We start from the raw sequence: 139,168 nt of genomic DNA, 5'->3' as shown, positions 1-139,168 counted from the left end.
ATGTGAGTGTGTTTACTTGCTAGGCTCCTACCACCCTACTAACATCCTGTCTGCTGTTCCCACCCTCATCAGACCAAGGAGTGTTTAAAAATGATTTTTATTCCCTGTAGAAATAAGGATAATTCCTGTCTTTTTCAAAATGTCCCAACTAATTTATTACTTTATCACGTCATCCCTCTGAGAAAACTTATTACAACATTGACGGTCATCAAGCCCAACTGCCTTTTTTCTAAAGGTGTCTGCGTGAAGACATGAACATAGATGCTGGAACAATAACTCCAATAAGATCGTGAAGAATTTGGTTAACGTCGGTGAGAGCACGTTTCCATGGAGACGACAGCAGCGACGGTCATGAGCATAACAGAATCCTCCAGACTCACTAGTGGAATCAGGAACTTTCATTCTTCTGTGGTCTTTTTTTTTTTTTATAATAAAAATGTGAAATATTTAAAAACCGTGTGTTCTGCGGGCCAGGTGTAAAATACAGGCAGTGTGGCGTTGGATCACTATTCTAAACTCGTCTCAACTCTTAAAGTGTAGAGGAAGTAATATCAAATGACCAGAGATACGCAGCTGAGAATTCAGTTTCTCCGGTACTGTTGCTGAGATGTAGGAACTCCATCATGCATCACGCTCAGGTCCGTTCTTTCCTGAAACGTGAGTACGACATTACAGTTCGTCCTGGTTTATTACGTCCTTAATGTCGGTTTTCAGCTGCGCTGAGATCATTGGGCCCAGAGGGTTTTCAGGCCAGCAGCTTTACGTTCCACTCTACACCTATGCAGATATTCCCTGACCTGGCCCCACCATGTGATGCTGACCTCCTGCTTTTAATGCTGATGTCACGGCTTCATGGTGAGCAGTCAGCTGAGGTTAAATCCGGGGAACCCTGCACCCTGGCCCATGTTCAATGCGCGGCCGTAGTGCTGAGAACATCAGGGTGCAGGACGGAGAACGTCTGTTCGGAATGTGTGGAGCAGCATCTACTGGCTGAGGGGTGAACTGCTGAAGAACCCGTCGATCTCCACGCTGAAATACAACGCAAACTCAACGTGGAGCTTCACTCCAGCTCCCAGAATGCACCAGTCACTCAGAATTAGTGGATTGTTGCTGATCTCTGTGTGACTTAAAACACCCTCACTGAGGAACTTTAAAAGTCGACCTGCTGTCCACTCGTAGCCGCTGTTGCTAAGCAACGTCACCCGGGCAGCAGCTTGTCACGTTCTGTTGCGTAAACAACGCAGTAATTTACAGAGGTGACTCCTCCCAGCCAATAAAACGCCACGTTCAGGGGAATTTATCAAATTAACTACTATATTGTTGAATATGTGTGGACGGTTATTGGACAAACCATCACTAAGCCTGCACTGACACCACTTGCAGGCTCACTCTACCCTGGAAGGGGGTCCCTCTCTCTATCACTCCTTCCCAACGTTCCTTCCTTTCTTTTTTTAGTGTGCAGAAGTGTGTTGGGGTGTCAACTGTAGGGCCTGTCAAAGCCCATTGAGACGTTCTGTACGTGATTATGGGATTTATAATAAGTAAATGTTGCTGTTGGTGCCCTAGCTACGTTCCCAGAAGGAAATAAGAATGCCGAGACCGCACTTTGAACACCAGCTCAGATATTTAATCACATCCAGTTAGTTGCAGCATCACTGTACGTGCACACCGACTCTACAGGCACTTAACAGCATTTATATAATAAACAGAACACAATTTAACCATAGAAATGATGCGAGAAGAGACCGTTTTCCACCAGCGTACGACGAAGATACGAAGCAGGGAGCAGGCAACAGTCAGTCTCCACGTACCTGAGTGATATTTACATTCAGTTCCAGTCTGACATGCATCGGAAAAAAGAAACGGTTTTTAATTTAGCCGTGACCACAGAAGACTACATCAGATCAAGAAACCTGTGCAAACCAGAGGATGCAATTCCAGAACGAAGTTACGTATCACACGTCTTACAGCTGATATGGCGACTGCATATTTACCTGTTTAGGTTCATTTCACGACACACGGAGGTTTCTAGAAAACAGTGACGCTAAACAGGTGTTTTTGGTTGGAACGGATAAAGAAACACAAGCGTAACGCCACACACGACGAACGTCTCACCGGTCTCTGCATTGTCAGTGTGGAGAGGCACTTCTGGTCTGAGACTGAGACGCAAGTGACATGCTGACGCGAGCATCTGAATAGACCGACAGACTGCGGTGAATGTCTATGGATGACAGCTCTGCTACGCGATCAAGAACACGACTTCTTCTTACGAGGATGATGATGATGATGATGGCATGTTGTGTGTGTATATATATTCGCTGAAGCATACAAAGTGGCAGTGCTACATAACAAGGCATGTGCTGAACGGCAAGTTTGGCATAGGTACATTTAATACCGATAACGTAGAGAAGATCGGGTGTGTAAACTGGTCGATTATACTCAGGCCCGGCTCTTGGCATCATGGCATAGTCTGGGTGACACTGGCACACCGTTAGACGCTGTTGGGGTTGTAGCACAGCATGTTGAGCTGCAGGTTCTCGTCCCAGTGCCGCAGGATGATGAAGAGCTGATTGGCCGCGGCCTTGACCGCCGCCAGGTCCCGCCCCTCTGGGACGGACTGCGCGTCCAGCCACATGCTGGCTTTGGCGGCCGCCAGCTCCCATTCGATGAAGTAGCTGGCTGAGCTGTGCTCCAGCCAGGCCAGAGCGACCGCCGTGGCCCAGACCATGCCCTCCGGTTCAGGCTTGCCCGGCGTCCCCGAGGCCTCCGGCTCCGAAGCGCGGCTGCCGTCCCCAAGCAGGGCTGTGGACGGTTCGTTCGGGAACTGTGGGTCTGTCCCAGGACTAGGACTCTTGAGAGACGCGTTGTGTCGGCTGACAGTTAACTCCTCTTGGTCTTCAGATGGAGGGTCATGGGTCTGGTCGCCCGTGTGGCAGTTTGTCCGGCGGCTGGAGGAGTGGCTGAGTTGGCTCAGGCTAACTCGGTGTCTGGTGAAGGGGGACGTCCATTTTAGCTTGTCCATCGGCACGTTTATGGCTTCACACAAAGCCACGTCCAGCACAAACGCTCCACTGGCCAACTGCAAGGATGCCTACCAGGAGCAGAATATTTGGAGAGGTTCACGTGGGCGAGCACCTGGACCTACGATGGTCAAATGTTACAATCTGGCCTTAATTCCTTTAGTTACGAATATTTAATAAGCTAATAAATATTCACAGATCGGACTTTTAAAAAAAAGGATCTGGCAAAAGCTGTAAATGTCGATTCAGGATGAAAACATTGTTTTAGAACCAGGTTGGACCTTTTAGGACCGGTCTGCATGGGTTAAAGCATCTGTACACGTTGTCACCGCCTGTCACCACTCACCAGGGGAACGTAGTCCTTGTTGTCATTCTCACCGTCGCTGGAGGAATCGCTGCTTTTGGCCGGAGTTCGGCACATGAACCCTCGGGCAGCTTTCGTCAGGAGTTTAGTCCGAGTCAGATTCAATCTTAGGGAGGAAAGGGGAAGACTTTTTGTCACTAAATGGACAAAGCAGCCAAACATCCAGGCGTCCTGCAGGTTGTCCATCAGACCCCAATTTGAATTCAGATGGAGGGCAGGAAGTGAAGCAGCAGTGAGGATCGGCCATCTGAAAAATACCTACAGAGCGGTCACTCAAATACCTGCTGGGCAATGAAGCGAAGCCCCGCCCACACGAGAGATTTGTGGCAAAAGTCCAACCATATTCGTAAAACGGGGCTGAGCGACTGAAAAGCCAGCAGCGAAACTGACAATTCCAACCTTTTATTTTACGTTTCAGCGTTGGATTTTTGGTTGATATTTGGAAAGTTTTGTTTCCATAATTATGCCGCAGCGCCCCAATATTTATCCACGGCACAGTAGCACCTCACTATGTTAGATGAATCTCACTCTTACCAGTCATCAGAACTACTCGTAAAACAGTATAGGAAGGAACATCTTCCTCTGTTGTTTGGTGTGAAGTGAATGTGATTAGTTGTCACATGACAGGCGCCCGGGGAGCAGTGTGTGGGGACGGTACCTTCATCAAGGGGACCTCGTGGCACCTTATGGTGGCTTATGATTATGGGTCGGCTTCCTTACCCGCCACTTCCCCAAAAATGTATTTTTAAAGGACGGACTGTCCACCCAGACCCTGGGTGTAAATCCGTACAATACTGACGTATTCTCCATTTTCAGTTCTGAATTCGCGCCACCTTCGCTCGTCATCAACATCACGGGACTGAAAGCCAGCTTTTGTCTGGTCTTCTGACCGATAGGATCCTGAGCCACAGATTGACCCTTCAGAGACTTGTGTCCCACAGAGACGTTTACTGCTAGCCAGATAAAGACCTGAGAAGGCCATTAGGAGGAGAGGAAATAGCCGACAGTTCAAATGACAAAATTGTCTCTTTTGATTGAACTTGAGGACACGCGAAACAGAGAAGGATTTGTATTCGCCTTCATTCACTCACCTTGCAGAAAAAAGGCTTTCCATAGATCTCTGTGAGTGTTCAGAGGTCACAGACGGACTCTTCTGGAAGGCTGAAAGAGAAGTGGACCAAGTCAAGTTACAGTTGCTTCGCTTTGCCACCCGAAAGACAGGCACGTCCCCAACTTTTCTACTTTTGCGCCGTCCTGCCTCGGTCGATAATGTTGTGATCACCTTCTGTGAAGCTACAGTTGTTCCAGCCCGAGGAAGACGGCGTGCTGCAGGGTGAAGGGGTGTCCTCAGCATCTGCAGAAACACAGGGTATTATTAGCATGTGTGAAAATAGCATCAGAATCAGGTTTATTGGCGTATTGGAGTATAACAATACACACGTGTCCAATACACAACCAGTGTTGCCAAACGACTTTGGTGAAATTGTTGACTACCCTCAGCTACTTTTTGTAGGGTTCAGTATGATGTCACGTTACATCGATGGACCAATCATAAATCTTCCTTGGTTATGGATGGCAATGATTTGACTGCCTGGCAACATGCTAAGAAAGACGCGCGCCGTTTTATGTGTAGAAAAAAAAGTGTAAAAACTACATTAACATCTCAAACACCTTTAGCTACTTTAAAATGTCCGTATTGGGTATTGAGAAGAAAGGAAAGACCACCATTTAAATGCAAATGAACGTGTGTCGCCATCTAGGTACATCTCACGACTTTCTGGGTACATTTCTGCCACATTCTGTAGGAGAAGGTGGGCAACACTGCTTGTAATGTGTTCTGTTTCATTTATTGCTTCAAAACCAGACTGTGTTGGATCGACGACTGTGGTGTAGAACCAAGCCTTTCTTGGATAGAGGAGAAGTTGCCCTCCAACTTGAAGGTCTCCAACAGAACCGAACAGCCACAATTGTGTTGTTTGTGATCATCTTGAAGGAATCCGATGACCATGGAGACTATTAAACACCGGGTCCATGGAGGTGCAGATGTTCTTGTAGAGGGAGAAGAGCAGCATGGAGAGGAAACGTCACCCTTGGTGCGGACTTTCCTGAATCTGCTGTTGATCCCGTAGCAGATAGAGTTTAAAGGAGAGACGTCTGGACCCTGGACAATGTACAATCCCAGCTGGATGCTTGTTTAAACCAATCGTAATCATGACGAAAGCTGACGCCTGTCAGGTAGGGTGGTTTATGGGCACTGGCATCAAGATTCCGGATTAGGAGGTATAAACAGGGTACAGAATGTACAGAATGAAGTCCAATCAGGTTCTTACTTGCGGGCGGCGCGACGTCTTCGGACTCTGACGTACAACCGGACTGGGAACGTCCCAGTCCAACGGAGTAAATCCGGCTCTTCCTGCTGCCGGAGCGGGAGCTGCAGTGGGAGCCTCTCTTCGACTCGTCACCTGGAAAAAAAGCCAGAGATTCCAAACTGATCTTCTGACCGGAGCACTTCTGCATCTGGGCCACAGTTAAACTCAGCATCTCACCCAGGTTCAGGTACTCGATGTAGGTGGGAAGATACTCGTTGGAGTCCAGGTCTATGGGTACAAACGCTGTGTATTTGCTGAGGATGTTGCACGCCTTGCTTGTGTGAATTGCGTACAGCTGGTACCGCCGACCGGACCCTGGAACAGCATGTGACCAGTTACAGAAGCCACGTTTTCACGAAACCTTCCAAATGAACTGAGAAGTTCTCACCGCGTTCAACGTCACTCTCCCGCCCTGCCATCTGCTCGAAGTCCTGAATGATGGAGCGGCCCGCCAGGTGATGCAGGGTCTCGTTCCAGAGGTCTTCGTGGACCTTCTCTTCCCGCTCGCGTCCATTCAGATGAGGCTCCATGTCAAAGGTCACTTCCCACTTCACCGGCTTTCCGCAAAGCAGGCCTGAGACCACAGCTTTGCAGCGGCCCTGTCCCGCTGGCAGGAGAGGCTCCTGGGGTGTTTCAGCCTCGCACAGCTGATGCGAGTAGCCGTCTTTCAACAAAAAACAGGCCAGTCACACAACGTCCCCGTAACAGGTCGTAACCGTCACCTACGCCGGACGGACCTGCGTCTCCGGAGCTGCTCAGAGAAGGGCTGTCTGTGGAGGACCCGGTCTCCAGGGCCGGGTGGGTGTCTGGCTCCGCCTCTTCCGCAGCCCCTTCCTGCCGCGCTGGCGACCTCTGGCAGACAGACGAGGGTCCCCGAGAGGACGCTGCACACAGACTGGCCAGTTGTGGCTGTGTTGGGGAAAAAAAAGAGAATTAAATATTTCATAAAAACGTCTCCCGCTTTGTCGTGTACCGGCAGCCATGGAAACTGAGAGTTGTTCTCTTCCTCCGGAACATGTTCGTCTTTTTAGCATCTATTCCTGCACGCTCTCAAGTGCTTTCATGAACATCGCAGAGTCAATCAAGGACGTTCTTGCTCTTAATCGTGAATGCGTTTTCTGTTATTGATATCAGATGAGAGCTCATATAATGCTGGAGGGATTTTATTATATTATTTAGCACTTTTTTATTGCAGAATGCCATCATCTTGCCTTGTAAAATCCATAAATGTATATTTCGGGCAGTGACGTGGTGGCTTTACAGGGTGGGCCATTTACATGGAGCTTAATAAAATGGGAATGGTTGGTGACATTGAACACATTTTATAAGTGGTCAGAAATTTTTTTCTTGTGAAATTACCAATAAATTTGATGTGTCACATGACCCTCTTCCTATTGAAAAAACAAAAGTTGGATCCAAAGGCCAACTTCAAAATGGCCACTATGGTCACCACCCATCTTGAAAAGTTTGCCCCCTCACATCTACTAATGTGCCACAAACAGGACGTTAATGTCACCAACCATTCCCATTTTATTAAGGTGGATCCATAGAAATGGCCCATCCTGTACTTCCACTCTGGTCGTGCACAGTCATCCTGCGTTTTTCTGTAAGTTCTACCCACCAGAACCGTTTTTTTCCCCCCGCCTGTTCACCGCTGCAGGTCCATGCCTGCACATTTCGAGTCGTCTTGTCGTCATGTGGAGCTCGGTGCTGAGTTCTGGGGCATTACACACAAGGAAAATTACCAGCTCCGCTCTCACGCATCTATTAGGCCGGCGGGAGATGAAGTCCCCTGCTGCTCCACTGGAGCAGATCAGGAATTTCTCCTCTAATACATGAAGAACCTGGTCCCCTCCTGCCATTGCACACATACGCGCCATGTCGTGATGATAGTCGCTCACCTGGTAGTTCAGTCTCCACTGAGATCCGTGCTCCGGGCTCATCTGGCCAATCAGCTCCTGGACTTTAGCGCGCCGCAGTGGGTTTTTCCCCACCAGGGAGCTGGGGTCGCTCGGCGTATGTCCCCTCTTCGCCGGGGCGTAATCCACTATCTGGTTGGTGCTGTAGGCTCTTCTTCTGTGTGACGTCTTGAGGTCCACACCTGTCAAGGAATAATGTCCACTGCTGCTAAATGGAAAATGGATCTCGGTCTTAAATCCAAAAGAGTTGAGAACGTTAAGCTGAACTTCTACTGAACACCAGCAGGGACGTCTCTGCCAATAAGACACCACTGTTACCCGTCGTGTCCTGCTCCATGGCAAGAGGGCTGCTCTCAGACATGGTGTCCTGGTAGCGGTCGAACAGGGGTACGGTCTGCGTGTCCCTTTGTCCCCCCGTTGTGTCCTCCTCCTGGGAGTGGTAGAACACTGAACTGGCCGACTCGTTGGAGCGCATCATGCTGTAGCGCCGCCGCTTGTCCTGTTTTCGTGGGGGAGGGACGTGGATCAGGAGGGGAAGACAGATGTCCTCAGAAGATGGACGCCATTTTATACTGTACTACACTGTACCCCAAAGTGAACTTACAGACTTGGGGTTTTCATGGTAGCGCGTCGTGTCGCAGACCACACTGTAGCCAATCAGACGATCTCCTGGGAACAGGAAGGTGTTTCCAACAGGAGACAGCAGAACTTCCTTGGTTTCAGGATAAAGCCAGTCTATGGAGATGTCACTGAGCACTGGACACATGGACTTCTTCAGGGACTTGATCATCTGAGATTTAATTTATGGTCATCATGTCAGAAGAAGCTGGTCATCAGGAGATGAATTAATTGTTGATTGTAAAGCCACTCAGACGCCACAATTTGCACAGCGTGGGAAATTACTTCCCTGTGATATTCTGAATTAGCAGGTGTCACCGACCGGGACAAACGTGCCGCTGCAAACGCGAACCTTTGGCTGCAGTCGTTCCCCCACGGCCAAGAACTCCGAGCTCCCGTTGGAGACCGACGCCAGTCCTTCCACCAGCCGCCTGCAGGCGTTCGGCCCAATCCCAAACGTGTAGCACCTGCAGAGCAAAGACAGAGGGCCTGGGAGTGTGCTGAGAACCATACAAACATCTGCTGCCACCCCACATACAGTACAGGCCAAAAGTTTGGACACCTTCTCATTCGACCTGTTTTCTTTATCTTCATGACCATTTACGTTGGTAGATTCTCACTGAAGGCATCAAAACTATGAATGAACACATGTGGAGTTATGTACTTAACAAAAAGTGGGGACCTGACCTCCACAGTCACCGGACCTGAACCCAATCCAGATGGTTTGGGGTGAGCTGGACCAACAAGTGCTAAACACCTCTGGGAACAACACTGCTGGAGAAGCATTTCAGGTGACGACCTCTTGAAGCTCATCGAGAGAATGCCAAGAGTGTGTAAAGCAGTAATCAGAGCAAAGAAACTAGAATATAAAACATGTTTTCACTTATTTCACCTTTTTTTGTTAAGTACAGAACTCCACATGTGTTCATTCATAGTTTTGATGCCTTCAGTGAGAATCTACCAACGTAAATGGTCATGAAGACAAAGAAAATGCGTTGAATGAGAAGGTGTCCAAACGTTTGGCCTCTACTCTACGACCAAGCCAATAAACAAATGTTTTTAAATGAGGCTGCACTCCACGACAAGAAGGAGGTTCTACCTCCCAGTGGCAGATGATTGGGGACATGGATCACTGTCCATGATCCCGATATGCTGGAGAAACTGTTAGCAGATCCACCTGGTTGTTCAGATAGTGGTGTGCTAGAGACAACCAGTTTAGATCCAAGTCCACCAAGTCCCAATGTTGCCAAGGTTGGACGCTCAAACTATACATTCAGGAAGTAGTTTCTTTAAAATATGATTTCCTGCTGTTATGCCCCCCAGTGACCAATGTGTACTAAATTTGTAATGTCTTGCTCATATCTTACAAATTTGATGCAGATCTAAACTAGCGTTACCAATTTCTGCCCATTTTTTTTTACAGTTGGTCTACAGGCTCTTCAGTTTATGTGAACGTGCCAGACATTTTGTGAGGAGAAATATTTTTTAGAATCATTTGATTTGGGACACTTCGGATTTTCTTAGCAATCAGAACAAGAAGATTGAACAAAGACCTAGAACTAGTACCATTTCCTGAAAATAGAACCGTGACATATGTTTTAAAAAAAAGTTTCCATAAAGGATTTAGCAAGGACAAGAAATTGTGACCATGTCTCATTAAAGCACTGTCCCCACACACTGGTCCCCAGCCTGTCATGGTGCCCACTGCCCTCCAAGGGTGATGGTTAAATACAGAGGACACGTGTCACCATGTCACCGTGTGCTGTGCTGCAGTGTCATGGTCCATGGCCAAAAAAATTCAAAATTCAACCAAATTGTAATTTATCGCATATTTATCCATTTTTTTCATTTGTGCATCTAAGCCATTGATGATGTGAATTATATCACACACATCCGAGGGTGAACACCTGGTATCTAAAGCTGTCCATATGTTCTACATCTGATCCATTTATGTCCAGACTAAATCTCAGTCACTCAATTTGTAACTCTTCCACCACAAAAAATTATCTCCTGAAACGGAGAAACCGAGCGCCTGAAGAGGAAAGAAAAGGCTGCTGCTCCCTGCCGGGGTCTTCAGACCGGCAGGCCTTCGAAAAGACAGAAGACACTGCTGTGGCTGCAGAATGGTTTTTATATTTCTCCATTAATGATAATTAGAAGATGAACTGTGTTGAATTGTTATGTGTGATTTAAGTCAGGTTTTTTGGCATCCATGCATACATGTTTGGTGCACAGTCTGATCACTTTATGTACACTCTGTATATAGGATTTAGATTTTTTGCCTATTTATTGTACTGCACATTGTTTTCATCTCTATACACTTATAGACCTATGTACATTCTTACATACATTTATACATAGATATATTATTTATAAACAGTATAAATAAATTTGATAACTTGTACAATAACACTTACAATAACGCTTTTTTCTACTCTGTACTTGAGAGACACCGTCTACCGTAATCAAATTCCTTGTATGTGCTGCACTTACTTGGCCAACAAATATGATTCTAATTCTAATACTGATTTTCCTGCTTTGTGGAATTACGTGCCCTTCATTTACAAGTAAAAGATCATTCAGAGCCCTTTCAGGAATGTGCATGTTTCAGAAAAGCATTTAGAATCTGAAATAATGCACCTACTTATGAATTTTCTCTCCAGCAAAAAAAAAAAATCTGAATTCTGCTGGTTTTGTATTTGGTGCAACATGTTTCAGAGGTCAGTCGGGGTTTTCAACTCTCCATCATAGAGCAGCCTGAATGTCTGCAAGTAGCCATGACAACAGCGCCAACACTCTGACCAACGCTGCAAAGCACCACGCAGATTCCATTTTCAAAAATACATTTTTTTTTGCTTTTGTATTGCATTGTGGGTAGGCAAATTTCTTCTCTAAATTTCAGCAAGTAAGGATTACGTAAGCAGCGGCGTGTCAGTGAGAGGACGGTACCTGGTGAAACGGGCGTGGCTACGGGCCAGCTGGAGGACCTTCCCCGTGTCGCTGGCGCCGCCGTCGGTCAGCAGGAAGAGCAGGCGGGGGTGACCCCTCTGCACGGGCTGCTGCAGGATCCAGCTGAGGGGGGCGAGGATGTCCGTGCCCCCCATGTCGGCGCGGATCCTCCGGACGTGTTCGCAGGCCGCGGCTACCGTCTCCTGCGCCAGGATGAGAGGAGCCGTGGGACCGGTGTGTGCGGCGGTTCGTGGCTGATCTAACTGGCCTGAGGCCCCACCGGCGTCCTACCTCGTCGTACGGCTGGCTGGCGGAGAACAGGGCTTTGAAAGTGGACCCGAAGCCGACGATGTTGAAGAGGCATGCTGGGAACAGGCTCTTCAGGATCACGACCATGGCGTCCTGTCAAACACAGAGCAAGCTCGTACGCAGAGCGCCGCGGAAGCGGTTACAGGGGGGCAGAGGTGACTGCCGGGAGGGGGGGTGACATTAAAAGGTCAGCGTCGGCGTAAAGATATCGACCCCTGCCGAGGGGCACGTCGGAGCCAAGGTGATTGTGTCTGACCTTTTGCGTTCGAGCAGATTTACAGCATTGACCTCATCGGCGCTAATTGTGGTGCGAGTGTTGAGCCGTTAACGAAGGAGTCGGCATATTCCGCCTGATATCGGTTCTGCTGGAGAACCTCCTTCCACAATAGTTCATGGGTTAATGACGTTTCTTCGGCCTCATGACCATGAGCTCTCCCCAGGACTCCCCCATTTATTAACCGTCTGCATGGCTACCGTGTTCCAGCTGCTGCGTTTCACCGCAAATTACCCAGGAGCCCAATAGGAGTGACATATTTATTCGTATTTCCACGTATGTGTGTGCGGGTGTCAGGCCCAGCACGTCCTCACACCGTCCAGGCCGAGCCTGCACTTTCACGTAGTAAAGAAATGTGCCATAATTCACTTCTGTGCGTTATGAAATGCATGGAGGAATTTCTGCACCAGCAACTCCCCTCACAGTAGAATAAAATATCGTGCAAACATGCAAAAATAAACAAATATTTGCAATATCTTTCAGAATACAACTGTTAACAGAAAGCAGAGGTGAGTAAAGTAGCCCAAAAGTTTACTCCAAAATAATAGTAGAAAGTAGTCATCCAAAAAATTACTCGAGTTAGAGTATGTATGGAGTAATAAAACTACTCAAGGACTGAGTAACTGTCTGTGGATTGTAATATCTGATATATATTTTTAGAAACAATCTATGCAGACAGAAAAAATATAAATATGCAAATTCTGGAATTTCCTATTAATAATATTAAAAACAAGTATGATTTGTAGCTTATATATACAGTATGTTAATTAAAAGTGTTAACACTGATATATTAAATAAAACAGCTAAACGATAACGCTAATTCTATATATGCACCTCTAAATAACGCCTCTACTGAAAATGAAGTGATGGCATTTAACAAAATGTTTAACAAACGCTGAAAGAGTCGATATGAACGACTGGAATTCTGTATTCTTTCTGTAACCTTTGGTTTTAGCTCTGCAGATTCTCGCATCTGATATTTTTATTCCATATCTGCGCTGTGTGATGGGTTTGTGCCACATGGCTACGTCTGATTGGTGAAAAATAGTCATGTGATCGATCTACAGGCGGCATCTGTCTGGCAAATAAAAGGTTTTAAAAAAATAAGAGTCACGTTTCTGATTCACAAATGTACTGAAGGAAAAGTAAAAAGTACGGCGTTGTAAACCTGCTCATAAAGTATATATTTCAAAAAGTTACTCAAGTAAATGTAACTTGATACTACCCACCTCTGACAGTACGGGTTAGGGTTCGAGGTTAAGTTTAGGGGACATTGAGGAAGGGAGCTGGGTGCTAAAGTATGTGAAAAAGTAATAATATAGAAAATAATATTGCATTGCAATATAATAAAGGGACGGGAAGGGGAAATGTAGGGTGGGTAGGAAGAAGAAACTGCAGCACAGCACACAGTGACACGGTGAAATGTTCTTCTGTATTTAACCGTCACCCTTGGTGAGCAGTGGGCACCATGACAGGCGCCCGGGGACCAGCGGTTGGGGACGGGACCTTCATCAAGGGGACCTCGGTGGCACCTTGGCGACCCGGGATTAGAGGCTCAGGGTTAGAACAGCATACCTTCACACGGGTGATGTTCATCCCGCTCATACTCCCACTGCGGTCAATCAGAAAGATGAACTCGCCCTGCGTTCTCTTCAGGTCAGAGGTCACAGACCTTAGATCTGGACAGAAATTGAGCATGACCACCGGGCTGTGGAGGATGTCCTTGTGGAGCCTCTTGTGGATGATATCTACCTGCAGAAGATGAGAGAAGACCACTCAAAATTCACTTTCAAGGCTCTCTAGATGTACACTATTACACGAACCTCCCATTTAAAGATCTAATGATGCAAATGAAAACAAGAAATTAATGTTATAGCTCCTATTACAATTTTTCATTAAATCATAATTTGAGTTTAACTAGAATTTAACTACAATTTCATTGCCTGTTACCCAGTGGCATTTACAATTAATATGAATAATATGACTTCTTTCAGTCCCTGAAGGAAAATCTTTAACCAGACGGCCCCGCGGCTATTGTACCCAAAACGAGTTTGGCTCTTCGATCCAGGAGCATCTTTAAGAGCGGTACTTCACCCTCGCTCGGCAGCACCACGGGGAGAGGATCCTAACAGTGAGCCGCCGACCTGTCCAGGTTTCCATAGAAACTCCTTTTTATTGCCGGTCATTTCAGCACTGCTGCCTCCTGTCGAGGTATGCTGGTCACTTAAAGATCTGATTGCCCGTGGCTTTGTACGGTGAAGACGCCCACGCTGACATCAATGGGATTTTAACAAAGAACCGGCCAGTCAGAGTGACCACTGTACAAATGTATTTTCAAACTTCATCATTATTATTTTGATATATTGAAAACAATAGCGCATCTTACTCATAAAGTCCTGGGTGTGGAAATGCAACAGGAAATTTGATTTACCTTCAAATTCCGATGCAATTATAATGCATTATTACACCATTTTCAGGCAGCTTGAATTGCTTTTGCTGGAAACGGCATCAAGGTTTGTCATAGCAACAATCCACATCAGTAGCAGCGAATATCTAAAAATATGCAACTCTTTTAGATTTATTGTGTTAAAGGTCCCCTGTCATGAAAATGTGACATTGTGGGATTATTTAATATTAATATGAGAGTGTATGGTCAGTGTCTAGAAATGGCGATAGGTGTAAAGAGTGTTTTGCTTGACCTGCTTCATCGTTCAGAGAGCGGCAGCTCAGACGGTCTGATCTGGAATTTGTCCCCTTATGACGTCATAAGGGGAAAGGTTACCTCCCCTCCCTGGAGACACTCGGGGTTAAGTGTCTTGCTCAGGGACACGATGGTAGTAAGTGGGGTTTGAACCTGGGTCTTCTGGTTCTTAGGTGGCTGTGTTACCCGCTAGGCTACTACACCCTATGTGTTTGTACTAACCTATAAAAATGAGCACAAATGTATTTTTTAGTTCCGTCACGCGATACTCTGAAAAACCAGCGGGTTCGTTTTATTTTTTCTGGAAAAACGTGTCACGACTTCCTGTCTGCGGCAAACATCATTTCCGCGAATGTCCCTCAACTTCAATTGGCCACTCTCCTCCTGGCCCCGCCCTCTCTCCTCCTCATTAGCATTTAAAGCTACAGACGGTGAAATGGCACCCTGGGAAATCTCATTGTGGGACTGGATCAAAGTGGCAGTAATTCTGCACCAAGACTGAATTTCGGAAAGAGACGTCAGATACAGAATTAGGGGACCAACAAGACATCAAGATATAAAAGCAAAGAAAATGTATGTTGAAAAAGTGAATTTTTTCACTTGTGGCTCCTGTGTTTTGGTGAATGTACGTGCGTCTCCCACCTTCTTCTCGTTGCTGGGGTCCTTCTTGGTGGCCCTGATGAAGCCGCTGCGGCCCCTCAGGTGCTCGTCGTACTCCTCCAGGGTCATGTCCCCGTCCTCGACCAGCACGTGCGGCAGGTGGGGCTCTGTTGGCGGCAGGAAGTGTGTGACTCATCTCTGCTGAATGGAGACCGAATTCATCTTATTCATCTCACTTCTGGGGCGTAATGAGGAGACTAGTGGGACACTGTACACCTGTAACCATGGCGACTGGTGTGTTTATATCGTTCATTAATTCACTCCTCCCACTCAGGCCTTAACGCCCACCGGCCCCCAAAAAGCAGCATTCTGACGAAGAGCCGCATTTGAACGCGGCCATCAGCCTTCGGCCATGTGGTCACTGGAGCTCTGATGACCCCTGCACCCACATGGCCGCTGATGTCAGCCTCTGAGGACACGGAGGGAGAAAGAGGACGAGGAGGACCGTGGATGTCTCATCTGTCTGTGCTGAGCAAGAGGCCTGATGGGATTAAAACGGCGTTCAGTAGCTGCTGATCTAATAAACCTCCGTCTCTCTGCAGCCCGGCAGGTTGAGCGTGAAGCTTCTACGCTACGTTGGCTGGACGGGTGTGCGGGCGTGGCAGCTGCCTGGACGCTACGCACCGCTGGGGTAGATGAGGATTTCCACCGGGCAGTCGTAGGTGTACTTGTCGGCCAGAGTCACGACGATGTTGGTGGCGGAGCGGGCGTCCGGGTCGGCGTCCGCTCGGATGGCGTGGGACGGGCTCTCCACACCTGCACGGACAGGGGACGTCACTGGTAAAACGGCGGCCGTGGACATTTTCAATAGGAACTGGTCTATGTAACATGAAACGACCTGCCAGGAGGTACGGGCCTCTGATCTGCAGCTGGAAGCTGAAGTCATAGTCAATGGAGTTGATGGACTCGTCCTCCAGAAGCCACGTCAGGGACAGCTGTCCACTCGAGGGCGTGTGGTCATGTGACCCCTGGGGACAGGGCTGTTTTTCTCTCCTGTGAGGAGATCTATGACTTTACTCCATGTCCTCTGGACCTTCTCACGACATACGCGTGGTTTTACCTTGTGCTTGGAGAGAAGGCTTGCTCCTCTTTCACGGACCTCTGGACCCTGGGTGTGCACGCTGGTGGGGACGTCACCCGAATGCCCCCGTTCGGCAGCGTAAACAGCTCAGAGGACGTGCTGACCAGAACGTTGACGGTCTCCAAGGGAGGGATGAGCCCCAGGTTCACCGCCAACACCGTCCTTTCCAGGTCCTCGTCGACCACAATGTTCCCTGTAACATGACAGTCCTGTTAACCCTCAAAGCACCATTAGGACGAGGGATCCATATGGAGACGGAAGGTCCTCACCACCACCACACTGCAACGTTCCGTTGGCAGAAGAGCAGCCGTCAAAGTAACAGTCGTCGATCTTCGTCTTGTCCTTAATCTGCACAGTGATGATCTGGTTGGAAATCATCGCCTCGAAGCCCACCACCGTGGAGCATTCCTCCAGAGGATAAACGAAGAACCCTGCAGACACGCCAGCAGAGCGATCAATGCAGCAAACAAACGTCACCAACAAGGTCAGCTACACGTGCACACGGAGGACGTCTGGACGTAAACTCACCCTCCACCGCGTGATCCTCAATGTTGTTGTACGTCAAGGACGCCGTCATGGCGAGCGTGTAGCCCCTGACGCAGGACGTGATCTCGGAGACGCTGAGGGGCAGGGCAGTCCCCTTCCCTATGTTGATCAGGCCAGGCATGGTGGTGCTTTCAGGTCTCGAACGCTTCGAACCGACACAGACGGGCCCACGGATCAACACGACCTTCCAGCAACTTCTACAGAGTTCACAGAACACGACCGAGCAAAAAGTTCCGGTTCCGATGTTAACGGTGAAATATTGAGGAACAGAGGAACAAGGACCAATTAGCCATGAGCTCCAATGACCTGAACACCTGGTAAAACTAGCGGTAAATTCTCATTTCCCCACAATCTGGTGCATCAGAAAATGTGCGCTTGTTTGACCATGATTATTTCTTCTCTATTCGAAGGTAGTTTAACGCCAAGAGAGAAATTTAACAAACATCTAAACTGAGAAAACACCAGAATGAAGCTTCTACTTGAGGTGAAGAAGTTCCACGTCGGGAGTTTAAACCCATGGCGCCTGCACCAGGGTATGAGGGCAGCAGCACGGATGGACTCCTTATCAGATCTCAACCAACACTGTCAACAAAGGCAACTGGCACATCAAAGATGGAGGATGAGAGGTCCATGTGGGTCCATCAAAAGAAAAGAGGATCTGCTAGTTTAAATCCGGACCAGAACACTGCCACCCTCTTGCAGAAACATGCACCTTCTCAGAGGAAAACGGCGCGTTTGGAAATGAAAAGTGGCCGGGACCGAATCATCAGAAGCTCCTGAGGAACAGGCTGGATGGAAAAACGGCGAGCGGCGGGCACCTGTTGCTGCGGAGAACAGCTCCATGCAGTGAACATGCGGCTCTTACCTCGTTTACTGCTTCTCTCCACCTTGGTCAGATGCTGCTCCTCCAGCAGCTGGGCGTCTAAACGGAGAGGGACATGTGGTTACGGGAAGAAGCCCTCGGCGTCAGGACGCCACCCACCCTCTCTCTCTCTCTCTCTCTCTCTCTCTGTGATTAATCAGGGGTTCAGGGGGGACAGCCCTCCGACAACACAGCCACCCCTCTTTGAACCCCATCAAATCTGATCATCCGGGTCGTACCTGCAAAGCCCCATCACACCATCACACCAGCACAGCCAGCGAAACACCGTGTGAGTCTGTTTTTCTGGAGGGGTAACCATGACAATCAATATAGAGCAGACATCAGGTTGCCATGTGTTCTTCTCTCTCTCTCCCCTCTCTTTCTCTCCCTCTCCCCCCCCCTCTCCCTCTTTCTCTCCCTTTCTCCCCTGTCTCTCCCCCCCCCCCCCCCCCCTCTCTCCCTCCCTCTCTCTCTTGGCACTAACTGTTTCAGTCCTCTGGTTTTAATATATAATGATGATGTGAAATACATAAGATTAGATTGGATTCAACTTTATTGTCATTACACATGTACAAGTACAGGGCAATGAAATGCAGTTTAGGTCTAACCAGATGTGCAATAAGCAGCAAGTGCAGGATACAGGTCAAATAAGGTGATATGTGCAGGAGATGGATAAATATGAACATATTTATTTTTTAAAAGTATATAGTCAGTGCAATGATTATGCGCAATAAATAACCAGCATGACAGTGTTTGTAACGAATAAATATATTAAAACAGACTGCAAAAAAAAAAAAAATTCTGGCAGTGGTGACCTAGCCAGTAAGGAAATGGACTCGTAATCGGAAGGTTGCCGGTTCGAATCCCGAGCCGCCAAGGTGCCACCGAGGTCCCCTTGATGAAGGTCCCGTCCCCACACGCTGCTCCCCGGGCGCACTGCTCACCTCACCAAGGGTGATGGTTAAATTCGCGATCGTTTCACTGTGTCACCGTGTCACCGTGTCACCGTGTGACGATAACTTCACTTTCACTAATACGCGATGGGAACAAATAAATCCGGAACCGAATCGTCGGTTCCGGGAGCCGCCCGGACGGCTCGGCCTGGACGCCCGGTCTCGCCTGTCGAACTCAGGCGACACCTCAGGCGACACGCCACCGCAGGCCACCGCAAGCCGCTGGATAGACGCCATGGCCACCGACTCGTGGGCTTTAGCCGTGGACGAGCAGGAGGCGGCGGTCGCTCCGGTGAGTGGAGCCGGTTAGCGGTTAGCCGGTTAGCAGCAGGGATCTTCCCTGGGACAAGAACTTATTTTATACACATAAATCGACGTTTTCACCACAACTCTGTCACTTGGTTGTCAGTCTCTTCATAATGTTTTTAAAAAATATCTTTCCGTTTCAGTGGTACATGTCATGGGCGTCCTTTATATTATAAATGATATTACAATATTCTACAGAATTGTACGCTTTTTTTCACTCATCTGAAACTCTCAGCTGAAAACATCACGTTAAAGAAACATGATGTGACATGAAATGAATGTCCGTGCTGCGCTACTGTCATTGTCCAGTGAAACATGTGAAGTGAAAGTGACGTGATTGTCATTGTGAGACACTGCAGCACAGAGCACGGTGACACGTGTCCTCTGTACTGAACCATCACCCTCGGTGAGCAGTGGGCACCATGACAGGCGCCCGGGGAGCAGTGTGTGGGGACGGGACCTTCATCAAGGGGACCTCAGTGGCACCTTGATGGCTTGGGATTAGAACCCAGTGGTTCCTTCGCTTCTCCAGACGTCCATCAGGGTGACAAGACCACCGTCTGGACACGAACTCACCAGACTTCACCCACGTCCCGGCTTTACTCTCGTTTTTAATTCCTCGTATTCTGTCCAGAAATGCCGCGTCTGTACGTATAAAGCGTGATCGGTGGGAATTTTAACTTTTTTTTTCTGGTTAGATGGGCTCCTTGCGTCTAACAGAAAACCGACTGGCGCCGAAGGCCGAAACCAACGGTAAGGTTTACTGAGACCGGAGAACTGGCAGGTGTTTTCTGGCCTTCTGTCTTCGTGTAAATATAACAGCCGTTCGTTTCAGGATCCGTAACGCACAGAGCGGACGATGATAAAGCTGCTGATGAGGATAAAGGTACATGTGCTTATAAATTTTATACTTTTACGAAAATCAGTAATAGTTTTTTTTTTTTTTTTTTTTTTTTTTTTTTTTAATGAAAATTCTTCCAGGCTAAGAATTTTGTGGCTCGTGTTGTTTTTTTTTTTATCCTCGGAACGTAAAACCGGCACCGACTGCCGTGAGGGAAAAAAAAAACGTTGATCCGCTGCTCTGGGTTTCAGAGGACGTCGCCGTGCAGTCGCTGCTCAACAAGCTGATCCGAAGCAGCCTGGTCAACACCACCAACCAAGTGGAGGTTCTGCAGAGAGACCCCAGCTCCCCGCTCTACTCCGTCAAGTCGTTTGAACAGCTGCGACTGTGAGCGTCTTCGTTCGTTTGTTTGTCTGTTTGTTCGTTTGTTTGTCTGTTTGTTCATTAGTCTGTTTGTTCGTCTGTTCGTTCGTTCGTTCGTCTGTTTGTTCGTTCGTTTGTCTGTTTGTTTGGCTGTTTGTTCGTTCGTCTGTTCGTTCGTTCATTTGTCTGTTTGTTCGTCTGTTCGTTCGTTCATTTGTCTGTTTGTTTGGCTGTTTGTTCGTTCGTCTGTTCGTTCGTTCATTTGTCTGTTTGTTCGTCTGTTCGTTCGTTCATTTGTCTGTTTGTTTGGCTGTTTGTTCGTTCGTCTGTTCGTTCGTTCATTTGTCTGTTTGTTCGTCTGTTCGTTCGTTCATTTGTCTGTTTGTTTGTTCGTCTGTTTGTTTGTTCATCTGTTCGTTCGTTCGTTTTGTCATCATGTTTTGCTGCATGACCGCCATGAATCCTTGTTCGTTTAGGAAGCCCCAGCTGCTCCAGGGGGTTTATGCCATGGGCTTCAATAGACCCTCCAGGATCCAGGAGAACGCGCTGCCCATGATGCTGGCGGAACCGTGAGTAAAGCGCACGTGGAACGTGGGAAAGCGATTGGCATCCAGCAGAACAGCGGTTTACGTTGGAATAATTCCGCGTCTCTGCTCTGTGTGTGTGTCCCCTGTGGCTCCAGGCCCCAGAACCTGATTGCACAGTCTCAGTCCGGCACGGGTAAAACCGCCGCCTTCGTGTTGGCCATGCTGAGCCACGTGGACCCGGCTCAGACCTGGACGCAGGTCGGTCGGCGAGAGTTCGGGTGACGCCGCGCCAGGACGTCCTGCGGTGGGGTGAATAAGCGTTCTTCTTGTCTCCACAGTGTCTCTGTGTGTCCCCGACGTACGAGCTGGCCTTGCAGACGGGCAAGGTGATCGAGCAGATGGGACAGTTCTATCCCGAAGTGAAGCTGTCCTACGCCATTCGCGGCAATAAAGGTCCGTGGTTCCCGAACTCTAGTTCGCCGCGAAAGTCTCGTAATCTCAGCGCCCGTTCTTGTGTTCCTCAGTGGAGCGAGGGCAGAAGATTCAGGAGCACATCGTCATCGGCACGCCGGGCACCGTCCTGGACTGGTGCCACAAGCTGAAGTTCATCGACCCCAAGAAGATCAAGGTTTTCGTGCTCGATGAGGCCGACGTTATGATCGCCACGCAAGGACACCAAGACCAGAGCATCCGCATCCAGAGGTGAACGTCGCCGGAAGCGGCCGGCCCTTCGTCTCCGAGCTAACTCTGTCCTGCTCTTCACGTCCGCAGACTGCTGCCCAGGGACTGCCAGATGCTGCTCTTCTCCGCCACGTTCGAGGACTCGGTGTGGAGGTTCGCCGAGAGGATCGTGCCCGACCCCAACATCATCAAGCTGAAGCGCGAAGAGGAGACCCTGGACAACATCAAGCAGTACTACGTCCTGTGCAACAGCAAAGAGGAGAAGTTCGCCGCGCTGTGCAACATTTACGGCGCCATCACCATCGCACAGGCCATGATCTTCTGCCATGTGAGTTGTGGAGATTACGGTGCTGTTTTTAAATAACTACAAGATGAAATGAAATCAGAAAACACGCAACAATTCTCTGACGTTACACTGCGTGTGAAACATCCTACGTTTGTGTCCCCAGACTCGTAAGACTGCAGGCTGGCTGGCGGGAGAGCTGTCCAGAGAAGGCCACCAGGTGGCGCTGCTGAGCGGGGAGATGGTGGTGGAGCAGAGAGCTGCGGTGATTGAGCGCTTTCGAGAGGGCAAAGAGAAAGTGCTGGTGACTACCAACGTGTGCGCAAGAGGTGGGTTCTTCATCTCGTGTCCAGTAGCGGCGCGGCCGTCCACCCTCTTCATACGTTACGTATTCTGATACGTATCGGGTCACGATATGGTTATATCACGATATGCTGTGATGCTGAACATATTGCGATACTCTACAGTTCAGTGAAAAGGTAAAAACAGCTGCAATTCAAGACGCTGTGTTGTGTTAGGGTGGTAGTAGCCTAGTCGGTAACACACTCGCATGTGAACCAGAGGATCCAGGTTCAAATCCCACTTACTACCATTGTGTCCCTGAGCAGGACACTTAACCCTGAGTGTCTCCAGGGGGGGGACTGTCCCTGTAACTACTGACTGTGAACCAGAAGACCCAGGTTCAAATCCCACTTACTACCATTGTGTCCCTGAGCAGGACACTTAACCCTGAGTGTCTCCAGGGGGGGACTGTCCCTGTAACTACTGATTGTAAGTCGCTCTGGATAAGGGCGTCTGGTAAATGCTGTAAATGTAAATGAAATGTAAATGTGTTTTCACCCCAGCTGTACAGCGCCATCTACAGGAGTGGAGGTTGTAGTGACATTAATTGCTTCTCACCTCTGCTGACCTCACTAAAGAACACGCTTGACAGTACCACCTGGTGGACTAAATTTCTATAGAAAAATATCAATATTTGATGTCCCTGTATCCATACAATATAAACACATAAAATAGATATTGCTGTATTGATATTTTCTAAAAATTAATCAACGAAATTTATGACAGAATATCTGTGTCAATTAAAAACAAGATGGTACATAAATGCTGGTCATGTGACTATAGCTATAATGAAATATTTTACAGCATTTATCAGACGCCCTTATCCAGAGCGACTTACAATCAGTAGTTACAGGGACAGTCCCCCTGGAGCAATTTAGGGTTAAGTGTCTTACTCAGGGACACAATGGTAGTAAGTGGGATTCGAACCCGGGTCTTCTGGTTCATAGGCGAGTGTGTTACCCACTAGGCTACTACCACCCACATCATGTAATATTGCTAACGAATTAAAACAAGATGATTAAAACGAATCAAGACGTGATTAATCGAGAGGACATAACATTATTATTGATATTATTATTATGCAATAATTTTGTTTCCTCTGCCTCCCATCCGGTTGCACAGATGGCTTCAGTTCCTCAATCCTGATTTATGGCATAATTTAGATTTCAGAATACGTACTTTAACTGATGGGAAAAGCGACAAATTGACTTTTGGACACTTTCTTACAATGAAGTGGAAAAGAAACAGTGTTCATTAAATGGGTTCGATTGAACGGAAATCTTGTTTTTGTCTGATCTACTCTTTACTTGTACTACATTGACTGACTGCGTTAAATAGAACTGCATTACTAAAAACAAATACAATTTCCATTAACTAAACCTAGACTAAAATATTCATGGATCATTTTGACTAAAATAAGATTTTTAGTCAATTGAAACTTGAGTAGACTAAAATGAGTCTGTATGTGATTAATAAATCTAAAAGGAAAGTTTGACGCCAAAACTAGACAGGCCACCAAACTACCCAGGATGGAGCTGAGGTGGCTTTAAACACGTTTTAGATCTTTATACGATTGGATCTTCTTATTCCTTCCACAGGCATTGATGTGGAGCAGGTTTCCGTGGTGATTAACTTCGACCTCCCCGTGGACAAAGATGGTAATCCCAACAACGAGACGTATCTGCACAGGATCGGCCGCACCGGACGTTTCGGCAAAAGGGGTCTGGCGATTAACATGATCGACAGCAAGCACAGCATGAACATTCTGAACAAGATTCAGGAGCACTTTAGTGCGTTTTTCATTCCCGCTCATCTGTATTGGATCGGAATTTGATTGGTGTGACGCTCACCACTTCCTGTTTGTTGCCCTTCCAGATAAGAAAATCGAGAAGCTGAACACCGACGATCTGGATGAGATCGAGAAGATTGCCAACTGAAGATAATAAGGAGCAGCTTGGCCTCTCCACGCTATCGCACTTATCTGAAGCTTCTTACGCAGTTACCTCATATCATACCTGTGCTGTTTGACTTTCATCTAGTGCTCTTGTTTTGGGGTGGGGGTGCAGCATAAAGATGTTTACGTAGATTAGGGGTTCGCCTAGCCTTATTTATTTAAAAAAAAAATATATATACGTTTTTTTTTAATTATCACTACATGCAAAGTAGTGACCAGTGGCAAACCTGAGGCGGGTTTTATTTTTTTGCAAGCTGACACATTACCGCAAGATTTTAGCCAATTGCTCAACTCTGCAGACTCCTGTTGGAATGGGTGCGAAACGTTGCAGTCGCTGCTTTCATTCATTTTCCCTTGCACTGTGAAATTATTATTTATTCTTATTTATTCCAACATGTTGATTTGGAGAATCCAGTGTAAATGAACAGAAAGGACTGTAGTAGTCATGAGGAATTCATCATTTACCAAATTGTGGCCCAATGTTCAACCTACAAACATTCCTTCAGAGTGCAGATTTTTTGTTTATTCGCTTTTTTCCATTGTGAGGTGGAATGAACCATTTAATGTGCAATTAGAAACCTGAACAAGAGGGTTAAAGGAAACATACTCTCAGTAAAAAGACCAAAAATGTGTCGTATTACGTCTTTTGTTCTCTGTTCCGTCGTTGTTCTGTTTGTAGACAGGAAGTCCGGCAGTTTCACCAAGTAAATCCAGGATTGTGTTCAAAGTGCTGAAATCTGTGAGATTTGTTGAAAACACTTTACTTCTTTGTTCCTTTTAATGCAGTGATTTATGCATTTTTTTTTCTCCTCCGTTTGGGTTGTGGTCGTGTTCACCGTTGCAATTTGCTGTGGTTTTGATGCAACCGGATTACAGATTACTGACGAAAGCCGCAGGATGCAGCGGCGAAGTAGTTTCTGCTGCACGTGTGGTTTTCTGAATGTTTGTTATTGATTCTTACAATAAAAAAAGGAACCGGCAGATTGTTCATGATGTGTTTTCAGTGTTTAATAAAAATCTGCATCCTGTGTTAAATACCGCTGGAATCGTTATATATTATAGAATACATGTCAGTAGTCCAGGATATTTGGATCCTCGATGTTCTGGTCCTGTGCGATGCACAGCACCGACCTGCTGAGGACGCCGCACTGGGCCAAGGTCAGGCTCATGTCTGTAAAGGTCCTGCCGGGCCGGTCCATGGTTCTGATGAGGACGCCCTGGTACTCCCGGCCCAGGCGAGCTTCGGCGGCGGCCACGACCGACTGCAGGGTGCTGCCGGGGCGGAAGCGGTGCTCGAACCTGCTCCCGCACGGGGCCCGCACGGCGAGCGTCAAGCTGGCCTGCTCTTCTGAGGATCCAGGCGTGGAGCAGACCATCTCCGGGTTGCTCTGGGAGGTGAGGTGCTGCCGCGCCTCCGGGAGGATCTTCTCCTCCACGCTCCCCATCAGCTTCTTCTCAATGGAGGGCAGGACCCTGTACTTGTTGAGGGGCCGCGAGGTCACGGTGTCCTGGACGCCGCTCGCACCGCTGGCCCTCCGGAGGCCGTGGGAAGGAGGGCAGGGGTCACGGGACAGCGAGGGCGGGCGAGGCGTGGCGGCCCCGGCCTGGAAAACCGCAGAGTTGCCGCTCTGAGAGCGCAACAGGGGTCGGCTGCGGCCTTTGGACGACTTGGGCCTGCTCATATGCATCTCTGTGGAAACGGTCTTTATCGTTTGATAAAGTCGAATATAAACCGTTAGATCAGGTCATTACTGAACAAACTATTCCCATTATGCTTCGTGATGAATTGACCACTTCCAGAATAATTCAACAACTACTGTCCAGTTGGCTTCATAATGAACATTAGTTAGATCTGGTTAGTTAATGTTAATTAACTGGGTTCATTAGCCCCGATGTTGCCTCGACAGCCAGAATGGCGTAAAAACGCATAAAACCGCGTCACGATGGTACGTACGCGAACGTTCTGTCCTCTTTACCTCCGACGTCTCCATTTCTGCCTCGACGTCCCCAGCGTCGCCCACGTCGCCATGGCGACGCGTCCCGACGTCAGCGCTCGAATATTCCATTTCCCCGGATCCGTCACGCAGAAATGGTTTTATTTAGCTGGCTGTAAAATTCATATTATCATATTTACCGGAACTTGTGGGAACTCCAGCCTGATCATGCCGAGATTGTGCATGATCATTACAGCCTGTGCACGACTTCTGTTGGTACACACACACACACACACAGTGTACACATGCGTGCATACACTGTTAGAAATTACCAGCATTTCACAATAATTAACAGTATTATTTTACAGTAACTTGTTGTAATTTAGTTTCCCTGTAATATCCCAATGAATACCTGTAAAAACTACAGTATCCGTGGATTTTACAGCATTTAACTCTTATACGTGTGTTGTGTGTGAACTGTAGGGCCTGTCAAAGCCCTTTGTATGTACTGTATATGATTATAGTACATAAAAAAAAAATTATTGATGCTGTGGTTGTGTATATATGTTGTGGCCAAAAGTTTTGAGAATGTTTTTCACCACCATTTGTGACAAAATTGCTGCTTGCATTTTTATTACAGTAATTTGCATAATAACTCCAGAATATTATCAGATCAGATTAATTACAAAGTCCCACTTGAACATAATCCCAATAAAACATTTCCACTGCATTTCAGCCCTGCCACAAAAGGACCTGCTGAGATCCTTTCAGTGCTCCTCTGGTTAACACAGGTGAGCGTGTTGAGGAGCACAAGGCTGGAGATCCTTCTGTCCTGCTGATGGAGACCGGAGGACGATGCTTGAAATCCTTGTTCTTCCTCCGTTAACCAGGGTTACCTACGAGGAAACTCGCTCAGTCATCGTTGTGCATATTCCTGCCACTAGGATCGATGATCTGATAAAGGGTTGATTTAGGTGCAAACTCTTCAAGGAGAGAAGTTCAAGTGCTGTGAAGAAGAAAGTCCAGCAAGCGGCAGGACCGTCTGATGGTTCAGCTGCGGGATCGAGGTGCCACCAGCGCAGAGCTCGCTCAGGAATGGCAGCAGGCGGGTGTGATGGCATCTGCACCCGCAGTGGTGAGAAGACTTTTGGAGGACGGCCTGGTGTCAAGAAAGGCAGAGAAGAAGCCACTTCTCTCCAAGAAGAACATCAGGGACGGACTGATATTCAGCAGGAAGTACAGGGACTGGACTGCTGGGGACTGGGGTAACGTCATTTTCTCTGATGAAGCCCCTTTTCGATTGTTTGGGGAAATGAAGAAATGTGAGATCTACCATCAGTCCTGTCTCGTGCCAACATGACCATTCATGTGTGGGGCTGCTTCTCGTCCAAGGGAGTGAACTCGCTCCCAATTTTACTCCAGAACACAGCCATGAATAAAGAACCCAGGTAGAAGCAGGTACCAAAACCTCCTCCCACAGCAGCTTCTCCCAGCCATCCAAGAAGAGTCTGGTGAAGAACGATGCCGTTTCCAGCATGATGGAGCACCATCAGGCCAAAGTGAGAACTTAGTGGTACAGGGAACAAAACATTGAAAATTTGGGTCCACGTTCCAGAACTATCCAACTAAGAACAGGCGGGGGGACAAATTCTGACAACTTGCCATATCGGCTCTTTGTACAAACTTGATGTAATCCAGAGCGATTTACAATCAGTAGTTACAGGGACAGTCTCCCTGGAGCAACTCAGGGTTAAGTGTCCTGCTCAGGGACACGATGGTAGTAAGTGGGATTTGAACCTGGGTCTTCTGGTTCATAGGCGAGTGTGTTACCCACTAGGCCACTACCACCCCATTCTTCTCCAATACACAGAAACAACTGACAAAAAGACCTGAAAACACTGAAGCAGAAAGCTTGGACTGTATAAGACCTGAAAAGCAGGCCTGTATAAATATATTCTGTACGTACACGTACGAGCTGCACCATCCACGCCACTAGACAAGTGAAGTAAAATCTTTATTTTCACCCGCCGTACACCATGTATAATTTCCCCGGTTCTTCCCTCAGATGTTTCGGCGTCAGGTAGATGATGAGGTACGGTGGAGGAAACATGTATTTAAATAAAAATATCATACGCACATTATTAAATCAATCAATTAACTAAACGACCTTCAGGAATAATTTACGGTAATTGTAAGAGATCGTTGTGCGCGTACACGTCCTCCACGACTTGGTACACTTCCGAGATGAGTGGCAGCGCATCGCCCAACATCGCCACCACCTGGTCCGGCGCGCCGGCGTTCATCACCTCGAAGAACGTGGCGCGCCCGGGCAGAGCGCAGAACGCCACGCCCGCGGCCGTGCGGACGATCCAGGGGTGGTGCTGCGCCAGGGACTCGTTGTACGCCTCGGAGCACATGGCGGAGGTCTTGCCGTCCTCGCCGCTGGTCCTCAGGCGCTCCAGGAAGAGCTCCAGCCACCGCAGGGCGCGGTGCAGCCTCAGCAGCGTGCGGCAGCCCGACTCGGGGAATTTGCCCCTCTTGGTCAGATCCACCAGCTCGTTCTCCAGCTCGAACTGCACCATGGACTGGACGCTGGCGTAGTGCACCCTGTTCTCGCTCTGCAGAAAGTTGTCCAGAATTTGGATTTTGTTGGTGGCGTCTTTAGAAATGAATGAAAAGACGCTGCCCAGGCTGTTCAGGAACCTGAAAAGAGCAACGATAACTTAAATATGAACTCTGTACTGTTATTACAGCACCGCATCCAACCAGCAGTGCAAACAGCAGAATTACGTGCGGATCAGGACGAGGTGCATGATGTGAAAGTGACAGTGAAGAGACCGTCGTTGTGAAACTCTGCAGCACAGTGTTGCAGCAGGTGGCCTAGCAGGTCAGGAACTGGACCCATAATCGAATGGTTGTGGGTCCGAATCCCACTGTGCTGCAGTGTTTCACAATGACAATCAGTCGCTTTACGGCACACGGTGAACACGTGTCCTCTGCTTTTAACCGTCACCCTTGGTGACAGTGGCCACCATGACATGCGCACGGGGAGCAGAGTGTGGGGACGGTACCTTCATCAAGGGGACCTCAGTGGGACCTTGGCAGGCCGGGATTCGAACCAGCAGCCTTCTGATTACGGGGGTGCTTTCTTAACCAGTAGGCCACCACTGCTCCCCGGGTGCCTGTCATGGCTGCCCACTGTCACCAACTGTCCGCTCCTTTCCATCTGCAGCAGATCCACGGTCGCACCAGACTCCACCCCTCACGTGCATCAGTGACCCTTGACCCCGTCCTGCCCTGGACCACTGCAGAGCGGCTGCAGCTTCGCCAAACCAGCCAGAGCCTGTAAGATTCAGGTGAGCTCACCTGACGAGCCCTCGCCACCCCGCCACGTAGTCCGCGACCAGCACTTCCCTGTTTTCCGACAGGCACGACCTAAACGTGTCCAGAACCTCCCTCAAACTGAACCTCTGCTCCTCGGCAGCGGGCTCCGCCATGTCTTCACTGAATTAAATACCTAAAGACGACGCCGAGGAACCGCCACGGCCATGGACGCGTCTCTAATACGGTCATTGAACAGAAAGAAGATTACTTCCTAATTCCGCCCGGCCACTCCAGCCAATAACATTCGGTAAAAAATGTCACGTGTTCTAAACATCTTATCTGATTGGATAACTTAATGACCAACGAGCCTATCAAAGCCGTGACATTGCGCATGCGCACTGTTGTTAGTAAGCATGGCCGCTGTGTACGGCTAGTTATCGATGTATAATATTATTACTGGTCTTGTTGTGTTGTTTTATTAATATCAGGATTTCTTAAAACCGACCTTGAAACCCGAGTTGAAGATCGGTAGATGGACGCCGAGTGAAGACTGCCTGCAGCATGCCGGATATTAAAGTGACTCCACTGGGTAAGCAACGGCGTGTTTTTGCGTGACGCCGTGATGCAGGGTGCCGTGTGACGGTCGTGGGTTCTTCATCAGGTGCGGGTCAGGATGTGGGGCGCAGCTGCATCCTGGTCTCCGTCGGAGGCAAGAACATCATGCTGGACTGCGGGATGCACATGGGCTACAACGACGACGTAAGAAACCCGCAGAGCTCCGTGGTCGTGACGCAGGAAATATTCATCATCATAAACAGAAGCGTCTTTATCAAATGATCGAGTGGTTGAGACAAGTAAAGAGTTTAAAATGCTCTCGTTCCACTCACAACTGTTTTAAGAGCTGAACATGTCAAACGTTCTGGTTTTTACTGGAATTTGTCCCCTTATGACGTCACAAGGGGAATTTATTTATTTTGGAAAAACGTCGACACACCTTCCTGTCTGCACCAAACATTGTTTAGCGAATGGTGTTGATGTAATTTCTGCGAATGCCCCTCAACTTCAATAGGCCGCTCTCCTCCTCGTCCCGCCTCTGTCCCCTTGTGAGACGAGAGACTTTTAAACTGCTTGATCGCTTGATAAAGATGGGGCAGTGGTGGCCTAGCGGTTCCAGCGGTTTCACCTCTCCTCCTCCTAATTAGCATTCAAAGCTACAGACACCGAAACGGCACGTCCTGGGGAAATCTCATTGGATCAAAGTTGCTGTGATTCTGCACCAAGAGCTTCACATACAGAATTAGGGGACAAACACGACTGATATAAAAGCAAAATAAATTGTCAGGGGACTTTTAATACAGAACCTCATGTGGTGAATCGTCTGGTTGAACGAACTACGTTTAAATCTGTTTTAACTTCTCATTTCCATAGAGGCGTTTCCCTGACTTCTCCTACATAACCCAGAATGGACGCTTAACAGAATTTCTGGACTGCGTCATCATCAGGTTTGTTTTAAGACGTGTTTCTTTCAGCATCAAGTGCAGCATGCGGGCAGCGGTGGCCTAGCGGTTAAGGAAGTGGACCCGTAATCGGAAGGTTGTGGGTTCGAATCCCAAACCATCGAGCCCACTGTCACCAAGGTTAAATAAATATCATACAAATAAATGAGTGTATGAAGACATGAAGACCGTGATGAAGTCTTCCATAAAATGTCTCACCCCGTCGAACCAACAGCCACTTCCACTTGGACCACTGTGGGGCTCTGCCTTACATGAGCGAGATGGTGGGCTACGATGGGCCCATCTACATGACCCACCCAACTAAGGCCATCTGTCCCATCCTGCTGGAGGATTTCCGGAAGATCACGGTGGACCGGAAGGGGGAGACCAACTTCTTCACCTCCCAGATGATCAAAGACTGCATGAAGAAAGTGGTCCCCATCAATCTCCACCAGACAGTGCAGGTCTCTGTCCGCTTCACCTCCGTCGTGGAGACCGTTCTGTGGCGTGACCACTTCCTCTCGTTGCCCAGGTGGACGATGAGCTGGAGATCAAGGCGTACTACGCCGGCCACGTGCTGGGAGCGGCGATGGTGCAGATTAAAGTCGGCTCCGAGTCGGTCATCTACACGGTGGGTTTCATTGCTGCTGGTTCTGTGTGAGGGTGAAATCGGCTGGACGTCGGGTGAATTGCTGCTTTGTGTTTGACATCTTCAGGGCGACTACAACATGACGCCGGACAGACACTTGGGGTCAGAAGAATCCTTTTCCTCCGCTTGTAATAAACCTACAAGTAAAATTGTGTGTGTTCTCACTCTCCTGCTGCTTTTCCTGCAGTGCTGCTTGGATTGACAAATGTCGTCCAGATATCCTCATCACAGAGTCCACCTACGCCACCACCATCCGAGACTCGAAGCGCTGCAGGGAGAGGGACTTCCTGAAGAAGGTCCATGAAACCGTGGAGAGAGGAGGCAAGGTGAGGAGACCTGAGGGGTGTTTCATTCTGACGTCGTCTCTCTTGTTCTCAACCTCTTGTTTTGTGTCCAGGTTCTTATTCCGGTCTTCGCTCTGGGAAGAGCCCAGGAGCTCTGCATTCTGCTGGAGACGTTCTGGTGCGTGGGAAGAGAAGTATGGTCCACGCTTGTGGTGTTCGCTCGTGAGACGTGATCTTTTTTTTTTTTTTTCAGGGAGAGGATGAACCACAAAGCCCCCATCTACTTCTCCACTGGCCTGACTGAGAAGGCCAACCACTACTACAAGCTCTTCATCACCTGGACCAACCAGAAGATCCGCAAGACCTTTGTTCAGAGGAACATGTTTGAGTTCAAGCACATCAAGCCCTTCGACCGTTCGTACGCCGACAACCCCGGGCCAATGGTGCGTTTCCACGCCTGGAACCTGGACGTGTTTCTTCCCAGTTTTTATACCCACACGCCTTCCTCCACAGGTGGTGTTTGCTGCTCCCGGAATGTTGCATGCTGGTCAGTCCCTGCAGATATTTAAAAAGTGGGCAGGAAATGAGAAGAACATGGTGAGCTTTTTTTCTCTTCGTTTATTGTCTCACTTGTCATTTGATTTATTTATTTATTTTGTCAAAAGTGAGAGAAACGTAGAGATTATTGTTTTTGCCTCCATCAGGTCATCATGCCTGGTTACTGTGTTCAAGGCACCATAGGTCACAAGATCCTGAACGGCCAGAAGAAGTTGGAGATGGAAGGAAGGGCCACGGTGTGAATTGTTCTGTACTGATTAATGCTGCCTTTTCCAACCCCACCCGAGCTCCGCCGGGTTTTAATAGCTGCTTCTTCCTCAGCTGGAGGTGAAGCTGCAGGTGGAGTACATGTCCTTCAGTGCCCACGCCGACGCCAAGGGCATCATGCAGCTCATCCGCATGGCGGAGCCGCGCAACATCCTGCTGGTGCACGGTGAGGCCAAGAAGATGGAGTTCCTGAAGGACAAGATCGAGCAGGAGTTTAGTGAGTGAACAACCACCATCATCATCACCACAACCACCACCACCACCACCATCATCATCATCATAATCATCACCACCACATTCATCATCATCATCACCACCACCACAACCACATTCATCATCATTTACATTTATAGCATTTGCCAGACGCCCTTATCTAGAGCGACTTACAGTCAGTAGTTACAGGGACAGTCCCCCTGGAAACACTCAGGGTTAAGTGTCCTGCTCAGGGACACAATGGTAGTAAGTGGGATTTGAACCTGGCTCTTCTGGTTCACGGCCATCATCATAGTCTGTGTGTGACACCAGGTGTCAGCTGCTTCATGCCAGCCAACGGAGAGACGGCCACCGTGGAGACCAACCCCAGCGTCCCTGTAGACATCTCCCTGAACCTGCTCAAGAGGGAAATGGCCCTCGGAGGTACGGTTGGGCAAATTAACTTCTCATGATCGTTCCTCACGTTAGACAAATGAGGCACGCTGATATGCTTCTGTCTGGTTGCTAGGTAACTGCACAGGGGATTTGCTGGGGTTTTATACGCTAGTCTTTGCATCTAAACTACTCATTTTGATTTTCATTACAGTTCTACTAATTAAATTAAATCCAAGTAATTAAATTATAGAAATTGTATAATTGTTTCAGGCAATTTCTTAATAAAATCCTTTTTTAAGGATAAATTGTCTCTTTTCATGGCATCATATAGTGTTTTGCATTTATCTGTACTAATTCATCACATGAAGAATGTATAATAATGAATTTATTCCCTTCATTGTCCCACATATATACGTGTATATGACAATACGAGTGTAACTTCTGCATTGTTAGAGCGGCCACGTCTCCAGCTCTGTGGGATGTCAGCAGATTTAACCTGAAACTGTCTGTTAATCGTTGCGATAACTGTATTAAAATTGTTCACACGCTTCATATTAGTCACGTCACCTTCTTGGCTTCCAGGACCGTTGCCCGACCCTAAAAAGCCTCGCACCTTACATGGGACCCTCATCATGAAGGACAATGTAGGTTTTCCTCTCATGCGAACATATTTCATATTTCATTGACCTCAGGATAACGTTTGTAATTTGTGTGTGTGTGTGTGTGTGTATAGAGTCTGCGTTTGCTCTCTCCAGAGAAAGCCCTGAAGGAACTGGGTCTCAGTGAGCACCAGCTGCGCTTCACCTGTCACGTGCAGCTTCAGGACCCCCACAGCGACGCCGACACACTCACCCGCATCTACACACACCTTAAAAGGTCGCTACACACACACACACACACACACACACACACACACACACACAGGCTCTGTACTGCAGCAGGCATGGTGCTGAACGTGATTCGTTTCATTCGTTCTGATTACGGAGCTGAGAGTTGAGTCCGGCATGAGAAGAGAGATTCTGTAGTCTGAGGTTCGAGTGAAGAGTCAGAAATGAGGCTGGGTGTGTTTATTGTGGGGAAGAAGTTATTCAAACAAGATGTTATGACACACACACGCACAGACAGACACACACACACACACACACACACACACACAGGGTTCTTTGGCCAAATGGCTGGAGCAGCACGTCGAGTGGCCACGTTGTTCGTCAGAACTTGGCCTGGCAAGAAAACATTCAGACTTCCTGTTTGTCTATCCTCCATCGCTTGTTTTCTGAGGAATAATAAATGCTGAATAAAAGTGAGAAAACTATAAATATGTAAAATCATACTACATCCATCATGGGTGGTGATTTATTGACATTATGGCAGCCATGTGGCATTAGTTGACATTTCACCAGTTTTTAGTTGCCGCAGTCGACTGATGCGTTCTGTGCATCGTTTTATCGCTCCATGTCTGTCCATCTTCTTGTTGTCTACATGTTCTGTGCTTTATGTGGCCGGTTTGTCGATGTCACACGCAGTCACATTGTTTAAACGTTGCTCGAACTCGATCTAGTAACGCTGGGCGGGTTTCGTCTCTCCTGCAGCATTCTGAAGGGCTACACCATCCAGCACCTCCCCGACAGCACGGTCATGGTGGAGTCCATCGTCGTCAAAGTCTCGTCCACGGCCGAGGAGCCCAACCTCAAGATCATCCTGCTGTCCTGGAGCTATCAGGTACAAACTCACCTCTGCATCTACTAATAAAGTATTTTTAGATTGATACACGTGGACAAAATTGTTGGTACCCTTCAGTCAATGAAAAAAAACTCAAAAAATGGTCACAGAAATAACTTTAATCTGACAAAAGTAATAATAAATAAAAATTCTATGAAATTTAACCAATGAAAGTCAGACATTGCTTTTCAACCATGCTTCAACAGAATTATTTAAAAAAAATAAACACATGAAACAGGCCTGGACAAAAATGATGGTACCCCTAACTTAATATTTTGTTGCACAACCTTTTGAGGCAATCACTGCAATCAAACGAGTCCTCAATGAGACTTCTGCTCTTCTCAGCAGGTATTTTGGCCCACTTCTCATGAGCAAACTGCTCCAGACGGCTACAGACGGCATGTTTCAGCTCTTTTTTAAAGATGCTCAATAGGATTGAGGTCAAGGCTCATAGAAGGCCACTTAAGAATAGTCCATTCTTGGGTGTTTTTAGCTGTGTGTTTTGGGTCATTGTCCTGTTGACCTGCGACTGAGACCAAGCTTTCTGACACTGGCCAGCACATTTCTCTCTAGAATCCCTTGATGGTCTTGAGATTTCATTGTACCCTGCACAGATTCAAGACACCCTGTGCCAGATGCAACAAAGCAGCCCCAGAACATAACAGAATCTCCTCCATGTTACACAGAAGGAATGGTGTTCTTTTCTTGATATGCTTAATTTTTCCATCTGTGAACATAGAGCTGGTGTGCCTTGGCAAAAAGTTCAATTTTTGTCTCATCTGTCCATAGGACATTCTCCCAGAATCTTTGTGGCTTGTCCAGTTTGACAAATTCCAGCCTGGCTCTTTTATGATTTGTTTTCAACAATGGTCGTCTCCCATGAAGTCCACTTTGGCTCAAACAACGACAGATGGTGCGATCGGACACTGATGTTCCTTGAGCTTGAAGTTCACCTTGGATCTCTTTATTTGTCATCAGTATTCCTCCTACGGCCACGTCCAGGGAGGTTGGCTACAGTCCCATGGATCTTAAATTTCTGAATAAAATGTGCAACTGTAGTCACAGGAACATCAAGCTGCTTCGAGATGGTCTTATAGCTGTTACCTTTGACATGCTTGTCTATAATTTTCTTTCTAATCTCCTGAGACAACTATTTCCTTCACTTCCTCTGGTCCATGTTGAGTGTGGTACACACCATGTCACCAAACAACACCGTGACTACCTGGAGCCCTATATATAGGTCCTCTGACAGATTACAAGATTGTAGACGCCTGGGATGCTAATTAGTGGACACACCTTGGATTAACATGTCCCTTTGGTCACATTATTTTCAGTCTTTTCTAGGAGTACCATCATTTTTGTCAAGGTTTATTTCATGTTTATTTTTTTAAATAATTCTGTTGAAGCATGGTTGAAAAGCAATGTCTGACTTTTTTTTTATTAGTTAAATTTCGTAGAATTTTAATTTATTATTACTTTTGTCAGATTTAAGTTGTTTTTGTTACCATTTTTGAGTTTTTCTTTCATTGACTGAAGGGTACCAACAATTTTGTCCACGTGTGTAAAACACTCGGCTAAACTCCCACAATCCCCTTCCAGGACGAAGAGCTGGGAAGTTTCATGTCCACCCTGCTGAAGAAAGGACTTCCTGTTGGACTTTGCTGAAGTGACATAGATTTATGTTTATGATGCCAGTACAATTTTTGCAGTGATAACGTGACAAAATCACACTTCATGTAAATACTGTGTGTATTTCTACTAATTTCCAGTAAACAAGACTTTGTTCCAGTTTGGTAGATGTTCCATGTATGATTATTATTATTATACTTTTTTAATCTGCGTATTAAAAAGTTTCAGCTTTTCTAGCTTGAATGAGAACATGTATAATACGTTATAATGAACAGAGTTAGTTCCCTTCTGGAAGTTTTCTGTGGCAGGATGGCGGTGGAGCGGGACGAGTTGGCGGGTCTGCGGCGATGACGTACACCCCCCTGGTCCTCGGCGGCCGCAGCAGCCGGCCCAGGCCGGGCCGCCTCCACCCGGGGCGGCTGAAGTAGTAGAGGGCGGGGTCCAGGCAGCTGTTGAGGCTGAGCAGGGCGGTGGTGGCGCGGCGCGCCTTGTAGACGCCGTCCGCCCAGTCGCAGCGGCGCAGGACGTGGGTGCGGCGCAGCAGGTGCAGCAGCAGCACGGCGTGGTGGGGCAGGAAGCAGAGCAGGGTGATGGCCAGGACGGCGTAGATGAGGCGCAGGGCGCGCCGCGCCGCACCGGTCCCGATGCGGGCGATGCGCCGCGCCGCCAGCGGGTAGCAGACCAGGATGATGCCGGTGGGCAGCAGCGAGCCCGGCAGCAGGGCCATGGCGCTGTACGCCCCCACGCGCCTCTCCCACTCCTCGTCCGAGAAGCCCTCGAAGCAGCTGTCCTGCGGGGTGTCCAGCGGCCCCAGCAGGACGAAGGCCGCCATGGCGGTGGCGAAGACCAGCCACACGGCGGCGCTCACCAGCACCGCGCAGCGGCTGTTCCGCAGGCGCAGGTAGGTGAGCGGGTGCACGGTCGCCATGTAGCGGTCCACGCAGATGCAGGTCATGAATGAAATGCTGACGTAGATGTTGGCGTAGAACCCGGCGCCGGTCACGCTGCAGGCCACGCCCCCGAACGCCCAGACGTTGTGGTGGAGGTGGTAGTGGACGCGGAAGGGCAGCGTGCACAGGAAGGCGGTGTCGGCCACCGCCAGGTTGATGATGTAGACGTCGGACGGGCTCCTCCGCGCCTTCTTCAACACCAAGGCCCAGAGGGTCGCCAGGTTGCCTGGCAACCCCAGGGTCATGACCAGGCAGTAGACCACCGGGAAGAGCTGGAACTGGAAGTCCGCGCTGGAGGGGCACTCGTCACCAGGGCTGGAGGTGTTGGTCCAGTTAGATGTTGGGTTCATGTTGGCAGTCGAACCGCTAAAATCACACACACAAACGTACACGAGTTTCTCCAAAGTCATCTTACCCTCGTCTAGGACCACACGATGAAGATCTTACCAGCGGCGGCTTGGTGGACACGATGGAGATCGTTACAGAGCGACGGACGCGGCCTACGATGCTCCTAATGGAAGAAATCTTCTCATCGCATGTGGCGTCTTTCTCTCCGCCCACCTCCTGCGTGGCTCCGCCCACTTCCTCCACTACGGGCCTGCTGGTGCATCTGGGTAGGAAAGTTACATGGTCGTGTGGTTTGCAGGTGGAGGGTACAGGAAGCGTCGGGGGCCGTAAAGCGTTGTTTTCGTGAGTTATTGTGCGACGTGTCTGTGTTTTTCTAATTTGAAATGCACATGAGCGGAAAGCAGCTGTGGGTAAAACTGTACCGTTCACCCACTACTAACCACCCACGTGTGGGGACATTCAGAGGGACGTTCCATGCAAAGCCGGGTCCTTTGGAACCATTTTGCCTTTACAGCATTTGTCAGAGCCAGATATATATAATTTAAATATATATTTAACTGAAATAATGTATTTTATTAGCAGGGTGTCCAAGTTGCTAATTCAAAAAAATATAATGAAGTATGACCCACGCATAAAATTTGTTCAGAGGGTGGAACTGACCAAGGCGACATCTTCACAAAACCTGCGAAATAGCAAGTGAGTGTAGAAAAGTTCAGTTTTGATGGGAAATTAATTCAGTGAAGTTGATGGGCCACATTATTATACAATAAAAGGCTGTAAAAGCTTTTAAAAAAATCCACTTGGCGTCTTGGAAGCCCGTGGTGGGATTATATTGAGGGCCTATGGACTAAACCATGACACCGATCACGTGAGCCTCTCGTGGGTGGCCCAGACAACCGTCTTGAACACCCCTGATCTAGTGAAAGATTTTCCACCAGCTAGTCCCCAGACAGAGAAGAGTCTAGATGGTGGCCCCAGAGCTGGAGGAGTGGAGAGATCTGAGGTAGGAGGTAGGAGGAGCTTCTTCCCGCAGGTTATACCACTACACAGGACAGAACACTAAAACACTCCAGCACTTTCATTCACTTCTGGACTCTTCCCCCAGAATCTTGCAAAACTTTTTTACTTTACTTTCACTTTACACATTTGCACACCTACCTATTACACATATTTATGTTAAAAACAAAGTGTAACATTTGGTTATGTTGTCTGAAAGTTGAGTCATGGCAACTGGACTTTTTCATTAATGTAGAGACGTTTCATTCTGCATCCAAAGAACTTTGTCAATTCACCTGGATGACTGAGAATCTTCAGACATTTGGTTATTTTTGCATTATTTGCACATTGGTTCACTTGTATATTTGCAGTATTGAGGTCAATAGCAGTCGCTAAAGCATTTCACTGCATATCATGCCGTGTATGACTGTGTATGTGACGAATAAAATGAGAATTTTGACTTTGCTGACCCTTCCTTGGCTTTGTAGGCAGGCATCAGTATTATGACATTTACGGCATTTGGCAGACGCCCTTATCCAGAGCGACTTACAACGTGCTTAAGTTACCATCGATGAAGAATACCATTATGAATCTGATGCGGGCAGCTACAGAGACGCAGGGGAGTAGTGTGGGAGAACTTGGGGAGGTTGAGATCAGCTGGAGGAGGACCAGCCAGGAGAGAGAGAGATTGGAAACAGGAGAGGGAATTTTCCGAGGTTGGATCAGCACGCATGAATAGAAGTTCAGTATTACTGGGGTTGGTTTTTGGATGATACGTCAGACGGGCCGGTTTTCATGTGGTGGCAGAAAATGGAGGAACAGTTGCAGAAGTGGTACGATAAGATATGAACACTAGATGGTGCTACAAGACAGACTGCGTCCATCAAGTAACATTTTGCATTAAAATTATATATTTATTTATAGCCAATAGTGTTGACTTTCCTTTTTAAGGGCGACTAATCTCAATGCAGCATGACCTGAGAGGCTGAAGATGCCTCATGGAGACATTCCCTGCGTCAGCTGGTGCTAAAATGGATCTCGTCTCACAGCAGGAATCATATGCAAGGCACTGCATGCGAATCCTCTGGGTTCGGTTCTCCCCGCAGGACCTTGCCTGTCACCTGGAATAGTGTCAATGAGCAAAGGCTGATGGCCATTGCAGTACGTATGCTGTTCATCATCAGGGGACACTGGAGTATATCTGTCAAGAGATTGTCCATCAAGGTATTAGCTCAGCGTTGGTGCCATTTATCATCATGGGAATGAGATCTAGAACTATTATTCAAGAAATGAGAATATTTTGAGAGAGAAATGTACCTTGACATTCATACCAGGCTTCTCTTCTCGCTGGTCGTGTCGTGGTTTTGGTTGGTCTGATCTGATTCCGTGTCCTGAACCCCACACTGTCTCAAAGAGGCTTTGTGTCTACGGCGTCTCCCAGAGGCCCGACCGTCAATAGTTCATTCACATAACTCACAAAATCTCTCCACCGGCATTCCACGCATGCTGCTCGGATGACGGTGACGAGGAGGAGGATGATGATGATGATGATGATGATGATGATGATGATTCACCTTCAGTTATTCTGCCAACAAGAAACAGCACTGGTTTTATTTTCCATACAGAGTGTGGGCCGTGTTCACTGATGTCAGAACAGAACATCCGAGTCAGGAGGAATTAAAAAGAAATAAACTAGAGTTTTAAAATGGGAGTGGCCTGTAGGCATGACGATTTAACCCCCTCCTGTCAGTACGTGACCTGCCCAGGCAGCGCTGCGTCCATCTCCCCCTTTCACACTCCTACTACATTTACATTTACAGCATTTACCAGACGCCCTTATCCAGAGCGACTTACAATCAGTAGTTACCACGCCCACTACCGACACAGACATGCAGGTTATCAGGCTCTTTAATTCCTAGTGAACGTGACCACGCCCACTTCCAAACCCAACACGCAGGTTATCAGGCGCTTTAATTCCTAGTGAACGTGACCACGCCCACTACCGACACCGACACGCAGGTTATCAGGCGCTTTAATTCCTAGTGAACGTGACCACGCCCACTACCGACACCAACATGCAGGTTATCAGGTGCTTTAATTCCTAGTGAACGTGACCACGCCCACTACCGACACCGACACGCAGGTTATCAGGTGCTTTAACCCCAGTCAACATGACCACGCCCACTACCAACAGGAACATGCAGGTTATCAGGCGCTTTAATTCCTAGTGAATGTGACCACGCCCACTACCAACACAGACATGTAGGTTATCAGGCGCTTTAATTCCTAGTGAACGTGACCACGCCCACTACCGACACCAACACGCAGGTAATCAGGCGCTTTAACCCCAGTCAACGTGACCACGCCCACTACCGACACAGACATGCAGGTTATCAGGCTCTTTAATTCCTAGTGAACGTGACCACGCCCACTTCCAAACCCAACACGCAGGTTATCAGGCGCTTTAATTCCTAGTGAACGTGACCACGCCCACTACCGACACCGACACGCAGGTTATCAGGCGCTTTAATTCCTAGTGAACGTGACCACGCCCACTACCGACACCAACATGCAGGTTATCAGGTGCTTTAATTCCTAGTGAACGTGACCACGCCCACTACCGACACCGACACGCAGGTTATCAGGTGCTTTAACCCCAGTCAACATGACCACGCCCACTACCAACAGGAACATGCAGGTTATCAGGCGCTTTAATTCCTAGTGAATGTGACCACGCCCACTACCAACACAGACATGTAGGTTATCAGGCGCTTTAATTCCTAGTGAACGTGACCACGCCCACTACCGACACCAACACGCAGGTAATCAGGCGCTTTAACCCCAGTCAACGTGACCACGCCCACTACCGGCACCAACATGCAGGTTATCAGGCGCTTTAATTCAGGTGAACTGGTGAATGTGGTGTTATAAAGCATTGGGAAAATACAGCCCAGGCCATTTTTAAGGTGGTGCAGCAAAAGAAACAACTACAAAATAAAACACTACATGGCATAACATATGTTTTCTGTTATTTGATTGTGGTCTGTACGGAACTTTGAAGATCCTCATCCCAAAAATTCCTTGAGAAATGATAAGGATGCTATGAGTTGCTTCATCTTTCTCTCTCCTTTAAATAATCTATATGTTTACATGTGCAGCATTTGGCAGAAGCTTTTATCCAGAGCGACTTACGTAAGTGCTTTAAAATATCCATCACTGAAATGCCTTATTTGGTCACAAGGACCTGATGTGTAAATACCATTAGACTAAGAACTCAAAACCCAACCCCCATTTCAAAAAAAATTCCACATCGTGCTCAGAAATTGTCAAAGCAAATCAAGGGAAATCTAAGCAGAAATATGTTTAATTCAGCTGCCTTCCACTTTATAGCACAGCGTATAATAAATGAATGGATGTCGCCGGGGGTTAAGCACTTTTATGTGTGATATGTGACACGGATTGAAGTATTTATGTGAAAACCGTGGTAATGTGGGCGGGGTGAACCCACCCGAGAGCGAAGGTTGGGTGTTCCTGCCTGCGGTGGAGCTCGTAAATGATAGAAATTGGCCCAGCATTGATCTCTGCTCTAGGATTTGACCCCGACAGTAAATGGGAGCAGATGGTCCCCCCCCCTTCCCCCCCAAACTCACCACCTGGTACAATCCAGAGCTGGATGGATTTGTAGGAAGTGTATCGCCTAGCAACGCACCATTCCCACATCCTCCTGCTTCCTGCTGCCACAAGACAAGGATTCCGGACTGGGACCCGGGCACAGAAAGGTCAAAAAGGGGTGGGCTGATTTCTGGGATTTACCTACCTTGTCAGGACGAAAAAAATAGGCAAAAAGTTCAATTCTGTTCTTGATGTAATGAAACAGACGAACATGGAACCTACACAAGAACCCACTTTACGTCCCATGCTGCTTTGTTTGCTGCCATCCTGGATGGTTTTGTCAGGTTCGTTCTCGGCCTGGTTCTGAATAATTCATCTGCTGTTCCATCAACGCTTCCCAGCAGAAACGGTTCATGTTCTCCGCGTTGATGAACCTCATATTTCATTTTCTGAAGGACCAGGGTCACCACCGAGTGCCAAATCACACATCAGATGGCTTCAAGAAAGTATGATTCGTAATAATTACTTGATGTACTTTATTTTGAACAGTAAACTGCTTAAAAAACATTTTCAGTTATAAACTGGTAGTGATATCAGCACTTACTGTCACTTTATACCTTAAAATGCCACAGAAAATTCCAAAATGAACTTTTCCCAAATACTTTCGAGCCACGGGCTTGACTCCTCCCACATGTCTTGCTGACTCTTCACCCTCCACCGCTTCTGATTGGCTTAGATCCTGAATGTCTTACCCAATCACTAGTGCCTTGGACCCCAATAAATCAAGGATCCTGCATTAATCCCCCTTCTCGTTCAGGATTATAAATGGCACGCACCTCGTTGCCAAATACAGGATGATTCCATATTTTAAGGGACATGTGGTGACCCCAGTTACAGTGAACAAGTGACCAATGCGTCGCCAGCCTGCAGAGTTCAGTCCAGGGCCCCGACGAGGAAATTTTCCGAACCCCTGTTCCCTCTGCGTGGGAGGGGAGGTTGGAACGGCTGGAACATTTACTTGGTTTGGTAACAGCATTAACAGAAGCTCCTGAATAAATCATGGTTGCCTTCAGCGATGTCTACTGCGCCTCTCCGGCAAATTCTCAGAGTCGTTCCATAATCCCGTTGTCCTCTTGGGTCACAATGTTGTGCTGCATGTAGCAGTCCTGGAAATGTCAAGTCCTCATAAAATGATCCTCGCAGGTATCATGCTGAGGATGAACATGCATTTCGAACACCACCAGCCTCAAGTGAAGGGACTTGATGCTTTCAGGGGTGGAGAACTTCCAGGGTGCCACTGAGGTCCCCTTGAGCAAGAAACTGTCCCCAAACACTGCTCCCCGGGAGCAGTGTTTTCTTGCCCACTGCTCACAGGGTGGGCAGGGTCGGCACTCGCCTATTAACCAGAAGACCACCACGTCCCAGGTTTAAATCCCACTTACTACCATTGTGTCCCTGAGCAAGACACTGAACCCCGAGTCTCTCCAGGAGGGGACTGTCCCTGTAACTACTGATGGTGTGAAGGGGTCAGAGCCCACCAGAAGTTAGCTGAAGACTTTTCATGTGAGTTCAGACATTTCATGGCTGTTGTAGAACATTGAAGATCTCTGAGAATCTGACTCTGGTTTAGTAGCGGTAGCCCGGATCGCTGAGCGATTTCAATTCGGTTACGTTTCAACAACAACAACAACATTTATTTCTTATATAGCCCAAAATCACATACAGTATGTCTCAATGGGCTTTGACAGGCCCTACAGTTGACACCCCCACACTTGACCCTTCTGTTTCAGGCCAGAGGAGCTGCCGCATGCTCTGACGGAGCGCTAACACGTCTGTAAGCGACTCAGATTTAGATGGAACAAAGAAGTGAAAGTGATGTGATTGTCATTGTGAGACACAGCAGCACAGCACACTGTGACACAGTGAAATGTGTCCTCTGTATTTAACCCGGGGAGCAGTGTGTGGGGACGGTGCTTCGGCAGATCAGGATTCGAACCGGCAACCGTCTGATTACGGGGCTGCTTCCTTAACCACTAGTCCCCAAACTGTAAGTTCGGCAAGTTTTATGGTAGTAATTGATGCTTTAATGATTATCAGATGCATTTATGTGCCTGAGTTTACAATTTACAATGGTGTAGACAGGACTCAAATGATTCGATTCAATGGAGACCTCAGATTCGTGACTCATGAGTTGTTTAATGGATCCAGGTGAGTCATGAATCCCAGAGCACTACTGATGATGCAGATCACATGACTGGACTGCAATCATTTCCTCACTCAATCTCACCTCCCAGGGTCATCTGACCAGAAGAGCCTTAGTTCCTCTTAAGGTTTCTTCCTTTCGTCCAGGGGCAGCGGCGGCCTAGCGGTTAAGGAAGTGGACCCGTAATCAGAAGGTTGCCGGTTCAAATCCCGGTCCACCGAGGTTCCACTGAGGTCCCCTTGATGAAGGTCCCGTCCCCAAACACTGCTCCCCGGGTGCCTGTCATGGTGTCCACTGCTCACCAAGGGTGACGGTTAAATGCAGAGGACACGTTTCACCGTGACACCATGTGTTGTGCTGCTGTGTCTCACAATGACAATCACGTCACTTTTCACTTTCAAAAAGTGCTGTACAAATAAAAATGGTCAGATTGACTGAGATCTGCCATTTTTAAAGCAGTCAGTGTTGTTTCTTAATCCTTAATCCGGGATCCCCTCCAAATAAGCAAATGCAAGCAACTTTGCACTTAGCGGCTATGCAGTTAATGGACTTAACGGTCAATCCGACACCATCGCCCTGGAACCCGGAGACTCCAGACTCCTCCTCATCACGATCAAGTTCTGAGCCGCATTAGAGCTTGTTTGTGTGCTCTCTGAGATGAACTGTGCATTATCGCGTTAGCGCTCATCAGCTCTCGTCCAATGGGAGCGCAGCTCTGCGTCTGCACGACGGGCCTGCAGGGGATGAATAATGGAACAAAGTGACTGGTGGGAGATGCAGCTACGTGCTTCTATGCTGCACACACGCAGCATTTCGCAGCTTCTTGCACCTGCAGTCGGACGGGGGAGCGCCGCATGCCGCATGCCGCATGCCGCATGCCGCGTTCTCTGCCTCCTGCAGAGCGGACGGAGCTAAAGTAGGTCACCTTCCCAGGCAGCATGGCGCGCGTCAGCAGGCCAAATGTGAAGTGACAGAGCGCCTCGAACCCCCGCCCCCCCACGTCCGAACGAAGACGGAGACGCGCGGCCCTCCAGATGAGTGCTGAGTTTCAAATTCCCACCGTGGCTCCTCGCTGCAGCTCGGCCCGCATTTCCAATTCAGCCTGCTGACTCAACAGATACCCCCCCAAAGAGAGACATTTTGGAAAGAAAAGACACCAGCACTTTGATCTCAGAGGGAGAAAAGGAGCAAGCGAGGGAGGGGGTGGACATGGGAGATGGAGGAGAAAGAAATCGGAATTCATCACCGCATTTGCGTAAGATGTGTGTGGAAGTGTGTACATGCACGCTAATATCGCTTCTCTAATTATGAATGGAGACCAGTCATTAGAAAGGATGATTTTACTGTATGGTGACGTGAAAACGTCCCATCGTCCCGTCCCGTCACGTCTCCCATGCAGCAGCGCCAACCGACTGGTGTTTCTTGCCTTTTCATTTTAACAATTTTTTTTTCTCATTAAATCAATCCAGTCCAAAAACTGGTTATAAAAAGCATTGAACCGCAAGTAAAATAACACAAACTAAGTAAAATATAAATAAATACAGGTCAAATCATATTTACTTTGGTCACTTTGTCCTGATGACTGTAGGGACTCTATAGGAATGTTTGACGACATTCATTTCTGGTATTGATCACATTCATCATGTTTTTTTTTCCTCGTTGCATCTGACCAACTGGAGTAAAATGAAGTCGGTCAAATAAACCAGGAATAAACAAGTACAATGGAAGCTCATTAAGACCCAGGAACTTCCCGACTTTTGCCCAACAAGAGGCTCTCAGATGGTGTGAGATCATCCCGTTCAGCCCCGGCTGGGAGACGCCTGAACAATAGGCGTCCTATAAAAGGCCCGAGTGAAATCTGCCGCCCCCCTCCCCCCGCGGCTCCAGCTTCCTGTGAATTAATGATGCTCTATTTTTGGAATCTGAAAGGAAACGCGCTCGCTGATATAAAAGCCTCCTCTTCGGCTTCTACCTGCACCGCGTCGGCAGGCTGCGGCCGAAGAGGTCGAGGCCAGACTCTTACCCAGCTGTCCCGGGCGTCGCCACGCTCGATCCCAGCCGTGTAATTAATACTACGGCACAATTAGTGGCCGCCGTGGAGATTATCGAGCTCAGATCAACGTGCACGACATGGTGGACTCAGGCCACCCCGTCATCTGGAGGAGCTGTAGAGCGATGTAGAGGAATCACAGCTGGTATATTTATATGAAGAGATAAGATAAGATAAACCTTTATAATAGTGAAAAAACAATAAAGTATAAAATGTGCACTGTAAAATCTAGAAACACTAAATATGTATTGGAAAATATATGTATATGTAAACTTGTATGTATATGGCTGCATTTGACTGCAGTTGTAATGTCAAGAAGCGACTTCTGTAATACTTATTGGATGCCTGGCACCATCTTTCAATAAATTCCAGCAACTCCGCTGCTAGGAGCCGAGCAGGAAGAAGAGAAGGTGACCTGCCAACAGACGAGATGTTCGCTCTCACCGGCACATGACATTCGAACAGTTAAACGCACACGTACTGTCAGGAAGAAGAAGAGTTTCACCAGGGTGGCTCTCCACGGATCTAGTCCGTGTTCTTCAACGAGCCTGTAAACCGAGGGCCCCTGTTCCCACAGCAACGCGCCAGGCCTGCGCTGTCAGCGCTTTCGCACGATCTCGTGTCCGTATTGTTGTTCCTCCACTTTCGGCAAACTTGCGAAGGAGCAACGGTTACTGTGCGCACCAGCCAACACATCTGCAAACCATACGCGGCGTCTCCGGTCCTGGACGCAGGCAGCGCTGAAGGGATTCGGAATTTAGTAGAAAAGGCGTTTTTTTTCCGTCTTTCTAGGCCTTCGAAAGTGAAGTAAATTCACGTCGACTTTACTCTGTCTCAGCTGACTCTGTGCAGGCATCTGAAGACGCGTAATGAACTCATAAAAAAGGAACAAATAATGCGTTTTGCTGCACAAAAAGGGGCCAGTAAAGTTTTACTGCCAAAGCTTAGGGGTCATTTGAGGGAAGTTCTGAGAGGCCGTCAGAGAAGGGCGACCCAGCCAAACTCCCAGAGTCGAGGCGCTGGCAGGAAAAGCGGGATTTATGCTTCGTCTTGAACCATTTATGTTACCCTGCGGGCCGCGGACTCTTACTGTAACAGCCACCGCGTGTTCATGCGACCTGACAAAGGGCTCAGGTGACGGGGGCTTCACTGGGGTCAAAAGAGAAGACAGATTTATTAGTATTGTCTTTTTATTATTATTATTTATATTTTCATTCCGGGGATTTTTGTGTTATTTGTAAAAATGACAAGTAGGAAACTAAAAACATGGTTTAATACCTTCATTTAGTGACAACATCCACCACAATGACCTCTGACCTGTTACTAACCCAAACTACAAATATGGAAAACAAGCTGAATGTACCCCGTGGCAAATAACTGGCTTTAAATGAGGACAAAATCGGCTTTACCCCCTTTAATATTCGTATTTTATATGTATATATCCTTTGAAAGCAGCTGATCGTATAATTCCCCTTCGATGTAAGCACGTCATATATCTGGTTATCATTTCTTGGCGGGATTGACAGCTCGCTTCACTCGCTGAATCGAATTCTTGTAGGGGTCGGCGCACATTTTCAGTCTGTGATGTTTAGCGTAGAATCGTGGGCTGAGCCGCGGAGCCGAACGAACCGCGTTTGCTCGTCTGCCGCGGCGTTTTATTTCTCCGCGGAGGCCGGCGTTTTTGGACCCTACGTGTCGGTCTCAGGGTCCGACGCACGGACGCGTCTGCGCGTCTCCCGCGGGCTGGGAGTTGGGCGACGCTCCCCGGCGCTCCGCTCCAGACGCCCTGGACGCCGCCGCAGACCAGCGGAGCCCGAGAAGCGGCGCTGCCTCTCTGGACGCCGGAGCTCCGGGCTGCTTCCCTCCTTCCCCACCGGCACCAGCGGGCGATGAGCAAACATGACGGTGGATTTTGAAGAATGCGTCAAAGATTCACCCAGATTCCGGTAAAGAACCCCAAACTCTCAATTCACACCCCCACATGAGGCGCAGCGCCGACGCGCAGCGAAAAGCAACAGATTGATGAAAAAAGGCGTCGTCGCATGATTATTCACCGTTATTTATCCTTATTTAATAAACCAACGCGTGATTTTCAGCGGGGAGGAAATCATGCGTTTCCAAACGAAGATGATTATTTCCTGCATTATTATAACCGCGGTTATTACAGGCGAGTGCATTACATTTTACATTTACATCATTTACCAGACGCCCTTATCCAGAGCGACTTACAGTCAGTAGTGACAGGGACAGTCCCCCCCTGGAGACACTCAGGGTTAAATGTCCTGCTCAGGGACACGATGGTAGTAGACTATGGTTCATAGTCGAGTGTGTTACCCGCTAGGCTACTACCACCCCTATGTCCTGGGGACAGGCCGTGAGGGACCACTGTCACCGTCATCGGCTGGGTGGCGGAGGATGTGGGAGCTCCTCGGAATGTCAGAGGTCAGCAGGAGAAGTGTGGGGTTGGGTGTGTGGTAATAACTTCGATTCTGCGTCGTCATGACTACAGGACATGTGGCGCTTTTATTTGCATGAATCGATTTGACTGGCCGGCGCTTGAACTTTCGGCTGCACAGTGAAGGGACCCGGGAGCGAGTGGGGTGGAGGGCGGGGCCTGCCGAGTGTCCCACGCTGCCTCACGCCGGGCCTGCCGAGGTTAGATAAACACGGGCGGCATTCCTGGACGCCCACATCCCGTCTCCTGCTGCAGGACGGGCCGGCGTGCGCGCTTCTTTCCATCAAGCGGCGTGATCGGCGGGGTAATGGCCGCCATCCGCGCCGGTGAGTCACGGCTCAGAACTGCTGAGCGAGAGGAATTCTGTCTCCGGACGAAGAAAGCTCATGTCCTGCCGCCTGGAAAGCCGATCAGATGATGAGGTGATGGGAGTTTCCAGCTCTTCTGCAGAGTTGCATCATCAGGCGGCTCCGAGCGTCCCTGGAGATGCGTGGACGGCCTCCGGGAACACGAGCGGAGGTCCATCACGCGTCCCACCTCATGTCCACTCTGTCCACCTGTTCTCCTCACCTTCTTCTGCTGATGTTGCATATTCGGCCTAATTTAATGACTGATGGCGACTGATGATGACAGAGATGGCTCATGAACTGGAAGGAGAAGGTACCTCCTAACTCTGTCCGTACAAGTTAATCCCAGTGCTCCCGAAATGAATCCTGCATATCACAGCCCGAGAGCGAACGTCCCATAACGCAGCATCAGATGCGCCTCGCGCTGCGCTCCCGGACAGGTTCAGGTGCGTTTCCATGGCAACTCCACCAGAAATTTGGGCCGAAATTGAGGTGCTTCTGGCAAAATTTAAAAAAAAAATATTAAACAGGAACTAAACGAAGCATTTGGTGGCGAAAAGGCGCTTTTGTTGTTTTTTTTACATTTAAAAATGGTTTTGAAGTAAAAATATGTTCTTCTTTATTGTCATTGGTGTGTTATTTCCACAGCTGAGCCATCAGAACGCTTTTCAGTTTGATATTTGTGGGCCCCGCGATGCTTCTGTTACTTTAATAAAACCAGAATAGCAGATTCTCGTGGCTGTTAATGTGGAATTTTCCGGATTAACCCCCAACACTCTCCTGCAGTAATCTGCAGCAGCGGCACGATCTACATTTACTTTGACAGCATTGACCAGACGCCCTTAGACAGTCCCCCCCTGGAGACACTCAGGGTTAAGTGTCTTGCTTAGGGACACGATGGTAGTAAGTGGGGTTTGAACCTGGGTCTTCTGGTTTATAGGCGAGTGTGTTACCTACTAGGCTACTACCACCCTCTATACTATCTAGTTACCCAATAGGCTACTACCACCCTGGAAGTAGGTTCCCTGGAACCTCAAGAAAACGCTCCCAAGCTGTGCGGAAACAGTGTGGAAGCTGTGCGGAATCTTTTCGGAAGCTTTAAGGAAGCTGTGCGGAATCTTATCGCAAGCTTTAAGGAAGCTGTGCGGAATCTTTTCGGAAGCTGTGAGAAAGCTGTGTGGAAGCTGTGCGGAATCTTTTCGGAAGTTGTGAGAAAGCTGTGTGGAAGCTGTGCGGAATCTTTTCGGAAGCTGTGCGGAATCTTATCGGAAGCTTTAAGGAAGCTTTTCGGAAGCTGTGCGGAATCTTATCGGAATCTTTTCGGAAGCTGTGAGAAAGCTGTGCGGAAGCTGTGTGGAATCTTTTCGGAAGCTGTGAGAAAGCTGTGCGGAAGCTGTGCGGAATCTTTTCGGAAGCTGTGAGAAAGCTGTGCGGAATCTTATCGGAAGCTTTAAGGAAGCTGTGCGGAATCTTTTCGGAAGCTGTGAGAAAGCTGTGCGGAATCTTATCGGAAGCTTTAAGGAAGCTGTGCGGAATCTTTTCGGAAGCTGTGCGGAAACTGCGGAATCTTATCGGAAGCTTTAAGGAAGCTGTGCGGAATCTTTTCGGAAGCTGTGCGGAAACTGTGCAGAATCTTATCGGAAGCTTTAAGGAAGCTGTGCGGAAGCTGTGCGGAATCTTTTCGGAAGCTGTGCGGAAGCTGTGCGGAATCTTTTCGGAAGCTGTGAGAAAGCTGTGCGGAAGCTGTGCGGAATCTTTTCGGAAGCTGTGAGAAAGCTGTGCGGAAGCTGTGCGGAATCTTATCGCAAGCTTTAAGGAAGCTGTGCGGAATCTTTTCGGAAGCTGTGCGGAAGCTGTGCGGAATCTTATCGGAAGCTTTAAGGAAGCTGTGCGGAATCTTTTCGGAAGCTGTGCGGAAGCTGTGCGGAATCTTTTCGGAAGCTGTGCGGAAGCTGTGCGGAATCTTATCGCAAGCTTTAAGGAAGCTGTGCGGAATCTTTTCGGAAGCTTTAAGGAAGCTGTGCGGAATCTTTTCGGAAGCTGTGCGGAAGCTGTGCGGAATCTTATCGGAAGCTTTAAGGAAGCTGTGCGGAATCTTTTCGGAAGCTGTGCGGAAGCTGTGCGGAATCTTATCGGAAGCTTTAAGGAAGCTGTGCGGAGTCTTTTCGGAAGCTGTGCGGAAGCTGTGCGGAATCTTATCGGAAGCTTTAAGGAAGCTGTGCGGAATCTTTTCGGAAGCTGTGCGGAATCTTATCGGAATCTTTTTCGGAAGCTGTGTGGCGACAGCAGCTTGGGCCTGGGAGCGCTTTTTGCAACATGCTCTTGTTGCTTCTGCTCTATTTCCTGCCGACCTCGTTCCTGCTGCAGATTCGTGTCAGCTGCCCCCTCGTCTGCTCCATGAGACCCTCCCGCTGCCCCGCCCGTATACACACCTTCCTAATTGGACAGTTAGCATCAGGACGGAAAAATGGTCAAATCTACAAGGGTTTCTATTCAACAACAACAACAACAACATTTATTTATTTCTTATTTAGCCCATAATCACATACAGGGCGTCTCAGTGGGCTTTGACACCCCGACACTTGACCCTTCCTTGCACACAAGGAACAAACTGTAGGAGAGAGAAAAAGGGAAAGGAAGAAACGTTGGGAAGGAGCGATACGGAAACAAATGTTTTCAAATTGTGAACATATTGTTCTTCTGGAACAACTGATTAAAAATATTGGTCGTGTAGCAAGTCGCTCTGTAACCTCAGGTGATGGGAACGACTGGGATTAACCCGTAATCGCAGATTAGCCCACATTCGCGAGGTGCTTTCTGACCGCCAGCCTCTTCATGCTGCTGTGTTTGTTCGAGAAGAAACCCACCATCATCAATACCCACGGCAAGGCTGGAATTAGAGGTGTGGACCTTCCCTCGTCTCACGATTCCATTACGATTATCGATTAATCACGATGCGTCCCAGCAATTTCTCCAAGTTACATTTGAAATAAACCAGTGAGATGAGGCCTTGTTCACCAGGCTGACTAACTAGAAACTAGAAAACCACCAAAACCCTCAGAAACGGACGCTGTGTACATGTCCTGTCGCGAGTGGGCGTGGTGGTGGGCGTTAACCCCCGTGCTGGAGTAGGCGGGACTCTGACGTCGTATCTTGGTTCTTTGTCTTGTTGTGGTCTCCGCCTGGTAAGTGGGCGGGGCGGAGCACACCTTTCCGGGCCCCGGGGCCCCTGGCTTTAGAGCTGCAGGGGTGTCAGGTGAATTAAATGGCGGTATTGCGACCTGCTGTTTATAGACTGGATTTGTCTAATCTGGGTTGACAGACATCTGGGACATTTTACAGCATTTACCAGACACCCTTATCCAGTCAGTAGTGACGGGGACGGTCCCCCTGGTGTCCTGCTCAGGGACATGATGGTAGTAAGTGGGGTTCGAACCTGGGAGCCTGTGTCTTCATGTAAGAGCGTGTCTGGAGAGGCTTCATCAGATGACGCCAACGCGCTGCTATTAATACTCGAGGTTTTCCTGCCACCGGACAGGAAGTAGCACGTGTCTGCGCGGCAAAAAACTTTTCCTTTTTTCCTTAAAAACAAGGGAAATGACGGCAGCGCGGAGCCGGAAACTGCGGCCTTCCAGAAGGTCACCGACTTTTACCTTGCTGTTCAACCGCCAATTACATCACGATGCCCCGCCCCCCCGTACCTGCACCGCAGGAAACATTTACATTTACGGCGTTTACCAGACGCCCTTATCCAGAGTAGTTACAGGGACAGTCCCCCCCTGGAGACACTCAGGGTTAAGTGTCTTGCTCAGGGACACGATGGTAGTAAGTGGGGTTTGAACCTGGGTCACCCTATCTGAACAATCCTACGTGCAACGTGACACCCCTGGAACGTCGAAATCACCCACAATTGCACCTTCAAATAAACGAACGTCTGATCTGTGCTGGTTAGTGAACCCGGGCAGGGACATTTACTCCCAGGCGGAGTGCTGTGGGAGATGCTCATTCGCATCACATGGGCGTGGCGCTCCACGTCATTGGACCTCATGGAGATCCTGGACACGCTGGCTCCGCTCATTAGGTGGGATTCTGCTTCTGGAATGCGGGTGAGTCAGGAATACTGGGATTATGGGACATTTCCAGGTGTGTAAACACGGCCCACCCGCCGGCGTCGGGGGACTCCGTCCTAAATGGACATAAATCCGACACCCACTGGATGCCATCAGCATGTGTCCTTCAGAGACCTTTCTACATCAGAGTCTTCCAGCAAATCCCTGCTGCAGTGGTGGGAATGTGACCTAGTAAAGGAACCTCAAGGCCGGGAGTGAACGAACGAACGACTGCGGAACGTGCTGGTTCCTCTGGACGTTCTGCTACACGCCGTCTTTCTGGCTTCTGCTGGGTCACATCTGGAGCCGAGGCCCTGCATCTGTTCCAGATCTGCTCAGCGTCTCTCTGCGGGGTCCGACCGGGTCTGGGGCGGAGTCAGGAAATGCGTCAGCTGGAAGGCGAACGGCGGCTCCACGATTCCCTCGTTACTCCCACGTCTGCTCTCCGCTGAAACGGAATCCGGTTCCGCGCTGGTTGCAGTGCAGTAAAATGAAACGCAGCTTGTGCGTAGCGTACGGAACGTATGGAAGGGCGCGGCCCGTCTGCCATTGTTCGTGTGTTTATTGATTTTCTTTCCGGCTATTTTGGGTTTAAAACCGGAGCTTAAACAATAATGATGGCAGAATAGGTGTGTGTGTGTGTGTGTGTGTCCAGTGAGTCCTGACGTTACAGGGGACGCCGTGCTGGGAATTCGCCAGTTTGATAGAAACTGTTCCTGAACAGACGTGTGTGCGTGTCCCATCTCTGATGATGTCCTCTGATGACGGACCTGTAGGAGTCACACCAGCTCCGCCCCTCTTCACATTATTGCTGATGCTCCGTTTTTCTGCTCGCGTGCGGGTTGTGACATCAGGGCGTCCCGGCTCAGGAAGCACCTGGGTGAGAGAGGGACCTGTCACACCCCACTTCCTGTCCCCCACTCCGAGGTTTCCTGGCTCTCCCGTGTCTGGCAGACTGAGGACGTGTGTGCGTTGACAGTTTTGCCCGCCTGAGTCACGGCGGACCACCCGGCGTTAATGTAAACCCGCCTCGGACGCCGGCCCAGAGGTCCGTATTTTATCAGCGCGGCGTTCCGGCACATTCCGGGACGGATTCCATCCCGCTGGCCGGGGGGGTTCTGCGCAGGGATAATGAAGGAACTTCTTTCTGTTCTGCGTGATCGGAAGCCGTCGGGCAAAGGTCGGTGCCCCCAAAAGGGTTAACAACGTCTCACTTCCTCCTGCCCTTTGTTGACCTTTGTTGCCTGACTCCGCCCTCTGTCTGAAGTGCTATTTGCCCCGGGGCTGCCCCAGCCTTTTGGGGGCAGGGCCTGCCGATCGCACTACGCTCTGCATTGATCGGGAATAGACATGCTTTTGTGGCCCAGATCTGCGGTGTGCAGTGCATGCTGGGATTGGCACGCTCTGGTCTACTGTCTGTAAAAGGCTTGTGTCCCGGCAACAGGAGGCGCTGACCTCAGGTAACCCCGAGGTCTGGAGAGGAGGACATCTGCCCCGTCGGTCACATGTCTGTATTTACCCAAGCTGGCCGGGACTAATGAAGTTTGCTTTTTCCTGGTAATATTTACTGCTCTGTGATTGGTCAGTTTAAGGTAACAGAGGATATGCAGATTTTTAGTAATCTGTATTAACTGGCTCTGGAGGGTGGGGCTGGACTTGAAGCCCCGCCCCCTGTCCGTTTCACGAGAGTTTGTTATTTCATCGTCCCTGTGTGTTTTCACCCCGAATGTAATGTGGGTGAATTGTTTCGTATTAAGCCCGTTAAGTTGCGTTCGTGACCCCGTGACTGACCCCTCACCTGCTGCCTTTCATCCCGTGAGCCGGTGGTGACCCAGGAGGGACACCCTCACCGCGAAGAGTGGACGTTCAGGCGCCGGGAAGGTGCCAGACGCTCAGGTTAACGGTCGAGACAGACAGAAATGAAATAAATGATTCATCAGAAAAATAAGAGCGAGGCAGAAAGAGCCGCGGTTGGCCGGAATGTAAACCGTGAATAAAACATGAAAGGAGTGGAGGTTCGGAAGGGACCAGCTTTTTCCCTGTTGTTTTTTGCAGGGATTTTATGTAATTTCCCAAAAATATCTGCGAGCTTCTGCCAACATCTGAGTGAAAACAGCGCCGCAGACGCCTGTTTGAAATCAGAGAGGAAATAAAAAAGCAGGAATGAAAATGCAGAATAATGAAATGCATTTTTTAATAGTTTTAATGTTCTCTCTGCAAGTAGGATTGTTATTATTTGCATTTGCATTTATTTCCATGTATAAGTCTTTGACTGATGCATATTTAATTTTCCATGCAGGATCTGAGATGTAAAAATAATGTATTGAAAGATGGCTATGATGCATGTGGGTCTCGGCGCTGATCCCTCAATGTAATCAGGGTGGGCGGACCCTCCTAGGGTCACTCTGGGGTTAGACCCGGGGTGACCATGCTGGCCCGTGTGGCGTTATTAAAGCTTTCTTTACAGCTCAGGCTTTAAAGTGACCTCTGCCTGACTTCGGAGCAGGATGATCTTCCCATCGTGTTAGTGCATGAGGACACTGGTCACATAATGTAAATTATGAGTTCGGACGACCTTTAGAGTGTGCATTGATCTTTCAATCATGTTTGTGTTATTGATCGAGATCCATTTCAATTCATTTTTTTTTTAGAAATGTGTGATCTTAGGTCAAGGGTGATGGGTTAAATGCAGAGGACAAATTTCACTGTGTGCACCGTGTGCTGTGCTGCTGTCACTTCACTTCACTTTAAACTTGATACAATATCAATAGAAAAATAAAACTAAATATCAGGGTATAACGTTTTCCGAGAAGGAAATCAGTAGAGGAACGACCTTCAGTAGAGCTTTTTTTTCAGTGAAGACCGGAGACGTCAGGAAGGAAGTTCCTGACACCGTCCAGATCCTGTCGGTCGACCTGAACGTGTAAATACAGGAGATGGAACAGGGCAGTAACTCTCACGGTCGTACCAAGACAGACAGACCGGCAGACCGGTAGACGGTCAGATGGTATCCATGAATCCTTAAAAAGGAAAAAAATTAAGGCCTTAAATATCATTAAGGACGAGTAAACCTTATATCCAGAGTTTAAAGGTCTTAAAAATGCCCCACCTCCAATATATATTTTTACTGGTAACCTCTGAATAATTTGGGAATTCCTAAAGTCGGAATTAGCGGAACTGCCGATCTGATATTATTTTTTCAAAATCGGCCTTCATCAAGCCTTCAATCTGTCAGTATTCCACTGGTCATTCCACAATTCCGGCCTCAACAGCGCATGGAAATGACTCACAAATAAGAATCCGGAAACACCGCGGTCACATTTACAGCATTTATCAGCATTTACGCAGTCACGCCTAGCGGCCTGCTGCAGGGCTGCTAGTATGAGTCTGTTAACGTTGACGAAGGCTTAAAAAATAGCAGAAATTTAGCATTTGCCGAGAAAAACTCCTGAATTTGATAAAAGTGCTCATCAAAAGGGTCTTAAAGGTCTGAAATTAAGCTCTTTTAAACCTGCAGGTACCCTACAGACAGACGGATTGATGATGGGACGCTGTCCATCGCCAGGCCCACGCCGTCAGGCCTGGTGTTTTCCGGGTGTGGCGTTCTGAGTCGGTTTAGTCTGACTGTCGGGGAAACGGCAGATGCGACGCACGTGTTTGGATCCGGATGCTCCGCTCGTGCTCGGATTCGCGTCTCCTTATCGCCGGGAAGATGCGCTCCGTGTTTTCCCCTTTTTAGGCGTAGCGGCTCGCGGGCCCCGCCCACTCGAAAGGAAGCGGCGGGGCGCAGACATTCCCAGCTGCCGTAATCTGTCCGTGCCAGACAGACCCGGGCCGGAATGTTGGAATGTGTTTAACGGTTTTTGCCGTCCAGTTCTCCTTCTATTCCGGCTCGATTTGATTTATCAGGGTCATGTGGTGGAGGAGGCGAATCCGGACGGAAAACCGACCAATCGCCTGGACCGCTGGAGCCACCACTGCTGGAGAGGTGGTGAGGGGGTCTGTGTTTGGAAAGGCTGTCAGGCTGAAGTGAGCTCAGCTGGCGTTTGCATGCAAACACGGCCAACGCCGCATCCCGGGAGAACGGCCTCCTGGGAATCGTGTCGGAGCAACGCAACACGCACAGACACACACACACACACACACATGCACGCACAGACAGCAGTTCGGACGACTGGCCGGGTGATGAGATTTGCTGACCTCCTCCTGCTGTCGACTCGGGGCCGTGTGAAAAACAGGGCTAAAAAGTTGAGCCTGAGCCAAGCCACGCCCCTAATCGGCTGACCAATCAGGACGTACATAGAGTCGCACCTTGGGATGCTGTTGTTGGCTTCCTGTCTCAGAATTCAGTTCAACCATCAGGCGACCATCACACTACTACAGATATAACCAGGGTTATATTACCTAGCGGGTAACACACTCGCCTATGAACCAGAAGACCCAGGTTCAAACCCCACTTACTACCATCGTGTCCCTGAGCAAGACACTTAACCCTGAGTGTCTCCAGGGGGGGACTGTCCCTGTAACTACTGATTGTAAGTCGCTCTGGATACGGGCGTCTGGTAAATGCTGTAAATGTAAATGAAGTGGTCATGATGATTGGACCATATAGATCTGCTCTGAAAGGGAGGCGTCGTGTAATATGAAATTATAACACTGCTGCCCACATAGATAACTTTATTAATAACACCTTAATTAAGCTAATATGGGGATACCAATATACAATCTATGGGCATTGACTAATATTGCCAACCTTCAACCCTTCAGCCCCAAACAGATATTGTAAATATTTTCCAGAAGGTTCTGTTATTTTATAGGTAATATTTTGATGGTTTGAGAGGCTATGACCTTTTTTAATAATCTTTGTTGTCTCTAAAGATGGTCTCTACCAGGTTCTCTTCTATAAAGAATAGAAATCAATATAAAGCGATGTAAAGTCGACATTTCCACGAAGGACCAGTCAGAGCTGCTGCATTTCTCCCAAATCGGTCCGACTGGGCTGTGCTCAGTACAGCCACCGTTTCCGTGGCAACGCAGACTTTCCGGGGGTCTTTGTGGTTGCGAGCGATGAACGAGACGGATCTGGGGCGTGCGGCGTGAAACAGTGGAGCGTGAACGGGAGCGCGGCAGATGTGTCAGGTCCGCGAGGCTCCTCCTCCAGATGTGTGTGTGCGGACGCCCGCGGCGACGCCCGAGGCGACGCCCCCAGCAGCTCCTCCTACCGGCTCCTCCTCCGCCGGCGCGGGGCTTTGGAGCTGGAGAGGACTAAAACGCACCTTCTCCTGAAGGGCATGAATTGTCCTCCAAACTCACTAGAGTTGAAGGCCATTGTGAGCTCTTTTGGTGTCACCAATATCGGTTGACTGAGAGATAATTGATCCGAGGTTCGCTGGTGTCACATTTGAGTGCTGTGGATTGCTTTTTGAGCCATATTTTTCTGCTAATGATTGATTGTATGTGGTAGGTTTGCTTCTCTCTTTCTTGAACACACATGAAGAGTTGGGCACGTTGGGCGTGTCCATTGTGGGGGTCAAGTGACCTGCTCCGCCCTTCACTCCACATTCAGCCCCTCAAGCGGCCGCGGCGGTGCTGTCTCGTGGATTCCCCGCCCCAGTGAGCTCATCGCTTGAACGTGCTCCAGCGCTCATGTTCTGCTTCTTGGCTCTTGGGCAGTGAATTGCATTGTGGGAAGGCACCCCCCCCCCCAGAGCGAGAAGGAGCTGGTGCCAAGCCAGCTGGCAAACCCATTTTCCGTCTTCCCAGGGGTCAGTTCGGGGGTCCATCTCCCCAGCAGAGCACCTGCTCACCAGCCACGCCCAGACTCCGCCTCCTGGTCGGGGTGTCTGTTCTCAGCTGGACGGAATCGTCTTTAATATCAGAGACTCTGATCCGGCAGGTAAATTCTAGATGTTGGGAAATGAGATAAAAACCTCTCGCCGCCACCTGCCTGTTCATGCGATATTCAGACGTGTTCGTAAAAAACCGAACGATCTGTCGTGGATAAAACTGCGACTGCGTGTGTGGGTGGACCAGACAGTGGAGAGCGCGCTGTGGTTGCCATGGTGACGGGCTCGTTCGTCACAGCTGCGCCGTGTGCAGCCAACTGAGGGTGGCGGTGTTGGGGGTCGTGGGGCCCCGGGGCAAGAGCGGGTATGTCCATCGCCGCGGAAACACATCTGGACGACGGGCCTCCCAATACGGCAAACGAAACTGGAGCCGGTCCCCGGCGCCCGCTGAAATGTGGCATTCCGTGGGAACAGGCGGCGAAGGCGGCGTCTTTAAAGGTCGAATGAACTGACGTTTATTCCATTCTGATGAGCCGAATCTGGGTCAGATCTTCTCCTCCTGCTTGGCCGTGTGTCCGCAGTAGAACGTCAAGTTGCCTGAGAAAGGTCACGTACATTTACATTTACGGCATTTACCTGACGCCCTTATCCAGGGCGACTTACAGTCAGTAGTTACAGGGACAGTCCCCCCCTGGAGACACTCAGGGTTAAGTGTCCTGCTCAGGGACACGATGGTAGTAAGTGGGGGTGGGCGACTACCACCCAACATGGTTGGTTTGTGGTTTATGTAAAAATCATAATTTCATGTTTGTTCCATGAGACGTGTCAGTTTGAACCCAGATACAGACTGGATGGACGTGCCAGTGTTTAATGTGTCCTGCAGGAGTCCCCTGATCTTTTAGTCACGTCGGAACATGTGACATTTGAAGAGCGCTCCATGTGCGGCTGCGGCCCTGCGGAACGAATGACATTATTATATATTGAACGGCGGCTGCAACGTGACGCGCACTCAGCTGATGGGATTTAAAGAGATGGGCGCTGCGGCCGGTGTGCGGGGTAGGACCGTGTCTCTTAGCGTCTCTGTGCCGCTGCCGGAGGGGGGCGGGGCCCAGCACAACACGTGCTCGGCCCGGCGCTAGCGACACATGACCTCGCTTCGGCTCCAGATGAGGCGCACGTGTCAGGGCGCCGCGTCCGAGATGCCGGATCTAAGGCCCTTAAATCCGGGGCCCGGTGGGCATTAATCTGCAGATGGAGACGGCGGGGATTACGTCCCTGAAAACCCAGCTTTTTAAAAGCAGGCGCGGGAGAAGGGCGTGGCGACGTCCGGGGTTGCGTTGTCGAACCGGGATGGTGTCACGGTTCCACCGCAGTCGGGGGTTTATGGGTCCCACCACTCACTCTCCGAATTGGCTGTTTTCCAGGGCGAACATCGATGAGGTGGAGACGGACGTGGTGGAGATCGAGGCGAAGCTGGACAAGGTGAGGGATTCCTGTCACTGCCACGCGGTAATGACCAGGCCTGATGTGCTCTGCCGCCGTTTAGTAGAAATCGGTCCATCACATTCCGGGTGGCGCCTGGCACTGCCCTGTAGACGCCACCTCACGCCCTCTCTTCTCCTGCTGAGGCCAGCTTCAGGTCCAGATGTGCTACTTACACATGAAAAAACCACCTGACCTCTGACCCCTTTTTTAATAATCCTTGTGAATATTTGCATCAGAATTTATTGAATGAGACTGTGTGTGTGTGTGTGTGTGTGTGTTTGCATGAAATGCTGAAGGGCTGCGAATTGTTCTCAGAACTCCGTAACCACGGTAACAGGGTAGCCAGATGCTGGGCGGTAATGCCGGTGACGTCACCTCCTCCATCTGTCCCCCCCTCGACCTTGAGTGAAGCCTGTCTGCTGAGATTTCCCTCTTCTTGCTTTGGCCCCGCCCACTTTCGCCAGTCAGCCCAGTGTGTGTACAGCGTCCCCAGAGACGCTAATTAGGACTAAGTACCCTACCTCGGTTAATCATTACCGCCGTCATTACCAGCTGGAATCATAACACCTCCTGATGTCCCAGTATCTGGTAAATTAGATATATTGATCATCCACAGTAATAAACCAGTTTAATTAAACAATAACAGTCTTACATTAACTTATATTAAATTATTCATAATCAACATTTACATTTTTACATTTACATTTACGGCATTTACCAGACGCCCTTATCCAGAGTGACTTACAATCAGTAGTTACAGGGACAGTCCCCCCCTGGAGACACTCAGGGTTAAGTGTCCTGCTCAGGGACACGATGGTACTAAGTGGGGTTTGAACCCAGGTCTTCTGGTTCATAGGTGAGTGTGTTACCCACTAGGCTACTACCACATACACATGTGTTGCATTATGGGACTGCATTAAAGAGGGCCTCCTCTTTAAAATATCTTGGATGTGAAGGTCTCCTGCTTTCTTGAGATCTCTGCTGAGGGTCAACTGAGTAAAATGTCCTGTTTTTACACTGACAGTAAATGATATTTCTGTAGTTTGGGTGCGTGCTTCTCATCTCCTGATGGGATTATGGGTCCTGATTATTAGATCTGTTACAGAGAGGAAGAGAAAAAAACACAAAGATCTGATAGAGCACAGGTCACCCTGATGCCCTGATTCTCTGTCGCTGTTTACCCAACAACCCTGGAAACCAGAAGGCCGTTGGCTTCTTCTCGGATAATCCACGAGCGTCTCACAAATCAAAGCCTGGAGATCAGAAGGCGGCACGGCGTGCAGCATTAACGCCTGTTTGCCCACAGCGTGCAGAAGGAGAAGAAAAAAAATCTATATGTTCAGGCTTATCGGCTCAGGGCGATTTATCGGATTACCGGGTCCAAAAGCACGTGATGGAGCAGAAGAACATATGTAGGGTGACCTCCAGCAAGCCCGACATACTAAACGTCCCCCAGTGAAGATGCCAGTAATCCTGCAGGGCCTCCTCTTGGAGACTATCAGGAGGCAGGTTGGATTGTAGGGCATTGTGGTGCTGTGCCACTGAGGTCCCCTTGATGAAGGTCCCGTCCCCACACACTGTTCCCGGGCGCCTGTCATGGCCGCCCACTGCAGTCAGGTGTGCGGATCTGCGGCAGCATCCGCTGTGACGCACACACACAGAAACCGGGAAAATCCAAATCAGGGAAAAACCTCCAAACACTTCCAGTTCACCACCCCTTCCATCCCAGGAGACCAGCCCCCCAGAAGACAGTCATGCTTCCTGAAACATGTTACAATACTATAAAATACACCAGCGTTTCTGGTTGTAGTTTACCTTTATTAAGTCCACTTCGGTGCGGTGGGGCCCAATAATCCACGCTGGCCAGATCCCTGCTGGCCCGGCTCAATGGAGGGTGGCGCGCGACAGGTTCAGTTCCGCGCAAGGCGGGGTTCAGCTGCGCTTGCCACTGCGGCTTTAGGTGTTTAGTACGATGCCTGACCGCCTGGAGTGAGTCATTTACCAGAAAAAAGCACGAACGGGGAAAACCAGCGACATATCGTCTCTCGGAGGTGTTGACTTGTGCCTCTGATGTCAACAAACCAGCTTTTCTGTTACTGCCCTAGTGTATAGTGTAGTGTATAACATAACATAGCGTAGTGTATAGTGTAGGATAGTGTATAGCGTAGTGTATAGTGTAGGACAGTATAGTGTAGTATAGTGAAGTGTAGTGTATAGTACAGTCTATAGCATAGCGTAGTGTATAGTGTAGGACAGTATAGTGTAGTATAGTGAAGTGTAGTGTATAGTATAGTCTATAGCATAGCGTAGTGTATAGTGTAGGATAGTGTATAGCGTAGTGTATAGTGTAGGACAGTATAGTGTAGTATAGTGAAGTGTTTAGTATAGTGTATAGTGTAGGATAGTATAGTGTAGTATAGTGTATAGCATAGTGTACTGTGTAATGTAGGATAGTATAGTGTATAGTGAAGTGTATAGTGTAGGATAGTATGGTGTAGTATAGTGAAGTGTAGTGTATAATATAGTGTATAGCATAGTGTAGTGTATAGTGTTGTATAGTGACGTGTAATGTATAGTATAGTGTAGGATAGTATGGTGTAGTATAGTGTATAGTATAGTGTAGTGTATAGTGTACGATAGTATGGTGTAGTATAGTGTAGTGTATAGTATAGTGTAGTATAGTGTAGTGTGTAGTGTAGGATAGTGTTGTATAGTGAAGTGTAGTGTAGTGTATAGTGTAGGATAGTATAGTGTAGTATAGTGTAGTGTATAGTGTAGGATAGTGTAGTGTATAGTGTATAGTATATGATAGTATAGTGTAGTATAGTGTATAGTGTATAGTGTACGATAGTATAGTGTAGTGTATAGTGTAGTATAGTGTAGTGTATAGTGTAGGATAGTATAGTGTAGTGTATAGTGTAGTGTATAGTATAGTGTAGTGTGTAGTGTAGTATAGTGTAGTGTATAGTGTAGGATAGTGTAGTGTATAGTGTACGATAGTATAGTGTAGGATAATGTATAGTGTAGTGTATAGTGTACGATAGTATAGTGTAGTGTATAGTATAGTGTAGTATAGTGTAGAGTATAGTGTAGTGTATAGTGTAGGATAGTATAGTGTAGTGTATAGTGTAGTATAGTGTAGTGTATAGTATAGTGTAGTATAGTGTAGAGTATAGTGTAGTGTGTAGTGTAGTATAGTGTAGTGTATAGTGTAGGATACTGTAGTAGAACATTTTCTCAATGCAAACTTTTCTGCTGAGTCAGCATGGCGCATAGTGGTGCCCACGCCGCAGCCTCAGACGAACACATGGAGCCCAGCTGAGGCGCCGGCGCTCCTCTGCACGTCACCCCGGGTGCCATTCCTGGAGAAAAGCGTGCGAACCGCGGCGCGCCGGTGCATAAAACCACCTCTTTCCAGGCATGCGTGGGAACGTGTCGGGCCGAGTGTAATTAGCGCCTTAACGCGAGAAACCACACCTGTTCTCATATGTCCCATGGTCACATGACCCACAGGTCACATCTGGCCCTGCTTTTCCAGATGTGGCTCCTCTCCTCCCAAGGCGGGAGAATGTGTGACCGCTGTGGAATTTAAACGTTGCGGGTTGTAGCCGCGGTGCATTATGGGTACGCCCGCGCTCATATTTTGTGTCTGTGTGTCCAGCTGGTGAAGCTATGCAGCGGGATGATCGAGACGGGCAAGGCGTACGTCAGTGCCAACAAGCTCTTCATCAACGGCATCCGGGACCTGTCCCAGCAGTGCAAGAAGGACCAGATGATCTCGGTGAGAGACGGCGCAACAAAAGACAGCGAAAAGCAGCGAATTACCGGTTTTATTGCCCTTTTCTCAAATATATGGCCGTAAGATAAATGAAAAAGGCAAATCAGAAGAATAATACCTCCAGGAAAAACATCGTGTCAGATCCGTATTAACATTATGATAAAGCGCCTGGGAGAATAATAAGGGTACTGGAGATGAGGGTGGATGGAGAAATTCGTATTTATGGCCTGAAAGCCCAGTGATGGCAGGGTCGTTCGAGTCACGCGTCCAGCTCGATTAGTCAGGGAAGGTCGGGAGGACGCGGCGTCAGCGCCAGATCTGCCGAGGGCGGCCCGCCGCGTCACCCCGCCATTTACCCAGTACTCACTTTATTCCGTTCTGGTGGTGGAGGACTGGGCTGCATGTGTCAGATTCTGCACAGTGTTAAAGATTTCCCATGATCCCTCGGTGCTTTTCAGTGCCCTCATGCTGAAGGTTTTTTTTTTTTTTTTTTTTTTGACAGGAGTGTCTCGAAAAATGTGGCGAGAGTCTCCAGGAGCTGATCAACTACCACATGGTGAGGACCTGCACACACACACACACACACACACACACACACACACACTGTGGCGCAGGCCAATCAGATCATCACGGCTCCACATTCCTGACATCTTCTGTACAAGAGCAGCAGGGCCAGCAGGACCTGAGCATAAATGATTCAGTGTCACTTCCTGTCCGGGTTGCCAGATCCAGTTTCTTGTGGTCGTCACAAATTAAAAAGATGCGTCTTCATACATGAACTCGTTCAGAGGGACTTTAGGGACGGCACACACACACACACACACACACACAGATGTATATATCACAGGGACTGAAGGAGGAAGTCTCCATGGTGTGGAGGATTTTGGAAATGTTGGTGGTCCAGCCCGGCTTCCTTTTTATTCATTCAGCCTGTCACTTGTTCCTCAGCGGCGGCCTCATCATTAATGTACGCCGTTCCTTACCCATAATCCCCCACAGCACTTTCTGGATTTAGATGAAAGATTTAATCAGGATGTCGATTGGCTGCTTTGATGTTCCAAGAGAGTTGATTTGTCATGTGCAACCATAAATTCACTTTTTAACGGACGTTATCTGATGTGATACCAGCTGGATGCTGAAATACAGCATGTTACTGTCTGTACAGTATACATACATACATACATACATACATATATACACACACACACATATACATATACATTCAAAAGTATATGATCTGTAATTGTGGAATCTATTTAACGTGGCAGTAATTCCAGCTGTAGATGTGTTTCTGGATTGGTGTTCTGCTCCTCACATGTACAGTGGGGTGAGGGACGAGCATAAAAAAGTGAAACGGGAATCGCGTGTGTGGGCGTGGCGCGGGTATAAATAGCGCTCGCCGCCGCGCCACAGAGGTGGACGGACGGGAGAAGAGCGATTTGCGGCTAAAAGCCTCGCTGTGTGTGTGTGTGTGTGTGTGTGTGCGTGTGTGCGTGCGTGTGTGTAGGGCATGGAACTGACTGACTGGTCTAAAGACTGAAATGGAAGTCCCCACAATCTCACATAGACCCTCTGTCTTATCAACAGTAATAAATTCAGAATTTCACCCATCTGTGATGATGATTCTTAATAATTCATCACGTTCTAGAAAAACATTTAGAGCACACACACACACACACACACACAGTTCAAATTAAGCCTGAAGTGACTGAGTGAAGGACCCGAGGAGGATGGGGAGGAGGAGGAGTTGTGGTGAAGGAGTTGACCAGCTTTACATAACAAAAGACTTTTTAAATCCCCGGTTTAGTCTAGGGTGTGTGTGTTTGTGTGTGTGTGTGTGTGTGTGTGTCAGGGGCTCCATTTTCCCGTAAGCGATCACTCATGACACACTCGCTCCACACAGACCGACAGGAATGAAGTGACGTTCGATCCACGCCACACGCAGGGCTGGAGAAGTCCGCTTCCTGCATTTGCGCAGCAGAGGAGATGGAAGTTCCACGGTGTCCTCCACAGCAAACGGTGGATGGTGGATTCAGAGGATGAGCAGGGGTGTTCTGGACCTCAGCAGGAACGCAGAGTTCTGAGAATGAGGACCTGTTGTCCTCCCACACACACACGGTTGTGTTGTTTGGCAGGTCCTTCTTCTCGTTGTCTGTGGTTTGGTTTTAATTCAGCTGCTGTGTTTTGGACGCTGCGTTTAGATCTTTTCATGTGGTTTTATTAAACTGCATCCTGCCAGAGAGTGCTGTGTGTGTGTGTGGGCGCGCTGGCTGCTCTTGTTTTCCCACCACAACCTGCCAGATCCTCTTGAGCTGCTAGTGCTACACCTCCACTGCCCAACATGGGTGAGGAACCTGAGCCTCAACCTCTCCAGAATCAGGAGAGGGACGCGGTGGGTTTTGATGGTCTCGGGAGGCTCGTATGTCCTCACGTCGCGGCGTTTTCTGGTGGCCGCCTGGGCAGTTGGGGAAGGTGCTTCACAAATGTGCGCTGCCTGGCAACAGAACCCGCCTGGTCCTGGTCCACTGTGTCTGTCTGGGTGTCTTCAGTTCTTCTCCTTTCATCTCCCTCCATCCCTCTCTGGCCCAGTGACCCATTTTGTAGCATCTGCAGCGCGCCGCCGACCGCCAGCGTGAGGCGAGAGTGGGGACGAATTTCAATGAGGCACTCGTGTGTGTGTGTGTGTGTGTGTGTGTGTGTGTGTGAATACTGATCTATGGAGCGCTACCGCCCTCTGTCGTCAGAAGGGTGGATTAGCAGATTACGTCCTGCCAACTGGTCCAGAAATCAAGTTCCAGTTTCTTCTCTCTATGCGTTTTATTCAGTATGTCACTTATATTTACGGTATTTACCAGACGCCCTTATCCAGAGCGACTTACAGTCAGTAGTTACAGGGACAGTCCCCCCCTGGAGACACTCAGGGTTAAGTGTCCTGCTCAGGGACACGATGGTAGTAAGTGGGGTTTGAACCTGGGTCTTCTGGTTCGTATCGAGTGTGGTACCCGCTATGCTACTAGCACCAGGTTTGGGAGGTTTTTATGTGGATTTTATGTGTCTGACTCTGTGATTTGACCCTGATCGACTGTATTTGTTTTGGCAGATCCTGTTTGACCAGGCCCAGAGGTCCATTAAGCAGCAGTTGCACAACTTTGTGAAGGAGTGAGTATCAGAATATCTCGTCTTGACCCTGTCGTGTGAACCTGACCATGGAAGTCCCTGTTCAGGAAATGACTGAATCATGGGACTCGATGTTCTGCTGAGACACTCACAAAGATTCTTCTGTCCCTGAAAAGGACGAGTCCATGGAGGCATTCATTAAATTTTCAGTGCAGTCGTATAAACAGTTTGAAAGCAGAAAAGACATCCCATCAGTACTTTTCAGTAAAAATGGGAACATTTGGGAATGGGCCATTATTAATAAATGACCCTGCTGTCAAATGAAGGGAAGAGTTGGATGGAGTCCCAGGTGGTGTTCTGTAACGCTGGAAGAATCGGTATGAAAAGAATGAGATCGGGGGGTTTAGATGTTCCTGGATTGTTGGAGACTGATGGGGTCTGATAAAAGTTGTGCTCCAGCTTCCCATGATTCCCCTGTGTTGGCCTGCAGAAGTCGGAAGTCTTATTACAGACACACTGCGTTGCATTTTCTCATCTGGTCCTCCATACTTAAAAACTTTAAAGCAAGAACGTGACCGTGGCATGAGGATCTGATGTCAGAACTCTTTCATGTAATTTTTCCTTTGCTCTTTAGTGACGTCCGCAAGTTTAAGGACACCAAGAAGCACTTTGACCGGGTCCGTGAGGACCTGGAGATCGCACAGGTGAAGAACGCCCAGGCACCGCGCAACAAACTCCACGAGGTGGAGGAAGCTACCAGCACGCTGAACATCACCCGAAAGTGCTACAGGCACCTGGCCCTGGACTACGTCCTTCAGGTAAATACAAACTTCCTGCTGCATCACATATGTACTGTAGTGTGGATGTTAATTTTCTTTGGGGGACAAAGGGGCCTCTTATTCTTGGTGTTCCACAGGAATCAGATCATGGTCCTCTACTTTTTATCATAGACTTGTCTCTGCCTTATTTTACTCGTGCCTAACCTAGGTCCTTAACCCACAATTCACTTGGGATTGATCTGTCAGATGCTTACCTTTATATACTCAGCACATTACAGGTGGACAAATGGGGCCTGTTTTTAAATTTAAGGAAGATTTTAAAATAGACGTAACTTTAAAGCCATGATGATGAGCAGAAATAGACCTGTCAGACTTGGAGACTTTTTTTTTTGCATGAAAGTGCATTATAAAGCCAGACTGTGAGGTCAGTGCGTGAAGACAGGATATTAACATTTTCCTGGTCAGCGCTGCAGCTGCGACACCAGCCTCAGCGGGACGTTCACAGCAAGCACGTCACCACCCGCACAAAACAAAAAATTGGCTGCGGCCCCGAGTGGGCGTGGTGTTTCCATGGCAACATCACCGTCCATGTTGAGCGTCTGACACTGTGTCTGGCGAGTGCTAAATGGTAATTTCAGTGCAAAGTCAGGTCTTTCGTGACTGAATAATATGAGATAAAATGGCTTTGAGTGCTGCCGTGGGCATTTCTAGCAATGAAACAATCGCCTGTACACGCCACATCATGCCGTCTCTTTTCACATTCAGATCAACGTCCTTCAGGCTAAGAAGAAGTTTGAAATCCTGGATGCGGTGAGATAAGTCACACTTTCAGACAAATCTACACAAACGTCGGCGTTGGCGTAATCTCGGTTTCCTGGTGTCTCTGTGTGCAGATGCTGTCCTTCATGCACGCACAGTATTCCCTGTTCCAGCAGGGCTACAGCCTCCTGGATGAGATCGACCCGTACATGAAGAAGCTGGCTGCTGAGGTGGGTCCCCTTCGCCGCGTCATCAACAAAGGCTGCGGGTTCAAATCCCCACGCGCTGGCTGCTGTATATGTCGCATTATATATTTTTTTGAGGAACCTTCCTGAACATTACCTAAAAGGCCTCGTTCGCATCTCCATCTAATGGACCATTAGAGGCCGAGTGAACAGGGCCTGATGTTTTTTAATGACAGTATGGACAGCGTGAGTGTGTTCGTCCTCATTTCGGCCGGGAGGATGAAAGCCCATTCATCCAGCAGCAGTTCTGTCCCCCGGCCAAGATGACCCCTCGCTGTCATTCTGTCACACTGGGAGTTAGGCAGGTGACGCGTCCCATTCAGTTCGGACGCCGCAGGAAGCTGGACAGGAAGTGTCGGCGGGTAAATTCTCTGCCGTTTCACTTTCAGCTCGACCAGTTGGTGATCGACTCGGCGATGGAGAAGAGGGACATGGAGCACAAGCACGCCACCATTCAGCAGAGGGTGAGAGCAACACACACACACACACCCCCGTCTGGCTCGGGGTCTCAGTCAGGACACGCCCGTGGTCACCTCCGGATTAACGAGCCTGTTGGAATAATCTAATCCTGCCGCTGTCTGCCGTTCATTACCGCGTTCGGTTCTTCTTCCCCTCCCAGCCTTTTTCATCTTAAATAATAAAGAAAAAATGGGATCTGGGATGATTAGGCTTAATAAACAGAATAAAAGTGCATCTTTAAATTGTTTAAATGCACTTTCCTGCAGTCTCATTTTTAATAAATACATCCGACAAGATATTTCCCCGGCAGACAGCGCGCCGGACGGGAGACCAGCGACCTGATTGGTTAATAAAGAACGAAAGGGTGAAAGGCGGAGTCTCGCAGTGTCACCGTTTCATTGTGAGGCCCAGATTTCAGGGACCATCTGTCAACTTGGTTGTCTTTTGTACTGAAGATCAGAAATGTTATATTAGAATGTCATTATGTTGATTTTTGTCTTTTTCCCTCCTACCTCTGGACGCTGTGGACGATGCTGTGACCACATTCTCTGGCCAGACCCTCCTGCAGGTGAGTGAAGATTCCATTACGAAATATATTCCTTTGCCAGATAGTATGTGAAATGTAATGTGCCGGGATGTGCGGGTCGATATTTACTCATATCGCTACTAAGACACATGAAAACGTAACTCTGTGAAGTCAAATCAAACCAAATGAGCACTGCACAGACAACAGGGGCTGATGGGAAATTACATCCTCCTCAGTATAAAGTCAACTTTTAAATGTCGGACTTGTTCCTCTGGTCTGTATCCTTTTTACACAAAAATTTAGACTATAGATGATGTGAATGTGAATGCAAAGGTATAAAGAGATCATATAAATGTTTAGGAATTTAGAAATGAGAAATTGCATGTGGGGTAGAGTGGGTGTGGTTTGAGATGAAGTGGGTGTGGTTTGGGCAGATTTAGTTTGTTTATTGTACTGTGGGTGTGGTTTGAGATGAAGTGGGTGTGGTTTGGGCAGATTTGGTTTGTTTATGGTACTGTGGGTGGGTGGTTTGGGAGCCTTAAAATACCAATGTAATGCTGCATTTATTTGTGTAGCCTTGCAACTGTTATGTATAAGACTGTTCATTATGACCAACTAGAGAGGTTTCTCATCACTCATATCCCAGATTATTATTAGTTGCAGAAATAATATACCTTTATTAAGAGTGTATTTGATGAATGCATGATGAATCTCAGATTTTAATATTTTATTTCAGACTGTAGTGTAACTCTTGGAAAAAATGAATGGCTTGTGCATTTGGAGCTGACAATATCATGGCGCCCGCGTCACCGTGCAGCGCCGTGTGTTGCTGCTCCTTGCAGGTTGGTGTGTAGGCATCTATATGCCATCATTCGAGGCTGAGGAAGGTGAACCTGGTGCTTGAAATGTATGTGGGGTGGCGTTTTGCAGCAGGGTTGGGGGTTGTGAATTTGGAGGTAATTTTTAGGGGCGGAGCTGGGAATTTGTTGGTTTGGAAGGCGGAGCCGCAAACGTGTGTCTTGCTGGTTTAATTGGCTTTTTTCGCCGTAAGCGGCTCCGAGAGCCTGGAGTGCACACGTGCACACGTTCACACGCGTCTCTGCGGGCGGAGCAGGGCGCGAGCGTACACGCGCTGCCGAGGAGACGAGATGCTGGAGAATTTAATCAGGAAGCTGGGAATGAAGATCATCTGCAGGCTGCAGCCTGCGCTGGTGGCTCAACAGCGAGCTGACGGAACAATAACTTATCTGAACTGGTGTGTGTACGAGGGGAAGTTTACAGCTGATTAGTTCATGTTTAGAACAGTGTGTGTGTGTGTGTGTGTAATACTGAATAGTTCATGCTGAACTCTGTGGGTTACAGTTCAGGACGAGAATTTTTTCCCTGAATTTTTTTCCATTTGTGTACGTTTCCCATAGTTCATGTCAGATTCTGCATCGTCGTCTCTGATAGGTTGTTCATATAGAACGCTGAAGAACATTCTGTAATGCGGACTGCAAGTGTTAATTAGTTAGAGACGAGGCTGGACCAGATGGGCCTGTAGTGGAGATAAGGAGCCGCCTGGATCAATGAGGTCCAGGGGACATGGGTGGGGTGAAAGACGGAGCGGTGGACGTTTTTCTGGACCGCATGGAGCCTTGGTGGGACTCAGACAGGACCGGGTGGGATGAATCTATCTATCTCTGTATTAGAAAGTGGGCCATACTGCCTGGTTTGTGTTGTGAACTTGTGTGTTTGGATGGTCATGGGTGAGAGGACCTTTTAGAGTTTTACAGTTTATTAATTTAACAATATCAACGTTTATAAAAATGTAGAAGATATTGGAAAAGCGCTTTGGTGATGGTGCCAACCAGATTGTTCAGGTAGCGTCTCGGAGCTTGATGGTGTAAAAATGGAACATTAGAACTGTGTGATGTTTTTACTCAGAAAGGCACCTATAAATAAAACGTATTATAATTATTATTAATAGAACGGCGTACCGCCTTCGCTCTGACGATGCTCCCTCATTGATGTGATGTTTTACTTGTTTTGAGTCGAGCATATCCTGCTTTTGACAGGACTTCTCGTACGACGACTCCAAAGCCGAATTTAACGTCGATGCTCCCAACGGAGTGGTGATGGAGGGCTACCTCTTCAAGAGAGCCAGCAACGCCTTCAAGACGTGGAACAGGTCCGTCCCTCCAACCAGCTCAGCTTCTTCTGAACACGCAGATAGCTGAGAACATTGCAATTTATGACCCTTTTTATGGAATCAATGTGACCCCATTGCAGCATTAACCCCTGTCAGTTTAATGGACCGGCCGTGTCCCTCTCTTCACTCAAGGCTCTTAACTCCTTGACAGAAGTGGCCAGACGCGTGTTGCTTCAGCTCGTCCATATCTAACCTCCATCTTTTATTCATCTTCCAGGCGGTGGTTCTCCATACAGAACAGCCAGCTGGTCTATCAGAAGAAGCTCAAGGCAAGTCCATTTCCTCCTCAGCTTATGATCCGGATCAAGTGCTGCGTTTCCAAGTTGGCAAACGTGCTACGGCAGCCGTGCATTAGCCAGAAAGCCCCCTGAGATCTTAAAGTGGTGCAGATGTTTGCCTGTTCATCTGCGGGTCAAAGTGCTGCAGAAGATGATAGCGGGTGAAAAGGTGACGCGCGGCGGTCGGATAAAGAGACGCCGCGTTTAATCACCGCGTTTGCATATCGATGGAGGTCCAGATAGACTTCCATCAATAGCTGCTGTTCCTGTGACCCCCAGGACTCCCTGACGGTGGTGGTGGAGGACCTCCGGCTCTGCTCCGTCAAGCCCTGTGAGGACATTGAGAGGAGGTTCTGCTTTGAAGTCGTCTCGCCCACCAAGTGAGAATTTTTTTTTTTTTTATCTTGCTCTCTAGTTACAGCAGATTTGAAATATCTTGGAATTACCGTGCGTCTGTGTCGGCAGGAGCTGCATGTTGCAGGCCGAGTCGGAGAAGCTCCGCCAGGCCTGGATCCTGGCTGTCCAGGCCAGCATCGCTTCGGCGTACCGCGAGAGTCCGGACACCTACTACATCGAGGTAAAAGCTCAAAGCCATCAAGCCTCCAAAAAAATGTCCCCCGAAGTCTTCCGTCCCTTAGATGTGTCCGGATTCTGTTGGTTGTGCCGCCCCCAGCGCCTGGACAGGACCGCCTCTCCGTCCACCAGCAGCATCGACTCGGCCAGCGAGTCGCGGGAGCGCGTGGCCCGGGGGGAGAGCATCTTGCAGCGGATCCAGTCCCTGCCGGGGAACGAGCGGTGCTGTGACTGCGGACAGGCCGACCCGCGCTGGGCCAGCATCAACCTGGGCATCCTGCTCTGCATCGAGTGTTCCGGCATCCACAGGTAGGGGGCGCCTCGGAGCTGCGTGGCTTCATGTGGTGGAGAATACGGGTGTTGAAATGAATCTCAGTTTACATTTACATTTACATTTACGGCATTTATCCAGAGCGACTTACAACCTGCTTCCATGTCACCATGGATGAAGTGGTCAGTTCTGGGTCACTAGGACCCCCAACTATGAATACAATCTTTTTATTCACTCTGTTCTAGTTTCTATACAGAAGTCAGACAAGAAGAAGGTTACAAGTTCATCTAAATCTTCTCTAAAGAGGAAGGTGTTGAGCTGCCGTGTGAAGGTGCTCAGTGGCTGAACTGTTCTGACCTCCAGGGGAAGTTTGTAGGCCAGCATCAGTATTTAGAACCTGATGCGTGCAGCTACTGGGAGCCAGTGGAGGGAACGTTGCAGAGGGGCGGTGTGGAGAACTTGGGAAGACGTGGATGATTCCAGAACATAATTGATTACTTGCTTGGTGATTGTCTAGTTGAAAAGTTGTGACGTGGCGGCGTGGTCTGAGTTCGGCCTCGTCTAAATGAACGTTTTTTCTGCGCTTTGTAGCTGCGTTTGATTGACTCTGTTTAATGTTCAGTGCCGTTCAGTGACCGGAGGGATTTTGGCAGAAATTGGTGCCAAGAAATTGCTGAAGGCGTCGTCTATTTGACAATCATGAATGCTGGTGCAGAAAAACGCCTGTGTGGACACCACGAATGGCAGAAATAGACGCCCCTGGTGGAGCACGCCGCTGTCTGCAGACTCCGCCTGCTGCACCACTGGCCCGAGCTCGTTTGCTGCACTTAAGTTGCTAATGAATCCCAATTTGGCGAAATTGTGCTCAGTGAAGGGGGCGGGGCAGAAGGCACGTTGTGACACGCCCCCACCAACGGCGCCGCATATTCATCCGTCCCCGGAGGAATATTCAGAGCGCCGATCTTCTCACGCTGGGCTCCAACCGAGCTTTTCTACTCGAATCGGTGGAACGGCGCCTTTGTGAGCCAGGTTGCCTGGATACGTGGTGGCGCTGCGGGCGGAATGTTCATTTGCACAACAGCGCGGGCAGCCCGGCGGTTCCCCACAACAGATCCCGCTACCATCTTCAGGTGGAGGTTTTCGCCGGGTAACTTTTTCCTCGCATCATGGGGTCAGTGGTGGCCTAGCGGTTTAGGAAGCGGCCCCATAGTCAGAAGGTTGCCGGTTGGAATCTCGATCCACCAAGGTGCCACCGAGGTGCCACTGAGCAAAGCACCGTCCCCACACACTGCTCCCCGGGCGCCTGTCACGGCTGCCCACTGCTCACTCAGGGTGATGGTTAAATACAGAGGACACATTTCACTGTGTGCACCGTGTGCTGTGCTGCTGTGTATCACAAGTGACAATCACTTCACTTTACTTCACTTTTTCAGGAGTTTGGGGGTGCACTGTTCCAAAGTTCGCTCCTTGACCCTCGACACTTGGGAACCGGAGTTGCTGAAGGTGAGTTGAATTTAGTTTTTGTGGAGGTCGCTGCTGCAGGTTCTAAGAGGACGTTTGTAACTCGTCTCTGTCTGTGTTCTCAGCTGATGTGTGAACTGGGCAACAGCATCATCAACCATATTTATGAAGGAAGATGCGAGGAGCTGGGTCTGAGGAAACCTGGACCTAACAGCTCTAGGTAAGCGAGGAATCCTGGTAGCAGCCTAGAAGAGCACAGAGTCTCAGGTTCAAACCCCACTTACTACCATCGTGTCCCCGAGTGTCTCCCTGTCACTTCTGAACTCTGTCAGGTCATCATTGGTGGCTCTAAATGTGACGTTGTAATCCTTCTCAGGCAGGAGAAGGAGACCTGGATCAAGGCCAAGTACGTGGAGAAGAAGTTCCTGAAGAAGATGATGACCGGGGAGGTTCTGGTCAACAGCGAACGCAAGTCGGAGCGTCGCTGGAGCACCAAGAAGTGCAGGCGGCACCACAGCGCCACCACCGTCCCCAAAACCCGTCCCAAGTACAGGCAGGAGCCTGGCAGCGCCTCGCCGGCCACCCTGTCCTCAGGTACCCGCCAGGGTCCAGCTGGAGTTTCACTTCAGCACCAGAGTATGTAGATGATTGAAGGTGTGATTCTGCACCTCCAGCTGCCGCCGCTCTGGAGAGGAAGTTCCGTCGGGAGTCGCTCTTCTGTCCTGATGAACTGGACTCTCTGTTCTCCTACTTTGACACGGGCTCCGGACCTCGCAGTAAGTAACCATGGCAGGAAATCTTGGTGATTATGGATATTAATTGCCGTTCTTCAGCTTGAAAAAAAGATCAAGCAGTTGTGTAGTCGGTCCGTGAATGTAAGTGCATTTTCAGCTTGGTTGGTGGTAGTAGCCTAGTGGGTACCACACTCGCCCACGAATCCAGGTTCAAATCCCACTTACTACCATCGTGTCCCTGAGCAGGACACTTAACCCTGAGTGTCTCCAGGGGGGGACTGTCCCTGTAACTACTGACTGTAAGTCGCTCTGGATAAGGGCGTCTGGTAAATGCTGTAAATGTAGATGTGAATGTAAGGGCAGTGGTGGCCCTAGCGGTTAAGGAAGCGACCCCGTAATCAGAAGGTTGCCGATTCGAATCCCGATCCGCCAAGGGGCCGCTGAGGTGCCACTGAGCAAAGCACCGTCCCCACACACTGCTCCCCGGGTGCCTGTCATGGCTGCCCACTGCTCACTCAGGGTGATGGTTAAATGCAGAGGACAAATTTCACTGTGTGCACCATGTGCTGTGCTGCTGTGTATCACATGTGACAATCACTTCACAGAAAAAAAAAAAAACCATTTGTATTTGGATTTGTAGTTGTTGACGTTTCTGAGGTCGACCTCTAGATGGCGCTGTCAGTGGCGTGATTTCGGTAATTCGTGGTGAGGGCGAGGCGTCCGTCTAACGTGTCCCCGGCTTGGCGTTTGCCGGTCCGGCAGGTCTGAGCAGTGACAGTGGACTCGGCGGCAGCACCGACGGCAGCACCGACATCCTGGTGTTCGGCGCGGTGGTCGACAGCGTCACAGAGGAAGGTGGGTGAAGGAAAAAAAACTTCTCCTGACCGGTTCCCGACGGTTCCTGAACGTCCCCGTCCCCTCCGCTGTGTCCCGCGTAGAGCGTGAGGCGTCTGAAGACTCCAGCGGAGAGGCGGAGATGGAGCCGGAGGTGTCGGACCCCGAGGACGCGCGGGACCTGGATCCCGGCGCGCTGCTGTACAAGGCATCTCGCGCCCGGAACCTGCCCGTCATGGCCGAGGCTCTGGCGCACGGCGCCGACGTCAACGCCGCCAACGACGGGGACGAGGGCAAAGGTCCCCTCATCCAGGCTGTGATTGGGGTACGTGGGGCGCCGCGGGGCCCTCGGGGCCGGCGGGTAGAACGGCCGCGGCACTCAACACCCCGTTTGTCCGATCACAGGGCTCGCTGATCGCCTGCGAATTCCTGCTGCAGAACGCCGCCGACGTCAACCAGACCGACGCCAAAGGGCGGGGACCGCTCCACCACGCCACCTACCTGGGCCACACGGGGTCAGCTGGTTCACCTGCGGCCGTACGCAGCACCATTAATAATATTCCACCTTTCATTTGCATTTTATTTTGGATTCTACAGGCAGGTGTGTTTATTCCTCAAACGAGGGGCGACACAAAACCACGGCGACGAAGACGGTCAAGACCCCCTGAGCATCGCGGTGCAGTCGGCCAACGCCGACATCGTCACACTGTAGGGGTCTCCCGTTTCTCAGCGCGAGCAGTGGTTCCGAGGGAGGGTTCAAGCTGTTTAACCGCCACGCCTCTCTCTCTCTCTCTCTCTCTCTCTCTCTCCCGCCCTCAGGCTGCGCTTGGCGCGGATGAACGAGGAGATGCGCGAGTCGGAGGGGCCGTTCGGGCAGCCAGGTCAATACCCCAGCAGCAGCCCCACAGAGCAGCAGTACAAGCGATGCATACAGGAGTTCATCTGCCTGAACATAGCCGAGTGCTGAACGCTCCGGCCTGTTGGGAATTTTCGACGGGAACGTCCAAAATTCCCAACAGGCTTCAGAGCTGCTGGTTGTCCCGCTCCCGTACCGGGCGGCGGCTACTTCCTGACTTCAGAGATTAAAATGCACTGAGCTAAAAACGGGTGACAGGGTCAAAGCAGCATGGACCAAAACGCCGGACCTACTCGCTGGGCGGCAGCTCTGCAGCGCCACCTGCTGACAGTTTAATAACGCTTTCAAAATCGTTTCATTGGCACGCATGGGATGGGCGTTTTTTTTTTTTTACAGTAACCACTACACTATGAAAGGGACAGACATGCGGGGTTCTAATACCGCACAACCCGCCAGGCCGGGTTCTGGCGCCTTTCTTAAGCTCGTTCTTTAGTCGTCTTCCTTCCTCTGTCCAGTTCGTGCGTTAGGTTATTAACTGTATTACAGCTCGTTGTTCTAGTGGCATGAAGCGCCTGTTTCCTGCATTTTTGAACATTGTGAGAACGTTACCAGGGCCCTTTACAACAGAAAGCGCATGAATTCATGGAAGGGAGGTGGGGTATAACTGTGATGTAACATATATATATCGTAAAAAAAAAAAGAAACACGTAAATATTGAGGTCTAGACGAACTTTTTATTAGAAAAAAATTACGCCATGATGCACTTTTCCTAGCAATCCTTACGTTCTTTTTTTCTTACTTATGAGGATCCATTTTATTTGAATTTATGAAAGACTACCCAGAGCAATAGTGCAATGATAATTTAAATACAAATTCTCTGCAAGTTTCTATTGTGATTTTACCAATACTGTGGAAAATAGTATTTTTAAAAAACTATGCATATTTGAACCACACAACTCACAACCGAGTACAATTACTCTACCAATTTTCCATAAAACACAATCCAGGCGTCCTACGTGTTTACTCGATGCTACCGGGATGAATTATGGCAGTAGTAGCTGTTATTAGTTTATACATATTGTGTGAATAGTGCATGGGTTTCTGTCTGATTGCTCCAGTCCGTGTATGTACATTTTTGCCGTGTTGTAGAACTGTGGACTATCCTCTCCGCCTGATGCCAAATGTTGAGGTCTGTAGAGGGGGGGGGCGGCGGCGCCTGGTAAAAGCACCGGCTGCAGTACGTTTTTTTTTACGTGCAAAATAGATTATTCGTGCTGAAAACTGGACCAAATGACTTCCCACATTCCCACACCAGCTCGTGTAAACAGTGATGTCATGTGACCTGTTCACCAGCAAGCCACGAGTTCACAGATCCTGCTTACATCAGCGTTCGTAACACAGAGGGGATGATGATGAGGATGAGTGATGATCCATGGCAGACCAAAAAAACAGGAATAAACTGTGAGAAGGGTTGCTGGGTTTACTGGAGCAGTGAAAAGCTGTAAATAAGCTCCGCCCCTTTCGCTTCCTCCGTTTCTTTTACTTCTTCTTTCTTGCGATGGTCTGTAATGTTGTAATTTTCTCACGATCTGTGTGTAACCTGCACCTCTGCGCTCCTTTTTAACCTGATTTCGTTTGCTTCCCTTTTCCTGTTGTCCTCTTTAAACCAACACGAAAAACTACTGGAAACGATGAGAATAAATGAAGAACATGATTAAACATCTAACCTGGTCTGTCTGCTGTCTGCTTCTTTTCTGTTTCTGCTTCCTCTCAGCCGCTAACATAATTAACATCCATCCGCCTGGGCGCACTGGGAGGAGAAGACAGATCTTCTTTGTTAAATCCATCAGCAGGAACATAAAGTGATGTGCCCACAGCTGGCCTTTATTCCTTCATTACAACGATTCAGTCTGGCTGAAGTGAAGAACAAACCAATTTAGGTGCAGTACCTGTGCCAGAGACGTATCTATATAAAAAAGGAGAAATACAGAATTAAGAAAGTATAAATAAAAGAGAAAGCTAGCATATATACTAATATCATACAAAAAGGGTATAAAATTAAAATGTAAGAGATGAAATAGGCAGATTGTCAATCTGCACGAAACCTTATTGCACATGGAATAGAAACAGAATTGAACTGGAGGTGGGGATGAAGTGGCATTTCGTGCCCTGATGGCAGCGGTGATGGAACAGGTCATGAGCGTGGTTTAAAGAGAGCACATTTTTAAAGATGATTTTTCACTTCCTTGAGGAACTGCATTTTAAAAAGGCTGATAAATGCTGGACATTCAGTCCTGGTCCACTGGTATTTACAGGACAGTGACGAATGCTATAAATATTGTGATAAAATGCGAATTTGACAATGCATTTTAACATATTGTAGTTAGAAAAATATTTATTTATTTGTTTTCTTACGTGCAAATTTATACTTAAAAATATACTCACATACATGACTTCAGTTTTGCTGAAGGATCTTCAGTGTCTCTCATGTAGACAAGGCCTATTAACGTCTGACATGATTGATTGAGTTTGGTTTTTAGTGGCCTGACCAACACTCAGAGCTCAGAGAAGGTCCAAGAAAGTAAAATGTAAATGTACACCAGTGAAGATCAACTGCAGGTGGTAAAATTGACTGATTTTCTTTTAATGGCATCTCTTGTGATCGTCATATCAAGAGGCCGGCTGCTCAGCATGGAACTGGACACAGTTGGTTGAATTACTTGTGGAAATCAAGCTCCCTTTGTGTTTTAGGAGACACTACTTACCTGGACATCTTCAGGGAATTCTCTCACATGGCGTCCCACAATCCCGAGAAGCTGAAGCGCAGGAGTGTGCATTTCCGACACTCCTTCAGGTATTCACAGTGGAAAGTTCCAGCCAAAATGTCTCGTATTACAAAGAACCAGTTCACGATTTGTCTGTTATATTTTTATTTTGTAGAGAAGTAAAGGAACTTGAGTTCCAGACCTTCCAGGGCTTTAGTAGTGTATTGAGCTGAGGCTTGTTGCAGAATTAGAAGCCTTTTGTGATAGAAAATGGTTGATTTACAAGGTTTTTTTTTTATTTGGTAGCGATAAATAACATTGACAAGCAAAGCAAACATGATTTTATGACTCTCATGATGCTCTTATGCCACTTTAATGTTCTTTTATTTTCAGAATATGACCAGAATGGTAAAGGCTGCAGATGCTGGAAGAACAACGGCTCTTCAGCGCTTGTGCCTGAGATGAACATCTTCCTCACAAGTGTTACGCATTAGAGAGTTGATGCTGAGTGTGAAGAGAAGCGGCACGTGAAGATATTTACCGTTGTGGTGCGGTGTGAACTGTTGGTTTTATGTACATTAAAGCTTTACGGGGGACGGGCTGGTCTTGTCCTCCCAGTTCAGTCTGGTTGTTTTTTTTTCCGTTGATACCAATGCTTGGAAGGACTTCACTGTTCAAATTTAAAATGCTTTGAAAGAATATTCTGGAGCATGTTGGGATCTTTATTTTCTTATCCGTGACAATGCTAGGTTAATAACCTCATAGATTAACGTGCATGCCAGTGTATCTACTTTCAGAAATTGGGCTGGCTATACTGGTATAGTACATTTACATTTACAGCATTTACCAGACGCCCTTATCCAGAGCGTTAAGTGTTATTGCTCAGGGACACAATGGTAGTAAGTGGGATTCAAACCCGGGTCTTCTGGTTCATAGGCGAGTGTGTTACCCACTAGGCTACAACCACCCAGTCTTCTCACCATGTATTGTCAAGTGAGCCTGTGTAGCGCAGCTAATGGAAGATCATTGTTTATTGTGGAGACAAATGCTAATATATCTGCAAAGTGTAATAAAGTGGTGAAAGGTGCCTTTTTGGAATGGAAAAATGGAACTTGTCCTCTCCCTTGGTGAATTCCCTGAATTCTACACACATCTGCTGCGATTCTGAATATTTGAATAGTTTAGGTGGCATGTGTTGTACACTATGACCATGTGATGATATGAAGTGAAGAAGAATGACGTTTGTTCTGCTAATTAGTGGTCGTCTGCTAATGTGAGTACACCAGGGGTCTGTGGTGGCCTAGCGGTTAAGACAGCGGCCCCGTAATCAGAAGTTTGAATCCTGATCTGCCAAGGTGCCACTGAGGTGGTAGTAGCCTAGTGGGTAAGACACTCTCCTGTGAACCAGAAGACCTGGGTTCAAATCCCACTTACTACCACTGTGTCCCTGAGCAAGACACTTAACCTTAAGTTACTGTCCCTGTAACTACTGATTGTAAGTCTCTCTGGATAAGGGTGTCTGATAAATGCTGTAAATGTAAATGTAGGTCCCCTTGATGAAGGTACCGTCCCCACACACTGCTCCCCGGGCACCTGTGACCAAGGGTGATGGTTAAAAGCAGAGGACACGTTTCACTGTGTCACCATGTGCTGTGCTGCAGTGTTTCACAGTCACTTCACTTTACTCTTCAGTAGTTGTACATTTACAGCATTTACCAGACATCCTTGTCCAGAGCATCTTACAGTCAGTAGTGACAGGGACAGTCCCCCCCTGGAGACACTCAGGGTTCAGTGTCCTGCTCTGGGGTTCGAACCTGGGACTATGTGGTATATATGTGGGTGTGTTACGTGTTGGAAACCACCACCTAACACAGAAAATGGTGAATATACACTGAACGTAGACATGTCTTCTCTGAACCTACCTGAGTAGAGACCAGCGTGACCTTTTACCCTCTACAGAAGGTGAACCCATGAGATATTTTACAATTATTTGTACAATGATATCATTTCTGTAATAATTTGTTTATTGTTATAGCGCCAAGCGACCATTTCATCATATTTGATTGATTAAAATATTATCAACTGTATGAAGTATCGGTATCGATATAGTGAAGGGAAACGAACGCCGCTGACGTCACTTCCTGATTAAAGTGTGCGGCGGCCATATTGGAATGGGGGACAGATAGCAGTTTCGCACCAACTGGCGCTTTTTTTAATTTTCCTTCCTTCGCAAGTTCGCCCTCCGGTCGCACCTGCCGCCAGCAGCGAGTGTGTTTCGCCGAGTGGCTCCGCCGGAGACTCCGCTCTAAAGAGGTAGGCGCCGGGGCGCGGCGGCTCACTTCCACGTTCTTCTCCCTCCTTCTACTAGCATGCGGCTAACTTGGCCAGTAGTGCTGCTGCTGTCCGGGTGTCGTTCTGCAATTTCATATTTTTCAAATATGAAGCTGCGACTCTACTCGGTTCCAGGGCTCGTAATGTCCCTGTTTGTGGGGGGGGGAGAAGAATGATCAGGTCAGCTGGAGCTGTCAGGACGCGACCGCGGTTCGGGGCGGGCTGGAGGGTAATTTTACACCCCAGGTGACGTTTCTGCCCCTAAACCCGCTTTACAGATGAGCAACACCACCAACAAGAGGGCACCGACCACAGCGACGCAGCGGCTGAAGCAGGACTACCTCCGCATCAAGAAGGACCCGGTCCCGTACATCTGCGCCGAGCCGCTGCCCTCCAACATCCTGGAATGGTAGAGAGACACGGCACACCGGGCCGGCGCCGCGTTTTAACCAACTACCCGACCGCCGGTTAATAAACTCTTAACTCTTCTTCATTTCTCTGCTCCCACTTTAAGGCATTATCTTGTACGGGGTCCAGAAAAAACTCCATATGAAGGTAATTCAGCCTTTACTGTAGTTACTACTGTAGTTATTATGCTTGTCACTGGAGGTTTTATAAATGTGTATAAATATATATGTGTTTTTTTTTTTTGTTTTTTTTACCGGTCAGGTGGCTACTATCACGGCAAACTGATTTTCCCGCGAGAGTTTCCCTTCAAGCCCCCCAGCATTTACATGATCACGCCCAACGGGAGGTTTAAGTGCAACACGAGGTAGGTGCCGAGTGGTCCAGTCCCACAGCCAGATTTGAGGAGGAGAGCGGCTTTTAGAAGTTGAGCGTCATCAACACCATCCACCAACCACAATGTTTGGTGCAGACAGGAAGACGTCTGGCGTTTTTCCAGAATAAAAATAAAATGAACCTGCTGGATCTTCAGAGTCTCGCGTGACGGAACAAAAAAATCAATTTGTGCTAATTTTTACATCCAAAAACCGACTGCAATGCTTCACGCGTCTGGTGGTAGTAGCCTAGCGGGTAACACACTCGACTATGAACTAGAAGACTCACTTACTACCATCGTGTCCCTGTGCAGGACACTTAACCCTGAGTGTCTCCAGGGGGGGACTGTCCCTGTAACTACTCGCTGTAAGTCGCCTGGTAAATGCTGTAAATGTAAAATGACGGTCGGTGGCGATCATGTTTTAGGGGCGGGAAATTCTCTGGGTGGAAAAAGCATGAGAAACGGGAGGTGACTTATGACGTCATAAGGGGACAAATTCCAGATACGACCGTCTGACCTGCCGCTCTCTGGACGGTGAAGCAGAACGACCGAAACGCTCTTTACACCGACCGCCATTTCTAGCCACCGTAGGACCATAGACAGGCTGGGGGGGTTAACGTTAATGTTCCAACATTTGTCCTGATTAAAGAGACCGACTGATTGTGGCGTTGTCCCCCCGCAGGTTGTGTCTTTCCATCACAGACTTTCACCCGGACACCTGGAACCCAGCGTGGTCCGTGTCCACCATCCTGACGGGGCTCCTGAGCTTCATGGTGGAAAAAGGCCCAACTCTCGGCAGCATAGAAACGTCCGACTTCACGGTGAGCGCGGTTCCGGCCATTACTATTACCATCAAGGGGCGGCGGTGGCCCGGCGGGTGGGGAAACGGACTCGTAATCGGAAGGTTGCCGGTTCGAATCCCGACCTGCCAAGGTGCCACTTGATGAAGGTCCCGTCCCCACACACTGCTCCCTGGGCGCCTGTCATGGTGCCCGCTGTCACCAAGGGTGATTGTTAAATGCAGAGGACACGTTTCACCGTGTCACTGTGTGCTGTGCTGCGGTTCTAACCTGTTGCTTGTTTGGTTTCTTTAGAAAAGACAGCTGGCTTCCCAAAGCCTGGCCTTCAACGTTAAAGATAAAGTTTTCTGCGAGCTGTTTCCAGACGTTGTTGATGTAAGTGTCGACCGGCATGCGCGGGACATTAGAACGTCGTGTCGCCGTGGTAACCGGCCGCTTCCTGTAAAACGTGTCCGCAGGAGATCAAGCAGAAGCAGCGGCTGCAGGAAGAGCTGAGCTCCCGCGCCCAGGCGCTGCCCCTACCTGACGTGGTGCCCAGCGGCGACGCCCACCAGGGCCAGAACGGCCACCCGCCCCTCAACGGCCACGCCCCCCCGCTAGCCGCCCACCCCCCAGACCTGCAGCAGGTCAACCGCAACCACGGACTCCTGGGCGGAGCCTTGGCAAACTTGTTCGTCATCGTGGGCTTCGCCGCGTTCGCCTACACGGTCAAGTACGTGCTGCGGAGCATCGCGCAGGAGTGAAGAACCCGGTCGAGGACGGAGACGGTCCCGCTCGCGACCAAGATGGGTAAGGGGGGTGAAGACGGCGGCCGCGTCCTCCCAAATGTCCCCAGCCCTTCCGCTCAGGCCGCGTCTTATTGGCCGACGGAGACAAATCGAGGCGGGGCCACGGTCCGGATTCAAAAGGCCAAGTTAAAGTTTGTGGAGCAAAAATGCGCAAAACTCTAGTTATTCGCCCGCCCCTCATGTTTCTGTCCAGAGACGCCGACCTCGTCCGTAGTTCTTTCTCGCCTTTCCCCCCTTTTCTGCTCAGAAGTGAGGGTCGACTGTAAAAAAAGAATAAACAGGTAGCATTCCTGAACTTTTCTCTAATATATGTTGCATTCTTTGTAACTGTGATTTTTGTTTTAAAAAAAGAAAAGAAAAAAAAAAAAACTGTAATGTTTGACTTCCATATTTTCATGGAAATAAGACACGGACTAACATTCTGCCCAGTTCCGCTTACGTAAACACTACTTGAAGGCTCTTTCTGTTGAATAACTTGATCTGCTTCGCGGCTAACCGGGCCTCGGTTCTTCTAGGCGAGTCGAACACTAAAAACTGGTGTTGCTGTGTATGTGCAATCTCTCGCAGATGCTGTATTCTGCTCTTATGGGTGATAAGTCGACATATACATCAGCATTGGAGTTTCCAGTTTGTACCGTTTGTGCAATATTCCTCAGTGGGTTTGAAAATAAACATTCATATGATTCTTGTCATAGAGGACACTTCTGAAGGTGTAAAGTTCTTGTGTTGTAATGATCGTGTGGATTTGGATGCGCCTACACCGCCAGCTGATGGTAAGTACCGTAATGTCCAGAATAGAGGGGCCACCCTGATTTAGCATTCATATGATTCTCGTCATAGAGGACACTTCTGAAGGTGTAAAGTTCTTGTGTTGTAATGATCGTGTGGATTTGGAAGCGGGACAACCTCTGGCTGTACCTACACCGCCAGCTCATCGTAAATACCGTAATGTCCAGAATAGATGGTCCATATTGATTTTGCCGGACTCGTGGTGATGAAGAACGCTGCCGAGGACCTGGACGTCTAATGAAGATCACGCCACCGAGTGGAAATATTCGTGTGAAAGGGCAGCCGTGTCGAGCGTGCTTGCGTTGAAACACCTCGAGACGCCTTCGTAGTGTAACCTGTAGTCGGTGGTGCGCGTTTTCTCGGCGCATTACGGGAAGCGCGACCTTTGACCCCGGTCTGGCATGTGGGCGGCGCCTGTCGATGCCCGGGGCTCGGTGCGGAGAGATGGACGCAGAGCAGGTAACCGCGCAGAATAACATGACGCCGACGCGCCATCGGTGATTTGCCTCAGGACGCGACGCGACGCGTCACGTCACGTCACGTGTCCTACGTGTGCCGTTTCCCCTCAGGCGAGCATGGCCGCGCCGCTCCAGGCCTTCTCCTCGCCCTCGGTGTCCTCCAGCGGCTTTCACCGCTCAAAGCGTCTGAAGGTGGAGCCCCGAGTGTGGGACGTGGGCACCAGCTGCTGCCTCCAGAGCTCCTCCCCCTCGACCTCCACCCTCGACCCCAACACCTTCCAGACGGTGGTCCGAGCGGCGGACAGCACGGGCAGCGTCCCTGGAGGACCCTCCTCTTCCTCCTCCTCCTCCTCCTCCTCAGCCGTGGCGTCCTCCAGCCAGCAGGGGGAGCCGGGCCGCCACAAGCCAGGCAGCCTGAAGCGGAAGAGCGAGGGGGTGGACAGCAGTGACAGCGTGCAGATCTTGGAGGAACTCTCCGCCCCCGTGCTCCCCGCCCGAGCAGGCGGGGCTGCAGGTGCAGGCACCGCCCAGTCCATCACCAACTCCACCTCCACCACCAAGAGCAGCACCTCGCACGGCGAGGGCGACTACCAGCTGGTGCAGCACGAGATCCTCTGCTCCGTCTCCAACAGCTACGAGGTCCTGGAGTTCCTGGGCCGGGGGACGTTTGGTCAAGTGGCCAAGTGCTGGAAACGGGGAACCAATGAGATCGTAGCGATCAAAATCCTGAAGAACCACCCTTCCTACGCTCGCCAAGGACAGATAGAGGTTTGTGCAGATGATTGTAAAACCCTGCAGCTCAACACATGGTGACGCGGTGAAATGTGTCCCCAGCCACCACTACTCGCTCATTTGGGGCGGTGGTGGCCTAGCTTGTGAGGAAGCGGCCCCGCAATCGGAAGGTTGTGGGTTCGAATCCACTGAGGTCCCCTTGATGAAGGTCCCGTCCCCACACGCTGCTCCACGGGCGCCTGTCATGGTGCCCACTGTCACCAAGGGTGATGGTTAAATACAGAGGACACGTTTCACCGTGTGCACCGCGTGCTGTGCTGAAGCGTTTCTTCTTCCGTCCTTCCTGCCTCTCAGGTGAGCATCTTGAGCCGGCTGAGCTCGGAGAACGCGGACGAGTTCAACTTCGTGCGCTCGTACGAGTGCTTCCAGCACAAGAACCACACGTGCCTGGTGTTCGAGATGCTGGAGCAGAACCTGTACGACTTCCTCAAGCACAGCAAGTTCAGCCCGCTGATGCTCAAGTGCATCCGGCCGGTGCTGCAGCAGGTGGCCACCGCCCTCATGAAGCTGAAGAGCCTGGGCCTGATCCACGCCGACCTCAAGCCCGAGAACATCATGCTGGTGGACCCGCTGCGCCAGCCCTACCGCGTCAAGGTCATCGATTTCGGCTCCGCCAGCCACGTCTCCAAGGCCGTGTGCTCCACCTACCTGCAGTCCCGGTACTACCGGTGAGCACCAGCTGCCACCAACAGTACCAGATCATCCCAGCCAGAAGACCACAAGGTCACAGGTTCAAACTAGGGCTGGGCAAAATGATGAATGTAAACTTTTTTTTGTAAACTTTTACTAAAATAAACCGCGGTAATGGAAGCCGGCGGCTGTCCTCAACCAGCAGAATTTATCAATCAGTCTTCTCCAGTCGTGTAGTTTCATTTATCGAGTGATTTGATCACACGTGGCCAGCATCATGAAAAGATCACGTCCAATGTGCCAGTATTTTGGTGATGGTATATAGTCGTACGTTAATCTTTATTTATACGGCACTTTTTAAAATGACCGTAGCTCAAAGCCCAGTGGCGAGGAAAAGAAGTCCCTCTAACAGGAAGAGAACCTTGAGAGGAACGTACACTCAGAAAAAGGGACCCCTGTCCTCTTCTGGTCACCACTGGACTACCATGAAATACATGAGAAAAGGATGGCAGATGAAGGTTGTTGCAGTCCACTTGTGAAGGTAGCGCGTTAGAGAACCAGCAGGTGACTTGGCGGGGTCGGCAGAGGGCCGAGTGGGACAGTCCGTGTCACGTGATCATATTTCATCTTATTATGGGCGTCCCACATGTCCCACATTTCCCGCCCATGGCCCCCACCATTATATATATCCCTTTTCTGGCCTAACCCAACGTAGTGTATAACGGAAAGATTCCGGAATTATATCCTTTTAGGGTCAGGGTTAGGGCACCCTTGACTGTCCCTGTCGCTGCTGGACATTCTCGGTCTACAGTGTGGTGCTTTGTGCTTGCAGTGCCCCTGAGATCATCCTCGGCCTGCCCTTCTGCGAGGCCATAGACATGTGGTCCCTGGGCTGCGTCATCGCCGAGCTGTTCCTGGGCTGGCCGCTGTACCCCGGAGCCTCGGAATACGATCAGGTCAGGACCCCGGCGGGCGTGGCATGAGTCCCGGTGCAGGTTTTTAAGCAAATTCTTTTTTTTTTTTTTTTCCTGTTAAATTGCTTGACTCGGGGTGATTGGGAGTTAACTGGACGTTTCCTTCGCCGCTTCAGATCCGTTACATCTCCCAGACCCAGGGTCTCCCAGCCGAGTACCTACTGAGTGCCGGAACCAAGACCAGCCGCTTCTTCCACCGCGGGCCCGACTCCAGCTTTCCCCTCTGGAGACTCAAGGTGTGTGTGTGTGTGTGTGTGTGTGTGTGTGGGGCACGTTCGGACAGTTTTACAGTGTGTAGAGGGGGAAAAAACGGGACTTTTTCCAACTGCAGACGCCAGCGGAGCACGAGGCGGAAATGGGGATCAAGTCCAAGGAAGCGCGCAAGTACATCTTCAACTGTCTGGATGACATGATGCAGGTCTCTATGAACTCACGCATTTTTAATTCATCATCCAATATTTATTCCGGTTTGTGTTGCCAAAACCGTTTTAAAATTTGGCCCAGGTTAACATGACGAACCTGGAGGGCACGGACGTCCTGGCGGAGAAAGCGGACAGACGGGAGTTCATCGACCTGTTGAAGAAGATGCTCACTCTAGATGCAGACAAGAGAATCACCCCGATGAAGACTCTCAACCATCCGTTTGTCACCATGACCCACCTGCTCCACTTCCCTCACAGCTCTCAGTACGACCGTGTCTCCGGTAGTTTCATCTTCAACGTATTGTCCCGTCCCTGCTAACAGTTGCTCGTCTCTGCGCAGCGTGAAGTCCTGCTTCCAGAACATGGAGATCTGTAAACGCCGCTGTAGTGCCTTCGACAACGGAAAGAACCTGTTTACCAACGCCACGCCCAGTGCTGCTACCAACCTCACGGTGACCTTCAGTAGCCAACTCAACCAGCACAACCAGGTACCCAACTTTTAAAAAGATGAATGATATTCACAAATGTATTTATTTCAATTATAATGAATTGCGCTGATATCTGTCCCCGTCTGCACTGGCAGATGGCATCCACGGGGGGTCAGTCTCTGTCCCTGAGCAGCAACGTGCCTCTGCTCAACTACCAGCCTGGCCTGTACCAGCAGGCCACCATCAACATCCCGGGCCTGGCCCAGCCCAGTGTACCGCTGCAGGCTCGGCCCCCTCAGCTGTGTCCCCAGGCCGAGCCCTTCCAGCAGACCCTCATCGTCTGTCCTCCCACCATCCAGGGTGACCGCATGCACTGCCCGTATATATCGGCTGCTCTGCATTTCCTGTGGGTGGGGCCGCGTGTCACACTGGTCTGATCTCGTAGGGCTCCAGACGTCCAGTAAGCACTCTGGGTACCCGGTGAGGATGGACAACTCGGTTCCAATGGTGCCTCAGAACCAGTCCTCGCAGTCTCTGCACATTCAGCCCAGCATGCTGACACAGGTGAGTGTGTGTGTGTTTTTGCAGATTTTTTTTTTCCTTTGGGAAAGGGGTGCTGCTCCTCTGTAGAACAATCCCCTACGGGGGACTGGAAGACCCCTGAATGGACACTAGCCCCTCCCTCTCTCCCCTTCGGTAACCAGAGTCTAACCCTCACGCCTCCCCCTTATCCCCACCTCTCCCCAAAACACCTCCTCCTCAGGGCTTGACCACAGCCTCCCTGCAACCCCTGGTGGCCCGAATGTCCACGGCGGTCCCCCTGTCGCTGGGCTGTGGGACCAGTTGGGCGAGTCACCTGGAGCAGAGTGCCGCCATGCTGGTAAAACCACGCCTCCTTCCATCCGACTCGTTCCAGGAGTGCGAGGCGCATGCGCTAATAAGTCTGCGCTTCTGCCTGCAGCAGCTTCCCTCCCTAATTCCCCTTTTTCTTAAGAAAGGTCCGACCGGGAATGTTGCTCCGTCCTTTTCCAGTGACTTCATGTCATTGCCACTTTGCTTCCCAGCTTTATTTTATCCAGATTTAATAATGTTTTTATCTGCAGCATTTTCTTTTTCAGGGTTTTTTTCTCAGACTTGCAAGGCATGGCTGTTTGCAAACATTCCAGACATCCTCCATTTATCCCCCATTCTCATTTAGAAGCTCTCTTCTTTAGTCTTAACCGAGTAACGTTCCATTTATCTGCAGGTTCTATAATCTCAAATGTAGGTGTCTGTCCACCAAACTGCAGACAGGAAGTCGTGTCGGTATTTTTCCAGGAAAAATGAATTGAACCCGCTGGTTCTTCAGAGTCTCGAGTCAGAGTCTCAAAAAGTCATTTTGACATCCAATCACCGAGCAACTACGATGCTTTGCACGTTTGGAAGCCAACAGTGGAGATAATGTTTTAGGGGAGGGGTGGGGAAAAAGCGTGAGAATCAGGAGGTGACCTTTTCCCTTGTGATGTCACATGGGGACAAATTCCAGATCCGACCGTCTGAGCGGTGAAGCAGAACGACCAAAACCCTCTTTACACCGACCGCCATTTCTAGCTACTACGAGACCGTGGACCAGCTCGGGGAACTCGTATTAATGTTAAATCATCTCACGAAGTCACATTTTCATGACAGGGGACCTTTAACATCACGCGAAAACACTTTTGTCAGTCCAAAAAAAAAAAAAAAAGTACAACCAGTGAATCCTAAAGAAAAGGATGGTGCGCTAGACTGGAAGTGCATGTTGTGCGGGGTGAATTAAAGTCAGTGTATGATGTTTTATGTCAGTTATTCCAGCCGACTGGCCCGCTTTTGTGTTTCCGTATGGACAGTGTTTTAGATTTTTTTATAATTTTTTTTTAAACAGCGTATGAGCAGAATTGAGCCTCCCTCCCCTCCCCTCCCTCTACTCCCTCTACACACTCCCGGCCGATCGTATTGTCTTTCGGTGATTTGGTAAAAGTGCTTGAGATGTTGTTAATGTGATTTGCACTTCTTGGCCACCATAGAAACGGGAGCTAATGCTACATAGAACGGTTGGTGCTTTCGGGTTTGAAGTTTCGTCCCTGCATGTTTGCCTGTGTTGCCCCGTGCAGTAATGTCTCCAGATGGACCTGGCGGTGAAGGTGTAATGACGGGTTCGTGACTCTTTTTCCTTTTGCTTGTTCAGCACACATGGCCTCCAAACACCCAGCAGATTCTCATCCCGTCTGCCTGGCAGCAGATGCCAGGAATGGCCATCCACAACGCGCAGCAAGTGGTCAACGATCCCGCCGTGGGGACGCTGCTGTCCGACAGGGCGGGGCAGCAGAATGCCAGGCTGAGGTGAGTCGTCAAGAGCAGCAGTCAGAATTCAGTCCCGAAATCCAGTACTTAATCCAGCCTTCCTGCCTGTGCACAGAAATCGCCATGGCGGCCCGTGCGACAGCAGCAGCCAGCAAGACTCTGCAGCCCTTCAGACGTCCTTACCATCTTCCCAACCTCTGAACATGGGAACATCTCATGGACGAGTACAACCAAATGGAGGAAAACGGAGTAAAACCAGACATTCCGACAACCGTACCAGGTAACCGGGCCTGGAATCATTCAGACAGACCAAAACAGCCAATCTGTGAGCTTCCGAACCAGGTAACCGGGCCTGGAATCATTCAAACAGACCAAAACAGCCAATCTGTGATATTCTGGACCAGGTAACTCAGCCTGGAATCATTCAGACAGACCAAAACAGCCAATCTGTGAGATTCCAGACCAGGTAACTCAGCCTGGAATCATTCAGACAGACCAAAACAGCCAATCTGGGATATTCCGAACCAGGTAACTCAGCCTGGAATCATTCAAACAGACCAAAACAGCCAATCTGTGAGATTCCAGACCAGGTAACCGGGCCTGGAATCATTCAGACAGACCAAAACAGCCAATCTGTGATATTCCAGACCAGGTAACTCAGCCTGGAATCATTCAAACAGACCAAAACAGCCGATCTGGGATATTCTGGACCAGGTAACTCAGCCTGGAATCATTCAGACAGACCAAAACAGCCAATCTGTGAGCTTCCGAACCAGGTAACCGGGCCTGGAATCATTCAAACAGACCAAAACAGCCAATCTGTGATATTCTGGACCAGCTAACTCAGCCTGGAATCATTCAAACAGACCAAAACAGCCAATCTGTGAGATTCCGGACCAGGTAACTCAGCCTGGAATCATTCAGACAGACCAAAACAGCCAATCTCTGAGATTCCGGACCAGGTAACTCAGCCTGGAATCATTCAGACAGACCAAAACAGCCAATCTGGGATATTCTGGACCAGGTAACCCGGCCTGGAATCATTTAAACCGACAGAGTGCATGGCAGGGTTTCCGCAGTTCTTTAAAAAGTCCTAAATTTGAGTTATAAGGCCTTAAATATAATCTATTTCAAAATGTTAGACTAGTAATCTAGAGTTTAAAGGTCTTCAAAGTACCGATCAGGCAAGTGGTACCGATTGGCTGCTGACCCACGCATGGACGTGACCAGGGGCGGTCCTAGCCTGTTTGTTTTTTTTTTTTTTGAATATAAACAGCTTAATACAGAAAATCCTAAAACTTTATATAATCACTCGCACCATACAAATACCTGCTATTTTACTGGCTTTATGGTGTGACCCTCCACTATCACTAGAATTGGCCAGATATAGGGGGTTAGTAGCCTAGAGGGTAAAACATTCGCCTATGAACCAGAAGACCCAGGTTCAAACCCCACTGACTACCATCGTGTCCCTGAGCAGGACACTTATCCCTGAATGTCTCCAGGAGGGGAACGTCCCTGTAACTACTGATTATAAGTCGCTCTGGATCAGGGGGTCTGGTAAATGCTCTAAATGTAATATTGTTTTATCTGGCATACAGTTATGCTGATGTACCTGTAAAAAGTCTATTATACAACTTCCTGCTGCTGCGCCTTTCAAAATCAAATTATATACCGCTGTATGTACCGTGTATGGTTGAACTTATATTGCAATATGAATTTTATCGCACAGCCCTAGGAGAATGGACCTTTTCAGACCATAACCAGCCATCCCATCAGTGTTGTGTCTTTTTGTGATTCTTCCCAGGCCGACGCCCTCCCTGCAGCCTGCATCATCAGGTGACCGGTCCCAGCCAATTGTCATCTCCGACACACCAAGCCCTGCCGTCAGCATAATCACCATACACAGTGACACTGAGGACGAGGATGACAGGAAGTTCCCTCCTGCAAGGTGCAGCTTACTTACAGTTTATACATAATTTGTCCGCATAAATAAGAAAGAGATGAAAATGCGTTTTTCTGTAACAGCTGCAGCGCTAATCAGAGAGCCAACGTCATCAGCTGCGTGACCGTCCACGACTCTCAGGATTCCGATTCGTCGACCGGCAGCCCGCTGAGTCCCAAGCAGCTGCCCGACTTCGCCGAGGCGTCGGCACACCAGTCGAAGTCCCTGGCTGTTGTCATGCCTTCTGTGAAGACCCAGCCTGGGGACAGTGGGACTTTAGGTCAGTGGTGGCCATACTGATTGGCTCTTTGTTTATAAAGATGTATATTGCGATCTGTAATAGAAACTGAATATTCACACACATTATATCAACAACTACATTTATTTCTTATATAGCCCAAAATCACATACAGTATGTCTCAATGGGCTTTGACAGGCCCTACAGTTGACACCCCCCACACTTGACCCTTCTGCACACAAGGAAAAACTCCACACAAAAAAGGTCTTAAGAAACTTTGGGAAGGAGTGAAACAGAGAGGGACCCCCTTCCAGGGTAGAGGGAGCCTGCAAATGGTTTGGTGATGGTTTGTCCAATACGAGAAAAATACGTGTCCATTATGGTGCTACTGGTTCACTTGAAGATCCCTGAAGCTGTAGTTGTAACGGTGGTGGTGGCTGTGGTGACCCTCTGGTTTGTTTCATGGTATGTCCTTGTTAAGCAGTTGTCAGGAACCAGGATTTATTTGCTGGTCTCTTCACTGGGGTCTGCCAGTAGTCTGGACGCTTGATTCCGTGTCTCGGAGAAAAACAAACAGAAGCAGGTCAGACGGTGGCATCATACGACCGATACTGAAATATGTGGTTATGGTGGTATATTGGGGTTACAGTGGCCCGGTACCCTAACTAGCACAGCCTAACTAGGGTGAATTTAACACTGTCTGTGTCTAACAGGGGGACTGTGTTATAAAATGGACTTAATAATTGACACTCTGTCTGGGACTTTAATGACTTTTGATATATTTATATATATGATATATTTTATTCTGAATTTTTCGTTCAGATCTCCCCGGTGCTTTTGCTGGAAAGGCTAAGAAAGCAGCAGCTTCACAGTCAGCCAGGCCTCCAGGTGGCAGTAACGAGTGGCACCAGCGAGCCGTGGGGGACCGGTCCCAGCCCCTCAACCTGAGCCAGGTACGCAGCTGCCGAGCAGCACCGCATGCTGCCTGCGCTGACCTCATCCGTTTTCATTCTGTCGTGGTGACAGGTTCAGCAGTCACTGATGTCTTCATCCCACGACCGGCCAGCGGGTGGCAGCAGTTCGCTTCGCCGGCAGCCCACCTATCCTCCCACGGCCGTCTCCTCGTCCTCCTCGTACCGTCTGCACGAAAACTCTCTCTTCGGCTCCGCCCCCAACCTCTACGCCTACCCGGCTTCCGCAGCACTGGCGTCAGTCTCGCAGGCGGTGGACCAGCTCAACGCCGCCGCAGCGGCCGCCGCCTCGTCCTCCTCTTCCAGCCGCCACGGTCACCCCGCCGCCGCCGCCGCCGGGCCCTACTCCGCGTCACTCAGCCTGCTGCAGAAGAACAGCAGCCTTGGCCTGATGGGCCACGCCCCCGGCCAGTACAACCAGCACCACCAGCAGCTCTCAGCCCCACCCTACAGCCGTCCCGGCGCAGCCCATGCCCCTTACCAGAGGAAACTCAGCCAGTACCCCTTCCTGTGAAGAGGTGCGGCTGGGAAATGGTCGCCAATTTTGCTTTTGAAGGTCCTCTGACATTTTTTCCTTCTGTATCTTGATGTCTTGTTGGTCCCCTAATTCTGTATCTGACGCCTCATTCCGAAATTCAGCCGCGGTGCAGAATTACGGCCACTTTGAGATTTACCCAGGACGTGCCGTTTTGGTGTCTGTAGCTTTAAATGCTAATGAGGAGGAGAGAGGCGGGACGAGGAGGAGAGCGGCCTATCACGATACGATGTATATCTTGATACGTGGGTCATCATGCGATTACATCACCATATATTGTGATAATGTACTTATTGTAAAAACAACTGAGACGCAATTGGTCTGTCATGTTTTGCGATTTCAGTCTGCCTGAAATGCCAAAGTACCCAGCTGTACAGCGCCATCTACAGGGTGGGCCATTTATATGGATCCACCTTAATAAAATGGGAATGGTTGGTGACATTAACGTCCTGTTTGTGGCACATTAGTATATGTGAGGGGGCAAACTTTTCAAGATGGGTTGTGGCCATAGTGGCCATTTTGAAGTCGGCCATCTTGGATCCAACTTTAGTTTTTTCAATAGGAAGAGGGTCATGTGACTCATCAAATTTATTGGTAATTTCACAAGAAAAACAATAGTGTGCTTGGTTTTAACGGAACTTTATTCTTTCATGAGTTATTTACAAGTTTTTGACCACTTATAAAATGTGTTCAATGTCACCAACCATTCCCATTTTATTAAGGTGTATCCATATAAATGGCCCACCCTGTACAGTAAGTACGGTAAATCTGTATACAAAAATACCGATATTTGATGTCCCTGTATCAATACAATATCACCATGTAAAATTTTCTAACACCCCTACCATTCACCAACCACAACGTTTGGCACAAACCAGATGTCGTGTTGGCGTTCTTCAGAGAACTCGAATTAATGTTAATTTCACATCGTGATGTTACTTATGATAGGGGACCTTAAATTATTCTTCGGGGAAGAAAAAGCGCCACCTGCTGTTGGTGTCCCAATATTTTGCTTCCATATCATCATGGTATGATTAATTGGTGCCATTTTCTTTATTTGGTTCCTGAACATTTGCTAATCTTTGTGAGACTTGAAGCTGTTGGTCAACTTGACTCATGCACTTTTTTTTTTTTTTAACCATTTCAGTAAAATAACTAGATTTGGTTACATTTTAGCGCTTATTTCAAGTTTATGTATTTTTATAACTTATAAGAAGCTGTGTAATGTGTAACTGTAAAGAACAGACTTTAAATATGTATGTGCTTCGCGTGTCTTAATAACGTATTGTTGCTTTTTTTTTTTTTTTTTAAGCTCAGCAGTTCTCTAACAAGGGACTCATGGAAATAAAAATGTAAAAATGTTTAATCTTATTCCCAGTTGATATAAATGTGTTCTAATTGCACTCTGATGTTTGTGGTGTGATGTCTGGGTGGAACACCTGACAGAACGCTGAACCAGCGTCTTATCGTCTTATGGCTGGAGGGTCATTTTATTAGTGAGTTCCGATGAATTCCATCACAATGTGAAAGTAGGTTTTCAGAAATAACAGCTCTAAGGAAACGACTCCATTTCATGCTTAACATTTTAATTCTGAATGTGAAATGCTACACAGGAACACACCTTGCGAAAGTGCAGCAAATGTCTGGAAGTTCTTACTTTAAAGTTCTCGTCCAAAAAGGAGTGTCTTTTGTCCTTGAGGTGAAGGTACACAGCTGATTCTGGCCCTGAGGTGTTGCTCCTTCTGTGCTGGACCATCCTCCTGTGTAGCAGCTGGTCGGTTTCCTGCCTTTGTTCCACTTAACTAGCCTATTCAAGGCGGGATTGAGGTGAAACCAACCTGGAGGATAAATTTGTGGGCACAAGCCAACTTCCCTCAGATTGACAAAGTTCTGTGGATGCAGAATGAAACGTCTCCACCTTAAAGTAAGAACGATTCAACTTTCAGACAAATTCACCTGGATGCCTGAGAATCTTCACAGACAAGTGCAGCAAATGTACAATAAAACGATTTTGGGCTTAATTAGACATGTTTATAAGATGTGACATCTCTGAAATTTGGTGGTTATTTTGCACATGAGAGAGTCGCTGTATCGTCCTAAAGATGTGATCCTGTCAGAGGCATTATTATTATATTGATATTGTTTTATTCATAAATGTATTACTAATTAAAATGGTAATTAAAAAAAACGTACATGGTTCCGATCACATTTTTAGCAGCGCTGAACATGGAGGATCACTGGATCACAATAAAGATTGCTTAGTAATTTATTGCTCTACTAAAAGAGCAATGATTTAATGCTAATTTCATTTACGAGTCCTTTCTGTAAATTATTTACTTAATTTAAAGCATTGAGTTGAAATAAAAAGCTTTATTTTTAGCTTTAGTTTACCAAACTAAGAGCCCTGATAAGGCCTAACTTGTCAGCAAAGAGCATGCTCGGAGATTGTTAAGTGCTAGACGAAGAAAAAATTATATATATATATATTTGTATTTTTTTTGTATTATTTTGAACAAGTGGGTTTTCAGCTGCTTCTTAAAGGTGGTAGTAGTCTCGGCGAGTCGAATGGAGGAGGGCAAGTTGTTCCACCAGCCAGGGACAACGAAGGAGATCTGAGAGGGCGTGCAGGAGTGTATCTGGCTAGTAGTGCGTTGGTGTAAGAGGGAGAACTTCCATTTACAGCCCTGTAGGCAGCATCAAGGATTTAAACAGCTACCGGGAGCCGGTGAGAAGAGGCGGGACGTGGGTGTGTTTCGGCTGGTTGAAGATGAGACGGGCTGACGGTGATTTAACTCCAGTGGTAGCATGAGACGGAGTCTAGAACCCGCAGGTAGTGCAGGATGGCACATCAATACGAGCTGTGGCGACCTTCCGATTACGTATCTGCTTCCTCCACCACTAGGCCACCGCGGCCCCGGCATATCTGATGTCCATCATGTTCTCATCAAATCTAAAGCATAATAAACCAATAAAGGCGCTTTCTCGTCCCTTCTGAGTAATTAAACGTGGTTGTGGACGTGATGCGTCCGCTGCGCCATGTTAAATCGGTCATGTTACCTTGTCTGGATTCAGAGGCCGGACCTCCGGCGCTGTTGGTTGGGGTCGGTCTCATGTCCTCGGGTCCTGATTCCCGCCTGGGGAAACCCGGAGGACGTGCGGTAAACAGCAACCATCCACCACCATGGACACCCTGGAACCTTCCAGAATTTCACACAAAAACATGCGCAGAAATTTGGCCAAATGAATGTGAGATTTTTATATTTAAATGAATCTTTCAATGTTTCAGTTTCTGACATTCTCTCAATCATGAGAGTTATGTTATCAGATGAAAATTGGAAATTTGGAAAATGGTGAAGAAGATATCATCATCATCATCATCATCCTGATTAGTCCTTCACTAATAAATAAATCATTCTGTAATACAGTCAACAGACGTTCTTGTATTTAAAATCTCACTCGTACTGAGACGTGACACACTGGAACTCAAGAAGTTCTTCATGTGGATTTTCAGTCATGCAGGAGCTGTTCCTTGTGGAGAACAGCTGACCTCCGCTGCAAACCGAGTCTTCTCCAAGAATAGGTGAAATCATGAGGCCGCGAGACTGTCTTCACATTATTAAGATGTTAAATAATCACTAACATGAACCCAGACCAATGCGTCAGAATACCGTACAGATATTGTGTGACCTACTATTATTTGACCTGATTGTAATATGTTGGACCTTCTGGAGGACAATTACTACTATTAAACAACATTTTGACCCTCTCAATGTTGAATGGAACATTTATGTTAAAGTGTTCAATCTTTATGTATGACTTTATTTTGTATATTTAAAATGATACTATTTGGAAATAAAAATACAGTACAATATAATGTATAATATTAGTGCAATTTAATAAATGTTTTTCTAATCAGGAACTTTCTACTAACTGTGTAGATGTTTAAACACCTGCTGGTCAGTGTGGGAACTGCAGGTTCTGACACCTGCTGGTTAGTGTGGGAACTGCAGCTTATGACACCTGCTGGTCAGTGTGGGAACTGCAGGTTTTTACAATTGCTGGTCAGTCAGGGAACTGCAGGGTCCATCTGCTGGTCAGCGTGGGAACTGCAGCTTCAAACACCTGCTAGTCAGTCAGGGAACTGCAGCTTATGACACCTGCTGGTTAGCGTGGGAACTGCAACTTCTGACACTTGCTGGTCAGTGTGGGAACTGCAGCTTCTGACACTTGCTGGTCAGTGTGGGAACTGCAGCTTCTGACACTTGCAGGTCAGTGTGGGAACTGCAGCTTCTGACACCTGCTGGTCAGTGTGGGAACTGCAGCTTCTGACACCTGCTGGTCAGTGTGGGAACTGCAGCTTCTGACACCTGCTGGTCAGTGTGGGAACTGCAGCTTCTGACACCTGCTGGTCAGTGTGGGAACTGCAGCTTCTGACACCTGCTGGTCAGTGTGGGAACTGCAGCTTCGGACACCTGCTGGTCAGTGTGGGAACTGCAGCTTCTGACACCTGCTGGTCAGTGTGGGAACTGCAGCTTCTGACACCTGCTGGTCAGTGTGGGAACTGCAGCTTCTGACACCTGCTGGTCAGTGTGGGAACTGCAGCTTCTGACACCTGCTGGTCAGTGTGGGAACTGCAGCTTCGGACACCTGCCGGCTGGAACGCAGCGCATCGCGCATCCAGGTAATAAAAGGTTGAGACAGCGAGAAGAAGCGGCGCCACCGACCTATAAAAAGAGTAAAATCGCAGCTCCATTCCACAGTGACGGGGTCAGGAGAAGTGAAAGGCAATAAGAGTTTCGGTGTGGGAGGTGCTGGAGGTGTGTGAATGTTTTCCTCCTACTTGTGAGGAACGGAGCAGGATGAGGAAGTTCATGTGAAATGAATCACAGTGAGCAGTGACCTCGGCGCAGAGAAGCAGAGCAGTGAAAAGCAGCTGAGGCTTTATTTCTCAGAGTGACAGGACTGTGGAAAGATGGACATCGGTGGAGCTGTGGTCATCCCACAGGTGAGCAGCACTCGAACCATGAGATAAAAAAGTCTTCAGATGTACAGCTAAAGGCAGGATGGGAACAGGACACGTGGCGCTTGTTGCTCCATATTCCAGCATAGAGAGCAGTGATTATGAGACTAATAATGTGAGTAAATTTATGGTGGACCGCGGTGTTCAGGTTCCAGTAAGAACAGGTTGTTCGAAAGAGGAACCTGCAACTCTCATAAATCTCCTGTGGGCTTTCTGTTGTCAGTGAACAATCGCTTCCTCTTATTTTCAGGTTTCATACTTTCACACAGTGAACACACACACACACACACACGTACGTAAAAATGTTGTTGCACGGGTGACATTTTATGTGTGTCGTGTGTTTCAGCTCAGTAACGAGATGCAGCTCTACCTGATGAACAAGGTGAAGCACGGCGAGTTGAGCATTGAAGACGTTTACAGGCAGGGCATGCTGGAGCTGTACCTGCAGGAGGTGGGACGCCCGGCGCCCGGTGCCCAGTGCCCGACACCCAACACGGCACCCGACACCTGTCACCCGACACCCGGCGCCCGTCACCCGACACTCATCACCCAACACAGCACCCGACACCCGTCATCCGACACCCGTCATCCGACACCCTTCACCCAACACAGCACCCGACACCCGACACCCGTTGCCCGACACCCTTCACTCGACACCCGTCACCCGAAACCCAGTACCCCATCACCCGGCACCCCGCGCCTGTCACCCGACACCCAGTGCCCGACACCTGACACCCATAACCCGGCACCCGGCGCTCAACACCCGACACCTGACACCCGTCGCCCGACACCCAGTGCCCGACATCCGACACAGCACCCGACACCTGTCACCAGGCACCCGGCGGCCATCACCCGACACCTGCCAGCCGACGCCCATCACCCGACACCCGACACCCTTCACCCATCACCCAACACAGCACCCGACACTCGTCATCCAACACCCGTCGCCCGACACCCATCACCAGGCACCCCTCGCCCATCACCCGTCACCCGACACCCGTCACCCGACACCTGCCGGCCGACGCCCGTCACTTGACACCCGGCACCCAACACACATCAGCAGTGGGAGCTGCTTGTCTGGCTGGGAGAACGAGGAAGTCCACCAGCTGGTTTTTCCGGAGTGTTCAGGTTGTAGCGGCTGCGTCATGTATAAAGTGACGTGATTGTCAGTTTGATAAACAGCAGCACAGTGTAGATGGAACCAGTGATTGAAAACGTATTAATGGAGACTCGCCCGTCAAGGTCAACATTCCGGACTGGAATCCTGCCTGGTCCACTTGATCCATTCTGCTCCTTCTCTTCCAGGTGAAAGACGCGTCTCAGCACAACTTCAGCGTCCACAAGTTCAACCGCTACAGGTGGCAGAAACGTGTCCTTCAGGTGAGGCGCTGCCGTCTGCCTCCACAGTTGCATGGGAACAACACCATCTTAAAAAGAACACCACGCCCTGCTCCTACCGTAATTTCCACGGAAGAAACAGCATTTCTGTGTTTGGGGGTGGAGAACATTGGACTCATCAACTCTAAACCACGCCCCTTCATCTGCAGCAATATGCTATTCACCACCACCTGGTCCTGGTCCTGGAGAACCTCCTTTTTATATCCCCTCCCAGACTGTTTGAATCCTGCCACACCTGAGCCTCAGGAAGGTCAGGTTGAGGTTCCTCCAGGACCAGGATGGAGAACCACTGCTCTCTGCTCATTACTGCAGATGTAAAGGCTTCCAGACACATTTGTCACCTGTGAAATGCTTCTTTCAGCTTGACTTTGGCATGAAGGTGTTGTGCAGCATTGAGAAGGGCATTATGAAGCGCCAGCTGCAGTTCGCCAGCGTGAAGAACTGTCACGACGGCGCGGGGACCAAGTTGTCGATTTCCTTCCAGGGTCACGATGACTACGAGCTGGAGGCCACATCTCAGCAGGAGAAGCAGAAGGTCTCTTCTCGCTCTCAACGCTACCATCAGAATTCAGTAGAATCTGGTTTTGGCTGATTTGTACTTCTCTTCTCGCTCCGCCAGATCCTGCAGCTGCTGAACTCTGTGATCTACAGCAACATCTACAGCCCGCCGGACATCCCCGAGAAGATGTACGAGACTCTGGACCAGGAGCCCAGGAGCCTCCGGCACGGCCACCTGCTCCTGCAGAATGGGGGCATGGCTTCCTTCAAGTGGAAAAAGTCCGTAGCCGAGTGGCATTCAGATATTTATGATATTTATAAAAATAAGAACATGGCCGCTGGGCGATGAAGTCATAATTCATGTTCGTTTATTTGTTCATATTTATCATCATTACTGTTAATACATCGCTTCACGGATTCTGTAATTTGCCTCCATCTCCTGTCAGGTACGAGGCCGAGCTGCTCAGGGGTCAGCTGACCCTCCTCCCCCTCGGCAACCAGTTGCCAGGCGACGCCCACACCAGCCCCTCCCTGGCGGTCATGGTCCACTTCTCCGATGGCAGAACCACTGTGGAGAAGTCCGGGACCTTCGACGCGTTCACGCTGGTCACGCACCACGGGGAATACCAGTGAGTTTCAGACTCGCACGCGGATACGTGTTGGCGGCGCGGTGAGGCGGCATCGCCAGCGCAGCGTAAATACCTCCTCACTCGTACCATAGCAGCAGCGAACCAGGAACGGCCTAAAAACATTTACATTTACAGCATTTACCAGACGGCCTTATCCAGAGCGACTTACAGTCAGTAGTGACAGGGACAGTCCCCCCCTGGAGACACTCAGGGTTAAGTGTCCTGCTCAGGGACACGATGGTAGTAAGTGGGATTTGAACCTGGGTCTTCTGGTTCATAGGCGAGTGTGTTACCCACTAGGCTACTACCACCATAAAACATAATAGATTATCAATTAAATCATAATAGAGCAGCGGTGGCCTAGCGGTCAAGGAAGTTTCCCCAGAAGGTTGCCGGTTCGAGTCCCGACCCGCCAAGGTGCCACTGAGCAAAGCACCGTCCCCACACGCTGCTCCCCGGACGCCTGTCATGGTGCCGACTGCTCAACAAGGGTGACGGTTAAATACAGAGGACACATTTCACCGTGTCACCACGTGCTGTGCTGTTGTGTATCACAAGTGACAATCACTTCACTTCACTTTATTTTATCGGACCGCTGCCAAACAGTTAACAAGTAAACATTATATTTCCGCACGATGCGTTCTATATGAACTTTGACCTACTGCAGTTACTGCACACGACTGGCTTGGTCTTTGCTGCCATCTTCAAGGGCAGCAGACCTTCGTGAAATGAGACGAGTGCTTCTGTCTTCCAAGTGTTCTGGACAACAGGTCTGCCTGTCAAACAGAAAGGTTCTTGTTGATCTGTCTCCAGACTCCGGGTTCCCATGACGGACGAGTTGTCCTCCTCTGAAGCCGTGCAGAAGGAGCGGGACGCCTGGGTGGGCGCCATCCACCAGCTGTGTCGGGACTCGGCGCCGGAGACGCTGTACGAGGAGCCCAGGATCCTGAGGGCGCGCAAGGTCACCGCCCGGGCCTACAGGTCCCGCCTCCCGGCCCCGAACGAGCCCCGCGAGAATGGGGAGCGGCGCTCCTCCCGCGGCTCATCGGATGAAGAGAGGCTCCTGCCCTCCGCCCGCCGGCTGTCCGCCCCTTCTGTCCCGCCGCTCCCGAAACCCCGCCGCCTGTCTCATTCGTCTCCCACCAACAGCATCATCTCCCCGTCCCCAACTGCCCCTGTTCCTGCTTTCTCTCCGCCCCCTTTAGCCCCTGTGCCAGCTCCGCCCCCCCTGCCCAAACCGGCCACCAGCAGGCCTCAGGCAGAGCGAACCAAAGCCTTCCACTGGGACAGAGTTGCCCCGGAGAAGGTGACCTGCCCTCCTGTCAGAGACATGTTTTATATTCGGGGGACATTTGCACTAAATATCTCACACGGTCTATGCTACTGTTCCATCATCAGGTTGACAAGTCCTTCTGGACGTTGGGGGTCACTGGGAAGGTGGAGATCGACACGTCTCGCCTGTTTGAGCAGTTCAGAGTGAAGGATCCCGGGTCCGCCGGCGACGCTCCAGCGCCGAGCCACCAGGTGGAAATCATGCTGAACCAGAAGGTGGCCCACAACTTCAGTAAGTCCATCTGAGCTGCACCTTCCATCTTACAACAACAAAATACAACATTTAATTCTACAAAAACTCCACAAAGGAGAGAGAAAAAAAGGTGGGAAGAAACGTTGGGAAGGAGTGATACAGAGAGGGACCCCCTTCCAGGGTAGAGTGAGCCTGCAAATGGTGTCAGTGCAGGGTTGGATATGATATAATAATAAGTCCTACAGTTGTAGGGTTGGATGAGTCCAGGATGTATTCAGTGTCATGGTCTAGATTACGTGTCCATAATGATGTTACTGGTCCATTTGAAGATCCCTGAAGCTGTAGTTGTAACGGTGGTGGTGGCTGTGGTGACCCTCTGGTTTGTTTCATGGGATGTCCTCATTTAGTAGTTGTCAGGAACCAGGATTTATTTGCTTGTCTCTTCACTGGGGTTGTAGTCTGGACGCTTGATTCCGTGTCTCGGAGAAAAACAAACAGAAGCAGCGGCAGACGGTTGCACTGTACGACCGATACTGAAATGTGTGGTTATAATGGTATATTGTAGTGGTATATATGCATTGGTGGTTCAGTGGTAGAATTCTCGCCTGCCACGCGGGAGGCCTGGGTTCGATTCCCGGCCAATGCAGCTCTGCACTTTTAGGGGCAGTGGTGGCCTAGCGGTTAAGGAAGCGGCCCCGTAATCAGAAGGTTGCCGGTTCGAATCCCGATCCGCCAAGGTACCACTGAGGTGCCACTGAGCAAAGCACCGTCCCCACACACTGCTCCCCGGGCGCCTGTCATGGTGCCCACTGCTCACTCAGGGTGATGGGTTAAATGTAGAGGACAAATTTCACTGTGTGCACCGTGTGCTGTGCTGCTGTGTATCACATGTGACAATCACTTCACTTTAAATTTAAATTATATTGGTGCTACTGTGGCCCGGTACCCTAACTAGGACAGCCTAACTGGTGAATTTAACTTTGCCTGTGTCTAACAGGGGGACTCTGTGATAAACTGGACTTTATAATTGACACTGCGTCAAAATCAAGTGAAATGAGGGTCTAGGACTTTAGCAAAAAGCCAGAGAAAACAGATAGGTTTTGAGATTGGATTTAAACACTGAGACTGTGTCTGAATCCCGGACACTGACAGGCAAGCTGTTCCACAACTGCGGAGCTCTATAGGAGAAGGATCTGCTCCCAGCTGTGACCTTCTGCACCTTTGGGCACCAGTAGTGACTGGGTACTGCGGGGCGAGACCATTTAGGGCTTTACACCCCTCATCCAGAATTACAATCTGTAGTGACAGGGACAGTCCACCTGGAGACCCACCTGGAGACACCAGGGTTAAGTGTCTTGCTCAGGGACACAACGGTAGTAAGTGGAATTTGAACCTGGGACTTTGTGGTCTTCTGGATCAGAGGAAAATGTCTAACCCACTTGTCCACTGCCGCCCTACACTCTACCTCATCATGAAGAAATGCGCAATGATGACGCGGGTTCAGAACGTCCTGGAGAACATTTTAACGTTCTGAAGCCGGGCTGGAATTGGACGTATAATCTGTGTTAGATGGTGCAGGAGGAGCCATGAGGAGCAGCAGTAGAAGCGACTGCTGGCCAGCGGTGTAGAAAATGTGGATTGGTTATTGATTTTTTTAAAAGCAGGACTTCTACACCACAGACGGGGCCATTAATAACGCCGGCCGCTGCGGGCGATAAGCGGCGATGAGTCAGGAACCGCCGGGCCCCGCCGGGCCCCGCCGGGCCCCGCCGGGCCCCGCCGGGCCCCGCCCCGTCATCGGGAGAGGCGGTCCTGCCATGTTCTCGACAGGTTTATTTCAGGCCCAGAACAAACCTGAAATGTGAGTTCTGCGCTTCTAATTCACCACAGTTGGATATGTTACGAGGTGACGCTACTGGAAAACACGTTACGTACCCCAAATATCCTCACAATATCTCTGCAGCCCCTGCAGCGGCTATTGGTCTGGTCTTCTAACATTATAAAGACAAGACATCTGAGGTTACTGCAAGGGTGTGGGGACGAGCAAATATGAGAGAAGATGAAGATGCAACACAGGCGGAAAGTAAAAAAAAAGTTTATTTCTATAAACTTATTTCTAAAATACCGGAAACAGCCAAGCGTCTTGATCATGACGTGAAGCACAAATATTTCTAAAAAGTAGATATTAGCACAAAACCTGTCAGACACCTGCTGCACTTCTACTTCAGGCGGCCGCTTTATTAGAGACACGTACAGTGAAGTGAAGTGAAAGTGAAGTGATTGTCACACGTGATACACTGCAGCACAGCACACGGTGCACACAGTGAAATTTGTCCTCTGCATTTAACCATCACCCTGAGTGAGCAGTAGACACCGGGGAGCAGTGTGTGGGGACGGTGACTTTGCTCAGTGGCACCTCAGTGGCACCTTGGCAGATCGAAATTCGAACCGGCAACCTTCTGATTACGGGGCCACTTCCTTAACCGCTAGGCCACCACCGCCCCAATACAGTGTGGAGCTGCAGGGTGGGGGTGTCTGCAGTGTCTAGTGATCTGCTGGAGATGAGTTAAAGGGGTGCAGCTGCGTTGGGGCTGTGGGCGCGGTGGCAGCGGCCATCAGCAGGTGGCAGCGTTTCCCCAGAAACCCCAGCCTGCCGCTGGCCTGCTGCGCTGCGGATGCAGGCGTCGTGTGAATGGCGGTCGATGGAAAACGGGGGCGAGACGATGGAGCTCTGACGTGACCCTGCTGCAGAGGGCGACATCCCCCGGTTTTTATACCAGGATCGGGCTCGCGTGACGCGCTCAGGTGTCGCCGCTGGGATGGAAGTTTAATCTGCATTCAGCCGCTGCTGCTGGTGTTTAAAGCTTCATCCTGCCGGCTTCTCCGCCGACCCACAATCCTCTGCTCTGCTGGACGGTGCTCTGCTGCCTCAGGATGCCCCCGGGCAACTGGTCTCTTGGCCACGAGTAAAACGAGACGAGAGACACACACACAGAGCGCATAACGGGGGACACAGGCTGCGCTTCGCCTCGCCGGGTGGGGGCAGTAAGGTGTGGTCTGTGTTTTTTTGAAGAGAAGTGATGTGATACACAGCAGCACAGCACACGGTGCACACAGTGAAATGTGTCCTCTGTATTGAGTGAACAGTGGGCACCATGACAGGCGCCCGGGGAGCAGTGTGTGGGGACGGTGCTTTGCTCAGTGGCACCTCAGTGGCACCTTGGCGGGTCGGGATTCGAACCGGGAACCTTTTGATTACGGGGCCGCTTCCTTAACCGCTAGGCCACCACTGACCCAGTGGATTCCCCCGGGATCCACTTGCTGTTCCGAGTTCTGGTTTCCACTGAGATCGGTGGCGTGGTGGGAACAGCGAACCTATAATCCTAATCTGATTTCCTACAGATTGGAGTCCAGAAGCCCCCTGAGCTCTACAGGTGGTGGCCAGATGTGACGGAGCTTTTATCTCTCAAGGGAAGAAAAGAACATTCCAATCAGGAGTCCGTTAATCCCGGTGCATGGACCTTTTCAGACAGATTAAAACCTCCGGTTACATCAGCAGTAGCAGGAACTCAGGTTCTCTGAAGGTCCCTCGTCTGGTCCAGATCAGGAGACTGTAGGTCAGGGCAGGTCATGGTCTGTTTTTGACATAAAGAGGGTAGTTATGACGTCTCGATTCCCTGTTCCCACCAGTCATTACATACATTTACAGCATGTACCAGAGCAACTTACAATCCAGAGCAATTTACAGTCAGTAGTTACAGGGACAGTCCCCCCTGGAGACACTCAGGGTTAAGTGTCTTACTCAGGGACACGATGGTAGTAAGTGGGGTTTGAACCTGGGTCTTCTGGTTCACAGGCGAGTGTGTTACCCCACTAGGCTACTACCACCCTTACAATCAGTAGTTACAGGGACAGTCCCTCCCTGGAGACACTCAGAGTTAAGTGTCTTGCTCAGGGACACAATGGTAGTTCTGGTCAATCTTCGTAGTCAATCAGATGAGATTTGGCGAGATGATCCGTCAGATGAAGCCTTAGGGAGCAGAGCTTTTCTTCAAGACTAAAAACCGGCCATCAGGTGCCTGTAAGATTCTGTAGGACAGAGCTCCTCCTCACGTTCTGCAGCAGCTGGCCGCCTCGTTCGGGACTTTTCTACAGGAGTGTTGAGACGCCGGTTTTCCCTCTCTGTCCCTCCATAATTCACACCTTGCTGATTAAGTCACGGCGCCCCGCGCACCTCCGGGTTATTAGGTGGAGCCGAAATCCTCACGGTTCATTCCTGATGCAGCAGAGGCGAGCGTGGCGGAGGGGAGGTCATTAAGAGCGTCTCTTCCCGCCTCTCCGCAGACATTTTCCTGCGGAGTTTTCCCCTGCAGCCCGGCCTGCTGAAGGAGAAGCTGTCCGTCATTAACGAGGAGGACGGAGGCCTGACCGACGAGCACATCGCCTCCCTGAGGAGGTGAGGAGGTCACCCCCAGTTCACACGTCTCCACTAACATCTTCAGATCTTCAGGTTTATATCTGGCCAGGTGGAAACAGGGTATTTGTATGTTGCAGAGGTGTAATAGTATCTTGGTGTGTAATCATTTAACCCCCTCCTGTCATTTCGTGACACGCCCAGGTGTAGTGTGAGCGGCGGTGTTGCCATAGCAACAGATACATCTTGCAGTCATCAAAAAATGCAGCAAAACCGGAGCAAGTGAAAGTGAAGTGACTGTCATTGTGATACACAGCAGCACAGCACATGATGCACACAGTGAAATGTGTCCTCTGCATTTAACCATCACCCAGAGTGAGCAGTTAAGAACACTTAACCCCGAGTGTCTCCAGGGGGGACTGTCCTTGTAACTACAAGGGGCAGTGGTGGCCTAGCAGTTGAGGAAGCAGCCCCGTGATCGGAAGGTTGCCGGTTCGAATCCCGAACTGCCAAAGTGCCACTGAGCAAAGCACCGTCCCCACACACTGCTCCCCGGGTGCCTGTCATGGTGCCCACTGCTCACTCAGGGTGATGGGATAAATGCAGAGGACAAATTTACCTCTGTCCACCGTGTGCTGTGCTGCTGTGTATCACATGTGACAATCACTTCACTTTCAGTGTGTGGGGCCGGTGCTTTGTTCAGTGGCACCTTGGCGGATCAAGATTCAAACCGGCAACCTTCTGATTACATGGCTGCTTCCTGAACCGATAGGGCACCACTGCCCCGTATCAAATAAAAACCTGAGCACAAGATCCTGTCACCTGCCGTCCCCCTGCGTCCCCCTTCATTTTAATTTAGTGGACGTCTCAGACGGGTGGATAGACGGAGCGGCTGGTTTCAGGATCCCAGTTTCACGTCACGTACCGGATGTGGCCAGGATTGGTCCTTTATTGTAAGGAGGTTGTAACGGGCCAAGGGACGGGAGGGCGTGTCAGGTGACCTGCCCGGAGGACGAGAGGGAGTCTATCTTGGTGAAAAACGCGATGTATATTTTACTGCGCCGTCGCCCCGGCCCGGGCCGCCCAGCAGGGCTGCAATATTCATGCCGATTGGCCGCTGGCGCGTCCCCGGATTCATCAAATAGTCAACGTTTCGTCCAGGAGCTGCAGCGCTAAAATGCCTTTCAGAGGGGCGGTTCAGACTGGTTGTAGGCGTGTCTCCTGACGCCTGTCAATCAGGAGAAGTCCGAAACGTTCACCTCTTTAACCTGTTTAATGAAGCAGGATGTTGTGACAGATTTCACGCCTCCATGCGTTCTGTGAGAAAATCCCACGTCATGTGACGTGAAAGCTGCTGTCCATGGCTGCAGGTACGTTCCCACCTCAGATGATGTGGAGATGTACAAGTCCTACAAGGGCCCGGTGTCCGAGCTGCACATCGTGGACCAGTACATGCTGGAGGTGAGTGTGACCACAATATCGGCCATTTAACATGTTGTATACAGAAGGATGAAGGTTGTGTATGAACGTCCTCTGACGGCCGTTGTGATGTTGGTGATTAGGTTTAATTCTAAACGCGCTCAGTACATTTTGTGGCACTGCACACCACACAACTTGAAGGCCAGAGTGTGCAATATGCGCCCTGCTTACACACGCGCGTGTGTGTGTGTGTGTGTGTGATGTAAACTGCGCTTTTATTTTCGTGTAGCCTTGAGCATAAGCTGTGGGAATGACACAGGTAGGAATTTCTGGAATGTTCTGCGGGTTCCTGAGGTTCCGTTTAGGATGTGTGAAGGAGAGCGAGCCCGAGGTTGTCTTCATGCTCCCTGCTGAATTAATAAATAGGTAATAAAAGTCTGTGTTTCTGAATAAAACCACTTCCAGGGCGTCCTTTATATTGTGTGTGTGTGTGTGTGCGCTGCAGAACTCCATCACTTTATTACCTCCATCACAGCAGAAGTGGCTCCGACTGGGTTCCGAACGGAACCCTGAACAGAACGACAGAACGCGGAACAACAGCGACGCGGTTGCGCTGCGTTTAAATGTAAAATGATTTTGTGTAACGCTGCAACGTATGAAGTTACTTTTCGTAACGTGATGCTGCTGGACATCGTGTGGCGTTGTCCCCAGTCGGACTGTCTGTAACGTCAGTGGGTTCCGGTACCGTTACTGGTGCCTCCCATCATCAGCTTTATTGTTGGTACGTAGGAAACATTTCTGTTCTGAGGGGAGAGAGAGAGAGAGAGAGAGAGAGAGAGAGAGAGAGAGAGCAAGCAGTGAAATGTAATATAAAACGTTTCGTACTTGTAATTAATCGAATTTCTTAATTTCTTATACACCAGGTACGTATCTCTAGTTGTGACACTAACTCTATATGACTGGTCGTGTTTTGGGATGAAGCAGGTGTCCTGAAGCAGGTCCCGCTGTCCCTGTAAAGCTGTGTGTGTGTATGTGTGTGTGTGTGTGTGTGTGTGTTTCCCTCTGCTCAGCTGTGCAACATCCCGTACCTGAGTTCACGCCTGGACCTGCTGCTTACACTGCGGGAGCTGCCCAGTACCATCCAAGACCTGGAGCCGGTGAGGACACACACACACTCACACACACACTCACTAATAGGGTCATAACAGGGTCAGCGATGGTGTGTGAGCTGATATGTAACTTGTATGTAAAGGTTTTAGCTGACTGTCCTCAGGTGGAATGGACCTTGAGAGGAAATCAGACCTTCTGAGGACAGGATCAGAATGTAGAAGGTGATCTGAAGGTACATCTGAAGGAGTGTCTGTTAGGTACACCACCAGTGAAAAGTCCCGACTCTGTGGCGGTTCGGGAGCCATTTTGAAGAAACATATTTGGTATTTGTTGTATGAGGAGGAAGTGAAGTATGTTTGATGAATCGGTTTTTTACCTTCACGGCGGCTTTGTTCACCATCATCATCATCATCCTCAGAAGCCGCTTGATGAGCTGCTCATTAACATGAGTTCAGTATAAACCTCCAGGACTGTTGGACACCGTCCCTTTTGTCCAACTTTAGGTAGTGGACAGAAGACAGCTCCCTAGTTCTTATTTATTACATTAAAACCTGACGCGTTATATTTCATAGTCCTGCGTCTTCAGTTTTATTCTATAAACATAAAAATATAAACAAGAGACATAAATAAGTTGGGGCGTCCAGAATTTTCACTTTCATTTGAATTATTTTTTTGGCCCCAGATGACCGTCTCTTCTCGTATTTTCAGCTTCTGGCTACTCTCATATTAATCATATTAATTACATGAATCATACAAACAGTTCCTGGGAAATGAAGGGAATTTCCGTCCCTGTCTGGGTCCATGTTGGTGCTTCTCTCTCTCTGCCGCGCCCCTCTGAGAGACGAACCACTCAAACCGAACGGAGTGAAGAATCAGCAGAAAGAAAGACGTTCCGGTCGGATCCCCATCACCGGGGAAGATGGAGGCGATGCGAGACGCCCGCAACCATATGGGAAGTGGGGCTCCGGGCCGCTTCCTAAATCCCCCGATTGTCTGACATGGCAGCTCTTTAATCCGGGGATATTAAGGTGGATTTGGCAGCCGTGTGACATGTAGGGCAACGGGGTGGAAAATGATGTCGCTTTTCTACACATCCTTCTATCTCTCTCTCTCCCTGTCCCTGTGTCTCTGTCTGTCTGTCCCTCTCCCCTGTTCCTGTCTCACCTCATCTCTCTCTCTCTCCCTCTCCCCTGTTCCTGTCTCACCTCATCTCTCTCTCTCTCCCTCTCCCCTGTTCCTGTCTCACCTCATCTCTCTCTCTCTCTCCCTCTCCCTCTCTCTCCCTCTCCCCTGCTCCTGTCTCACCTCACCTCATCTCTCTCTCTCTCTCTCTCTCTCCCTCTCCCCTGTTCCTGTCTCACCTCATCTCTCTCTCTCTCTCTCTCTCTCTCTCTCTCTCTCTCCCTCTCCCTGTCTCACCTCATATCTCTCTCTCTCTCTCTCTCTCTCTCTCTCTCCCTCTCCCCTGTTCCTGTCTCACCTCATCTCTCTCTCTCTCTCACTCGTACTACTTGTCTCCCTGTCTGCCTGTCTCTGTCTCTCAGGGCGGGACTGTGTGAGGATTCGCACCGACACACAAACTGGTAAACAGAGAGAGAGAGAGAGACGTACAATGTGAGAAGAGAGCAGGTGGGGCGTCCCAGGAGGGGAGTGTGTGTGTGTATGTGTGTGTGTGTGTGAGACCCAACAGGTCTGCTTTTGAATACACAGACTCAGGTGTGTTTTTGTGTTGTGTGCCCCCTCTGTCTTGCACACACACACACAAATTTTTGATCTGCTTCTCTCCTCTCAGGACCCCAGAGCTCCCGAGAATCCATGCAAATATTAATGAGCCTGAATCATTTTATTCCACGAATCCCATTTAGCCTAATTAATTGGAGGTAATTAATAAAAGACGCGTGATCGGCGTTGAAATGCCGCGACTCGGCTCTGAGACGGGAGACCAGGTCTGCAAGCTCTCCATAAAATTCCAGATTCTCTATCGATCTCAAAGTCTCAGCATGAGTCAGAGGATTGAATTGAGCAGAATTCCGAGTCAGGACCGTAAACTGTTGCGCAGTGTTCCCTACGTCCCTGGTGCTGCCGGGGTTCATGTTCTCCATCCTCCGGTTCGGGTGGATCCAGGCTCATGACTCCAGGTGGCTTGTGTGTGCCCACGCTGCAGCTGATTGGCCAGAAGATCCGGATGTGCCAGCAGCTGATTGGCTCGCGGGGCTTCGTGTCCGTTCTGGAGTACCTGCTGGTCATGGGGAATTATCTGAACGAGAACGCTGGCAAGGAGAAGGTCAAGGGGTTCCGCCTGTCATCCTTACCTAAAGTAAGTGCTTCTGTTCCCCCCCACCACACACACACACACACACACACACACACACACACACAGACCTTCAGACTGGTACAAATACATCCAGCTGTTCTGGTGATAGGCTCCGCCCTCAGCCCCGCCCGCATCTCGGCTTTGGTGGAACAATGAAACTGGACAAAGAGGAGAAACTGAGAGCTAAAAAGTTCCTACAGGTGAAACCGAGCCGGAGAGGAGAGGAAGAGAGAAATGTCCTCACCCGGCAGCTGCAGGAAGACGTGAGACGGAATGTCATGAGCGGAGGGACAGTGACAAACACGCACACACACACGGCATCTGTTTTCATCATCCTTATTACCGCAGAGTTGTCATGTTCTCCTTTATCTTCATCTTGCTGGCGTGAAGTGAATAGAAATGGAGCTACAGAGAGAAGAAGAGGAGATGTTTCATATCTTCAGGACCGGCAGGAACGACCGGTTAGAAACAGGAAGTGGCTGCTAGTTGCCGGTTATCTCTACTAACGTCGCACCCAGTAGGAGGAGCCTGTGTGCATGATTGACGGGTCTCACACACCCGACCTCCTGGTTCTGGACCTCCTGTCAGGTGTCACCTCACCCACACCAGCAGGAGCGGCGTGGTGGAGGAAGGTGGCCACGAAGTGAACCGTGGAATACGCGGCGCGCGGCGTTTTTACGAAGCGCGTCAGCAGTGAAGGCCGCTCCGCTGCCACGGCGACCCGCCCGCCCGCCCCGCCCCCCGTTTCCCCGCGGTGTTCAATTCCCGCCGATCAGCAGCGGATCACGTTGTCGTGCTAATGGATGATCTCCAGGCCTTTCAAATAACGACCACAACCACACACACCCACCTTCTCACCACCGCCGCCGCTCACGCCGCATCACAAATGTCAAGGAGAATCTCCGTCACCAACAACACGCTCGTATTCACCACGCTGGCGGCCTTGAGAGGAGCTGGGGTGTTCACACACACACACACACACACAACGACTACAAAATACTACTATTTCACACACACAAATAATGTTGACTCTGCTGGCTCTCACACACACACACACACACACACACACCGACAACAGGAAACTATGACTACACTACATTCACAGATCATTTCTACTTTCACACACACACACACACACACACACACACAACGACTACAAAATACTACTATTTCACACACACAAATAATGTTGACTCTGCTGGCTCTCACACACACACACACACACACACACACCGACAACAGGAAACTATGACTACACTACATTCACAGATCATTTCTACTTTCACACACACACACACACACACACACACAACGACTACAAAATACTACTATTTCACACACACAAATAATGTTGACTCTGCTGGCTCTCACACACACACACACACACACACACACCGACAACAGGAAACTATGACTACACTACATTCACAGATCATTTCTACTTTCACACACACACACACACACACACACACACACAACGACTACAAAATACTACTATTTCACACACACAAATAATGTTGACTCTGCTGGCTCTCATACACACACACACACACACACACACACACACACACACACCGACAACAGGAAACTATGACTACACAACATACACAGATCATTTCTACTTTCACACACACACACACACACACACACACACACACACACACACAACGACTACAAAATACTACTATTTCACACACACAAATAATGTTGACTCTGCTGGCTCTCACACACACACACACACACACACACACCGACAACAGGAAACTATGACTACACTACATTCACAGATCATTTCTACTTTCACACACACACACACACACACACACACACACAACGACTACAAAATACTACTATTTCACACACACAAATAATGTTGACTCTGCTGGCTCTCACACACACACACACACACACACACACCGACAACAGGAAACTATGACTACACTACATTCACAGATCATTTCTACTTTCACACACACACACACACACACAACGACTACAAAATACTACTATTTCACACACACAAATAATGTTGACTCTGCTGGCTCTCATACACACACACACACACACACACACACACACACACACCGACAACAGGAAACTATGACTACACAACATACACAGATCATTTCTACTTTCACACACACACACACACACACACACACACACACACACACACACAACGACTACAAAATACTACTATTTCACACACACAAATAATGTTGACTCTGCTGGCTCTCACACACACACACACACACACACACACACACACCGACAACAGGAAACTATGACTACACTACATTCACAGATCATTTCTACTTTCACACACACACACACACACACACACACACAACGACTACAAAATACTACTATTTCACACACACAAATAATGTTGACTCTGCTGGCTCTCACACACACACACACACACACACACACACCGACAACAGGAAACTATGACTACACTACATTCACAGATCATTTCTACTTTCACACACACACACACACACACACACAACGACTACAAAATACTACTATTTCACACACACAAATAATGTTGACTCTGCTGGCTCTCATACACACACACACACACACACACACACACCGACAACAGGAAACTATGACTACACAACATACACAGATCATTTCTACTTTCACACACACACACACACACACACACACACACACAACGACTACAAAATACTACTATTTCACACACACAAATAATGTTGACTCTGCTGGCTCTCACACACACACACACACACACACACACCGACAACAGGAAACTATGACTACACTACATTCACAGATCATTTCTACTTTCACACACACACACACACACTGACAACAGGGAACTATGACTACACTACATACACAGATCATTTCTACTTTCACACACACACACACACACACACACACACACACACACACACACACACACACACACACAACGACTACAAAATACTACTATTTCACACACACAAATAATGTTGACTCTGCTGGCTCTCACACACACACACACACACACACACACACCGACAACAGGAAACTATGACTACACTACATTCACAGATCATTTCTACTTTCACACACACACACACACACACACACACAACGACTACAAAATACTACTATTTCACACACACAAATAATGTTGACTCTGCTGGCTCTCATACACACACACACACACACACACACACACACACACACACCGACAACAGGAAACTATGACTACACAACATACACAGATCATTTCTACTTTCACACACACACACACACACACACACACACACACACACACACACACACACACACACACACACACACACAACGACTACAAAATACTACTATTTCACACACACAAATAATGTTGACTCTGCTGGCTCTCACACACACACACACACACACACACCGACAACAGGAAACTATGACTACACTACATTCACAGATCATTTCTACTTTCACACACACACACACACACACACTGACAACAGGGAACTATGACTACACTACATACACAGATCATTTCTACTTTCACACACACACACACACACACACACACACACACACACACAACGACTACAAAATACTACTATTTCACACACACAAATAATGTTGACTCTGCTGGCTCTCACACACACACACACACACACACACACACCGACAACAGGAAACTATGACTACACTACATTCACAGATCATTTCTACTTTCACACACACACACACACACACACACACAACGACTACAAAATACTACTATTTCACACACACAAATAATGTTGACTCTGCTGGCTCTCATACACACACACACACACACACACACACACACACTGACAACAGGGAACTATGACTACACTACATACACAGATCATTTCTACTTTCACACACACACACACACACACACACACACAACAAACTACAAAATACTACTATTTCACACACACAAATAACCTTAAATCTGCTGGGTCTCACACTCATACACACACAAACACACACACACACACACACACACACCGACAACATGAAACTATGACTACACAACATACACAGATCATTTCTACTCTCACACATTCACACACATACACGCACATACACAACGACTACAAAATACTACTATTTCACACACACAAATAATGTTGACTCTGCTGGCTCTCACACACACACACACACACACACACACACACACACACACCGACAACATGAAACTATGACTACACAACATACACAGATCATTTCTACTCTCACACATTCACACACATACACGCACATACACAACGACTACAAAATACTACTATTTCACACACACAAATAATGTTGACTCTGCTGGCTCTCATACACACACACACACACACACACACACACACCGACAACAGGAAACTATGACTACACTACATTCACAGATGATTTCTACTTATCCCACCTTATTTTACCTCCGTGTTGTGCAGCTCGGCCAGCTGCGTGGGACCGGGCGGGGCGTCACCTTGCTCCATGCCCTTGTGGAGCAGATCATGTTGCGGGACGCGGGTCTGGCCTCCTTCACCTCCGAGTTGGCGGAATTCGACACGGTCCCGGGCGGTACGCTAATCAAAATTTCATCAAAACCAACAATCTTCGCTCTTGTGCTGGATTGACAGATTCTACTTTGATATTGTGTGTGTGTGTGTGTGTGTGTGTGTGTGTGTTTCCGTCAGCTTCCATTAAAGGCCTGACAGCAGAAATTGACGGTGAGGATCACGTTTACTCGTATCGACTCGCCGCTCTCGGCCCTGTGTTGTTGTCCTCTGTCCGTGTAGAACGTGCTGTTGTTCTTCACGACACACGCTGTACAGTAGAAGTGTGTGTGCAAATCTCACAAAGCGTCAGGTGTGTGTATCAGAATCACATTCAGTCTGTCTGAACAGTTTTAGAACTTTAGATGAAGACGTTGTGAGATCCTTTTTATGACCTGTGGACATTTTGACCACTTTATGGGACGGGGACGTCCCTGTATGTGGAGTTTAGAGACTGTAGTCCAGATGTTGGAGCAAAGTGTGTGTTTCTCACCTTCACCCCAGGAAGAAGTTCTACTTGTGTGTGTGTGTGTGTGTGTGTGTGTGTGTGTGTGTGTGTCTTTTAGTTGTTAAAAACGAGCTGCAGAAGGTGATCCAGTACAAGAAAACCTTCAAGAAGAAGGATCCCATCAACCAGCACCCAACCTTCTCCAAAGACCTGAAGGTACCGTGCACCATTCTGAACTTCAGCAGGTGGGACCGTTGCCCGGAGCGTGTTGCTCGGGGTTGCGTCAGTATCAGTGATTTGGTGTGATGTTGCCATGGTAACGAGTCATTATGTGCAGAATTGTTAATTTGAGAACAGAGGTCTGGTCCATCCTGACCTGGAGCAGTGAATGCAGAATGTGTAAAGGCGGAGCCGCATTCGCGGTTATTCATGGTCAGTCCTGGTCTTTTACGACTCTTGTCGGCCCCTGTGTCCCGCCAGGCTGCCGTGGACAAGCACAGCGCCAGTCTGCAGCTGCTGGCGAAGAGGAGCGAGGAGATGAAGAAGCTCTACTCTGACATATTGGTAAATCCCTGAGTTATGATTTCAATATCTGCTGTTTGCTCCAGACCTGGCGGGTTCAGGAGACAGATGGAGGTCTGGCCTGAGGATCTTTATCTGTGTGAGACAGTGGGTGTATATTTGGATGATTTTCAAGGTTACTAAACTCTAAACTGTAAAGGGTGTGGCTTTTGGGGTGGAGTTTAGGAGATGCGTTTTTTGGTCTCAGTGATGTCAGGTGACCTCTGTGTGGTCATGTGACCTCTGAGTGCAGGTGGAGGTGGGTGGTGCTCTCTACATGACCACAGATTGAGCTTTTTGGAAATATGCTGCGTAATAAACAGAGTGGATGGAAGTGACGTCTTGCTCTCCTTCTCGTTCCAATTCACTTCCAGAAGTGAAAAAGTGAAGTGAGCTCGGCGGCACTGAACAGGAATATGTCTGCCTGCTGCGTGAAGCTCTTTTCTTTTTTTAGTCCGATCCTATTTTGCCGGCGGTAATCCATCACCAGCAAGCAACTTTCTGAGGAGGTGTGTGTGTGTGTGAATAAGTGGCCTTATCTGGTTCACTGTACATATGTACCTCAGTGGGAATGTGTATGTGTGTGTGTGTGTATGTGTGCATGGATAAACTCATCAGCAACCTCTGTATTCCAGTCTCTCTCTCTACAAGTCTCTCTCTCTCTTCCTGTCTCTCTCTTTCAGCCTCTCTCTTCCTGTCTCTCTCTCTCTTCCTGTCTCTCTCATCCATTCTCTCTCTTCCTGTCTCTCTTCCAGCCTCTCTCTTCCAGCCTCTCTCTTCCTGTCTCTCTCTCTCTTCCTGTCTCTCTCTTTCAGCCTCTCTCTTCCTGTCTCTCTCTCTCTTCCTGTCTCTCTCATCCAGTCTCTCTCTTCCTGTCTCTCTTCCAGCCTCTCTCTTCCTGTCTCTCTCTCTATTCCTGTCTCTCTCTCTTCCTGTCTCTCTCTTCCTGTCTCTCTCTCTATTCCTATATCTCTCTTCCTGTCTCTCTCATCCAGTCTCTCTCTTCCTGTCTCTCTCATCCAGTCTCTCTCTTCCTGTCTCTCTCTCTATTCCTGTCTCTCTTCCTATCTCTCTCTTCCTGTCTCTCTCATCCAGTCTCTCTCTTCCTGTCTCTCTCTCTATTCCTGTCTCTCTCTCTTCCTATCTCTCTCTTCCTGTCTCTCTCATCCAGTCTCTCTCTTCCAGCCTCTCTCTTCCAGCCTCTCTCTTCATGTCTCTCTCTCTATTCCTGTCGCTCTCTCTTCCTATCTCTCTCTTCCTGTCTCTCTCTCTTCCTGTCTCTCTCTTCCTGTCTCTCTCTTCCTGCCTCTCTCTTCCTGTCTCTCTCTTCCTGTCTCTCTCTCTATTCCTGTCTCTCTCTCTTCCTATCTCTCTCTTCCTGTCTCTCTCATCCAGTCTCTCTCTTCCTGTCACTCTTCCAGCCTCTCTCTTCCTGTCTCTCTCTTCCTGTCTCTCTCTCTATTCCCTGTCTCTCTCTCTTCCTATCTCTCTCTTCCTGTCTCTCTCTCTATTCCTGTCTCTCTCTCTTCCTGTCTCTCTCTTCCTGCTGCTTGTTCTGTGGCTTTAAACAGAGGAGTTTGTTGAGCGAGTTATTGCTTAGCAACAGTTAGCAGTTTGTCTGTGATGAAAAGAGACGCCGCTGTCCTGCTCCTGATCTCACGCATCACTGTCGCCATTAAACACTGCAGATGCTTCCAAACTACATGCAGCCTCACTGATCTGAGATCAGAACTCAGAATCATGATGATACCCACATGATGATACCCACAAGACTAAAATCATTGATTAGCCATTGACACGGGTGGGGTATTAATAAAAAGGAGGAATTTCACGCATCCACCTGTCAGTCAGTGGTGGAAAATATCATTCATATTCATATCTGAGTTCACGGTGAGATGGCAGATTTTGTGTTGACTGAGAGGATTAAGAACTGAGTTGGAGCGGCGTTATCATTATTCATTTTTTGTATAAAATTAAATTCACACACACACACACACACTAGTTTCAGTTAAACCATCTAATGTTGGAAGTAAAATAGAGTCTATACACCAACTTCATTTCAGCTGCTGAGGCAGCTCATGTGATGATCATGTGACTTTTAATAAACCACAGATAACTACAGGCTGACACACACACTCACACACTCACACACTCACACACACACACACACACACACACACACACACACACACACACACACACACACACACACACACTGTTCTCAGGGCGAATCTCAGCTCTCAGGTTCTCCAGTCCAGGTTTATCAGTGATGTCCAGCGAGGATCTGGAGAACAAGACTGATGTCCTCTGAGAGCGAGACATGTTCACATATCGAGGTCCAGATTCGACCTGCTGCTTCCATGATAAATCATCTATGGACACTTTATTAGACACCCTGGGCAGAGGACCACGACCTCCTCAGTATCACTGCTGTCTTGGGCAAGGTCAAGTGTGACATCAGTATATTGATTTTAATTACTTTGTGTGTGTGTGTGTGTGTCTGTGTGTGTGCTCACTCTCCAGGTGAAGTTCGGAGAACCTGCAGATCAGGACTCGGAGGAGCTGTTTGGATGGGTTCATCAGTTTACTAGTGACTTTAAAAAGATCCATGCTGACCTGTCATTCTGAGATGAACCATGGTGTGTGTGAGAGAGAGAGAGAGAGAGAGAGGTGGACATGGTTCTTGTCACTGGACAGACCCCATTGTTAAGGATGCAGCAGGAGGTCTGGATTTTCTTCCACCATTCTTCTCCCTGGTGGCTCCCTGCTCGCATCCAGACTGTCCGTCAGCCAGAAGCTCGTAACCACAAGCCATGTGAGGTCTGTTCATTTACCAGGAGATAAAAACTGATCTACACCTCCTCCACCTCCCTGACCGCTCCCCAGTTCCTGTTCCACAGCAGCAGCTGCACCTCCTCCACCTCCCTGACCGCTCCCCAGTTCCTGTTCCACAGCAGCAGCTGCACCTCCTCCACCTCCTCCACCTCCCTGACCGCTCCCCAGTTCCTGTTCCACAGCAGCAGCTGCACCTTCTCCTCCTCCCTGACCGCTCCCCAGTTCCTGTTCCATAGCAGCAGCTGCACCTTCTCCACCTCCCTGACCGCTCCCCAGTTCCTGTTCCATAGCAGCAGCTGCACGTCCTTCACCTCCTCCACCTCCCTGACCGCTCCCCAGTTCCTGTTCCACAGCAGCAGCTTCACCTCCTCCACCTCCTCCACCTCCCTGACCGCTCCCCAGTTCCTGTTCCATAGCAGCAGCTTCACCTCCTTCACCTCCTCCACCTCCCTGACCGCTCCCCAGTTCCTGTTCCACAGCAGCAGCTGCACCTCCTCCACCTCCTCCACCTCCTCCACCTCCCTGACCGCTCCCCAGTTCCTGTTCCACAGCAGCAGCTGCACCTCCTCCACCTCCTCCACCTCCCTGACCGCTCCCCAGTTCCTGTTCCACAGCAGCAGCTGCACCTTCTCCACCTCCCTGACCGCTCCCCAGTTCCTGTTCCATAGCAGCAGCTGCACCTTCTCCACCTCCCTGACCGCTCCCCAGTTCCTGTTCCATAGCAGCAGCTGCACGTCCTTCACCTCCTCCACCTCCCTGACCGCTCCCCAGTTCCTGTTCCATAGCAGCAGCTGCACGTCCTTCACCTCCTCCACCTCCCTGACCGCTCCCCAGTTCCTGTTCCACAGCAGCAGCTGCAGCTCCTTCACCTCCTCCACCTCCCTGACCGCTCCCCAGTTCCTGTTCCACAGAAGCAGCTGCACCTCCTCCACCTCCCTGACCGCTCCCCAGTTCCTGTTCCATAGCAGCAGCTTCACCTCCTCCACCTCCTCCACCTCCCTGACCGCTCCCCAGTTCCTGTTCCATAGCAGCAGCTTCACCTCCTCCACCTCCTCCACCTCCCTGACCGCTCCCCAGTTCCTGTTCCATAGCAGCAGCTTCACCTCCTCCACCTCCTCCACCTCCCTGACCGCTCCCCAGTTCCTGTTCCATAGCAGCAGCTGCACCTTCTCCACCTCCCTGACCGCTCCCCAGTTCCTGTTCCATAGCAGCAGCTGCACGTCCTTCACCTCCTCCACCTCCCTGACCGCTCCCCAGTTCCTGTTCCACAGCAGCAGCTGCACCTCCTTCACCTCCTCCACCTCCCTGACCGCTCCCCAGTTCCTGTTCCACAGAAGCAGCTGCACCTCCTCCACCTCCCTGACCGCTCCCCAGTTCCTGTTCCATAGCAGCAGCTTCACCTCCTCCACCTCCTCCACCTCCCTGACCGCTCCCCAGTTCCTGTTCCATAGCAGCAGCTTCACCTCCTCCACCTCCCTGACTGCTCCCCAGTTCCTGTTCCATAGCAGCAGCTGCACCTCCTTCACCTCCTCCACCTCCCTGACCGCTCCCCAGTTCCTGTTCCACAGCAGCAGCTGCACGCTGCACCGATTTATTGTTCTTGAAGTTTCTCCTTCGCCTCTTCTGTCTGGTGGACCAGATCATCATCTGCGCGGCTCGACTTGAATTAATTTCTTTTCTGGGTCAGAGGTCGTCCCTGAATAGAATGTAATAAGTCTGCAATTTCAGTTATTGTACAAAAATAAAACAGAAAAATTCAACAATATACAAAATGAATCTGGATATTTTCTTCATGTGTAAATAAGTACATTTGTTGTTCTGTTTTTAACGAACTGAATTATAATTAACTGTTTTTCTGCGAACTCCTTCATCAGATCGTGAACCTGGCGTCAGGCCCTCAGCAGGTCTTCTTCATCTTCTTCTGAGGGCAGCAGCTGATGATTAAACTGGTTAAATATTCGGCCTTTTTGTTGGTATGAGAACGTAACGGAGCTGGTGACCGCGGTCTGGACCCGTCTGACCGGGCGGGGCACCAGCTGGCTGCGGGTTAAACCCTTTACTGCCGCATGCTCACCTGCTGAGTTCTTCCCAAATGACCATGGATTATGGAGATGTTTAATCTGACGTTCGCTCTGATCCTGTCATCTCCTGCTGAGCTGCGCCGATCTGAGTGGACATGAAGCTCCACCACCACTTCCTGCTGACCTACATGGGGTTCCCATCTTCTTCTCCAGAACACCATGCCGCCTCCATCTTCCACCAGATGGAACCACACAACCTCTTCCATCCCTGGCCTCTCCATCCCTCCACCTCCACACCAGGTCTTTTAAAATGTCTCCATCGCTCTGTACGTCTTCAAGTTGCTGTTCCATCTGATACAGTAGGGAGGTGTAGGTGTGGCTCTTCAGCGTGTTGGTGCTAATGAGGAGTTTTTAATCACACTCACTCACTCACTCACTCACTCACTCACTCACACACATACACAACACACACACACACACACCTGCATTTAAAATGCAGCACAGTGTCACTGTAACATCTTGCCGTCACCCTGTTAAAGACAGGGACAGAGAGAAATAGAAATGGAGATAAAACACACAAACACACACACATACACACACAAACACGCACACATACACACACACATACTCATATACACACACAAACATGCACACATACACATACACACACACACACACACACACACACGCACAAGCACATACTCACACACACACATACTCACACACACGCATACGCACACAAACACACACGCACACACACACACACAAGCACATACACACATAAGCACATACACACACACACACACACACACACAAGCACATACACACATAAGCACGCACACTCACACACACACATACTCACACACACATAAGCACGCACACTCACACACAAGCACATACTCACACACACACACACATACTCACACACACGCATACGCACACAAACACGCTCTCACACACGTATACGCACACACACACACACACACACACACACACACACACACACTCACTCACACACACCCACAGTGGGAGTTGTTACGTGCCCCGCCTCTTCTCTCCACATCTGGACACCTGAGCTCTCGGTTACGACGCTCTCGGTTACGCGCTCGGGACGCTGCGTGTCGGGTGCGCGCTTTGCTCGCGTCTCGCGCCTGATTGGCTGACGTGGACGGATCGCGCCTCTCTAATTGACCGTAAATGAAAGTCCGTATCGGCGGAGCGCAGCGGGGCGAGGAGCAGCGGAGATGAGTCTCCAGCCGCCGGTGCAGTTTCACGCACGAGAGGAACCCTGAGGAACCCTGAAGAACCCTGAGGAACCCTGAAGAACCATAAGTATCCCCCAGGAACTCTGAGGAACCCTGAAGAACCCCGAGGATCCCTGAGGAACCATGAAGACGCTGCTGCGCGCCGCGATGCTGCTGGGCGCCCTGGCCGCAGCGCAGAACGACACGGAGCCCATCGTGCTGGAGGGGAAGTGCCTGGTGGTCTGCGACTCCAACCCCGCCGCGGACTGGAGAAGCTCCGGCTCCCCGCTCGGCATCTCGGTCCGCGCAGCCAACTCCAAAGTGGCCTTTTCCGCGGTGCGCAGCAACAACCACGAACCGTCCGACATGAGCAACAAAACGCGGATCATTTACTTCGATCAGGTTCGGAAACACTCACATTAAACCCGTTTTACACTGGACCACAGTCCAGAGGGAGAGAGAGAGGTGGAGAGAGAGGGGGGGAGTGGACATGTGTAGATGTAAAGTCCCCCGATCGGGTTGTCTGCGGATCCCACCACACCGCCAACCTCTGGGTCTCTGGACAGAGAGAGAGAGAGAGTGTGTGTGTGTGTGTGTGTTGTGTTGTCTATTGGTTTGTGTTGTGTGTGTGTGTGTGTGTGTGTAGGAGGGGTGTTACAGATTGTTATATGGCATCATTAACACACACTTTTGCCAGGTTCAGACTTTTAAAAAGGAGGCTTATAGACTGAGGTGAGGACACACACACACACACACACACATGCAGAACAACCCAACACACTCACAAAACAACCCAACACACACACACACACAAACCCAACACACACACACAGACACGGTGAGGAGTGAGGAGAAGTTCTGCTGGTACAGACGCTTCTGTCTCTGATTCTCCGGTTCTCTGCTCTTGAGAACCATGATTCTGTGGCGGGTTGCAGACTGAAAACTGTAAAAGACTGACCAGCTGCCTTCTCTCTCTCCTCTCTCCCTCTCTCATTCACTCTCTCTCTCCCTCCCTCCCTCCCTCATTCACTCTCTGTCTCCCTCTCTATCTCACCCTCCCTCCCTCTGTCTCTCTCTCTCTAACTCACTCTCCCTCCCTCCCTCTTTCACTCTCTCTCTCCCTCTCCCTCCCTCCGCCCTCTCTCTCCCTCTCTAACTCACTCTCCCTCCCTCCCTCTCTCTCCCTCTCCCTCCCTCATTCACTCTCTCTCTCCCTCTCCCTCCCTCCCTCTCTCTCCCTCTCTAATTCTCTCTCCCTCTCTCGCAGTGTTTGGTTTCTGGCTCGGTTCTGGCCAGTTATTGTTTATCTGGATTGGAGCAGATCTCTCTCTCTCTCTCTCTCTCACTCTCTCTCACTCTACAAAATAATAAAAAAGCAGCAGAGGGCCCTAATAGAGCGAGCGAACAAGCGAGAGAGCGAGAGAGACGCCCTGCCTTTCATCTCCTCTCCATCTTCTCCCCCAGCACCATCTCCTCCACCTTCCTCTCCTTCATTATACCCTGATGGGAGCTTCTGTCTGGGTTTTTGGGTCTGGAGGGCGAGTTCAGCTGTGATGTGGAACGTCCGGAACGTTGAGATGCCAGCCTGTGGTGGACGTTCTCTGATTCTGTATTCACAGCGAGTTCAACTGCTCAGTGGTTTATAGTAATTAGAACCAGGAGAACCACAGTCTCGCTGGGTTCTAAAGAGGTTCTAAACCACTGCAGCACAACATCAAACTGCAACGTTAGGAACCGTGTCCTGAATTTAAATACATATCTGGACCTGGACCATGATCACAGATCAAAGAGCCGTGGAATCAAGAAGAACACACAAGAAGAGATGGTTCATCAGAAGTCCAAACCCAGCTGCGGGTCTGGTGGAGATGATGTTCCAGGTGTGATGATCAGGGCTGAGATGCAGATCTGTTCCTCTGTTTATTGAGACCATCTTCTCTCCTCTCCTCTCCTCTCCTCTTTCTTCTCCCAGGTCCTCGTCAACATTGGTAACTACTTCACTCTGGATTCGGTCTTTCTGTCTCCACGTAAAGGAATCTACAGTTTCAACTTCCACGTCATCAAAGTTTACCAGAGTCAGACTATACAGGTACAGTCGTGAGGACAAATGTCTTCTCTAGATCTTCTAGTCTAGTTTGAGGCTCATTTGACCCTCTGACCTCTGACCCCTCCTTTTCTTTCAAGGTCAACCTGATGCTGAACGGAAAGCCTGTCATCTCTGCGTTCGCTGGGGACAAGGACGTGACGCGCGAAGCCGCCACCAACGGCGTCCTGCTCTACCTGGACAAGGAGGACAAGGTCTACCTGAAACTGGAGAAGGGGAACCTGGTGGGCGGGTGGCAGTACTCCACCTTCTCTGGATTCCTGGTGTTCCCCCTGTAAACGGAACCCAGTCTCTTCGCTTATCTACGTGTCATCGTCCCATGTCCCGAATCCTCCGGATCCGAGCGGATTCTTGTCTCATCAGTGACCGTTGCCGTCCAAACAGGCCGAGTCTCCAGGACACACGTGACGTGTGACGCGGCGTGACTCAGCCCAGAACCGCCATGTCGTCCCGCCATGTCGTCCCGCCATGTCGTCCCGCCATGTCGTCCCGCCTTTTTTATTTAATGCACGTGAAATATTCACCAGTTCCACCGAGACGCTGTACAGGATTAACAAGGGACTTCCTGTCCTCGGCCAGGACACAGAAACACGTACACACACACACACACACACACACAAACATACGCACATGTACACACACACACACATACACAAACATATACGCACGCACACACACTCACACGTATACACACACACACACATGTACACATACACATACTCACAAACATATACACACACACGTACACACAGACACACACACTCACAAACATACGCACATGTACACACACACACACATACACAAACATATACGCACACACACACACTCACACGTACACACATGTACACATACACACACACATACTCACAAACATATACACACACACACGTACACACAGACACACACACTCACACACACACTGCTGGTTGGACTGAGGCCGTTTTCACTGGATTCCCTGTTTGTGATTGGACGAATTCATCTTTCTAAATGTCCAGCGGTGAAGTTCTCCACCTTCCATGTCCTGGTTCCGTGTTGTTTTGCGTTTCTGTGGCTTTTCATGTTTGATTGGAAATAATCCACCGGATCCCTAATTTTCTTCCTTATGAAAAATGTGACTGTTTGAATGCTGTAGGTGGCGATTATGGTAAGAATTCTGTTTACGAGGAACGTGGGAACACACGTCCTGTGCAGAAGGACGCGGGAGAAACGATCCGTTAAAACGCCGCGGGAGCGGCGGCGCCGTATACGACCGATGCAATAAAGTGATTCAAATTGAATTAGGAATGAAAGCGAGGCGGGGCGGGTGTAATAACGCTAAATCTCCAAACCAATTACAGTTTATTCCTGATTATTTCATTACAGAACACACAGTCATGAGGAGCTCGGAGCTCCAGGCTTCACCAGTCCTCACCACGAGGCCACCTTCTCTCCTGCGTTAGGGCCCCGATGTCGGGGTGCGATGTGGACGCAGGGGCGTGGCCAGCCAGCCGGGGCTTGTGGGCGTTTTCTCATGAATTATCACATGTTGGTGGTGAAATTATATCAAATAAAATGTAGATAAATATGAACTGCTGAGTTTATGTATCTATATAATATTACCTCCTTAAATAAATGTAAGTAACATATGCAGTTGATCATGACGACCTGTATAGTAACACTGTTCACCTACATCATGTGGGATGAGACGTGTAGTGTCAAGCAAATCTGGAAATGTCCCCAGAAAGTCCACCAGGACTCCATCTCAGCGCCTTGAGCAGTTTCTTGAGCAGCCAAACAATGATCTGCAGAATCATCATCATCCAACTTCCATCATTTCGCGTGAATGGAATGGAGATGGAATTTAGATCAGATTCCGGACGCCCGCATGTCCCGTGGACAGCTTGGCCACTGGGAACAGTGCTCATCCACCTCATATCTTTAAAGTGCAGAGAAGGATCTCTGAATACCTGCTCGGATAGATCTCCCAGATGACTGGACTCTTATCTGCTCCAGCGGCTGCCGCTCCGGTTTTTTATTTGCTTGTCAAATTTCCCAGCAGCAGCGGCGCAGAAGCAGCCGTGGCCTCTCAGCAGCTCTCTGCCTGTGAAGGGTCCTTCACAACGAGGCGTCCTCTTTCCTCGAGCCCTCAATCAACTTTTCTTTCCTGCAACTTCTATGACCTCCTCATGCAAAACGTGTCCACGGTGGTCAGCGTGGAACTTTGCTGACACATGAAGCTGAATGATTTGTCCTTTTCGGGGGGGCGAACTCGGTTCTGCAACCGTTGAGCTGAATGGAACAACAGGAACGTCACCTGCCAGTCACGTCATGTGAGATTTGTAGATAGCTGACGAGTGATGAATAGCTGATCTGACCCTTGTCCCGGAGCCAGTGACCTCTGCGGAGGTCAGCGCCAGGTGTGTGTCGGTGTGTGTTCTGTGGCGGCACAGCTCTGAAATAAAAACGAGGGCCATATTTCCCCGGCCTGACAGTAGCAGAGACAGACTCATCCCTCACTGTCACAGATCTGATCGACGCTGTGAAATATTGCCCTCCAAGCCTCTAGTGTTTTGAAACACACACACTGTTCTTCCTATTAGAACCGAGATTTTTCTACATTTCAATAAAACCCATCCAGGTGGGTGTCGGTAGCTGGCGAAAGGCGTGTGTGTGTTTCTGTATCTGTATTGTGAGGAGGTTGGGCCAAGAAAAGTAGGGAGAGAATGGTGAGGGTGGAGATGTGGTGTAGGTATATGAATGGTGATAAAAAGAGAGGTGAAGGTATGTGAGTGAAGGTGGAGGTAGAATAAAAGAAAGGTGGAAAATATGAGTGTGATAAAGAGAGAGGCGGAGATGAATTTAGATACAGTTGGTGGTATATGAATGTTATAGAGAGGTGGAGGTGAATGTAGAAAGCGGTGGTGGTATATGAGTGTGATAGAGAGAAGCGGCGGTGGATTTAAAGACAGGTGGAGGTATGTGAGTGTGATAGAGAGAGGCGGAGGTGGATTTAAAGAGAGGTGGAGGTATGTGAGTGTGATAGAGAGAGGCGGAGGTGGATTTAAAGAGAGGTGGAGGTATGTGAGTGTGATAGAGAGAGGCGGAGGTGGATTTAAAGAGAGGTGGAGGTATGTGAGTGTGATAGAGAGAGGTGGAGGTGGATTTAGAGAGTGGTGGAGGTATGTGAGTGTGATAGAGAGAGGCGGAGGTGGATTTAAAGAGAGGTGGAGGTATGTGAGTGTGATAGAGAGCGGCAGAGGTGGATTTAAAGAGAGGTGGAGGTATGTGAGTGTGATAGAGAGAGGCGGAGGTGAATTTAGAGAGTGGTGGAGGTATGTGAGTGTGATAGAGATAAGTGGAGGTGGATTTAAAGAGAGGTGGAGGTATGTGAGTGTGATAGAGAGAGGCGGAGGTGGATTTAAAGAGAGGTGGAGGTATGTGACTGTGATAGAGAGGCAGAGGTGGATTTAAAGAGAGGTGGAGGTATGTGAGTGTGATAGAGAGAGGCGGAGGTGGATTTAAAGAGAGGTGGAGGTATGTGACTGTGATAGAGAGGCAGAGGTGGATTTAAAGAGAGGTGGAGGTATGTGACTGTGATAGAGAGAGGTGGATTTAAAGAGAGGTGGAGGTATGTGAGTGTGATAGAGAGAGGCGGAGGTGGATTTAAAGAGAGGTGGAGATATGTGAGTTCGATAGAGAGAGGTGGATTTAAAGAGAGGTGGAGGTATTTGACTGTGATAGAGAGAGGTGGATTTAAAGAGAGGTGGAGGTATGTGAGTGTGATAGAGAGAGGTGGAGGTGGATTTAGCTCCGCTGTGCATCATGATGTAGTTTTTTTTGTCCTTGCCAGCCCCACTTTCTCATCCATCAGCTGAATCGGCAGGAGAGTCTCCCCCTGAGGAGCTCCGCCTTCGGAGCGTAGCAGCTGGTGTCACTGTGTCTTTGAGCCACGGTGGGTGGATGTGAGTGGAGCTGCAGATATGACTGTCTGTGTTTACACTCACCTGAGGCGCTTCTGACCCTTCCACCCGATTTGAACGCCACCTAAATGATTCATGGAAGGTCATGTGACTCAGAGGAGTTTCTTTTTAAAGCGGGAATAATGCCACAATGTGCGTCCTCCACCCGCTCCATCACAGGTATTCCTCCGCAGGAATACAAATCCTCCCATCACACCCCAACACGACCTCATGTTCAATTTTTTATCAGTTTCTGCACCTCACACATTCGCTTTCAGAGAATTAAATTTTAAAGCCCCCTGCTCACATGATTCTGCTTAAATCTCCATCTTGGGATCAGGAGGCCGCCGGAAAATACCAGAAAACACGCAAAGACTTTATCTGAGATCAGCGGCTGCCTCAGCCGCGGCGCCGTCACGATGAATTTCCAATCTGTCTCCAGCTCTGTTCCGGTGTCACCTGGCCCACGACCAGCAGCGTGGGCGCGGCCCCCGTTCAGAAACGCCGCGGTGCTAAAAGGCTGAAATGAGCAGTGGGTGGTAGTAGCCAGGAGACCCGGGTTCAGGGGAGGGCCCGTGCTCTGGGGAAGGGGCCGGTGGTGATGTGGTGAGGAGGAGGAGCTCTGGTCCATCCATCTTCATGCCACGAGCCGAGGCCTCCAGCAGTCAGGGGAATACCTGACGGAGAGAACGCGAACACGGGCTGGTCAGCGACGTGTGTGGGGGATTTTGCGCCATTTTAATGTTCTTGAACGTTATTTCGTCCGACAACAGCCAGAGTGTAATAGAGTAGCTGTTCCTCGACTGAAATGGATTCTGTACACAGGACACACACACAGTAGTGCACAGACACTTTTTATGTGATTAAAACGGTAACTTACACAGTAATTCACGTGTTATTACATTATATAACCGTGTATGGAACAGCGCCACATGCACAGTGAGTGTGTCTGCTTGCACGAGTGTGTGTGCACATTCACACAAGTGTAGTGGTGTTTATGAATGTGTGCATTAATATGTGTGTGTGTGTGTGTGTGTGTGATGTTCCCTCTGCAGCTGGGAACTCATCTGTCTCCTTTTCTCTCTCTCTCCACTGCAGGGGAAAACAAGCACTCATCGTCCCCAGATGTCCCTGCCTGGGTGTCCTGCCACCGAGACCCCGCTTCACCTGGAGGCACCAGGGACTGTTCAGAGCGAAAACTCGGGCGGTCCGACTGAACGTAGTTATCTGCTAATTGGGAGTAAAATGATTTCCTTGCTGCGGCCGTATTAATTATTCTGTGGACGAGTGTGGAAGGGACCCGCTGTGTCCTGTTAACAGGCGAGAGAGACACCGACGCGACACTTTCTCGCGTCCGCGCCGTTACTACGTTCCCCATGCAGTGATCGATGAGAAGATCTCGCTCAGGGACGTGGGATTCGAACCTTCGGGTTTAGAGGTGGATGTGTTGGTTTTGGGGGATCCGAACATCTCCATGCAACTCGGGGAACTGTTGAACATCTTCAGTCACCTCAGGTGACCCTCAGGTGTTTTTAAGAGGATCATTGTGGGTTTTAATGCGAAAAATCAACCCAAAAATCAATGGCACCACCTGCTTACAATATTTCATTAAATCCCAAGCGTGGCGTGGAGGAGCGATTACCGGAGAGGAACAAACCAGGATGGACGAATGAACGATGGCGCGTGATGGTCCATGTGTGCGGCTCTGATCTGATTATGATCGTTCTGATGAAACAGAAACGCCGGCGGTTCGCTCGTCAATCGTTTCCAGAAATGGCGGCTATAAGGCGGTCCGTCCATCAGTCCCCATCGGGGCCCCGCCCTCCGGTGTATAATTAGCCCGGTCCCCGGGCAGGGGCCCGGGCAACTTCCTCGGCCAATTACTCGAAATATTAAATCACCGCGGAGCGGCAGAACGCTGGCAGGAAGCGCGGTATGGATCGCTCGTCCAACAACAAGCCCATTCTGCACATTTCCCGCGCCGGCGTTACGCCGAATCTGCACTTTCTGCGCTGAATAATTGGTCAATTTGGCCGTTTCCCTGCGCGGTTGGGGAATGATAAATTTATGTCTGTGCGAGGAGAAGACATTAGACCAGGGAGCCTTCGGCGGAGGCCCGAGCAGGTAACGGGGTGTCGGCCCAGCGACGGATTACGGGACTTTCCGCATCAAATATTAAACAGCGGCGCGGTGTGGGCGACCATTAGCGCCACCGACCAAATGAAGGCGACTAAATTGGGGAGAAAAGTTGAAGTTGAGGAAAACCTCGCGGCTGATAAAAATCCTCCAATCACAGAGCCTTTCAGGGCCCCAAACAGCAGCGCCGGCCATGTAATTACAATCCTGAGTAATTATTCGGCGCAACGACGCAGGATCAGACGCGGTGCCTGGCGCTGGAACCCGTCTGTCAACCAAGATTAATATTAAAATGAACGAAAATGTAGGTTTATATCCCTGTTTCAATGCGTGTGTGTGTGTGTGTGTGTGTGTGTGTGTATCAGCTTCAACATTAGGACCCAGTGGGGCTATAAGCAACACACACACACACTCACACCACAGCGTCTCAGTTTCACCGCACCCCTGGACGAACTCCGCCGATCGACCTGAGAGAGAAAACAGCTTCAGTGGAATTAAACTGATTAATAAAACATTTTCACGCTTTAGTAAAATCCATAAGAGATTACGAGTGAAGGGTAAACATGGTGAGATGGGGATGACGGCCGAGCTTACAATGGTTAAACGGATCATATTTACTGTCAGGTTACAGCTAATATTCATATTCCCATCGAGTTATACAGTCGGATCTGTGAGGAGATCCTGACAATCACAGGAAACAGAGTTCAGTTCTGATCAGACTACTGCAGGAAAAGGGCGTGGCCTAATTCAGGGGCCACACCTTCCTGGGGCTGCATACTGATTGGTGAAGAGGAACCCTGCTGTATACGGTGCTGTCATGGTGGACATTAGGTGACATGATGATATATTTTTTTTGTGTACATTACCGCAAATATCCCAGTGGCAGTGGTGGCCTGGCGGTTAAGGAAGTGGCCCCGTAATCACAAGGTTGCCGGTTCGATTCCCGATCCGCCAAGGTGCCACTGAGGTGCCACTGAGCAAAGCACCGTCCCCACACACTGCTCCCCGGGCGCCTGTCATGGTGCCCACTGCTCACTCAGGGTGATGGTTAAATGCAGAGGACAAATTTCACTGTGTGCACCGTGTGCTGTGCTGCTGTGTATCACAATCACTTTGCTTTATTATGATTTATTATTAATAAATGTCCCCCGGAACGTCCCGCCTCTGCACGTCCTTCCCCCGGCAGCTCGCCGACGTGAAATCTGGAGATTCCCGTGCACCATTTTATTCACCAACTCCACTGTGTTCTTTGACCTCTGAACTCCGTTTCGTATCCAAAGCAGAGATTATATTAATTAGCACCCAGCGATGTTCAAGGACGGGCGGTGTGGGTGTTTGTGACTTGTTTTGCTCCCATGGCAACACAGTTATCTTCATTTTCATCTTCTAATCCAGGTCCCTCAGGGCCACGATTGTGGAGCCTGCCGTCTACGCCGTTTATTCTGCTAGAGAAGGCGGATTCAACTGCGTATTATAAAATTTGCATCGTTATTGATGATGAGGAGAAGCGAATATGATGATTATTGACCTTCGGATGTGTTCCCGGGTGAAAGTTCATCTGTTCCTGTGTCGGGGTGACAGTGGGACCGGATGGCGGTTGTAGGCGTGACTGGTGATATTGACCCGCCTGGCTGATGATGCTGGATCTAATGGCTTATGACAGCATCAGCACTGCAGCAGGATAAATGGCCGCTGTGATATTTACAACCGGTCGCGTCCAAAGGCCCATAGATCAATCCATTAAAGAGAACGCACGGAACGCCGCAGAACACGGACGAGAACGAAGACGCGATCGACCCGGTTTCCTGTTTCCAGCAACAAACACATTCAATCAGCACCTTCAAACGAGACCATCAGATCTGTCCCCTCGGCACCAATAACCAGGACAGAAAGCGGACCGGAGCCCATCACTTTACCTTTCAACTTTAACCTCTGACACAGTTCACTAGAACCCCAACCATGAATAAAATCATTTTATTCACTGTGTTCCTTACATAAGAACGTTGGATTGGAGAGTGGATTTATTTCACTTTGTGCCTTTTAATATATGACCATTACTGATGTTCAGAGCCTTAATGTGACCATGGGGACATCAGACTGGCATGTGGGGCTGACGGACTGGTCTTCTTGACTGTCCCTGCCTTACAGCAAGTGCCGTTCTCTCGGATCGCCCGCTCCCGCCTTACGCTCGGACCCCCATGTTGCCGACACCCTTTTCAGCCCACGACCCTGAAAGGACCCAAGATGCTAATATTACACGACCACGGCAGTGACAAACGCGTTTATTGTCATATGTACAGAAGAAACGACATTTCTCTGTAAAAGTGAGTCCACTAGGATCCCGATGGAAACGTCTTTATTGTTTTTTATCAACAGCCCCAACCAGGCCAAGTGGCATCAGGGTCCCTTCGCTGGCGCTCCTGTCACTCGCACCTCGGTTTCTGCCCGCAGGGCCACATCTGCACCGCCATCCCGGCTGCCGAGCGTCCCCTCTGCATTTTATCCTGATGCCTCGTCTGTCGAGGCTCCTGCGGTTTTAATTATCGTTCTTATTATAACAAAACCAAGAATGACAAGAGGCCGTGCAGGATGGGGCAGAATGAAACATCTGCTGCGACTGGAGAGGAGGAAGCCCGGCTGCTCTGTGTTCATCTCACTGGAGACCCCCACCCACCATGCCATTCAAGTCCCGGTCCGGGACATCAGGCCTGTCCACAGGAGAGGAGGTGGCCACAGCGGCCGCTGCCAATGTGTGCGAAGCAGCAGGTAATTACAGGACTCATGTCTGTACACGAGGTTTAATAAGACGAGGGACGTAAACGTCCACCCTGGCATTCCACCGCCGTCCTGGACTGGAACGTGGCTGCAGGGTCGCAGACGGGTCTCATCGGCATTTTTGGGGGCTGATTCAGGTTCCATGACTCCGTTTTTATTAAATTTGCCCCCGTCCTCTGATATAAAAGGGTGAATTTAATATTCTTGAGACGGAAATGACAACGTAGACTTAAAGATTAAAGTCTGTGAAAGTGACATGTTTGTCATTGTGAGACACAGCAGCACAGCTTACAGTGACACGGTGAAACGTGTCCTCTGTATTCAACATTTACGGCATTTACCAGACGCCCTTATCCAGAGTGACTTACAATCAGTAGTTACAGGGACAGTCCCCGCCTGGAGACACTCAGGGTTAAGTGTCCTGCTCAGGGACACAATGGTAGTAAGTGGGGTTTGAACCTGGGTCTCCTGGTTCATAGGCGAGTGTGTTACCCACTAGGCTACTACCACCCCTTAACCATTTAACCGTCACCCTTGGTGAGCAGTGGGCTCCATGACAGGCGCCCGGGGAGCAGCGTGTGGGGACGGGACCTTCATCAAGGGGACCTCGGTGGTACCTTGATGGCTCTGGATTCGAACCCACAACCTTCCGATTATGGGGCCACTTCCTTACCCAAGAGGCCTCGGTGCTCCTATGAAATGGCAGCAATATAAAGGCCCTTCACACTGAAGAAGACCACCAGGTTCTCGCTGGCACAGCGGGTTCCAGGGTTCCACTGATTTTCACAGACTGCTGCCACGGTCCGGTGAGGAGGTCCCCCCGCGGGGTGGATAACTGCTAATCTCTGCTCTGCACACATCTCCTCAGCTCCTCCTCTTGGCCCCGTCGCCGCTTGGTTCTCCAGCGCTGCCAGGAGAGACGTTCCTGCTCTACGGGGAGCCGCTGTGTGGGTAAATATAGATTTATTTTGTCTTTTTAACTCCACACACAGCAGGTTCTGTTGAACTGTGTGTGTGAAGCTGTTTTCTCTCCATTGTTCCCAATCAGCGGCCTCATGGCTACGTGGAAGCTGCTGAGCTGGAGGGAACCGGGCCGCGGGGGTGAGGTGTCATCCATCATGGCGCCTCTGCCGAGACGTTCCGTGCGGTGGAAGCGGCGCCGCAATAAATCTCGTCTGCGCGCGTCAAAAAGCTCTGCTTTGGTGGGACGGCGCGCCGCGGCGGAGAACAAACTTGGTTTCACCGCCTGATCCGACATGATAGAGAAGCGCCAGCGAGGACTGGAGATGGAATAATCCCGCTGACGGATGACCACACCACCACCTCGCCGTCAACGACGGAAGATGTCCATTAAGGGGACCATGTCCACGTTCCTCCAGCCAGTAGAGGTTACAGTCTCCCACTATGGGCCATAAAGTGGTGGAGAACATTGGATTAAAAATGAAGGTGTTGGACGTGATTCACATCTTCACTTTCTGTACAAAAGTGCAAAATCATCGAATAGGAGGAGAATTGGGCGCGTCGCCGTGAACTCCGTATCTGCAGAAGGTGAAGAGTTTATTATCGTTTCCGACCAATAAAACACGGCAGCCAACCGCATCTGGGGACACGGCGCGGGATGAAGACAGATGCGCGGGATAAATAATCGGCCCTCGGCTCAGAGCGGAGAAGGAAACGATCCGGCAGGAACCGCGTGAGAACCGCGATAACCGGCGCGAGGAGGACCCCGAGTTACCAGGTCTGTCACCAGACAAGATCACGGGCTTCATGGTCCCTCGGATGAAATGAAGCGTGCTTTCAAGCCTCGGCTCCCACACAGACGCCCACCGTGTGGAGGACCCCGACCCCAACTCCCGAACGTGCAGTAGGTGGACGGGGGACAGCGCTGCGCTCTGCATACAAATCAAACTCAAGTAGGACTCACGAGAAGCTCCGAGGATTTATGATTTACATAAAACAAAGAACACACAGGTGCATGCAACCTTATCCAAAGTTGTAAAAGAGGAAGAGCCCGTACATTACTGATGAAAATGCTCAGATTTTGGTGGTCAAAGGTCAAAGGTCAGCAACCTCATGTACGTACAATTCTAACAAAACACCTGGAGGTTCAAACCCCACTTAATTCCACCGTGTCCCTGAGCACAGCACAGCACATGGTGATACACAGCAGCACAGAAAACGGTGCACACGGTGAAACGTGTGCTCTGTATTTAACTGTCACCCTTGGTGAGCAGTGGGCACCATGACGGGTGCCCGGGGAGCAGCGTGTGGGGACGTTCATCAAGGGGACCTCAGTGGCACCATGACAGGTGCCCGGGGAGCAGTGTGTGGGGACGGGACCTTCATCAAGGGGACCTCAGTGGCACCTTGGCAGATCGGGATTCGAATCGGCAACCTTCTGATTATGATATCTGATATTCCATCAGTAGACATGCTGCATGTCCTCCACCATGTGTCCACAGCTGTCTCTCCCGAGCGAGTCCCTGGTGGGGCGAGCTGCAGGTAGAGGGAATTGAGTGGCGCGGCAGCGCTGGAGTAATTAGGCTGATGGATGAACGGGTGGCGCCGGCTGCTAATTGTATTAAACTCAGAGTCGCGCCTCCGAGCGGCGGTTTGTCAACATTTAGCTTGTTTGTCAGCGGGAGTCGTTTTCTTCTGATATAGACCTTGTGTACTCGAGGGCGGGGCTTCAATGGAGGT

General features: G+C 49.3%; 11 protein-coding genes and 1 non-coding gene across 17 annotated transcripts; 8 read left to right on the top strand and 4 right to left on the bottom strand.

Annotated features, from left to right (window-relative positions):
• Positions 1-1,671: 1,671 nt before the first annotated feature.
• On the bottom strand, positions 1,672-17,950 carry LOC114798864 (von Willebrand factor A domain-containing protein 5B1-like). Its single transcript, XM_028994903.1, has 23 exons — positions 17,912-17,950; positions 17,676-17,732; positions 16,793-16,955; positions 16,534-16,695; positions 16,244-16,457; positions 16,022-16,176; positions 15,808-15,939; positions 15,166-15,290; positions 13,398-13,574; positions 11,531-11,641; positions 11,240-11,442; positions 8,643-8,757; positions 8,277-8,462; positions 7,991-8,171; positions 7,655-7,854; positions 6,491-6,662; positions 6,142-6,417; positions 5,931-6,068; positions 5,715-5,846; positions 4,667-4,738; positions 4,476-4,545; positions 3,367-3,490; positions 1,672-3,091 (listed from the first exon to the last, which is right to left on the bottom strand). Exons 3-23 carry the CDS (start codon positions 16,929-16,931, stop codon positions 2,492-2,494), a joined length of 3,684 nt encoding a protein of 1,227 aa, XP_028850736.1. The 5' UTR covers positions 16,932-16,955; positions 17,676-17,732; positions 17,912-17,950; the 3' UTR covers positions 1,672-2,491.
• Positions 17,951-18,664: 714 nt separating this feature from the next.
• Positions 18,665-24,910, top strand: LOC114797863 (ATP-dependent RNA helicase DDX19A). Its single transcript, XM_028993094.1, has 12 exons — positions 18,665-18,917; positions 19,630-19,684; positions 19,767-19,817; positions 20,024-20,159; positions 20,612-20,704; positions 20,818-20,920; positions 21,001-21,115; positions 21,187-21,364; positions 21,434-21,671; positions 21,793-21,955; positions 23,567-23,758; positions 23,844-24,910. Exons 1-12 carry the CDS (start codon positions 18,861-18,863, stop codon positions 23,903-23,905), a joined length of 1,443 nt encoding a protein of 480 aa, XP_028848927.1. The 5' UTR covers positions 18,665-18,860; the 3' UTR covers positions 23,906-24,910.
• Positions 24,570-25,981, bottom strand: LOC114797986 (UBX domain-containing protein 10-like). Its single transcript, XM_028993341.1, has 2 exons — positions 25,899-25,981; positions 24,570-25,625 (listed from the first exon to the last, which is right to left on the bottom strand). The coding sequence occupies exons 1-2, from the start codon at positions 25,911-25,913 to the stop codon at positions 24,993-24,995; spliced, it is 648 nt and encodes a 215-aa protein (XP_028849174.1). The 5' UTR covers positions 25,914-25,981; the 3' UTR covers positions 24,570-24,992.
• A 479-nt stretch (positions 25,982-26,460) lies between these two features.
• LOC114798616 (ceramide-1-phosphate transfer protein-like) lies at positions 26,461-29,464 on the bottom strand. The gene is made up of 2 exons (XM_028994466.1): positions 29,223-29,464; positions 26,461-28,559 (listed from the first exon to the last, which is right to left on the bottom strand). The coding sequence occupies exons 1-2, from the start codon at positions 29,351-29,353 to the stop codon at positions 28,037-28,039; spliced, it is 654 nt and encodes a 217-aa protein (XP_028850299.1). The 5' UTR covers positions 29,354-29,464; the 3' UTR covers positions 26,461-28,036.
• Positions 29,465-29,579: 115 nt separating this feature from the next.
• On the top strand, positions 29,580-36,533 carry LOC114798817 (integrator complex subunit 11-like). The gene is made up of 17 exons (XM_028994811.1): positions 29,580-29,769; positions 29,842-29,939; positions 30,609-30,682; positions 30,912-31,140; positions 31,209-31,307; positions 31,393-31,427; positions 31,513-31,651; positions 31,723-31,787; positions 31,863-32,052; positions 32,123-32,206; positions 32,314-32,403; positions 32,489-32,651; positions 32,960-33,070; positions 33,605-33,666; positions 33,756-33,898; positions 34,612-34,741; positions 36,341-36,533. Exons 1-17 carry the CDS (start codon positions 29,742-29,744, stop codon positions 36,404-36,406), a joined length of 1,806 nt encoding a protein of 601 aa, XP_028850644.1. The 5' UTR covers positions 29,580-29,741; the 3' UTR covers positions 36,407-36,533.
• Positions 36,368-37,894, bottom strand: LOC114798818 (lysophosphatidic acid receptor 6-like). Its single transcript, XM_028994812.1, has 2 exons — positions 37,768-37,894; positions 36,368-37,686 (listed from the first exon to the last, which is right to left on the bottom strand). The coding sequence occupies exon 2, from the start codon at positions 37,668-37,670 to the stop codon at positions 36,648-36,650; it is 1,023 nt and encodes a 340-aa protein (XP_028850645.1). The 5' UTR covers positions 37,671-37,686; positions 37,768-37,894; the 3' UTR covers positions 36,368-36,647.
• A 10,427-nt stretch (positions 37,895-48,321) lies between these two features.
• Positions 48,322-81,072, top strand: LOC114798373 (arf-GAP with coiled-coil, ANK repeat and PH domain-containing protein 3-like). Of its 4 annotated transcripts, none has more exons than XM_028994026.1 (26): positions 48,322-48,475; positions 60,651-60,708; positions 64,373-64,492; positions 64,992-65,045; positions 67,590-67,648; positions 68,241-68,424; positions 69,151-69,195; positions 69,279-69,374; positions 69,779-69,853; positions 70,405-70,416; positions 72,432-72,544; positions 72,783-72,834; positions 73,123-73,223; positions 73,309-73,420; positions 73,517-73,725; positions 75,121-75,190; positions 75,274-75,368; positions 75,525-75,742; positions 75,823-75,924; positions 76,645-76,737; positions 76,821-77,041; positions 77,122-77,231; positions 77,314-77,424; positions 77,536-77,597; positions 80,324-80,426; positions 80,731-81,072. In XM_028994026.1, the coding sequence occupies exons 1-26, from the start codon at positions 48,429-48,431 to the stop codon at positions 80,735-80,737; spliced, it is 2,529 nt and encodes an 842-aa protein (XP_028849859.1). In that variant the 5' UTR covers positions 48,322-48,428; the 3' UTR covers positions 80,738-81,072. The 4 variants fall into 4 exon arrangements, with proteins under 4 accessions (XP_028849859.1, XP_028849858.1, XP_028849860.1 ...); XM_028994025.1 differs by having other exon boundaries at positions 76,636-76,737; XM_028994027.1 differs by lacking the exons at positions 80,324-80,426; positions 80,731-81,072 and having other exon boundaries at positions 77,536-80,293.
• A 1,420-nt stretch (positions 81,073-82,492) lies between these two features.
• Positions 82,493-85,741, top strand: LOC114798102 (ubiquitin-conjugating enzyme E2 J2). Its single transcript, XM_028993521.1, has 7 exons — positions 82,493-82,650; positions 82,947-83,077; positions 83,183-83,223; positions 83,338-83,440; positions 84,132-84,270; positions 84,544-84,624; positions 84,708-85,741. Exons 2-7 carry the CDS (start codon positions 82,947-82,949, stop codon positions 84,990-84,992), a joined length of 780 nt encoding a protein of 259 aa, XP_028849354.1. The 5' UTR covers positions 82,493-82,650; the 3' UTR covers positions 84,993-85,741.
• Positions 85,742-86,059: 318 nt separating this feature from the next.
• On the top strand, positions 86,060-95,902 carry LOC114798101 (homeodomain-interacting protein kinase 1-like). Of its 2 annotated transcripts, XM_028993519.1 has the most exons (17): positions 86,060-86,285; positions 86,396-87,052; positions 87,371-87,744; positions 88,539-88,662; positions 88,797-88,916; positions 89,012-89,098; positions 89,185-89,366; positions 89,443-89,590; positions 89,686-89,890; positions 89,976-90,094; positions 90,294-90,410; positions 91,734-91,888; positions 91,965-92,129; positions 93,657-93,800; positions 93,878-94,074; positions 94,855-94,985; positions 95,059-95,902. In XM_028993519.1, exons 1-17 carry the CDS (start codon positions 86,247-86,249, stop codon positions 95,515-95,517), a joined length of 3,423 nt encoding a protein of 1,140 aa, XP_028849352.1. In that variant the 5' UTR covers positions 86,060-86,246; the 3' UTR covers positions 95,518-95,902. The 2 variants fall into 2 exon arrangements, with proteins under 2 accessions (XP_028849352.1, XP_028849353.1); XM_028993520.1 differs by lacking the exon at positions 90,294-90,410 and having other exon boundaries at positions 86,061-86,285.
• A 4,294-nt stretch (positions 95,903-100,196) lies between these two features.
• LOC114797946 (formin-like protein 13) lies at positions 100,197-122,415 on the top strand. 2 transcript variants are annotated; one of them, XM_028993266.1, is made up of 17 exons: positions 100,197-100,543; positions 100,905-101,009; positions 101,864-101,938; positions 102,318-102,491; positions 102,576-102,733; positions 102,901-103,083; positions 103,897-104,389; positions 104,482-104,647; positions 108,953-109,064; positions 110,393-110,483; positions 111,512-111,598; positions 113,716-113,868; positions 118,305-118,434; positions 118,551-118,583; positions 118,976-119,073; positions 119,338-119,421; positions 121,942-122,415. In XM_028993266.1, exons 1-17 carry the CDS (start codon positions 100,511-100,513, stop codon positions 122,044-122,046), a joined length of 2,280 nt encoding a protein of 759 aa, XP_028849099.1. In that variant the 5' UTR covers positions 100,197-100,510; the 3' UTR covers positions 122,047-122,415. The 2 variants fall into 2 exon arrangements, with proteins under 2 accessions (XP_028849099.1, XP_028849100.1); XM_028993267.1 differs by lacking the exons at positions 118,305-118,434; positions 118,551-118,583; positions 118,976-119,073; positions 119,338-119,421; positions 121,942-122,415 and adding an exon at positions 113,975-115,176.
• trnag-gcc (transfer RNA glycine (anticodon GCC)) lies at positions 105,184-105,254 on the top strand. Its single transcript has one exon. It is a non-coding gene; the product is annotated as a tRNA-Gly (tRNA).
• A 2,788-nt stretch (positions 122,416-125,203) lies between the features above and the next one.
• cbln4 (cerebellin 4 precursor) lies at positions 125,204-128,317 on the top strand. Its single transcript, XM_028993268.1, has 3 exons — positions 125,204-125,920; positions 127,488-127,604; positions 127,700-128,317. Exons 1-3 carry the CDS (start codon positions 125,663-125,665, stop codon positions 127,895-127,897), a joined length of 573 nt encoding a protein of 190 aa, XP_028849101.1. The 5' UTR covers positions 125,204-125,662; the 3' UTR covers positions 127,898-128,317.
• Positions 128,318-139,168: the final 10,851 nt, after the last annotated feature.

This window comes from Denticeps clupeoides, chromosome 10, assembly GCF_900700375.1.
Source record: "Denticeps clupeoides chromosome 10, fDenClu1.1, whole genome shotgun sequence".
NCBI classification, from domain to species: Eukaryota; Metazoa; Chordata; class Actinopteri; order Clupeiformes; family Denticipitidae; genus Denticeps; species Denticeps clupeoides.
This window is presented reverse-complemented; position numbering and strand designations above follow the sequence as displayed.

What these genes read in the sequence shown, in the direction of transcription:
- cbln4 (XM_028993268.1), top strand. Translation starts at nt 125,663, where the DNA reads ATGAAGACGCTGCTGCGCGCCGCGATGCTGCTGGGCGCCCTGGCCGCA. An exon ending in GGATCATTTACTTCGATCAG is followed by an intron (nt 125,921 to 127,487) that starts GTTCGGAAACAC and finishes TTCTTCTCCCAG; the next exon opens with GTCCTCGTCAACATTGGTAA. An exon ending in ACCAGAGTCAGACTATACAG is followed by an intron (nt 127,605 to 127,699) that starts GTACAGTCGTGA and finishes TTTTCTTTCAAG; the next exon opens with GTCAACCTGATGCTGAACGG.
- LOC114797863 (XM_028993094.1), top strand. Translation starts at nt 18,861, where the DNA reads ATGGCCACCGACTCGTGGGCTTTAGCCGTGGACGAGCAGGAGGCGGCG. An exon ending in TCGTTTGAACAGCTGCGACT is followed by an intron (nt 20,160 to 20,611) that starts GTGAGCGTCTTC and finishes TTGTTCGTTTAG; the next exon opens with GAAGCCCCAGCTGCTCCAGG. An exon ending in CGCCATTCGCGGCAATAAAG is followed by an intron (nt 21,116 to 21,186) that starts GTCCGTGGTTCC and finishes TGTGTTCCTCAG; the next exon opens with TGGAGCGAGGGCAGAAGATT.
- LOC114798616 (XM_028994466.1), bottom strand. Translation starts at nt 29,353, where the DNA reads ATGGCGGAGCCCGCTGCCGAGGAGCAGAGGTTCAGTTTGAGGGAGGTT. An exon ending in GGGTGGCGAGGGCTCGTCAG is followed by an intron (nt 28,560 to 29,222) that starts GTGAGCTCACCT and finishes TGCTCTTTTCAG; the next exon opens with GTTCCTGAACAGCCTGGGCA.
- LOC114798864 (XM_028994903.1), bottom strand. Translation starts at nt 16,931, where the DNA reads ATGCCTGGCCTGATCAACATAGGGAAGGGGACTGCCCTGCCCCTCAGC. An exon ending in AGCCACGCCCGTTTCACCAG is followed by an intron (nt 8,758 to 11,239) that starts GTACCGTCCTCT and finishes TTTGCTCTGCAG; the next exon opens with GTGCTACACGTTTGGGATTG. An exon ending in CATCGAGTACCTGAACCTGG is followed by an intron (nt 5,847 to 5,930) that starts GTGAGATGCTGA and finishes CTTTTTTTCCAG; the next exon opens with GTGACGAGTCGAAGAGAGGC.
- LOC114797946 (XM_028993266.1), top strand. Translation starts at nt 100,511, where the DNA reads ATGGACATCGGTGGAGCTGTGGTCATCCCACAG. An exon ending in GCTTCCTTCAAGTGGAAAAA is followed by an intron (nt 102,734 to 102,900) that starts GTCCGTAGCCGA and finishes ATCTCCTGTCAG; the next exon opens with GTACGAGGCCGAGCTGCTCA. An exon ending in ACGCACCACGGGGAATACCA is followed by an intron (nt 103,084 to 103,896) that starts GTGAGTTTCAGA and finishes ATCTGTCTCCAG; the next exon opens with ACTCCGGGTTCCCATGACGG.
- LOC114798373 (XM_028994025.1), top strand. Translation starts at nt 48,429, where the DNA reads ATGACGGTGGATTTTGAAGAATGCGTCAAAGATTCACCCAGATTCCG. An exon ending in CCCTGGACTACGTCCTTCAG is followed by an intron (nt 68,425 to 69,150) that starts GTAAATACAAAC and finishes TTTCACATTCAG; the next exon opens with ATCAACGTCCTTCAGGCTAA. An exon ending in GGGAACCGGAGTTGCTGAAG is followed by an intron (nt 75,191 to 75,273) that starts GTGAGTTGAATT and finishes CTGTGTTCTCAG; the next exon opens with CTGATGTGTGAACTGGGCAA.
- LOC114798102 (XM_028993521.1), top strand. Translation starts at nt 82,947, where the DNA reads ATGAGCAACACCACCAACAAGAGGGCACCGACCACAGCGACGCAGCGG. An exon ending in AGGTTTAAGTGCAACACGAG is followed by an intron (nt 83,441 to 84,131) that starts GTAGGTGCCGAG and finishes GTCCCCCCGCAG; the next exon opens with GTTGTGTCTTTCCATCACAG. An exon ending in TAGAAACGTCCGACTTCACG is followed by an intron (nt 84,271 to 84,543) that starts GTGAGCGCGGTT and finishes TGGTTTCTTTAG; the next exon opens with AAAAGACAGCTGGCTTCCCA.
- LOC114798101 (XM_028993519.1), top strand. Translation starts at nt 86,247, where the DNA reads ATGCCCGGGGCTCGGTGCGGAGAGATGGACGCAGAGCAG. An exon ending in GAGCCTCGGAATACGATCAG is followed by an intron (nt 88,663 to 88,796) that starts GTCAGGACCCCG and finishes TCGCCGCTTCAG; the next exon opens with ATCCGTTACATCTCCCAGAC. An exon ending in AGCAGAGTGCCGCCATGCTG is followed by an intron (nt 90,411 to 91,733) that starts GTAAAACCACGC and finishes TTGCTTGTTCAG; the next exon opens with CACACATGGCCTCCAAACAC.
- LOC114798817 (XM_028994811.1), top strand. Translation starts at nt 29,742, where the DNA reads ATGCCGGATATTAAAGTGACTCCACTGG. An exon ending in TATTAAAGTGACTCCACTGG is followed by an intron (nt 29,770 to 29,841) that starts GTAAGCAACGGC and finishes GTTCTTCATCAG; the next exon opens with GTGCGGGTCAGGATGTGGGG. An exon ending in CAGGAAATGAGAAGAACATG is followed by an intron (nt 32,207 to 32,313) that starts GTGAGCTTTTTT and finishes TGCCTCCATCAG; the next exon opens with GTCATCATGCCTGGTTACTG.
- LOC114798818 (XM_028994812.1), bottom strand. Translation starts at nt 37,670, where the DNA reads ATGAACCCAACATCTAACTGGACCAACACCTCCAGCCCTGGTGACGAG.